The sequence below is a fragment of the Colossoma macropomum genome, unplaced genomic scaffold (genome assembly GCF_904425465.1).
Source record: "Colossoma macropomum unplaced genomic scaffold, Colossoma_macropomum, whole genome shotgun sequence".
NCBI classification, from domain to species: Eukaryota; Metazoa; Chordata; class Actinopteri; order Characiformes; family Serrasalmidae; genus Colossoma; species Colossoma macropomum.
Genome location: NW_023494801.1, coordinates 13,900,453 through 14,027,493, shown reverse-complemented (window position 1 = coordinate 14,027,493; position 127,041 = coordinate 13,900,453). Strand labels below are relative to the sequence as shown.

General features: G+C 39.7%; 4 protein-coding genes across 4 annotated transcripts in view; 3 read left to right on the top strand and 1 right to left on the bottom strand.

Annotated features, from left to right (window-relative positions):
- cacng4b (calcium channel, voltage-dependent, gamma subunit 4b) overlaps positions 1–11,511 on the top strand; it is an 11,720-nt gene extending 209 nt beyond the window's left edge. Inside the window, exons 1-4 of the mRNA XM_036589829.1 lie at positions 1–14; positions 9,997–10,080; positions 10,213–10,353; positions 10,721–11,511. The exon at positions 1–14 is cut by the window's left edge and continues 209 nt beyond it. Coding sequence (XP_036445722.1) covers positions 1–14; positions 9,997–10,080; positions 10,213–10,353; positions 10,721–11,241 — 760 coding nt within the window. The 3' untranslated portion in view covers positions 11,242–11,511. The remainder of the gene's footprint in view (positions 15–9,996; positions 10,081–10,212; positions 10,354–10,720) is intronic.
- A 13,102-nt stretch (positions 11,512–24,613) lies between these two features.
- cacng1b (calcium channel, voltage-dependent, gamma subunit 1b) lies at positions 24,614–42,719 on the top strand. The gene is made up of 4 exons (XM_036589916.1): positions 24,614–25,080; positions 36,584–36,658; positions 39,539–39,676; positions 42,177–42,719. Exons 1-4 carry the CDS (start codon positions 24,840–24,842, stop codon positions 42,407–42,409), a joined length of 687 nt encoding a protein of 228 aa, XP_036445809.1. The 5' UTR covers positions 24,614–24,839; the 3' UTR covers positions 42,410–42,719.
- Positions 42,720–45,591: 2,872 nt separating this feature from the next.
- On the bottom strand, positions 45,592–108,158 carry helz (helicase with zinc finger). Its single transcript, XM_036589168.1, has 31 exons — positions 108,056–108,158; positions 104,506–104,712; positions 103,985–104,021; positions 103,214–103,338; positions 102,077–102,133; positions 101,753–101,801; positions 101,506–101,581; positions 99,088–99,286; positions 98,745–98,852; positions 95,539–95,839; positions 93,907–94,174; positions 92,783–93,122; positions 90,169–90,299; positions 88,914–89,093; positions 88,560–88,661; positions 86,137–86,315; positions 81,004–81,122; positions 77,372–77,517; positions 76,333–76,480; positions 75,632–75,815; positions 71,428–71,656; positions 65,639–65,843; positions 57,990–58,041; positions 54,542–54,726; positions 52,612–52,819; positions 51,826–51,908; positions 50,895–51,378; positions 50,405–50,648; positions 49,435–49,945; positions 47,586–47,832; positions 45,592–46,550 (listed from the first exon to the last, which is right to left on the bottom strand). Exons 2-31 carry the CDS (start codon positions 104,692–104,694, stop codon positions 46,195–46,197), a joined length of 5,742 nt encoding a protein of 1,913 aa, XP_036445061.1. The 5' UTR covers positions 104,695–104,712; positions 108,056–108,158; the 3' UTR covers positions 45,592–46,194.
- A 5,785-nt stretch (positions 108,159–113,943) lies between these two features.
- Positions 113,944–127,041, top strand: part of pitpnc1a (phosphatidylinositol transfer protein cytoplasmic 1a) — a 120,091-nt gene continuing 106,993 nt past the window's right edge. Inside the window, exon 1 of the mRNA XM_036590368.1 lies at positions 113,944–114,657. Coding sequence (XP_036446261.1) covers positions 114,610–114,657 — 48 coding nt within the window. The 5' untranslated portion in view covers positions 113,944–114,609. The remainder of the gene's footprint in view (positions 114,658–127,041) is intronic.

Below are 127,041 nucleotides of genomic sequence, written 5' to 3'. Positions count from 1 at the left end.
CTGCTGTATAGAAGGTACTGAGCGCTTCCGTGCTGAGTTTAAACAGCGCTGACGGGGCTGGAGAACTTGCCGGCTTTGTTTCACAGCTCATGACGCGCTTGGTGGGCTTTTGGTCCTCGCTCGTTCTGACCGCTGGCAGTGAAATGAGTGAATACAGTGTGGTTGGTTTTAGACAGATGACCTCAGAGGCTTCAGGACGCTGGAAACAAACTCTCTGTGTATTTTAATTATGCCAATCTAAACATACAGAGTCAGTCCCGAGAACTCAGAGCCGTTAGTCTGTACAACCTGTGTGCGTAACTGTAGCTTTCACAGGAGAACTCGAAGCGCTCTCATTATCTCCTCTCCTCCTTCATCTCGTCTTTCTTTTTCTCGGATTCACTTTTTTTTTCTCTCTCCTCTCTCATTGTCCCGTTCTGTCTCTCATCTTTTTTCCCTCTCATTATCTCATTTCTTTCTCTCTGATTATCTCTCTCTACTTTCTTTTTCTCCCTTTCTCTTTCGTTACCTGTCTCTCTTCTGTCTCATTAGCTTTTCTTCCTCTCTCTTTCTGTCGCTCTCATTATCTTTTTTCTCTTTTGCTTTTGTCATTCTCTCCTTTCTTCCTCTCTGATTATCTTCCTCTACTTTCTTTTTGTATCTCATTATCCTTTTTTCCCTCTTCTTATTCTCTTTCTTCTTTTCTCTTTTGCCTTTGTCTCTCCTTTCTTTCTCTCTGATTTCTTTTCTTTTGTTTATTTGTGTGATCTCTCTCATTATCTTTTTTTCCCTCTCCTACTTCTCTCTTGGTTTTTCTCCTCTTCCTTTTTTTGTTTCTCTGTCTCTCTTTACTCTCCTTTTCTCCCTCTTCCTTTGAATATCTCTCTCATTATCTCTCGCTCCTCACACCTTCTCTCTGATTAACTCTCTCTTTACTTGTTCTTTCTTCCCCTCATTCTTTCTTGTGTTCTTTTCTTTCTTGCTTTCTCCCTGATTGTCTTTCTTTTTCTCCCTCTCTTTTCTCTCATTATCTATTTCTCCCTCTCCTTCTTCCTATCTATCCTCTCCCTCCCAGTCTCTTTTTCTTTCTGTCTCTCTTCCTTCTTTCACTCACTGTCTCTCTTCCATCTTTCTCTCCCTCTCTGTCAGTCTCTCTTCTCTCCCTCCCAGTCTCTTTTTCTTTCTGTCTCTCTTTCTTCTTTCTCTCCCCTTTCTCTCAGTCTCTCTTCTCTTTCTCTCAGTCTCTCTTCTCCCTCTCTCAGTCCCTCTTCCCCCTCTCTCTTCCCTCTCTCTCTTCTGAATGGACTGCAAAGCGTATGCAGTCAAGAGTCTCCTCTTAAGTATCTGCCTTCATTCATGTCTTTATTGTATTTGATGCTGTTGCTTGGCAACAACATGTCTGAAATCGCTATGGTAACATGGCCAAGGTTTAAAAATAGATGAATCTGTTGCTTCTTGTCATTGTCCACCAAAAAATGAGACACATTCTACTTTTTCCCCTTTTTTACTTGATGCAACGTGAGGCTTTGCTGACCCTCAGCCAGGAGGACTCGTGTCCCACTCATCGTCTCGCCAGACATGAACACACAAGTGCCATTCTGTCACGAAATCATGCAAAAGCTCTCAAAACTACCCAGTATCATGCAAATGACAAATCTGAAAACTAGCTGAAAGCAGCTGCCTCTCACGACTGAAAAACTGATGCCTTTTGTTCTAGCAGACGTGAGCATTAAAGGCAGGAGATTAGACCTGTCCTGGTGGAGTGGTACAGTGCCATTTTGATATAATGGTGCTTTTATCAGGCCTGAGAGCTTGAGGTTAGTACATAGGGACGGAGACGCTGTCCACTCCTCATGGTGCTGAAATGTTGAGGCAAGAATTCAAACAAGTGAGTAGACATAGTCCAGTTAACAACATCCCTATATAGATCTCAAACTGACATGTGAATACTAGCACCATCATATCAAAACCTTGGAGTTGTATCTATGTCAAATTTAAAAATGCTACCTGCCCTTTACACTGTGAGAACATATGACAATGAAAGGACCAACATAAAAGACCCAAAGTTACTTGGAATAAAATCTTGTTCTGTCAACCATCATTAAAGATAAGAATGTTTTGCCCATTTTAGAGATATGAGGGGCACAATCTAGTATTTCAAGAAGCCCTTGACGATGCTCTACCATCATGCCTAATTTGTACGACATCATCTAAAACATTGTATTGACCCTTAAAGGTCACTCGTCAACCAACAAAGGACAAAACACTCAAAGCGTCAATATGTTTTCTATCAACTGAACAGATTGCAGCCCCGTGAGATAACATTTGCTTTAGTTCCGTATGGATCTGAGTCTTCCACTGGTGGCATCGTTCCCTTTGCGAGGCTGGGGAGGTTTCGAGGGGGGAAGTGCTGTCACTTTGCCACTCCCAGCGTGCACCACAGATCTGTAATTAAAATGCAGCTCTAAAAGGCCACGCAGTCTCTAATTAGCCACCAGGCTTGAATTCTGCCACCGTACCACACTGAAGAGCGTAGTGATAACAAGCTAGGAGCACGTGCCAGGTGCAGGCCCTCGACCTCTCAACCTTACCAATGCAGGATATCATCACATAGTGTTCATTCTCAGCTCATTTGGGCCTACAGCATTATAACCCAAGAAGAATTCTGGCTGTCATCCCTACATGCACTCTTAAAAAGATGGTTCTTCAAAGATCCATGATCTATATAGATCCATGAACACTCAAAGAACCATTTGCATGCTTAAAGCGTTCTTTGCATCATGAAATGGTTCCTCAGATTGATAGAGATTGTGTTATTTACCCCTTTTTTTAAAAGGGTTATGCTATTGTTCTGAAGCTTGTAACAATAGAAGAACCCTTGCTGGCGCTGTATAGAACCCTTTTCAAAAGGTTCTATATAGAACCATATATAACACATTCTCCACCAATCTGAAGAACAATTTCATAATGCCAAGAATACTTTAAGCATGCAAATGGTTCTTTGAGTGTTCATGGTTCTATACAGAACCATTTTTTACTTGAAGAACTATCTTGTACACAAAATAAAGGTTTCTAAATGCTTGATTTGGATGTACAGCTCACAGAAAACCTTGATTTGTCATGTTCATCAAATTTCAAAGGCTCATTTATAAAAATGGCTCTTTTAAGGATTATCCATTAAAAGGTTCATTAAAAGTCCCAAGTCATGCATTTCTCCTGCATTGATTTTTTTTTTCTCCTGAAGTCCGCATGTGAAATTTGTGTGGTTTTGTGTACCAAATACAGTGATAATTTATTTTAGCATGACCATTTTCCAAACTGTTTTTATCTTCAGATTCAACAGGCTATTTTTGTTACCGTGTCAGACAGAGATATGTAATTTACCTCTGTTCTGATTGGCTGCCCTGTATTGAGTCATATTTAGAAAGCAGTCCAGGCTGAAACACTCCTTATAAATTCAGTGTGAATGGGCGGTGCTAAACTGCTGTTGGCAGAATAGGCAGACGTATGTAAATACTTTTTGTTACATCACAAAAAACAGTGCTATCAAATTGGGCTGTTTTTGCTGCTAAGTTCGTATATATGGACTTCATGGAGTGAAAGGTACATTTTGAAACTCTAACAACCTTTACATACTATATCAACAATTCTCTATGATATGGGCCTTTTCAAGAACTGAAAGTTCTTCTATGCCATCTTTCCAAAGAATCCTTATGAGTGGCTGATGTTCATAATTCTTTGATAAACCATTGCACCAATTAGATAAAAATGTTTTGTTCGCCTGTTTGTTTACCAAATACATCACATTAATTCAACAAGGCCTACAAGAGCAAAACAAAATCAGCTGCTGTTCTTTGATTAGTGTTGCTGTCATTCCATAGTGTCCATTTTAAGTTAGTGAAAACTGTACTTGCCTTTTACATTGTGTGAACGTTTCATGACCAATGGATGAATAAAAATGGTCCACAGTTCCTTTTTGGTTTAAATCTCACTACATTACCTACAAGTTAAAGGAGTATTTCAACCTAAAATTGGCACTTAATGTTATTTGTCATGTTACATATTATTTTGTAGTGCAGCATCACATCCCATGGCCTTGCGGCTTGACAGAGTGTCATTTTTGTGTTTTTGTCCGTCAATATTCATTGCTACAGTACCCAGCATGAATTATGCAAATATGTCAAACAACAGTAGGTCTTTTTCACATTTCTGGACTGTTCCTGTGGCTGGGTTAAGCTGCTTCTAAAGAATCAACAAGTTTCCAAGAGTCCAAGAGTAAGAGCTTTTGCAATGTACCCAAGTGTTTGAGCTAGAAGTAAAAACAATTTACCCTCGTTTTTAAGGCTTCTAAGCTGGCAAGAAAGAGGAAAAATGAGTTTGTGCAATTAAGAGGGATGATGGAATAAACTTTATTATATGGACAGCAGGTAATGTTACCTTTGTGTCAGCATTTCACCCCTGCTGACTAAAGTTACAAGGCAGTTTGCGCTTTAAAATTGGTGCTGTTCCCAGCTGCTTTCAGTGGAGTAGTTTTCACATTCCTCATCAAACGCTGTTTGCATTTGAGAGAGCCAGTCATTCATTGGAGCCGGCGGTTGTGGAAAATGTCTACAGTGGTGCTACAGACCGTAACTAGGCGGCACACCCCTCTGTCGGTATGTGTGCCTGTTTACCTTTTTGCCAACTAGTTTCTTGTTACCAAGCTTTTTCAACATCTCCAGCTAATATGACTAATCTAGCTTTTTGGTTGTAGTTATTTCACATATCCATTGTTTTATCACTCTGTAGATGTTAGCTGATGTTAACGTACTCTGATAGCTGTGAAGGTATTCTTCCATGAAAAATGTATATCCTTTGTTCAGCTTAGATTAACACATTGTTGTGTGTTTGGTGTTCTCCAACAATTCTGGATACAACTTCAAATTTTAGTTTTGGCAGCTATGACACAGATTAAGTGATACACCTTTCCATGGTGAACACTAGTATTACTGAGGTTAATAACTGTCTGTAAGACAATTGTGGACTTTGTTTTATCTGGCATTTACGTATTTCTGTTTCTTAAGAAAAGAGCCTATTGGGAATTCTTCACTGCAATAAGAAATGCACTAATGTAGAAGCAAATACATACAGATGTGTCAGCTTCATATCTGTAACATGAGCAGTCTGGCTTTCTTCTACATTAGCCAGCAGAAAAAAGAAAAACATTTCAAACAGCCTGCCCCCATGATGCATCTGCCCCCAAGAACCCTAAAGCTCGTCATTTTTCAGAAGTTCCTCCCACCTTCGAAATACATCATCTGAAGGGGGTTTTCCTAACCGTTATACAAGAAAATCTCACTCGTGACTATTGTGGTTATGCTGTAGGAGGTGAGGAGGCATGTTTACAAGAACAATTTGCTTTTTTATTCACTTTGGCCAGAGTGCCCCTTTCAGAGCCTTGTGTTTCTTCCCCTGTGAAGTTGCCATTTTGGGGATGTGTGATTTTGTAACGACAGCAAAAACATGAATACATCTGTGCTACCAAACAAGGTGAGCACCTAACAGCGGCATGCAAAACCACAACTGGTTGATGGCACTTTAAGAAGCCCATGATTGGCCATAATTCACAATAACAATAATGTGATCCTTCCTGGCTGAGGCAGCTGTGACAGCTGCTTTGGGATCAGTTTTGGCGCTGCATGTGTGAGGCAGGGAGGTGGGTTTGGTAGGGATTGGTGGGGGGGGTGGTGGAGGTGTCTTTGCCTGCTGCATTAAACCACAATGAAGATGTCAAAGGCATCCTTGGAGACATTATGGAAATCAGATGGTTGAAGCAGCCCTGAGGTTGCCATGGAGAAGATGTGCTCAGCAGAGAGCATTGCTACCTCCAGGCAGGCCTGAGGGACTGGGCCGTCGCTTTTTGTCACACACACAGACACACACACAGGCACATGCACACACACACACACACTCTCTCTCTCTCTCTGATGAGTGTCTGTGTCAGTCAGGTGAGGAGCTTTATTTCTTCTTTATGAGACTGGGCACACCTCAGACACTGGGCTAATAACCGCCACTCATAAATCAACTGTCTGAGCTCTCAATCTGATTCCTCTTCACTCACAATACTCTCTAATACAGCCAGAAAAATGGAGTAAACCACACGCCTGATGGCTCTTAGATAGTCTATATCCCTTCTGAACAGCCGTAGTCTTTAACTGTTTGGAAAAATGATTCTGAACCAATTAGAAAGAATAGACGTTAAGTGCAGAAAGATAAAGATTTAAGCCTTTTTGAGTTTAAAATGTAAAAGCTGATGTGGAATTTGACAAAGGCAAACTTCAAGTGCCCCCATCATGGAAGGCTGAATTTCCCTTATTTATTTATTTTTTAATTAAATTGTTAAAGTGTTGTTGATTCCCTAGTCTAAACAGTCCAAGTATGGAAACTAAGCTGCAAAGCAGCCTCTTATAATATTCACCGTTTTTATCATAGCACAAAAACCAAAGCATTTACATAAATCCACCTATTTAACCTACAGTTAACCCCGCCCATTCATGTTGAAGTTATAAAGAGTGTTTCAGCTTGGACTGTTTTCTGTATGAAGGCAACTAATCGGAAGAGAGGTCATTTACATATTCCAGTCTTAAAGAGCCCATATCATGGCACACATTTCCTTGCTTTTTTTTGAATTACATAGTTTGATGTAATATGTAAACTTTAAGTTTCAAATTAAGCCTTAAAAATATCCCATTGTTTATCTCACTGTTTTTGGGATGCCATGAAAGTGAATGCACTTAAATATGTCCACCTATTCAGCCACTACAAACTTAGCTCTGCCCATTCATGCTGATGTTACAAGTAGTGTTTCAGCCTGGACTGCTTCTCTAAACAAGGCAGGGTACAGGCCAGCTATTCAGAGCAGAAATCGCTTACATAAGTCAGCTTTAAAGGCACAGGAACAACAACAGCCCATTTAATTCTAAGGGCTAATGAGAGGTTGGAAAAAGGTCATATAAAAATGACTTGAGACTATTTTTGGTACATAAATATACACAAATGTCATAAGCAGACCTACAATAGAATAAGAGGTGAACAAACAGAATATGGGCCTTTTAATGCCAAAAAAGCTATTTCTACCTTTAAATCTACTCTTCTCCGTTTAATAACATGCTTTCTAAACTATTTTTATTTTACATTTATTTTCATATGTAAAGAATAAGATTTAACAAAGCTGTTGCTTTGTTGATTATTTTATTTGGGTCACAAACAAACATGCAAACAGATTAATAGGAATTTACTGAACACTTTATTATTACTCTGATTAAACAAATCAATAAGTGATTCAGAAACTATCACAGTACATTCATAAATAAAAGCAGCAATGTGCTTCTTTTGTATAGTGATAAACACATTAGCACACAGAAGGCTCTAATTCCACATGCTGATACATTTTACTGTCCATAGTGGGCACACACGGCCCAGCTACTCTGATTTCTGATTTTATTGAGTTAAAGTGGGGACAAACATCTCCGAATGCATAGTATTCAGATGATATGCTCAGTAAAAAAAGGGTTAACTGTTAAATGCAGCACTCAGTTTTCTTCCTTTGTTGACTGAATACCATCTGTCACTGACAGGTTTAGAAATATGCTAATTAGGCAAATTTCTCTGGCATGTGATTGGCATGCTCGCACACTTCATAGATGATACAGAATACTAAGCCTACTAAACATTTTACAACCTATAGGCCTACAGGCCCTATACAGAGTCTCTTTTCTGTGAATTTATATTATATTATGGAATACTAAATATGAATAATGCAGGAGCCGTTCACCTATATCATGCAGGTCTTGGTATCAGAGGACAACTCACAGAACCTGAATTAGGGTGTTTTTTTTTTTTTTACAATGACTAGACGAGAAAACGTGGCCCAGTTTCTCAGACCTATTTAATACTAATTAATTTGATGCTCCTTTTTAACCACTAGACCCAATTAATGCCACGCTGGGCCACAAAAGCTGTGTCACAGGGTATAGACTGCCTCCCACCTCACCTAGAACAGAAAAGAAGAGAGGGAGAGAAGGAGAGAGAGAGAGAGAAGGAGAGAGAGAGAGAAGGAGAGAGCGAGAGAGAGAGAGAGAGAAAGAGAGAGAGAGAGAGAGCAACTGCATCTACAGTATTACTGACTAAACATCTCAATCACCAAACTTGTATACATTCTTAAGATAAAAGGTGTCAAAAAGGGTTCTTTTGAGTGATGTCATAGAAGAACCCATTTTGGTTCCCTAAAAACCTTTCAATGGTTAAATAACCATTTTTGTAAAAGACGTGTAAGTGTTAAGAACTTAATATACTAGGGATGCACTGATATGGGAATTGTGGGCCGATGGCAACATCCCTTTTTTTTGTCCACTGGGAAACTGGGAGTACATCTACTGGATTAGCATTACAGAGATATGTAAGTTTGTTGCTGCGAAGAAAAAAACGTCTCACATCAACATTTGTTCCTACATCATTTGAGCACAGCGACTATCTTTTACATTGTGTAAAAATTTCATGTTGAAAGAATAGTGGTGAATAAATGATGAATAGAACTGGGCCAAAATGAATTTGAAAAAAATCTCACTGCATTAACTTAAGTAAGATACATATTTGTAATAATTTATTTCTATAGGGGTACAAAGGTAGTACAAAGAGCAAAATTCAGACATTTCAGTACCCTAACCAAACATTCTGCTTTTCCAGAGTACAATAAATACATCATTAAATATTGGTTTGAAATATTGGTCAATTCTAAACATCTGTCTTATGCCAATATATTTTTTCAGTAAATATCCCCGTTCACTGATCTGATTCCCTCACCATCAGAATAAAGAGATGTTGGAAAAAGGCCACTTAAAAATGATCCGCAATTTTAATATTCAATAATGTAAAAGTGTACAAGTTTTTGACAGAACTGAACATCCAGGTAAACATCTATTTAGGAATCCGATGCGTAACGATTTGGCTGGCCGGTAGTAATCACCATGGGGCCATGATGCAAAGGGATGCCCCTTAAAATCTTTACTGGACTCTTCATATAGATACTGACACAGTTCTACACCCATGACTCACTGAACAACAGTATACCTCACCAGTTACCTTCCATCGACACTACACAGACAGTCTTGACATCCATTTATTTCCATGTTAGTCATTAAAGGTAACCATTTTCAAATGGATCCTTTAAAACAAAATGCAACATGATATATTCTTTACTTATTAATGAAAAAAATCAATAAGATGAATCTATTCACATAATATATAAAATATTGATGATATACACACAGCAAGGGTTCTAGGGAATCTATGAAACTTCAGTAAGTCTTAATTAGTCTTAATGTAAATATTTAGGCTAATGTTAGATGGCAGTGAGTGAAATGGCATGACATAAAATGGCAAGTAAATCACGCAAATTACATTGTCAATTTTTATTCACTTAAAGTAATTTTATTGGGTTCTGTTATTTCTTTTTTTTCTTTGGGGCCAATAAAGTTTAAAACACACCACTGTTAGAACTTTTGTTATTGAAAATTCTTTTAGTTCTAGTTCTTCAGCTGAACGCAGCTGGATTTTCATTGTAGAACTGACATGCTGTCCAGTAAAATAGGAGAGATGTTTGGGACATCACTTCATGATGACAATTTCTTTATAATGGGCATGTTCTAAAAATACAGTGGAAAATCACTGAGACCTAACAGCTTAATGGCACAGTGGAAAAACCCCTTCTCTACCTACTGACTAATACTTTAACAAGAGAACCTGAATGGACTTGAAAGACAGTTTTATTCTTTAAATTTCACCCAAGGACTAGTATTTTAGTCCAGTGTTTCCTTTTACAGTATTTTTGAGAAAGGATCTGAAAGACTGGGGCACACAGAGATCTATATACCTTATGGACACTATATACCACAGCATTATAAAGTATGTGGAATGTTTGAACCAGTATTTTATTCTCTGAGTCATAAATAAACTTCAGAATTGTTCTTTCTTCTTTAGGCCTCAACAAAGGAAGCTGCTACCGTATTAATCACTTTCCAGATGACAATGATTATGACACTGACAGCTCAGAGTACCTCTTACGTGAGTGACTTCCTCTCAAGCAACATTTCACAAGTTTAAACATTGTTTCACTCTTGTTTATACATGTGTCATTCTGGTAAAACAGCATTTGAGCTCTTTGAAGACTCACCTGTGATCCGGTCTCGTGTGTAGGTATAGTCCGTGCCTCGAGTGTGTTCCCCATTCTCAGTACCATTCTGCTGCTGCTGGGGGGGCTGTGCGTGGGGGTGGGACGCATCTACAGCAAGAGGAACAACATCCTGCTCAGTGCAGGCATCTTGTTTGTGGCAGCAGGTAAAAAAAAAAGCTCATTCCACACTGGTTACATGATGACCTAAAATAGTTTACGAGTAACCTGCATGTCATATATATGTAAGAGAAAATCAACAAAGTACATAATTTGACTAAGCGTTCCCAAACTTTTGCATACAACTTTAAATTACATATAGTTCATGAAGAACGCTACTAGAAAGCAATTAAACTGGTCTACTGGCCAACTTGGTGGGGGTGGGAGGCCTAATTTTTTTTAAAACAGGAAGTTAACAAGTGTCATTAGTGAGCACGAAAATGAAGGGAAAGCTTCATAAAGTTGATACTTGCTATAAACAAAGAAATAACACAAGCATCTCAATTTTTTGCATACTTCTTTTGGATGCAACAGGTCTGAGCAACATCATTGGCATCATCGTCTACATCTCCAGCAACGCCGGTGACCCCAGCGACAAACGCGACGAGGACAAGAAGAACCAGTACAATTACGGCTGGTCCTTCTACTTCGGAGCGCTTTCCTTCATCGTGGCTGAGGCGGTGGCCGTCCTAGCCGTGAACATCTACATTGAGAAGAACAAAGAAGTGCGCTTCAAGGCACGGCGGGAGTTCATCAAGTCTACCTCGTCCTCTTCTCCATATTCACGCATGCCTAGTTTCCGCTACCGCCGGCGGCACTCACGATCCAGCTCGCGCTCCACAGAGGCATCTCGTGAGGCCTCTCCGGTCGGCCTGAAGATGGTCAGCTCTGTGCCTCTGGGGGAGATCAACATGTACACACTGTCCAGAGACCCGCTCAAGTCGGGCACGGACAGCTCCTACAGCCCTGAACATGACTCCGGATTTCTACAGGTGCACAACTGTTTCCCTAAAGACTTGAATGATGGCGTCAACAGGAGGACAACGCCAGTATGAGACACCTATTTAACAGGAATGTTCTAGAAGTACAGTGTACAATGGCCCTATAAAACAGTTACCAAGACATAATAGCTTAATGGAGTAGTAGAAGAACCACTTCTTTGGTTATGGCGATGAACCAACTACCTAATGCTAACAAGGGACTTTGAATGGGCTGAAAGCTTTTATTCCTTAAATTCCACCCATGGACTACTGTTCTGGTTCAGCGTTTCCTCTTACAGTGTTACTGAGAAATGATCTGAGAGACTGGCACAGCTACAAGATACATCTATATAGCCAATACCATACAATTTACAAAAGCCCATGGACAATATACTCCGGATCATTCTAAAGTATATGGACTTTCAGTGAACCAACAAATTTTAATTTACAGTTTATTCTCCAAATGAGAAATAGATAAAGTTAAGAACTCCTCTCAGTGCACACCATTTAAACATGACTACCCAAATATAAAAATGGTGCTAAAGGAAGTAGTCTAACAGCTCAAGCCTTTCTCTTCTTGTGTATTTTGTATATACTTCAGTTGAACCTTGTATGCCTTTTTTGTCATATGTTTGTAGCCACAGCTGTCTTATCCTGTTCTGTGTGCCTGTTCTGCTTATCAGTATCAACAGTGCCAGTTGACCTAAACTGTAGGTACTGACTGCAGAGAATACTGTGTTTGGTTCTTCTGCTGTTGTGAAACTAGAAATCACATAGAGCTACAGCTTCGAGAATCGAGGGGGCAATAGACCTGCCCGTGCTCCACCCACAAATATGTTCTTACGTAGCCACTCTTGGGAAAATGGACAAGCTTTACAGAATGTTGGGAAAAATATTATCCAACATAATAGGTAATTCAGAGACATTTGTATAATTCAGTTTTTGTCAGATAAGTCAGTCATACTAGACCACTACAACAATTGTTTAAAGTGGTTATAATGACATTTCCAGTTTAACATTCAAGCTGAAATATGCTGTTGTAGCTACTGTAGAATAAAGCAGGTGGGAAAGGTTGCAACAATTTTTTGCAACTATGATAAAATGACCTCAATTACATGAAAAACTACACAGATCTATCTTAAAGCTATACTACATAAGTTCTGGGTATTTGGAGACCTCTCTGGTGAAATTACCAACATGCAAAAGAACATTTTGTACTGACTTGTTCTTCGGACCCATTCCTCAAGCAGATCTTTGCATTTGAGAGCTAAACATCAAGCTGGACCGCATTTTTGAGCCTGTGTGTGAGACACAGATGTATGACGTGGTCCGAAAAACTCCAGCAGAATCCAATATAACGCCTCTGACTTTTAAATTAATCATTCAAGCTTTACAAAGTGACTTACAGCAGCACACAGATACCACAACAAAGCCAACTTACTGTTCTTTGTTTTATTATTAATCTATGCTTTTTGTACCGTTATTACAGGTCACAGTTCTTGAGCTAGAACCACAAAACTTTGCAGGATCATATCAGGAGCCTATGTGACATTTGTGACTGATCGCACGTATAGTTTTCAGACGCTCGTTCAAACACAAAAAAAATCTTACATAGTGCAGTTGTGAACTACAGTTGATCATTAGGTTGAATGGTATTTCTGCCAGCATTTTATGAAACTTGTCCAATCTTGCAGCAGCAGCTATGAAAGAGCACATTTGTAGGCGGAGCATGGGCAGGTCAGGGAAAATTTCATGGTATAGCCAATGAAGGTTTACATTGGTGTTTTTTTTTTTTCTTCAATTCTGACAATGATAATGTGTCATCAGCTGTCACTAGAAAACCAGCCAGTATCCTTTTTCGTCATAGTGAATGGGTTGAAGATTAATGTTATTCCACTGCCATCGCTGTCACTTAGCACCAAGGACTAAAACGTCAACATTCCACCAAAAAGCGGGTGAAATCTAGACGCTTCCCCCACCCCATCCCCCCATGAATGTGAATGATGGCCATGCTGCTGCTCCATGCTACAGCAGCCCTGTGTAAATCTGAATGCTGTGTGCCACTGGGACTGTGACATTGTGCAAGTCTGCAGATAAATGGAGGGCTGAGAAATGTCAGACATCCAAAAATGAAAGAGCCTTTTTTTCTTTTCTTTCTTTTTTTTTTTTAAAGTCCGTCAGCACCGAGAAGCATTTCAATGGTATGGCCCGTTTGCTGATAACAATCAAGGACAAAGAAGAATGAAAGACTGTCAGTCTTGCATCAATGTGGACAAACCAGCTGTTCAGAAGACCATCCGTGTCTTAGCTTTTCAGAGCCTTATGCTTGGAATTCCCATCAAATCAGCATGCCAGCCAGCCACATACTTTGTCACTGTTTATTTTCTCACTATAACAGGATCTGTCTGGTTCCAGCAAGTTCTTACTTTCTCGTTCTCATCTATTAGAATTCTGTTATCTGTAAGAGTGGTGAGAGAATGCCATACAATTTTTGGTCAGATGCCTATTGCTGAAGTGATTCCTTATGCACTCTTAACAATAAAGGCTCCTAAATGATTATTGCCATGCATGCGTGGTTCTAAAAGAAACTAGTAGGACAAAACCTGTACATTAAGGTTCTTTCAGCACGTCTCATTTAAAGAATGGTTCTTTAAAGAATTGTTCACGGAAATATTGTTTAGGAAAACAGAAGTGACTCTGCTCCAAAGAACCCCTTTTGGAACCTTTATTTTTAAGAATGTGGAACAAAGGATCTCAATTACCTGTACATATCTGAAAGATGCTGGGTTACATAGCATATACAGCTGCATTCACTTAGTAAATCCATTTTTTTACATGAGCTTAGAGCCATGCCTCCGTATAGCATGGTGTATGGTAGGTAGTCTTGAATATTGACGTTTTCTATGATCCATTGACCGTGTGTGTGCTTTAGATATTATTTACAGAGTGGCTTCAATGCCTTTCTCTCTGGTGACATAATCACTATTACCTACCTGTAACGCTCTCCGTCTTTCTCAAGGAAGACATTCTCCCCTCCTCAGCTTCTCTTTATTTGCTGATGTTGTTGTTCTCAGTATTACTCTCTCACCAACAATGTCACCATATTGTTGCTCACTTGAATAAATTAAGTCAGGGCAAATGTTGTCTTGCTCATGCTTGCGCATCCTTCCTTGGCCTTGGCATCATTGGTAGACTCTGATATATATTTCTGTCCTGTGATGTAAAAAGAGTGTAGAGAAACTGTACTACAGTAAAAGTATAGGTATTACATAAAACTCTAGCTCAATTAAAGGTGAATACACTAAAATAAGAGTCAAAAAGTATGAACATTCATACAGTCATATGCAAAGGTTTAGCACCCCTGGTCAACTTGCATGCTTTGTTGACTTTTTTAGAGTAAAATACAAAAATAAGCACAAATCCTATAAAGAGAACACACTCCTGCATATTTTAATGTACAATTACAAAAACATGTAATTTGACCAGGGTTGCTCAGAGTTTTGCATACAACTGTATATACTCAAGTATATAAAGGTGAAAACTAAATGCTTTAACAGATAAACTTAGGAGTAGATCCTTATCAAAGTCATAAACTTTATCAAAGTTGGACACAAGCTAACTGTTTTGCCATGTTCAAACCTTTTAAGAAAACTTTTAAATGTTTGTAAAATTTAAATACAGTTATAATTACAGTTACAAGCATACACTTGGCATGGCATTGACGAGTGTAGTGTGGAAACTGATGGGAACAGAAATGTTGACAGGCAAATGAATACTTGATTTGTAATGAACACTTTGTAGTGAATACTTTGGATTGAATACTCTAAAGATCTTAATGGGAATGTAGGAAGTAAAAAGTACACTACAGTTTAAAAATGTGTAATCACCATTCAAAGGTTTTGAATCACTGTTCTCAATAATATAAATCCAGTTTTGTTGCAGATACATGTATACAATGATCCTAATACGATGCTTATATTTTATAGATTTCAAACAATGTGTAAGAAGCTACACTGTCTGTATTTGTTTGCGCCAGATCTGACAGCTTTTGGTGTCACTCATTTCTTGCAGCTTTAAAATTTTGCCCTACAGCAGTTTGTATTTGGTGATGTACAAAAAAACTACTATCTGGATTGACGCAGAGTCACTTTTAATGCATGTGGGGTAACAATTATTAAAATAGAGGTCTAAGATTCAGATTGAACAGGTTTAGGAATCATATTTCTAATGTTGAGGAAACGTGTCCAAATCACTAATCTACCATAGCTAGTCTATCATTTTAGCTAAATAAAAAATACTTTCAAACAGTAAGTAGCAAACTACTGTCAGGTTAAAAAAATAGTAATAGTTATATCGTCCAATTTACTCTTGGCTAAATTTACCTACCAGCTTTGATTAAACTTCAGTAAAACCTCAATGTTCTCAAATCTGCAATGAATGCCGTGGCCTCATTAACACCTCATGACATGAAGGTAACTAACTCTGCACAACAGTAAATATACAACTAAGTAGTGTACTATCCTAGGAGAAAGAGGTTGGTGTAGTGTAGTGGTCACCAACCCCTGCTCCTGGAGATCTACCTTTCTAGAGCCTTTAGCTCCAACCCTAATCAACCCCAGCTGACCCATCTAATTATTTAAGTCTTGATTAGCCGAATGAGGTGTGTTAGTTTTGGGTTGGAGGTGACCACTGGGGTAGTAGGTAACATTCTAATGTTCTAATTCTTGGCTTTATAATGATCTTGCTTATAGCAGCTTTCCTCTAACAACTCTGATTACACTTGTGTATTCAGCTAGTAGACATTACACAATACCACTTTTTCTTTTCTGATACCAGTACTGAAACCTTAAGCACTGGCCAATACCAATACCAATATATTATTTCTTCTTTAAATATTACTAAGCTTTAAAATGAGCTGTTTTAATGAAAACACTTCACTTAAGATGAATATCTAGAAGTAGGCTATCATTCTCAGTGAGCATCTAAAAGTAGGCCATCTTTCTCAACCCACAGAAAGGAATACACAATGTGAATATGTGCTATTACAGGATAGATTTGTTACAGGACAGGATCAGATTCATTCCCTTTTTCTCGGTGATAATCAATCTGTATCAGATCAGCACCATCTCTTACTAATTTTGCATGCTAAATGGTGTTTGGCTACACTACTGCCAAAGTGAATTGTAGAAACCAATTCAGTGTGTGATGGCTTTGTTTTAGCCTACACAACATGATCTAATCTAGCATAAATAATGCTGCCCACCACTAGGGATACATGGTAAGTATTTCCTATCTCAGGCAGCCAAATTCCACCTTCTCCTCTACACTCTTAGCAAAAAGGGATCTATATAATGTATCCATATGACTTATAATAAAAGCAGAACCATTTTTGGTGCTTTACAGAATCGTTCTTTCAAAACCACACATAACAGGTAGAGAAGAACCATTTAAATTCAATCTTATGATCAAACAGTCCTGGTCATATTAAGCACCTTTCATCAGAACATGTGAAAGACAAAAATGTTTTCCTCATCATCTTCCAACAAAACATAATGATTATTGCCCTGTCTTAAACATCTTCTGATTTTTTGGCAACATCACCATGTACTTGGTGGGGCAAATAATTTTAACAAATAATATGTTTCATCACAACCTTCCATTACTATCACCCATCATATCATGAAGCTAGCTCAGAGACCTTCCCTGATACCATGTAAGGGCTGTCATGATTCTACATCTAATTGTTGCTTTTACTAAAGAACGTCTTCTTTAAAGAGTTAAATAGATAGAAAATGTTCAAAAGTTGATTCATGCGAGTTTAAGTCAGGTCTCAAGTCTCTGGGATGCAGGTCCAAGTCTCGAGGCTTTAGCAGAGAATTTGTTTCATCTCATTATTAGCTGCAGGCATTGCATTTTACAAAAGTAAACTGCTTATTAAAATGCTTCAAATAAGTCTTTCATTACAGAAAACACTTCTGAAACAGTCTGAAGGACAACTGCAGTGCTACATGCAGTAAATGTAGTGTTAGACTAGAGACTAAACAACTTAAAACACTTGGTTAGCTTTTAGTTTACATAGCATGTAAGCTAGCTGGTGCAATAATCCAGCTGAAACTTTAATAAATTTTAAAGTAATATGATCTGTAACTTACTAAAACTTCATCTAGGTTAGCTGACAACTTCAGTTAATAGCTACTGCACTAACTAGCATACCTGCTATACACTTGCTAGCCAACGGTTTCACGTTTTGTCCTTTAGACATCACATTGACTGTTGGCGTGTCATTCTGTCTATTAGACCGAAGGTTTTTCCTATAATGAAAGGCTTGTTATAAGTTGTACATGATGCTGCTGTGAGCTACAAGTTAAGAGCATTGCAGTAATGACTGCTCATAGTCATAATAAAGTCACACATGCAAGGTTGGAAACAAAAGACTGTATTTATTTACTGCTTTAATGCTGGCTGTCCTGATTTTCAGGCTGAAATTTCACAAGCCATAAGTCTCAAGTCCGAGTCAAGTTGCAAGTCAGAGTAGAGTCAAAAGTCTGTCAACATATGTGACTTGAGTTCCCATCTCTAATACATAAAACAGGTATCTACTTCAAATTGTCTTTCCATTTGATGAAAATGTTTTGTGTCCAAAAGTATATGTTTCAGGAGATGAGAGTGATTTGTGCTAGAGCACGTATTATGAGGCCACTTCACACACGCACAGTGAAAAGCACTGATGGGCTTTGAAGGATCACTGATTGAGGATGGGTGTGAGGTGGTTACACACTGGCCTCAGCTGTGCTCTCTCTGCTTGTCAAACAAAAGCCAAGGTGCCACCGTGTTGATGCTGACTGTTAGAGACTGGGTGGGATGTTTTCCAGCTGTCAGTCAAGCTGCTGCTGGTAACCCACAGGGCCTACATCCAGCAAGTGTGTCAGGAGCAAGAGCTGCTGCGCTAGGATTAGATTTACCTCTGTCAATGCTGCCCGTCTTAGTCTCTACAGCAGTTTTGTTCAGGCCTTATTTCTCTCCAGGGCTTACTCTTACTGCCTTTACTACAAAGAGAGGTCATGTAGAGGCTGAACGGGGCGACAACAGCAGCCATTTCGTTATAGACCTTTCAAGTAGGTAAGGAAAGTCTATTGTGACGATCACGGTTGGATTTTCTTAGTTAACCCTTTCATAGAAGCCTTAAAATACAATAATGGCACCATTCTTGCAATGCCTGTGGAATCCAGTCATATGTATAAATGTATTAAAGTTCATTACATTACATTTTCATATTTGTTATAACATTAACAAATGTTTTATTCATATTTTAAAATAAAAACAAGTTCTGGAAACCACAATTCAGCTGGATTTGCAATAACAAGGTAACAAGCCTCCTTTTATGCAGTGTCCCTGATAGCATAGCCCCTGAAGCTTTAGCACAGCCAGAAAACCACTGCTAAATCAGCTAAGCAATAGTAGCCATGTGCTAACATTAGCAGTGTAAGCTCATAAAAATGTTTTAACAATTATGTCTCAAGACTCCTGGCAAATATACTTGACAAACCAAAACAAACATTAAAAATGCAATGTTAGATAAAACTAATAAATTATAGGCTATTAAAGACAATATCAATTAACCTGATTATAAAAAGGTCCTTGGTCCATCAAACAAGGATGAGGTTTAGCTTATGTAAATATTGCCCTAGACAGCTTTAGTGTGAAGGTATGTTTGCATGCTAAAGCTTTAGGAACAAGCAATATGTTTGCCCAAGCAGCTATGTCCGAGCAACTATGCTGCATCCCAGTCTGAAAAATAAACGGAGGGAGTTTCAGATTTGAATGACTTCACTTTCAACAGTACAGCGCACTGGATGATCCTGAGCTATGTTTCCTAAACGGTAATAGATTGTACCCCAGGGTAGGAAATCTTTTCAGTGCAAATTGTTCCATATTTGGCACTCAGAGTGTTCTGACGAGGCCTCTCTATGTTCTCTGTAGAAACTGAAGGCTGTGAAAGACTTGTCACTAACAAAAATGGGCCACAGGCCCGTAAAGTGGGCCATGGTACTTTATAAAAAGCAGCAAAGTAAACGGTGGGCTTTGCATAGGGAAATATTGAGGTGGATTCAAGTAGAAGTGGTGATTACATTTAAGCACATTATGTTCTGTTCTGAGTGTAGACATACTCAATTTAGGCATTTCATAAAGAGTCACATAAGGATGGTGCTTTTTATAATATCTATAAAGATGTGATTCCAATCAAAGTTCATAAACTCCCTCAGTTAGTGGGCAATACAGTGGTCACTGATACAGTGAGGTCTTCAACTCTCGTTCTGTTGATCCACCACCCTGGAGAACCAACACACCTGACACTAATATGTAGATGCTCCTGAAGGCTTTCATTAACTTGATTAGGGGAGATAAATTATCCAGGGTGGTACATCACCAGGAGCAAAGCTGGGTACCCCTGGTGTATACCATTCATAAACTTGAACACTGATCCAGTGGAATTGATCCACTTGTTCCAGATGGTCTATTTCACGAAAAAATGACAGCACTAAGACAGTCAGAGTAAGATTTAAATGCAATCTCAAACCCTTATTCTACACTTTAGTTATTAATCTTAGATTTACTATTTAAGACTTGTTATATAGAAACTACAATGGCCCAAAAATATTGACACTTTAACCATTTAATCAATGGTAAACTTTAATGAACTTCTTTAGATTACTCTTTAAAATGTATAGCAAAGTAATATTTGCAAAAGTAGCAAAATAATATTTGTTTCAACAGAAAAACACTTTGAGCACAGCATCAAACTGATGGTAGACTCTGTGGAGAAAGCCTGGAGAAAAAATCCAACCAGACTGCACTAAGTGCACTGTAAAGCAGAAAGGTAGCGACATCAAAGTCTAACGAAGCTTCATGAACTATAATAATCTGAAACCCACTAACCAACTTTTGAAATAATACTTTCTATATATATATATATATATATATATAAACCAACTGGCATTTATTTTAAACAGATCATTCTAAGAATATATATATATATATATATATTCTTAGAATGATCTGTTTAAAATAAATGCCAGTTGGTTTGACATTTCCTAACAGAACGAACATCATACATTTTTAAGTATGGCACAAATGTCCAAATACTTTTTGGGTACACTGTATTACTAACTACTAATTACTATGAAACTAGTATGTAACTTAAGTATTTATGAGAATAAATTAAAGAAGGTTAAAGTGTGGGTCCAGACACAGTCTTGTGCAAAAATTTTGGGCATCCTTGGTCAAATTAGCATTAACCCCTTAAACCAGGGGTCACTAATCCTGGGGCAACACACGGCTCCAGAATTGTATTTTCAGGTAAAAATTAAATAATCCTCCTTTGCAGTAAAATAAAGCTCTGCTGATCATTCTAACACTGTTTTAACAATAAATGGTCTTACATGCTGGAATTAATGTAGCTTACAACTGCTAATTTACCAACCTTTACCCTGAAACACAGAAAACAATCTCACCTAGCTCGTATCTAACGAAAAGTCAAAGAGAAAGATTTAACACTGACATCGATAATTTGGTGAAGAATGGACTTATTTGCATTTACAAGTACTCCAGCTGGTATCCTGATATGTTTAATCAGCAATCAGAAAACAAACACTAAAAAGTCACAAAGCTGAAGTCAGATTCTCTTTTGTCAGCTTCTTGTTCAAATTCAAGTTCCACCTTAAATGGTGCATTAGTTACATTCTCAGGCACAATTTAGGGTGAAATGGAAAAATGTGAAGCTGGTAAATGAGAAGCTGACTTCTGCCTCGTAAGAAGTTGAACATTGAGAGATATTTTACAAGAAACTGTTCTACTTTTATTTCCTGTCGGAGACGTGAGAAAACCGGCTTTGAGCTAAACCTTAAAGAAGAACAAAGTAAGTCTGCAATTTCATTTATATTTTTATCCTATACTAGTACATCAGCACATACCGAGACGTATTTGCAGCCAAGATGGTAAAATGGATATAAAATCTTGTGGCTCCACACAAAACTTGTGGTTTGATTTTTGTTGAAAGGACAAAATGGCTCTCATTTGGGTTGCCAACCCCTGCAGTAATCTTATTTGCAAAGAGTTAGTGTGGCTGCAGGTTTTAATTTCAACATATTTCTGCAAATTTTAATGCATAACTACTAAGCATTTGCTGAAAGGGTCTGTGTGGCTGCAGGTTTTCATCCCAATCAAGCAGAAGGACACCTGGTTCCACTTATTTAATCATTTAGTCTCAAACTTCAAACAACTGACACTGTTACAGTGACGGGAAACAAGTATTCAGATATATTTTTTTTAATATTTAATATACTTCTGCTGCATATATCCATTTAAAATATACACACATAATATAATTTGCTTTTGTGCTTAAAATACTTTTTGTTCATATGTATTCAAACACAAAGATATGTAAAAATTGATAGGGGAAAAGTATTTAGAAACTAACTAAATAAATAAATGCTATATAAATCAAGTTTGAGACCATATGCAAGTGGAAAGTTAATGGAACCACAACTAAACAGGTACTTGCAAGATTTCACAATGTGCTTTCAGATTAATAAAAAGGAAGATGTACGAGTTGCAGGCAAATCAGAGCTATTTTGAAGAAACGTGCTCTGGTTAGAGCTGGGCGATATGGCCAAAAATGTTATCACGATAAACAAAACTCATATCGTTCGATATCGATATATATATCGCGATAAATGTCAAATCATTATTTCTTTCACGTTTGAAGGCTGATTTTGCTCCTGGGTGGTTAATTGTGGTTTTAAACTATCACTTATGGTCCGATCATGACAAACACTCACCAAACAGTGGAACATTTCACTAATCTGTCTCGGGAGAGTGGGAGAAAGTTTCTGAGCTGTTTTTTATTAGCTGGATAAGCACAGCTGCAATTTTTGTAATAGTCATAATTTAAGAAAGAAAACAGATTATTTTTAGCTGTCTGGTGACGAGCGCTCGGCTGTCCTGTTACAAATGCTAAACAACTGGCCAACAACAGTGCTAAACTCTTTAGTTTCTCAACAACGACAACTCGGTAGGTCACTGCTGTCACTCCTACCACATCCATGTCAGAGCATATCACAGTATTCAGACACCAGCTAGCGACGACTGGATTTCTCTATACTATCATGGTAGTTTGAGAGTTTGAGGGGTGAACCGCAAAATATCTGATGTTCGCTGTGTAAAAGCATTATCTGCAGTGTGAATCTCTCGCACCAGTCACAGAGTCCTCCTTTTAGGTATGTTTAAACTGAAAGCGGTGATTTTGTGTCTTGTTTGATCTACCGTATCATCAATTCTCCGTGTTGTGCCGGAGTGCTGCTGTAATTAGCTAGCAGCTAAAAACAGCTAGCCTGGAGAGATGGCGCTCTCCCTCTTCCCAATGCCTCACAGCTTCCTCAGTTTACTTTCGTTTAAATCAGGACTGTAATTTGCATGAACTCACTTCTTTCTTTCACTTTCGTTGCTCGAGAATGCACTAATACTAAAATATGACGGTTTGGCGCTGTAACACGGCGCTGCAGACGTGATTTAACACCGCTAAAGTTGTTAGGATGCATGGAAAGAGGTGAGTTCGCTGTAGGACAGTACAGATACGCCACTGACCTCGTCACTCACACTCGGTCACAGGAGAACAGATCGCCGGTCGCTCCACTCAAACAGGGAATGTATAACTCCACGTTTCAGACGTTGCTAAAGTATATTTGACGACCATTTTTTACTCGTGGCCCCCTCCCTCTCTAATCAAGTCGAAAAACTCGGAAGTGTGCCCTCTCCTGGCGACAGCAGAGTAGTGTCGCTTTCCTTGCAGTAGAAAACGCCACCAAGGCTTTCGCTGAACGTGGAAGTGTGAGAATGGTGTATTATATCGAACGTTTATCGAACCTGTCTTATCCCTCTATCGAGGAAAAGTTACATCGCGTTACTTGTCGTTAGCGTTTTATCGCCCAGCCCTAGCTCTGGTCAGACAAAACAAATATACAACCCTTTGCCAATAATTCACTTCATCATATTTGAAGAAAAAAGGGTTGCATGTATGATCAAGAACACCACACCTACAGTGAAGTACGAAGGTATCATGACATGAGTCTGCTTCTCTTCAAATGGTGCTGGGGTATTATATGTCTTCAAAGAAAACAAAATTGAATCAAAATAACGGGAAATATTAGAGGAGAACTTAATCTCATCAGTCAAGAAACTGATCCTGGGGAGAAGACGGATGTTTCGACAAGACAGAGTCCCCCAATCATACAGCCAAAATAACTTAAGACTGGTTTCTAAAAAAGGTGCACGGCCTAGCCAATCTCTCAACTTGGATCCCACCAAAAATTCATAGAAGATTTTGAAAGTCCATCAGGGGGACCTGATGCACCAAAACAAAACCACAATGCTGCAAAAAGCTAATCATTTCTTGCTGTTGATGTCTCAAAGCTGTATTAACCAATTAAGTCTAACCAATAAGTACTAATAGCAGTATTAGTAATTTGTGATCATTAATACATAAATTTCTGTTCATATTTATAAGCACAAAGTCAAAATACGTTTGCATTTTTAAAAGGACACTGAATTCAGCAAATGAATAGAAATTGTACACTAAATTTTGCAGGAAATGCAAATCTCTCAAATAACAGAAACGTAAGTGTCTGAATATTTGTTTCTCCCTATTATATATGAGGTGTGTGAATGACAACCAGCAAACCCCATAAGCTCTTGAATAAGACTGGAGACCCCTCATTTAAAGGGTTAATGCTAACTGGCTGCCAATAGTTTTCCTTCTTGATTAGAAACCTTACTATTTTGGCTGCAGAATTCCTGTACATTGATATTAAGAGCTTCCACTCTGGCTAATCTGTAAATAATAGCTTGCAGAGAGAGAGGAATGTAGCGATCGTTTCCTCCTGGTATTGGAGGAGAATTTGGGCACCCAGGTGGAGTCACTGCTTCTCCCCCTCACTGATTGGGGGAAAGTAGATCATCCTGTATAAACGCCTACTCTCCTAATAAAGGCTGATTTCCCATGAGTCCCCCAGATGAAATGAGAGCTAGCAGTACAGGAAGTGATTAAAGTGCAACTGCCTAAGAAAAAGCCGGGTACAATGTAAACGTGTCATTACTTCAGGCACTTAAAGAAAAACAGGTATATGTAAAAGTACTTGAGCGCTGTCACAAAAGAACCAGCTCTGTTATAATTTCTCAAATCTCTGCTTTCTCCTTGAGACAACAGATGTTGTCTGTACATGACATGCACTGCTCAAAATGAGATGGGAAACAGTAATGACTTACGATTAATGTCGTCCGCACAACAGCAGGTTGTGCTACATTAGTTAATCAAGTTCCACAGCACACCTCACAAAGGCAGTGCGCCTTAGCCACAGCCCACCACACTGAACACCTTACAGGGAGGGAGAGGGAGAGGAAACTAGGGCACTGTTATCTGGCCCCATTTTTTTCCAAGCCAAAGCAGAGATCTGTGGACAGCGAGCAGCAGTGAGGAGGCTGTGAGTTTCCGTGTTGAGTTTTTTTTTTTCCATTCGCATCAAAGCAACGCGTATAGATCCTCAGAATTAAAGTAGACTTTGCAATTAAAATAATAACCTACAGCCGGGTTTCTCGCCAAGTGAGCTTGTCCCGCCACGATGCTAGAAGATAAGAAGACCAAGGTGAAGATCACTTTCCTGGTCATCCTGGTGGGCATCTCGTCCATGCTGGCTGCCGTGGTGACGGATCACTGGGCAGTTCTAAGCCCCAGGGTGGAGAAGCTCAACACCACCTGCGAGGCGGCCCACTTTGGGCTCTGGAGGCTGTGCAAGAAGAGCATCTTCATTGTGGAGGAAGACCCTCAGGGCAAAAGCTGTGGCCCCATCAGCCTGCCTGGAGGTAAGTGTATTGTTTACAGAGCTTTTCACCCCATTCTTGGCACAGATAAACTCTACCTGCGCTACTTTAGCTCAGGGCGAGTCAGTGGACAATAGTGGCAGAATTGCCAGACAACAGCAATCTTGATCTGAAGTGGAGCAAAGGGCAATCAGTGAGAAGAGAAAGTGGTCTACAGAGCAAAGCAGGCTGAGGCAACTCTATTCACCTCACTTTCTTATCTGTAAGGTAACTGTCCAGACAGCAGGTCAACTGAACTCACACCATTTTGCTGTACATGATGTCATCTCGGTGTACGTAAAAGAGATACCTTGAACTGTTGTATTGGTAGACGTTTGAGTGCAGATAAATGGAAAGCAGATGGATCTGCTTATGAGAGTTAGATCATCTCATTATCCTTTATGGCACTCCGGGGAAGAAGCGACCTCATTGTTATGTCTCAATTCACAAGCCTGGATAAACGACAGAAGAAAGAGCAAGAAAGCAATGGCAAGGTACGACTGGGACTGATCTAGACGAGAGTGTGTATTGTTCTTGCTATGTTAAATTAAAATCGAACAGAGAGCCACTTTTGGGCTTGACACCATGATACTCTAAAAAGATAAAGCGTTCTAAATGGTTCTAGTCTTGGAATACACTTCTAGGAACTTTTACATAATGTGGGATCTTTAAAGCTTAAAAAGGCTCTACACACCTGCATATCTCACACACAGCAATGGTTCTTTAAAGAACCATCATTCAAAAGGTTCTTAGGGAACCAAAGTGGTTCTTCTATGGCATCTTTATTTTAAGGGTCCATATCATGGAAAGCCAAATCTTCCTTATTTAAAGAAAAAGTGTAATAAATCAGTTTGATGTAGGAAGGAAAAAAAAAACTGTACAAAATGCCATGTTTATGTATTCCCCTGTATATGATTGCCCATGTTAACTTATTTTAACTTATTTTTAAAAAAAACTGGGTATTAAAACATTTGCAGCCTACATCAGTTTAGGCCCACCCATTCACACTGAAGTTATAAGAAACTGATTTAGCACAAACTGTTTTTTAAATGAGGCACATCACAGAAAACAAATCAGAAGTCATTTACACATATCAGTCTTAAAAGCACAGTAACAAAAAGCAGCCTGTATAATTCTAAACAATCAAGAGAGGCTGGAAATGGTCATGTAAAATGAATGATGACTGTTTTTTCTACATAGACCAGCATAAACATCATAAGTAGATACTGGGGTAAAAACACAAAGTTAAATCTATGGTCTATGGATATGGTCCCTTAACGAGTGATCTCTACAAGTCACTGTGTTCACAGTATAACCTGTTGATTTCAGGTGGAAAGAAAAATGCTAGTCTTCATTGATTTCAATGATGACTAAATGGCAGGATAAATGATTGGGCTGAGAGACAGAGTACAGATGAGACATCTGACGACTATATCAGTCTTTCTGTCCAGAGTGTTGAGCAATGCGCTGCTTGAGCAGTAATGTACACCCTCTGTCACTCCTCAAAGGTGATAAATGGAGAGATCACATACTTTTTGTATGCCACAGTGGCTGCAGGCTGTAATGGAGCGAGCCCCTGTGCTCCGGTGAATGTGCTGGGAAGACGTCCCTCAGGGCACGACCCAGAGATTAAACCATAACAATGGCAGCTGTCTCTTAGAGGGCCACAGCCGCTGCCCTATTCTACCCAACCATGTGCAAGTCCCTCAGGAACTTTCCAGTGGCATTGTAATGTTCTTTCTTATGTGGCCAGATCTCAGGGTGCACTCGGGATTTATCTTTAGGTTTCATGTTGTCCACGGTCAAAAGAATTTCAGTGATTTCATAAACTACAACAATACCCTTCACCCAGTCCATACTGACCATATATGGAAACTAAGCTGCAAATACAGCCCGTTTTGAACCTGTTTTTGTGAAAGGCAGAACATGTTCTCTAGCCTCCATGAACCCTATTTCCTATTTACCAGAAAAGGAATGTTACAACACACCACCCAGTCATAACATGGCTAAGTTTCTGTAGCATGTTTTAAAGTAGACAACCTGCTTCTTTTAACTTATCCTGTATTAATGTGAGTGCTCATCAATTTATAAATGGGCTGGTTGCACCAACATGTCTTCACTAAGGTAGTCTTAACTTACTACTCACTACTGGCATCTTGCCAACTGTTGCTGCCAAAATAAAAAAAAGCATTAGTAATTTCATTAACAGTGAAACTGGCATATTGATTAAATTATACAGTCTGCTTACAGTCACATTAAGGGAAAAACATTTCCACAGCTCAAGTTAAAAAAAAAAAAAAGTCAACATAGTCAGGGTTCAGAAGGTCAGAAGGTCAGCACACAGCAGAATATAGTTGCTCGACCATTCTGAACTGTGACCATCCAGAGATGTACTGTTATTCGTGACCCCCTCACTCTTGGTCAGAGGATTCTACTTACAGCCCACACCAAATAACTTATCTACAGTAATAAAATCATTAATTTCAACTTTTAATTGTGTTTACACTGAGCGCACCAGCAGAAAACAATAAAGCAGTGCCATTACATACAGATATCTAATGCTGAAATCTCTTTTTTAAACCAGTGCTTCAATAATCTTCCCAATGTGTGGGATATGTTAGCATCAAGCTAGTGGGATTAGCTTGGCGCTTTATTGTCTTTTGATGTCAACTGTAGTTTAAATACAGACATTTTAAGCCTGTAATAGGCATGTAAGTAACATTCTTTACTTTTTATTTCTAAATGTAACTAAATTTCTAAATTTAACTAACTCTTTTTTTTAAGGCTTGAGCGTGATGTCTGAATATTAGTTATGTAGCGTCAGCCTACTCTACTAAGGGGGAATATATCCAGTACGCCTCAGAGACCTTTAATGGGACAAAACAATAACTTAAAATACCGTGGTGACGTGAAAAATAAGGTGGATAACATAACGTGGACATTAGCTGTGGAAGTACGTCTCTGCGGACTGCCGCCCTCACAGCAAAACCTCGCCAACGGCTGGCTGCTCTGTGGGCGTCGCTAAAATACGGGCAGGTTCAGCTGTCCAAGCAAGATTGTTAGGCTAGTTCGGTGCTCAGATGAAACGCAGGTGAGAAAAGTTCTAATATTCTCTTTTTTAACGTGAATTAATGTAAAACTCTCCACAAACCTTCTCCTCCATCTTCTGTCTGATCTTCGCTTGTAGTTTGAATGTGGACGTGACACACAACGTAACGCACCGCGGCACTTTAACAATCTGATTGGCCGCTGCTCTGCGGAACTCGCTCCTCATTTACATAAAGATGAGAAAAGCTCTGTTACATCGGTCTCTCCGCGTGATTCGCGCCGTTACCACTCCCACAATCCCTCACGCACGACTGCCGCCTGTCTCCACAGAAATGTAGGTAAGAGAGGAGAAACTGCAGTTGCCATTGTATGTAGCATTAAACACTTGCTACGTTGCTAGTTCTGATTTTACTTGTATATTAAAGGTGAGGACATTATCACACAAAATGGCCACCAAACGCAAAGATTCTTACCCAAATCAGGGGTCGGCAACGCACTCTTACCGTCCTGTTGCGGCTCCACAGCATATATATATATATATAGATATATATATATATGGAAAAAATACAAGAATCCCCCTTTTCAGTAAAATAAAGCTCTGCTGATCGTTCTAACAAAGTTTTAACAATAAATTGTCTTGAACACTGGAGTTAATGTAGTCTGTAACTGCTAATTCACCCTTTAACCCTGAAAGTTTGCATGCAGACTGTTGGTCATCACAGCAATGCAGACAACAATCTTGCTTAGCTAGTAGCTAACGAAAACTTACTTGCATTTATAAGCACTCCAGCTGGTTTCCTGATGCGTTTAATCTGCAACGAAAAACTGTCAAACACTAAAATGTTGTGAAGCTGAAGTCAACTTCTCTTTCACAAGCTTTTTGTTCGAATTTTTGCTGTTAGCTACATTCTGGCGCCACAGACACCATTTAAGGTGAAACGGTAAATTCGAACAAGAAGCTGGTGAATGTTTAGCTGACTTCAGCCTCGTAAAAATATCGAAGATTGAGAGACATTTTACAAGAAAGTATTCTACTTTTGAGGAAAAGTTTCCTGCCAGAGATGAGAGAAAAGTGCCTATAGCTGAGCTAAAGCTTAAAGCAGAGCAAAGTATGTTTTTTCATTTATATTATATTTTTAGCCTATACTAGACTAGGACATTAAAACCTACTGAGACATATTTACAGCCAAGATGGTAAAATGGACATAAAATGTTGCGGCTCTAGAGGTGGTTTGTTTTTTCTTGAAAGGACAAAATGGCTCTTTTTAACATTTGGGTTGCCGAGCCCTGCCCTAAATAAACAAAACAACAAATATCTTTTTCTGTTTTTAATTGACAGGTTTAAAACATATGGGAATATTTGCAAAACTAGATTGTTTATAGTGGTTATAATAGATGAGAAAAGGAGAAAAGGATTAGAATTTGACTTTATGCCAGCTAGGCATTAAAGTTACACTCATTTATTTATTTTTTTTTTAATCTTATGGCTAGTCTTGAAGTTATGCCCAGAAAATTAAAAACAAAGTAAATCCAAGTGTAAGCCCTGTTGGTGTAACAAGCCCTTAGTGTGAAATTTTATTTTCTTACCTAAAAATCTGTTTTTGTTACATACATATGACAGAGTTTCATCTAATAACTTTCAACTTCTCATGTCAACTCAGGAGGGTAGTGAATCTTTACAACAGTGACATCACCCATGTAGTTTATTTCTTATTGGTGAAAGTGGGGGTGTTACAATTCTCCATAATCTCACCTATCATATGAGTGGAGGATTTACAGAAAGACATCTTATATTACCATTGCAGAAACAGGCCCGCAGATTACCCTATATGGATCTGGATCTATGCTCAAGTTTTTGCCACCAATCCAGAACTCGAAAAGGCCAGAACCTTTAAGTTCTCCTGAACTCAGAACTCAGAAAGTACAAGGAAGCAGATCAAACAGTCTGGCTTTTGGAGTACAGGAACCATTAAACCAAGCAATCCATGTATTTGTATTTGGTCCAGCCAAGCACTACACCCCCTGGTTTAGGTCATTTGCTCACATTAGGCACTGATTAGTTCAATCAGGTGCTTGGCACAGAACCCAACTGGCGCCACTGAATGATTCCGAATGCTCCTGCAGTTAAGGTCAATAATGATGCTGGAGCCTCGCAGATGCCTCCAGAACCCAGCAGGTTTGGTGGGGGAAACTCCCAGCAGGCCAGGTGTGATCAATTTCACACCCGCTCAGCATCCGCATGGCCTGGAGGAGGGCTTGGTTCTGATAGCCTCTCCTGCCGCACGGATGAAGCCATGAGTAAACACGTTAGCACTTAAGCAGTCACTTACCCCTTACTTCACACTTACTCACGCACTTTCATGGCTGCACTCCCAGAGCTATCTCCAACTGAGACTAGCTCTACTGTCTGACTGGGTATGGCTGTGTATAAGAGAGGAAGAGAGAGTGAGCAAGAGAGAATGAAAGAAAGTCAGAGAGAGAGAGAGAATGAAAGAGCAAAAGAAAGAGAGAAGGAAACAAGAATTGCAAAAGAAAGAAAGACAAAGGGAGGAGTGCAGAAGAAACACTAAATTAACACTGGGTAAAAGAAAAGTTCATCAAAGAAAGAAAGGAAGGATGAAAATAAGTGAAAAAGGAAAAGGCTTCCAAAATCTCCCTAGAAATCTATAGGTAGCACTTAATGAGATGCCTGAAGAAGAGTCAACAAGAATGATGTAACACCCAGAAAGAAAGGAAGGAAGAAAGGAAAGGAAGAAAAGAAAAGAAAGGAAGGAAGGAAAGAAAGAATTGTGGGAAAAAATTGTTGTAATAGACAAGAAAAGGAGAAAAGGACTAGAATTTGATTTTATGCCAGCTAGGCATTAAAGTTACACTCGTCATCTTATGGCTAGTCTTGAAGTTATGCCCAGAAAATTAAAAACAAAGTAAGTCCAGGTGTAAGCCCTGTTGGTGCAACAAGCCCTTAGTGTGAAATTTTATTTTTTTTTACCTAAAAATCTGTTTTTGTTACATACATATGACAGAGTTTCATCTAATAACTTTCAACTTCTCATGTCAACTCAGGAGGGTAGTGAATCTTTACAACAGTGACAAGAAGAAAGGAAAGAAAGAAAGAAAAGAAGGGAAGGAAGGATAGAAAGAAAGAGAAAGAAAGAAAAAAGAAAGAAAGGAAGGGAAGAAAGAAAGAAAGGAAAGAAAGGAAGGAAAGAAGATCAAGCTCTATAAACGCTTCAGTAAAAACACCCAAAGAAGAGTCTACAAGAATGATAGATCACTTAGAAAGGAAAAAGTAAACAAGAAAGAAAATGTAAAACAAAGAAACCAAAAAATAAAATGAATAAAAGAACGAAAGGAAGGATGAAAGTGAATGAAAAAGGGACACTGTTTTCAAAGTCTCCCTAGAAACCTAGATAACACCTAAAAAGACACCTGAAGAAGAGTCTACAATAATGATAGAGCACCCAGAAAGAAAGTTTTAAATGCTTTAGTGAAACCAAGAAGATAATGCCTGAAGAAACACCTGAAGAAGAGTCTATAACAATGAAAGACCACCCACAAAGAACAAAATGAAGAAGGAAAGTAAGAGAGGTGTGGCTCTTTGAATCCTTCAGTGAAACACTTAAATGTGATGCTTAAATACACCTAAATAAGAGTCAATGACAATGATAGACCATCCAAAAGGAAGAAAAAAAGAAGAGAAGAACAAAAGAAAGAAAGAAAGGTGAAGCTCTTTGAATGCACCAGTGAAACCCAGAAAGTAACATTTTAATAAAGGGACACCTGAAGAAGAGTCTATGAGAATGACAGGCTTTCTAGAAAGAAAGAAAGAAAGAAAGAAAGGCTCTCTGAACCCCCCAGAAACACCCTGAAGGTACTGCTTAAAGAAGAGTCCAGTAGGATGATAGATCATCTAGCTCATATAGAGCACGAGTCAAGTACAGCAGTCACAATTGTACCCCTGTTTCCTCTGGAGGCTTGGCAGCAAAAGTTCTGCACAGGCCCCGGTGGAAGGCGCTTCGCTGCTGCGACCCAGATATGGCCTAACTTAGCGGCTTAGCTGCTTTAAAAGTGTCCTCCATTCACATTGACCCAGAATCTGACGGTCATTTTGCGCATGGACAAAAGAGGACACTCCTGTCTTCATGAGCCATGGCTTTACCTTTAGCAGAGGCCAGCAAAGCACAGAGAGCTAACAGTAAGACAACTGCAGTGCCCTGAGGTGTGTGTGTGCGTGTTTAGGTGAGAGTGTGTACACCGATTCCGAGGGGGGTGGCATGGGGGGGGGGTTTAATCAAGAACTAAAAACCTAATGTGACAGCCACTGCAACCTAGTAATTGACTTCCTCCCTGGAATAAGCATTTCCATTAACAAACCTGCAAGGTCAATGATACGGCCCAAAATGCTATTTTCAGCTCCCTGTTTCTCACCCGTCTGACTCAGGGAAGCCACCCGGCTGGTTTCGCTTGCTTTGGACTTCATCCGTAGCCGTTCCCGTCATGCAGATACACAGATCTGACTACACGCAGAACAAGACACAAGACGTCAGGTCCGAAAATGCCAGAGTTGTCAGCAGCAGCCCTTTAATCTTCCCTCAGACTGACATGAGATCAGTGGCTTCGTGTCTCTCTCTGACTGAGAGATGAAGGAGAGACAGGGCTGCTGAAGCAGGGACAGCTGAAGAAGAGCACAGAGATATCAGAGGCGTCCAGTGCGTGGGAAACAGCATGCTGCAGACTGACCACAGCAGATATCGCACAGATATTACAGGTTACAGGAACGCAAATTAGCAGGGGTTTGATTGCAAATCTTCAGGAAATTATAATTCTATGAGAATTTTAGTTTTGCCAAAAGGATGAGTACACAAGTACATTCTTTATTGGATGTCATCATAACAGTTATAGTGAATTATTTTACCAAGAGTTGTGGTTCTAAGATCTGATTGGCTGAGCAATGTTTATGTTTGTAAAATACTCCATATTGATACAGTACTGTGCAAAAGTCAGAGACCAGCCTTCATTTACTCAATTTCCAGTCAAAACAGTCATTAAGTACAAGTTATTCATTTTCCAGGATATATCTCTGAGGAGATTAGTTATAAAACATGGGAGGGCGGGGGGAATACAGAAACTGGGACACCTAACAACCATGCAAACAGTGAAAAGTACTTAAAGCTTTCATCTTTGAGAGAGAGGAGAAAACCAAGCTCCACTTTTGCTTCAGACCTGAAAAATCCACAGGCGTTTCTGTCCATCCTTCTACTGTGAGAAGACACCTCGGTGTAAGAGGAAGGAAGTCCTTATCCCTTTGAAAAACTGAAAGACAGTCTTCTGAAAGAAATGAAAGCTGTATTAAAAGGCAAAGAATGGACATACTAAATACTTAGAAAATATTATTTTATTAAGTTGTTGACAATTCTGTGTAATTTTCTTTTAAACACATTTTTCTGACACTGAAAAATGAATAATTTGCACTTAATGGCTGTTTTGACTGGGATTTAAATAATTTAAGAATGGTCTTTGGTTTTTGGACATTATAAAATTAATGCAGTTGCATAGCCACCTTCAATTGTCAACGGTTTTTTACACACAGCTATAAAGAGACTTAGTGCATGGAATTCCATTAATAGGGACTTTCACTTAATACTTTATGCATAATTCAATCTTTAAGATGTAAACAAAGTCATTCATAGTGATTTAATGAGAAATGATCCATTCTAGACAAACAGAACTGTTCATAGTGGTGGTGAAAAGAACTAGATGTCCAGTTATAAAACCTTTATATTACATTAAATGACTGTAAATATGCTGCCACATGCCAGAGACACTGTTTTATTGTAGTTTGGAGAAGGTTTTGGCCTAAAATGTATTTTTTAAAATCCATTCATAGTGGAGTGGTTCATGCAGGGCGCTGTGAGGTAAGTAGTCCCCAAAGAAAATGTAGATTTTCAGATTTACCTCTGTTTTACTGTTGTCAACATTACATGTAAAATGTGCAAGTTCACCAGTCATTCTGGATAAAGTGGCTTTACTTGTGTAGACACCACTGTAAAGAAATCAGAGTCTGTAAGATTATCTACATTTAACCTTTTCATGTCAAACCACTCTGAATGACTTTGTTTACTCTCATTGTTTGAATTATGTGGAAAGTCAGTGGAATTTCACTTAATATTGTGTTCATACCCTGATGTTCATGTTTCTCTTAGCAGACCCATGTTAGAGCACATTTTGTTTCACACCCCACCACCACCACTGTTCCACTCCAGAACTCCCAAGTCCCAGTGAGGCCCAAAAAATCCAGAAAATCCCCAGAAGTAAGGGCTTGTAATAGGAGCGGTCAAACGTGGTTAATAAATGACACCCTAAAAACAGCACAGCAGACCCTTCTCTCAGTCTCCTCATTGAGCCTTAACTAATAACGTAGCTAGGAGCAGCCTGTTGCTAGGTAACCTCCTCACAGCATGTTTCTCTCTCTCTCTCTCTCTCTCTTTCTGCCCCTGACGGAGGTTCTGGGTCCTGAGTAACAAACAGCTCCTCTGTTGCCCTGTCTGATTTCCCATTTCTCTATCTCTCTTTTTCTCTGGACAGAACAGAGCAAAAGGTTTGTTTTATGAGTTTAATCTAACAGGGAGGTGTCAGACTGTCTACACTCCTCCATAAGCGGACTACTGAGCTTTCCCCCACAGGACTCACAAAATGGAAGCATTATCTACAAGCGTTGGACTGGCTGCTGGACAGCTTTGTGGAGATGCGCATGGGACGGGGTGCATCCTTTTGGCCTCAATGATAGAATTTAGTAAATTTATAGAATTACATCAAATATCCATTGTAGGCCTTGATCGCATTCAGCTCTTTTGTTGAAAGGGTGGAGACCAGCAAATAGAGAGCTACAATAAATATTTGATGAAGTTTTATCATTGACACCTTTACCAAACAAAATCATTTGAATCATTCGTAGGCCCCGATTAAAAGTTATTTCCTCTGCTCATATATGTTAAGACTACCACGTTTTTGATTCATGATCCACAAAAGAGTTTCTTAGATGATTGTACTCCACAACAGATTTTTTAAAATTATTTAATTATGCATCATCAACTATTTTTAACACCTATAAAATATTCAAACACTTAGATAGGATTTGATAGAATGTTATAAAATAAAAAGATTCACAGCCTTACAGTGCAATATGAAAGTCATGCGAGGCCACAGCCCTATTCTTCACCTCTGAATCAAGCAGCAGATGTTGGGGGGCAGGGTTTTGGTGCAGTGTAGTAAAGTGTCGTTCACACTGGTGTTTCAGTTTTCCTGAGATGTGAAGAAGGTGATAAAGCAGGCTTCACACCTTTCAGAGGGAAACATTCTGTCTAAAACAAAGGCATAGAAAAGAATCATAATTGGTGATGTACAATTACCATTTACGTGGCTGGCATGGGAATAGTGATAGACTGACACACTGTGCAGGGTTGTTGGACCAACATCATCTACACAGCGGGGTCATCAGAAAGTAACCCTTACCGTGATCCCATCACAAAAGTCAAAAAAAGAAACAAGTGCTGTGGACTGAAGTAAAAACACAATGCTGCAATCGCCAAAGGTATGCTTGGAGCAGCATTTGATGAAAGGAACACCTTGCCAGCTCTAAGGCATGTTGGTGATCTGTTATGCTTTGGGGGTGTTTGGCAGCCAGTGGCACAGAAAATGTTGAGGGGACAGAAAAAAGGATTCTACTAAATATGAACAAATCCTGGGAGCTAGTGTCCAACAGTCAGTGAAAAAACTGATAAAAATAGGTTTGACATTACAAGAAGATGATGATCCCAAATATGCATTCAAAGCATTCTTAAACCACTTAATGAAACAAAACAGATTAAGGTTTTGAAACGTGCAAAACAATGTCATAAGAAAACTTGCAAATCTTTTTTTCTTACCCTTTTTTTCAGAGGAAAAAACCTTAACTTTGATGTAAATTAATATCAAGAGTTTATTCCAGTGATTTTGGACTACCACCATTGGTGTATCCATTATAAGGTATTCACATAATATAAAATAGTGTTTTCAAATTGTTTACAAAAAACTAATACTTAAAAACTGGAAAAATGGGTTTACAAGGTTTGGATATGACAGCGATGATAAGTAATCTGTATGAGTGCAATCACTTATGTGCTGCTGAGCACAGTCCACAGCAGTGTTTGCATTCAAACCTTATCTTGGCACGCTGTCAACAAAATGAAAATGCCTGCAGAAAATAAGCACACGGATATGCCCTCTGCCCCACAATGCGCTATATTCACAGTCGACCCAACAGACTAGCCTGAATACTTGGCTAGTGTCTGAGCTCCAGCATCGGTCTCTGGAGGAAATGGCAGCGAGGCTCATTGGTAGTGCAAGTGCATCGTAACGATGGGCTACTGCAGCACCTGCAACCCTTAGCTACAATCACTGTTTTCATCTCTCTTTGCAGTGAAGAACTGCTCCTACTTCAAACACTTCACATCAGGGGAGGAGGCCGAAGTGTTCGAAGTCAAGACTCAAAAAGGTAAGTGGCCCTTCTACTTCAACCTTGCCTCACGCAAGGTACCTTATGGACACTGTACATCAAAGTAGTGAAACATAGCCCCACACACTGATCTGAGACTAGTTCCACCATTTTATTATCTCATGCTTAAGATAAGGATTTGAGGAGAGAAGGCTGATCTTAGAACAGCATTAAGACGGAAGCGTCTGCCCGGAGCTGTCAAAGCGGTGGAGGACGTGGAAACATGAAGATGAAGGGCTGAAGTGCATACTAAAGTGCTTCAAAGAGTTTTGCCACAGGCTGCTTCAAAACTAGATCCTCACACACTTTGGCATGTGTGGGCATAAGGAGCATATAAAAGGCACATAAAAATCCTATTTATTTGCTCAGTTTAACATATTGAGAAAAAATAAAATCTAAAATATGCCAGAACTTTTGCACAGGCTATATTTTATGCTTTTAAATTTCAGAAAATAAACAGTATTGTGCATTAAAATGTGCAGAAGTGTGTTCTTTGTAGAGGAGGAGCTATTTTCATTTAAAAAAACTACAAAATATAATTTGACCAGGTATGTCCAAACATTTACAAACAACTGCATATAGAAACTAAGCAACAGAAACAGCCTGGTTTGAATTCATTGTTTTTGTGAGGTCACGGAAAGTTATAAGGAGTGTTTCAGCCTGGAGTGATTTCCAAATGAGTCACAATACAGGGCAGTCAATCACAACAAAGGTGAGTTACATATATCTGTCTTATAGGCATCTTACAGCCTGTTTTATTCTAAACATTAAAGAGAGGTTGGAAAATGGTCACTTAAAAGGGAATTAAGATTGTTTTTGATACATACAACCACATACGTCTAAAAATAACTTCATGGAAACAAGGACACATTGTCAGTAGCTGCGTTCCAAAGCCTAGGCTACATCCGAGGTAGGATGGGTCCTCCGTAGGACTGTCCTATGAAGACTCCTCCCTAGTAGCCTATTGGTCACACAAATGGAGCAGTCCTAATGAGGCTGTGTGGTGATGTCACCAGACAGGCCCCGCCTCTTGAAATTGCAGCATTAACTTTTGAGAACTGGTGAGAGAAAATGAAGCCCATTGTGTTTGTGCTTTTTCATTTCTTTGTGGAAATGAAAGAGATGTTCTTATGTAGTATGATAAACTACTAAACTACTGAATAAAATACGATGTATGGACGAATGATTTAATTACTCAGTCATTTAACACTTCATAAGGTAACTAAGATGAAATTAAGGACGTGAAAAACTTAAGTTTTAAAACAAGCTCTGTTTCAACAACTTCGTTTTCCATCATGTTTGTGGGGCTGTTTTTTTTTTTCTTCGTTCATGCACAGAAAACTGTGGGTAACTGAAGGCCGGGAGTGATATTTCTGATGTGTCCTCAAAATCATTTAGAACTTAGGCTGCATTTCTAGGCTGGATGTGAAGGGTTCTTCACTTTGGAGCAGCCTTCTATGATGTACCGGCCAAGAAATGCAGCATAGGCTTTGGAATGCAGCTATTGATGTGAGGCACTGCTCTTGAGCATAAAAAGCTATTTCACTAGAAATGCAGCACCCTTGTGGAGAACTTTCTGCCTGCTAAATGTGAGTGAGTGAGTTACAAGCCAGTTCCAAGAGGTGCTTCACATCTAAAACTACAGTACAAGAAAAATGTAGGTCATGGCTACTTTAAAATTCCCCTTCCACTGACAAATGTCCTTAAAATGCATGACACCAAATCAGATGACGTTTGAGGGAAAAGCAATATCATTCTAGCATTGATTTCTGACCCTCAGCACAGAACTTTTCCATTTTCCTATTCTTTTCCCCTAATTGGCTGCTATTTATGGAAGCAGTCCTCTCCCCTCCTCCCGGCCACACTCTACCCTTTTGACCTATATGTTAGATGTGATGTTTTCAGCCAAGTTGTACCGGAAGGCAGGGTGATCTAGCAGCTAAAGACTGTTTCTAGCATGGAGACAAACAGAGTTACTCGAGCAGAGAGGATCCTACCTATTTCACGCTTCAGAGCAGCCATAGAGTTAAGGAGCAAAAGACTCTTCTTATCTCAATCTGACAACGCTGCGGACGCGAGATGCGACTCATTGTCAGGCACTTCACATTCTCTCACCACTTTCTAGAAATGTCAATAGCCGTTCTAACAATCAATACGTGTGTAGCCTATTACTAATTAATGACACATTAATCGCAACAGCAGTCTGGAGGTCAGACTGATTAGTGATCTAATGTGAATTAGTGTGGTAATTGAAGCCATTCCCATGTAATCAAGCTTGGTGCGTATAGCAAAATTTGTGGAAATGACTTATGGCTGTAAGTTTGTGAATTAAAGCTTTAAGGATTGTTGAAGGTCTTTTATCAGGACTTGGAGTGAGCCTTGGAGCTCAACATTAACAGCCACTGAGCTACACTTTGGCCTCAACATAACCAAATGAGATGATTGTACTGACACTTAAAAATAAAGGTTCCTGAATGGTTCTAGGACAGACCTTTAACAGAGAGAAAATATGGTCTTAATAATAAAGGTGCCAAAAGGAGCAATGCCATTAAAGCTACAAAATGTAAAGTTTCTATACCATCTGAGGTTTTCCAATCTGGACCTTGAACCCCGTCTCCAGCCCTGCATTTTGTAATGGAAGCTGGATTCTAGTTCTGGCTTAGAAGACCTGAACTGGCATAGAAACATATTTTATGGAGGTTCACACTTGCACATTCCATGTACAAAAATGGTTCTTTAAAGTTCCATTGAAAGGTTCTCTAAAGAACCAAAAGTGGTTCCTTGATGGCACTGCTCTAAGGAACTCTTAGAAGTGCATTTATTTTTAAGAGAATTTGATCATGAATGCTAAAGACTGACTGCACTGAAATCCCATTTCAGAGTACAACATCTCAGCGGCTGCCATAGCCATCTTCAGTCTGGCCTTCATGACCCTGGGGAGCCTGTGTCTCCTGGGAGCCTTTGGGAAGGGCAGAGACTACCTGCTAAGGCCTGCTGGCATGTTCTTCGCTTTTGCAGGTGAGACCAGCACTTGGCTTTAACTTGTTTCACAAGATAAAGTTCATACTTAAGGCTATGGTTGGTCCAATGAAGAAGGTTAAGGGAATAGCTCAGCAAAGAATAAATGAGACAGTTTTTCTCTTTCCCCAAATGTGGCCAAGTTAGCCAAAACTGTTATCTAAAAACAGACGTCAATAAAAGTCCAGATTCAACAAGTCCATTTTTATAGAAACAGTATTGCGTACATTGGCAGAAACCACATAAACCAGTGTATTTAAGATTCTTATCAGCTTATATAGTTTGAGGCTACTGTTTGCACAATGCTAACCTAGTGGGGTATAAGCTTCCATTACTTGTTAGCTACATTAGTTTCGTGACTGCAGTGCAAAACTAAAGAAGAAAACCAGACACTAAATATACATTGGCTAGGGCTGGATATTGAAATGAAATACTTTTTTGGTACCGATCAAACTAGATCAGTGTAATTCCAAGTGATTAAATACCAAATTTCAATAGCTAAAGCCAATAAGCATACTTGTTTTAAAATCAAGATTGCCAATTGGCTGTCCAAACTACATTCGAGTGTCTTAAGCCATTGCCTCGCTATGTTCTTTGCTAGGGTGGAGCAAATACTGGACGATTAAGGGTGGTCCTGATGCAATGAGGGCATGAAATCAGAGACAATTTACCAAGTGAGAGCGGCCATGTAAAATAATATTTCTGGGATTGTGTCATATGGTTTTAGTGAGAGTGAGGAAAGTCACATTCCCGCTTTACACAGACAACAGAGACCAGAGTCCCATTCACAACAGTGAGAAATTCTGCCTATTTCACCAAACTTTAGAGATGTTTCCCCCCTTGCTGATTACAGTGCACTTGTGGCAGTTTTGTGATTGCTAGAGTCCTGGGATTATTTTGAGCCTAAACATGCATTTTCTGATGAGCTGATTTTTAGGAAAAAACAGTTTTGTTTAGCCAGCTGCCGGGTCTTTCTGCACGGTCTGCTGTTGTTGCCACGGGAGATGGGGGGAGGGATGAAGTGGATGACGTAAGACTCAGGCAGAGATGAACTGTATCACTTTTCGTCTAATTGACTTGAACAGGCAAACACTATCTACCATCTTCTAGGCATATTCTACATATCTTTCCACCCTAACCTTTGACAAGATTAGCCACTGCCAGAAGCAAATTCCTTTTTCCATGGTTCCACATCTTTTCCCATTCAAGTGTTTCGCTTTTTCATCTGGCAAATGTCACCCACTGCAGTTTTATTAACGTCAGCACTCCGTGATTAGTCTGTATTCCAATGCTGTCAATAAATACACCCACTTCCATCACTTCACTTCACACTCATTTCTTCGCACCCACCTCTGGTTTGTAATTAAAGGTGTGGTGTGTAAGATTTAGTGACATCTACAGATGAGGTTGCAGATTGCGACCAACTGAATACCCCTCCCTTACCCCTCCTGTGAGTAGTAGAATCTACAGCAGCTGTCAGGTTTTCTGCCATCGCCTGTCCCGATTTCATTTTGCTTCTTCATTTTTTTGCTTCTTTGACAACGAGGTTTCACCCTCCCTTGCTTTTTCTTGTGCTCAATAATAAGTATGATCCTCCATTTGTCAAAATGTGAGTTCTCAAACTTCTCACAACACAAAATGGTTAGCCAGCACTGGCAGCAACCATGAATTCTTCTTCTTTCTGCACCTTCCAACTGGTGGTATAGTGCCACCAAATTCAAGCTGCCACTTCAACAAAAAAAGTCAAGGTTTGGTTTGTATGTTCTGGGCTACTGTATACTGTAAATATGGTAGCTCAACATGGCAGCTTCTGTTGGAACAGAACCTGCTCCATATGTTGATATGAAAGGTTCATTCCAAGCTAATGAAAGCATGATTAGTTACAGGTGGTCATTCACTAATGAAAACATGGTTTTGTATGCTATATTCCATTTATGCTAATTGATCCCCCTAAATCTTATGCACTGCACTTTTAACATCTTAAAATCCCAGTTTTTTTTTTTTACATACTAAGATTTATTATTCAGTAACTACCCAGTAACTACAATGCAAAGTGGCTGCATTATTAATTATTATCTAAGTACAGAAGTGTATAGCAAAACTTTGGACCCCCATTAGGACTGGCCATTTAAGGGGTTAAAAGGAAGGTATCGAAAGAAGCATCATTCTGGAACTGTACCGCTATCAGTATCAAAGGAATTTGTCTAGTCTTGAGTACATTTGGGGTGAGAGGAAAACTGCAAATCTGAATTTTTGCCACACTATTACTTACAACTCACAACTTTAAAAGTATTCTAAAAGTTTAAGGGGCTTATGCGATATCTCACAGACAACGAGAGTCAACACAGAGGACATGGAGGTCAACCTTAGAAAACCTAGCTTACTTTATTCACAAGAGAACAAAGTGGTGTAATCCAATGCTTACTGATCAATAATCCGGAAACTCAAGAAACCACAGTGAAAATGGCTGCCCTTCCTGATTCTCTACACCCCCCTTCAGGTCTCTGCATAGTCATTTCAGTGGAGGTCATGAGGCAGTCCGTCAAGCGCATGATTGACAGCGATGAAACCATCTGGATCGAGTACTACTATTCATGGTCGTTCGCCTGTGCCTGCGCAGCTTTCATCCTCCTCTTCCTCAGCGGCATCAGTCTGCTGATCATCTCCATGCCTCACATGCCACGGAACCCCTGGGAGACATGCATGGATGCCGAGCCTGAGCCCATGGACTAGCAGAGTGCCTAGTAAGAACGCACAACACAACTGACAGTGGAATTCTGTAGTAACACATGCAAGAAACAAGATGAAATATGTGAGGAACACACCATCTAGATATAGGGGGTCTGTAATTGCCCACAGAATATTTATATCATTGATTTTGTATGCTGTTTTTCTGTTCTCTAGAAGCAAATCCATGGACTGTATAACATACAATGAGGTTCCAGTTTATTATGTACACCTGCCCTGAACCTACAGTCATTGGCCATTTTATCAGAAACACCTAATATATGCAGTACTGTGCAAACGTCAGAGACCACCCTTCAGTTATTTATGTCCAGTCAAAATGGCCATCAGGTATTCACTTTTCAGCATCAAGGGGAAAAAAAGTGTATATTTAACAGAAAAATACACTGAAGCCTCAACAGCTAATTATATCAACTTTTTTAGTATGTAGCGCAGCCACAGTTTGTACAGCTTCCATTCTTTTCTGGAGACTTACTTTCATTTTTCCAAAGAAATCTGCAGGGATATTTTTCCACACCTTCAAAGTCTTAGAAGTTCGTTGTATTTTCCGCCAAGTAAGCTTAAACACCTTCAATGATGTTAAGGCCTCATGAAGGGCTGGAGGACAACTAATACAAATTGCTCATGGATACATAGTCTAACTGCACTCTAAAGTGGCCAGGAAGTGTGTATATATATATATATATATATATATATATATATATATATATATATATATATATATATTATTGTTATATGTATATATAGTTTAAAAATCACAGCAACGCTACTTTACCTGATGGATTTGTACCAGTGCAACATACAGTTGTCAGTTTAACTGCTGTGCTGAGAATGCTCCACCACCAGACAATTTCTGGTTAGAGGTGGTCCCTTTCCACTGATGAATGGAGTAGAGGGGGGGCTGATAAATTGTGCAGCAATAGATAAGCTAAAGTCAAGCTCACATATATATAGCAGGTGTTTAAGATGAAGTGTCCAATGAGTGTAGCTACAAGGTACACTAAATGTTCAAAAGTAATCATACACCTCTTCTAATTTGCAAATGCAGCTACTTTAAGATGCACCCATTGCTGACACGAACATTTACTTGCACACACCCTCTTGCAAAACCTCAATAGTAAAGCATTGCCAATATAATGGGATGCTCTGGAGCAGCCACCTGAGCCTAACATCAGCATGCCCAATGCCAAGCATCAGCTTGGCTGGGCTGGGCTGTGGAGCAGTGGAACTGCATTCCCTGAAGTGATGGAACCATTATTAAACACCTATGGAACTAATATTTGACCTCACTAATGCTCTCGTGTCTGAATGCAGAAAAGTAGAGGCTGTTACTGCAGCAAAGAGGGACAGACCCTCTTTTAATACCCTTGTTTTCAGAATAAACATTAAATGAGCAGGTGTCTACAAACTTTTGGGCATATAGTGTAAGTGTACTTGAAGAAAACCAAGAAGCGTTCCATTCCTACAATTCCCATAACATGTACACCTTCCAGTGTAGACAGTTAAGCAAGATTAATTCATTACGAACTGTGGGTGGGATGGATAAGTCCATTGTAACTGAGCATGCCAAGTATGCATTCTGAACTAATATCTTCTCTAAGCATTCCTTTAACCATGTTGACATTTTTAGTAATGGTTTGTAATTTAAGATTGTATTAAGGTTGTTTTTTGTTGCACCACTATACTGCATAACGATATGCTACAAAAGCCTTCTGTAGAACTGTTGTTCTCTATATAAGAAAATGCCCTGCCTGAGGTGTCTTAATGAATCATTGTTTATATGCACACCATATCAAAAACTGCTTTACAGTTTCTAGGTTTAAGTGAGTCATTCACCAGGACAAAATAATGTCTGGTGTTTTCCAGCAAGCCAAGCTCCATGCAAAAAAAAATTAACACACTTAATGGATGAGGGTGTCATAGTTCACATCTGTTTCTTATGAAAAATGAAACAAAACAGCCCAATTATGTCTATAAAGAGTGGCTAAAAGGTTCGCAATTTGGCTGCAACCTGTTCATCACAAACACCTGTTAGTTCTCAATGATTATAAGACAACATAAACTATTCTTGAACATGAATGATCTTCCAATTCGCCATTCATAATTAAGGGCATTACTTCAGACACTGTTACAATGAATTTCTTAAACCAACAGTTTGGCCAGCAAGCAGTGTTTGGTGTCCCAAGTTTGCTTCTTTGGTTTTGCACTGGAGCTACTAGGCCAAATCAGCTAACATGTAATGGAAGTTTATATTCACTTGTTTAGCATTGTACATACTCATGATCTCATCACACATTAGCCTTGAACTGCACCACGTGATCTCAAATAGACTAGCTAGTATGATGTACCACTACCCATAAGAAGAGACAGTAGATAGCATAGCTAAAACAGTAGTAGCAGCTACCTTAAAGCCTTAAATCTGCCCATACTTTTGTCCATTTTTATGTCCTACAGTATCCAAAGCCAGGTAAGTATGTTTGAGATGACATAACAGCTCTAAGCAGTTGGAAACATGTATATGACAATTTAGAGAAGCAGCTCGCAAGATGCGGCATGCATTCTTGGCTATGTTAGCCCATAGCTCCAGTGCAAAACTGAAGGAACAAACTCTGTTTGGGTTCAAGGGAAAATTATGTCAAGTGACAAAGACTACAAAAGATAGATGGCACAGCATATGTGGGCATAAATGTCACTAACAGACACATTCGCTGTAAGCACACCGTGGTAAGCCTAATCCCAAATGAGCAACTATATTCGGCAGTTCTGCAAACTGTTACTATTGTACAAGAACATTGATATCTCGCCTCCATCGTAACCATTAGCCATGTGCAGAGATGCATAATGTGATCAAATAAATAAATAAATAAATATTGGACATATGTTTAGATTTGACCGATATTTTATACCAATATTTGATGTATTTAATTGTATATTGATATTATTATTATATATTAATTGTTATTGTATATAAATACTGCAAATACGTGTTATTTTTCTCTGTAATTGTAATCCAAGGAGATATCCCAATTTCTACATCTTATGTTTATGTATTGGCATCAGCAGAACATGAAAAATACTGCATGTCATCATCGGCCCACATCAGTGCCTCCTTACGAATAAGAGCTTCATTCTCACCAAGCGGTGCAACATAAACACACGAGGCAGGTTCATTTTTCTGTGGTATGCGAAATGAAGCACACAGCATTCATCTCTTTTATTCCTTTATTCTTATGTACAGTTTGAGAAAAGTTTGTCTACAGCTATACAACTTTTTATAATATTTTTGTCTGAGTTGGTTCACCACTGAGCTGCTGGCACAAGAAAACACACCTATAATGATTAAGGAACTCATCATTAAAAAAGCCAGCTGGGGGAAAAAAAAAAATCACTTCAACAAGTTTACTTCTGATAGTAGATGCAAATAGAGCAGACATAATTAGAGGAAAAGAAAGACAGGCAGCTAAGTGGTCAACCAATTCACTGTGTTTTTAAAAATCTTTTTTGTTTTCATAAATTTTTTTGTGTGTGTTTTTCTTCAACATTTTGGTATTTCTTGATATATATGCTGATTTCCGTTTGTAAAACCACAGATGTCAAACTGTAAAAGAACCAACTAACTAAAGTAAGTAAAAAATAATAAAACGCAAAAGTCTAACTAACTGACAAAATCAAAAGACATTTTTTTTTACTGTTGAGTTTTTTTTTTAGATTGTTATTCTATTTTTTTTAATCGTTTTCACTTTAACAGGTGTATATATTTCATATATATTCACTTATTTAAAATACGAGTAATACCCATTGCTACTATTTGAACTCCCTATGCTAAGGTCTTTTAACAGAGAGATGGGGTCGCTGTTCTTTTTGACCTGCTCGGGCAGTGGCCGGGGTTTTGGGGGGGCTCGAAGGGCGCTGGCGTAGGACATGGTGGGGGGCTTGGAGTGAGTAGAGGCCTGGGGGCCTCCTGGGCTGGTGTTGCCCCCTCCTCCGGGGTCTGGAGGTGTCTGCTTGCTGGGCATGAGGGGTGGGAACTGTCCATGGTGCTGGAGAGACGTGAGGCTAGTGGGGTGGGGCGGTTGCTGCAGACATTCGGCCTGACTGTGCTCCTCCACAGCGTTCATCGCCTTAGAAACTGGAAGAGGAACAGCAGGCACTGTTACAGGTAACTGTTCAGCAAGGATTCAGAGTTTTAAAAACATGTAACAGAACGTATGTTTATTTTTACCTTGTTAGTTAATGCACCTGGTCACATAAAGCATGGTTCATATTTAAGAGAAAAAATTCTTGCTCTCCTGTAATCTTTCATAAAAATGTAATGACTGTTGCCAGCCTCTAAAGCCTTCCGAGTTTTGATTAAATCATTGCGCACCAGCGGGCAGAAAAAGAAGAAATATGCTCAAGGTATGAAGGGTGTTATGATTTCTGATTCAATTTGACTTTAACTAAATGTAAGTTAATGCAATTAGATTTTCTTCCAAATCATTTTGGACCACTTATATAGGTCCATTAGTCATGAAATGTTTACACAATGTAAAGGGCAGCTGGCTGTTCCAAAAAAACACACACACACAAAAAAAAAAGTTGAAGTAGTTAGAATGTTTTGATGTGGATACATCATACTGAGACTATATTACTACATAATCCAAGTGGGTGAACACTTGAACTTGACATGATTAAAGTGAACACTACAATATGTCATCAGGGTCATGCAAGAACCCTGCATCTCTATTTTTTGTTTTTCTTGGCTAAATTTTAAAAGTCAAGTTACCCTTTGTCGTATTCTCCAAAATTTCCAGGTGAATGGACCAACAGACTTGGTCTAAATTTACTCATGGGTAAAAAAAATGCTGCATTAACTTCCATTACAAGCTTATTACAAAAGCTCTTACTGCTTTCTCCTGTAAAGTAACTATTTCTGAAATACACAGTTTAGACAGCAACATATAATTTCTTTCTGACGGTGAAATCAATGGAACAGTCAATGGGGTAAACCCTCAGGTTGGTCACTCTTCTCACGCCATCTGTTACTGTGTTCTCTTTTGGAGTGTCATTATTACTGTAATTAATCATGTTTGATTGCAAGGTACCAGCACATCCTCCTCAAAGGGATACACTACACTGCAGTTCTGAAAAACTACAGACACACTTCAGTCTTTTACTTACTCACCTAAAATGTCCCTGTGAGGGACGAGGTGGCTCGCTCCATTGCATGGAATGTTGTGGAGAGGAGCAGGGCCCGGGATGGGGGCGGGGCCACTGGTGCCGGGCCACAAGTCTGCTGGGGGGTATCTGTAGGAGGGTGTGGGGTGGTCCTGAGGGTCCTTACACGGGACCACGCTCTCCGGGTACGGCTGAGGAGAGCTGGAAGAGATGCGCCTCTGGTACAGTGGCCGACCAGGTCCTCGTGGTTCATACTGAAAGGGAAGGAGAGAATGAGGACGGGAGAGAGGAGGAGCAAGATTGGTCTTTTTTTCTAGGTGTGCCTGATATATCGGTGACTGATATATTATTTGCCAATAAATGCAAAAATGTATAACTGTTAAGAAGAAAGAAGGAAACCACTGATATGCCAATAAAAGTCTTTGGGTAAGACGTCCAACATTAGATTATTCTTCCACTAGATACGTAAAAACACTATGATATGCTAAATATGTACACGTACACAAAAAATGTCTACATTTTGCTGTGACAAGGCAGAAAAAAAATTAATGACACATCTTCAGAGTTTTAACCTCTTATCACTATATTTATTATAAAGATTATAGTTTGTTATTGGTATCATTATCAGTCCAAAAATTCCATATTGTGATAACTAATGAACCCTCACTAAATAGTTTTGTAAAACTCGCTCCATTGCAGCTGATAAGCTTCATGGCAATTCACATAACATTACCACATATCTGAAACCCAGTAGTGCTACTGAGCAAATACCAGTAGAAAATGCTGAATCTGGTATCAGGAAAAAAACCCAAACAAAAAACAAATCTGATTAAATTTTGTAGCACATCTAAGATTGATTTCATTATATTTACCCTATGAACATACTATAATATTATAATACCTGTATTTTAAATTCTTTAAATTTGCACATTTGCACTGTAAAAGTTTAACTGAATAAAAAAAAAATTAAAAACGTTTTTGTATTTCATGTTACTGGCTATGTATTTGTTGCTGTAGGGTAGTGGAGTATTTTTTTGAGCAGTTTGAGAATAGTACTTTAACACTGCTGTCTGAAGTAACATGCCTCTTTCAATTAAAAATAAATAAAGTGACAAATACATAAACCAGTCCTCTTTAGTGGGGGCTGGCTACATTGTTCCTAGGAGAAAATTTTAGTAATTTTAACATGAAATGCTGGTTCATGCTAAGATTAAAATACAGGTGTAATTACTATGGAATTATTTAGTTCAGAGTTTATGAACTGTGCAAATACAGGTCATTTCCAAATATTGTCCTTTATTCTAGGTATTTTGACTAATTTGTTAAAAACCTGTGGCTTAACATACCAAAAGGTCAGCGTGTATGAAATTTGGCAGACATTCTTTTTCCACATGTATTATAGAGGCTATTCTAAAAACTTCTCATGTGTGTTCTACTAGCGCTATAATGCACACTGTGCCTGGATCCAGATGACTGCCACTTGCAGATGTTCACTCTCAAAGCAGTTATGACAGTCCAAAGAAGCAAAACACTTCACCACTCATGAAACACAGGTCTCTTTTCTTGTTTCTATAACATGACTTTTGTTCTGACTGGCAGGCAAAAATTAAACACTATCTGTGGTTTCTGTCTCAGAACTCTCTGCTGAGTGCAGACCCCCTCCCGAGTTTAAAACTCTTTAAATCTACACAATTCACAAGAACGGCACATTCAGCATTCAGAATAGTGAATTATAGTAGTTTTTTTAGGACAAAACAGTATCAGCTGATACTCAAAGTTTTGGTATTGCTATTGGCATCAATATTGGAAAAGGTGATATTGTCTCTAAACTCTACAGACACCACAAACGGCCTCACCTCTTCTACACTTTGCAGAGTACTCTGTTGGGCCTGGAGCTGCTGCTGCTGTTTCTGCTGCTGGTGCTGCAGCTGCCCGAGGGGGCCCTGCTCCTGCCGAGGGCCTATGGACTGCAGGCCGAAGGGCAGAGGGGGGCCCAGCACCTGACTCTGCTGCAGGCCAGCATGAGGCCAGTGGGTTTCAGGGAGGAGGTATTTGACAGGCAGGGGGCCAGCTGTGTGCTCAGGGGGCAGGGAAAAGGTGGCCTGGCTGAAAGCCTGATGCTGGTGGAAGGGTTGCATGGTGGAGGGGAGATCGCGGCTGGTCTCTGGATAAGGGAAGGCCCCTGGGGTCGACGTATGGTTGTGGGAGCTGGAAGTGGTGGAGGAGGGAGAGGGCAGTTCTCCTGGGCTGCGGGGCTGCTGGACCTGCCTGTACTGCAGCAGCCGGGACTGTGGGGGCGGCATGTCTACGACTTCCCGCTGCTCGAACGGCTCCTGAGGGAGCATCTCTCGCAGCAGTCCAGGATACCTTCAGACAAGGAGAATGAGGGAGGGCAGAGGGAGAGGGCAGGTAGAGAGAGAGCGAAAGTAAGTAAAGAGAAACACGGGGGGGTGGTATTATCTCGGGCTCAAATGATATATGGTTTGGCTGATAAAATATACTTTGAAATATACAGCAGATATTGAAGTTCGACAGATTTATTGGCACCTGTAAAAATCTTGCCAATAAAATGCCAATTTTGGTGTGTGGCCTCTTTTAGAAGAACTGACAATCGTATTTGACGATTCACAGTTGCCAACTGACAACTATCTCAGTCATTAAGCACTGTTTAACAATTGTATTTTTATACAGTCTGTATACAATTACACAAAATGTGTTGGGGAAAAAAACTGTTCATGTCAATCATGCCCTAATTTGTCATTACATCTGCCTACAACATCAAACATGTCCAGCTTTGTCTAGACCTGTGCTGGAGCTCTGACTGACCTGGGCATGGGTGGTCGGGGCTCGTCTTCTGGGGTGGGGTCCAGGCCCCAGTTGGGCCGGAGGAGCTGCTGTGGGAGCCGTAGGCCTGGTTGGCCGAGATGTGCCAGCTGCTGGGCCAGAGGGAACGGAGGCCCAGCACCCTGCAGGAAGGGCCCGGGTTCGTTCCAATGTCCCAGACGTGCTGCCTGCTGTTGCTGCTGCTGTTGGGCACCCAGAGCATCTAGCCCCGAACAGCTCTGTCCATCTGAGGAACAAAGACAATTCACAGAGTGAGTGTGAACGCATGCGGTGGAGAGTGTGTGTTTAAAATGTATGATCAAAGTGTGGTCATGCAGATATGATATAGTGCAATATTGAGAACCAGTCAGAACTAGACTGGCCAAAAATACACCAAAAGGCATTATAAAGTAAAATCTTTCAATATTAACAATAAATAGCAACAAAGCAACATTCAATCACAGAGCGCGCCACATAGAAAAGCTAGGCTTACCCAGAGCATCTCCCAGCAGAGAATCCAGGCTCTCCTCCCCAAAGCTGTTGAGGCGTGTGGGTTGCTGATGTGGTTGCGGTTGGGGCTGAGGGGGTAGTCCTCTCACTACACTCTTCAGTTCCTCAGGCACAGCCCCCACTAGGCCCTCCCCTCCTTCCAGCCCCTCTAGCCCAGGAGACTGCAGGCTGCGCTGGCCCAGTGGGTGGCCACTGAAGAAGGAGGGAGGGAAGGCGGAGGGCTGTGGGTGCTGTGGGTGCATGGGCCCTGGGTGCTGTGCCTGCATGCGGAGAGGAGGTCTGGGGAGGCCGTACTGCTGTGCAAAGGGGGCACCGGGAGGATGGGGAGGGAAGGCTGGGTGGGGCGGGGCCAGGTGGAAGTTGAGTGAACGCTGAGCCGGCACTTCTTTACGAAGGAGGCGGCCGGCAGGGAAGCCCAGGCCAGCGTGGGTCTCAGGGCTTTTGTTCTGAACTGGCTCAGGCTCTCCCTGGGAAAGAAGGCATCCATGATAACACTCAGTGATCAGTGACCAGATTAGTAAATGGCTAATGATGCACAGTGTACATTTTTATCATGGACACACAGTGATATCTGAAATCATATCTGTATCAGCAGATACTCTGTTTCAGACTGATTTTTCAGACTTTTTGTCCATTTCATCTTGCAGGCCCAATAATGGCTCTCACACAGATTTAATCCCTTAACAGGCCATGGGTCCACCAGGGCACCCAAAGTTTTATCACTTTTATAACCTAAAATTAGCTCGACCAGTTTACATTGAAGTCCCAGTAGTTACTTTGTATGTAATAAGCCTGGGATGTTAAGGGGTTAAAAAATTATTTTTGCAGTAGTTCACATTTCAGTAACAATTAAAAACTGTGAGAGCTAGACGTGGAATTCTTAGCTATCTAATAATGGAAGGAAAGATAGATACCTGTTTCTCCTTCAGTTCAGGGGCTTTTCTTTCAGGTGTCAGCAGCCTGCTATGCTCCACTTTTCCATTAATATCAACCTTCCCTGTGATGAGTACGGCACATCAGTACATTAGAGCCACAAATCAGCGTGTCACGCAAATAGCACTGTGTGAAAGCTCCCCACCACACCAGCTCTGCTTTTAGGCAAGGAGATGCTTGACCAAATTAAACAAACAGCATGACGTATTTTTGCAAACACAAAATGCAGCAAAACAACACAGAATATTCTGAAGAGCACAGCTGCATTTCAAAAATCTGTCTAGCTGCAGCCAGACATTTCCCAAGATTTTGTGTAATAGGCAATTATCATAAACATATTTGTACTTCTGCACAAAAGTAAATAATGTTGGAAACTATTCACTCTTTTCAAATAAAAGTCTGAGGCAAGTGTAAAGCTTGCCAAAACACTGCTGACAAATCATCAGACCTTGTGTCAAATAGCCTACACTCTGCAGCTTTTTGGATATTTTAAGCAGGCTACAGCTACAAGTACAGATAGCTCACTCAAAGCAAGCACCTTATGTAAGACACATTATTACGCCCCCCCTTCAACACGCATCCAGAGCTGACACCACACAAGCTCATTTACGGCAAGCGTCTACAAACTCTGGTGATGGGCAATTTTGACAGATCATGCAGTCCTTTCTTCCAGCTCTTTCATTTCATGTCTGGCCCAAAAAATTCTACAACTAACGCATACTGTAGAACATGTTGCTAAAAAACAGGCAAAGCAGAGAGTACAGTACCGTTGCCGCTGGGTTCCTGTAGCAGCTCCTTGTCGGTGGTGGGTGCCTGGGCAAGGCCGAGCGGAGAGGGCTGACTCAGGCCATACAGAACAGGAGATGCCCGACTGGCCGCTGGCCGCAGGTTCAGGTTATAGGCCGCCATGGCTGCCGGGTGGCTCATGAAGCGGGGGTCCACGGCAAAGCGGCTTTGGTAGCTCGGCCATGGTAACTGAGAGATTATGCACGGAAAATGAGAATGGTAACAGGCAAGGAAAGAAAAAAGAGAAGATTCTTTATGTGTTAAATATGCTATGAGGGAAATCCATGCTTCACCCACCCCCAAATGTTTCACTGTAACTGCTGGACAAGCTTTATGGAACTACGGCAAAAATTCTATTCAATCCAATGAGAAACTGTTGCAAATGTTGCATTTTTTAATCAAAAAAAAAAAAGTTTTTGTCATGATTTTTTTGTAAATATAAGGAAGTTAGAAGTGTGCAATAATATTTCATTTGCATGCATGAAGTCACACTGTTAGGATAGTCTGGCTGTAGTTTTTTTTCCTTGTATAATCAACAACAGCCTGGCGGCAAGTTCGTCATTTTCAATCTGGCAAGATTTCATCAGCAATAACGTAATCCAGCTCAGTAGCGCAACATTTTAAACCACAAACTTAAATTCAAACTTTAAATGACATTTTTGGCAACATTCAGAAAAGCCTGTCCAACCTCACAACAGTTGCTAACAAAAAACATTTGTTGGTGGAGCATGGCTAGACCACTGCTGGGTCAGGAAGCACTGCATTATCCCCCCGCCCCTCCTTTTTGGTCACTGTAAAGTGTCAGTCACATAGCTTGTTGGCTTATTTAAACAAGTGAACCTTAAGGACATATTGGCAAACAAGCTCATGAGCTGTCTGTCAGGCACAGAAGCAGCTCTGAGAAAAACAAGAAACTGAACAGAGAGCGGTGGGAGGACTCCAATCACTGTTTACATACACATATATATTTAGCCTAATGGTTAATTAACACTGGCAAACATCCATCAGAGAGTGTGTATGGTTATAACTGCCTACTGTGTTTAACCAGGGGGCATGTTAACAGCACATGGCCATACGTCAATAAAACAGGGCACTAGAATCCCTTTTTCTATCTTATTCCTACTTCAACACAGGATATAAAAGGTATGGTTAAACTTCAAGATTTAACCCTCTTTCGTCTCCCACAGCATATATGCCTTTAAACTAAATCTAATTATTTTTTACTTGTAGCTCAATAAAACAAGCAAAGAAACTTGGAAATGTGTATTTTCTTTCAGTTTATACAAAGCGAGTTTGTAAACAGTGGCTTTTTTGTGACACTATCTTTTTCATTTGGCTCAGTTGGTTTCACACTGCAAAGCTGCACCAAATAATGCATGTGGGTGTTTGTGTTCTTTGATTGTATATGTATATACATTGGTCTCCATTTTTTTATTATTATTTTTTTGGGGGAGAAAAAAAAGCCTATAACAGTATAAAATCCACACCTATCCCTCACATATATTCTTGGGAAAAAATGATCATATTATTATCCATTATGTTGCAAGAACAGACACTTTTTTGCCTACATGTACTCCAATCAGAGTAATAAAAGTCAACCTTAAATGATACAAAAATAGTAATAGTCTTGTTTTTTGGCATCAAACACATTGAAACAAGTCTAGAGGTACAGAAACAGTTTGATAAAGAATGAAAATCAAATGCAAGTGTAACTATGAAACTATTTAACTTTACAACTAGATAAATATATATAAATAATTACGTAATGTGAAACAAATAGCATTTACATTACACAATGTGTGCATAGTAAACTCTACACATTATCTTTAGGTCTTCCAAAATACAGCGCAATTTCCTGAAATGACTAGGACTAGTGCTCCAAAGTGTGAGGACTAGCTGTCCAGCACTCACCGGCAGAGGCATGGGCATGACCATGTTGCCTCCATAAACAGCGGGCACGTAGAGGATGCTGGCTCCAGTGTGGGGGTCGATGCGTTGGACAGGGCTGGGCGACTTCCCGCCGGCAGGTGCTCCTCCTCCGGGTGGAGTGAAAGCCTGGATGGGATTTCCCATCAACACAGCAGCACTGGGCTGAACTGCAGACACAGCAAGACATTAGGGAGACAAGGCTCAGACAGGTAATCACACAAACCTTCAGAGCACACAGTAATCAGTGCATGCTGGTAATGGCTGCAGCTGTTATTTGACATGAGCACATGCAACAGTATTAGGGGTGTGAACACTTCCCATTTGAATCCTGTCATTGACTTTGATGATTACTAAAATGCAATCCAAACAGTTCTCTAATGTTTGCTTCTCAGATGTAGTAAATGTAACTGAACACGAACAAACATTTTCAAACTATCGGCCACATCTGTGTTGCACTATCAACTGCCACAATTTTAAAATGCTTCCCTGAAGGGGAGAGCAGGGAGCAACTTCATGTGGGGTAAAAAAGTAACACTGATATTTTAAGTAGTTAAACATATTCAAGTACAACATGCTCTTGGTCATCTCATATTCCCATATCCACCTCACCTGTGAATTCTAACAGCAATCGGACATATATTTCTTGAGATTCAGCCTGAAGACGGTTTTTGTATCATAAAAAAAGCAACTATTTCTTGATTTGTGAGCTGAGTTACATAATTCACAACTATATTATTTTATTCATCCTATTCTTGGCTATAGCCTTTTTAAGCATACGAAATATTCACAGTGACAATGAGTATAAGAATTTCATAGCCCCATATACCAGTGTTTTTATATAAGCACTTCTACTCTGTGGTATTAAATCTGCCAGCGTTTGGCCCAGTTTACACCTGGCATTAACCTGCTTCCTGGGTGATCTGATCATAAGTGTACAGCACTAAGTACAAATGATGAACAGGGTACAATGCGTCTCGGGGGCACGTTGGGACCCGATCACCCAAACCACCCTGGGAGGTGGTCAAGGATGCATTTGACCACATAACCTTTGTAGTATGAACGCTAAAGGGTCTCGATGTGTCTTCGACAGTGGTACTGGACCACCTTAAATCAGCTGCATCATCACAGCAAAGATGAAAGCAGCTGGGCAGTTTATTTCTTTGTCTCCTCTCGTTTGTTTGCATTGCGTTAATAATCTATGCAATCTAAACGGTTGCATCAGCCCTTACATTTATATGAACAAGGGCGAGACTGATGCTGTAAATGTGGGTGGTACTCAGTCACTGAAGCCGCATTTGAGACACATGGAAATGGCAGGTGCAAACGGCTATATGGTCACATCACCTGAGACAGATGTTAATACCAAGTGTGAATAAGGCCTTTGACTCACGATTGAGTAATCGTATTAGTTTTGATGTATATATTTTGATGTATTTAGGTTGGAAAGCTAATCCGGTCCAAACATAGAGCAGTACAGAATTCACTGCATTCAACAACTAACCCCTCTGTCATAATTGCACTCCTACCAATTTTGGCCGAATTTTCCACAAATGGTAGGCGCAGGGGGAAAAAAAATTATACAAAATTTAATTTGGAGCAGAGGTGTGCAGGTGGCTTGTACCAAAAAAATGATTAATCTCCAAAATAGGTAGTTAGTATTAGGTTATGCCCCGCTCTCCCCTGCTTAGAGATGAACAGAAACTCTAAACGTCTTACAAAAGTTTACTGATTCTGTGAATAAATTTAAATACATCTGAAAAATCTAGAAAACACCAATTTGAAACTACAACCAACAACTACACCCCAACCATATAGAGCTTGGGGTGAGACAGACATAAGAAAAAGCTTGACTAGAGCTGTTCTTATGAAGATTTTCAAACACTGGAGCAGCAAAATAAAAAGTTCTGGTCAGTTAATTTTTAGGTTTTCTGGTATCCATGCGCAATCAAACAGAAACCTATGAAAACTCAACCCACACAACAAATTACCACAAATTTTTCCCTCTGGCAAACCTCTGAAGGAATGAATCATAGAGATTTACATTTGACTAAAGACGTATTCCACAAAAACATAGCTTTCTATAAATGTGTTGACATTATTATTTCTAGTAATCATTTGAGCACTACAGATGAAAATGAAAAGGTTAAGCTGACTAATTCCTTCAACAACCTCTTCGTATTAAGCCATGTCTGCCCTGCTACAGCTGCTTGGGTGGAAATGAGTACAGCTGACAAAGGAATGTTTCATAATAATATTAGGTCTATGATCTGCATATAGGAGCAGCAAGCTAACATTTGCAAATGAGCAATGCGTCACACATTCAGACAGCAGGTCTGGCAAATAAAATCGATTTCCTTTTGAACTGTATTCAAAGTCAGTAAAATTCATTGTGGCAGCTTTAGTTTACACTGTCTCATGATCAGCCCATGACCATCTCTAACACAAACACACATGTGCACAGAGACATATACGCACACACACAAGGTCATTTGCTCAAACACACAGCAATCCAGAGGAGTAATTCTGAGTAAATTGGAGCTAGTGCCACATAATAACGCAGGGCTCATGTTTTGATTGGGAGAAAAGTGGGGCTGGGAGGAAGCTGGATACACTTGACTGATCTCAACACTTTCACTCCCTCAGACTGAGTGACCGCAAAACTGAGGCTCCTCTCTCTCTTTTCTGCTTCAGTGATCACTCGAGCAGTGATCTACAAACTAATGCCCTCGATTCACAGCGACAGCACTTGCAAACCACACCAATAATATGCCCAAACACTCCTATCAGAGGGCAAAAGCAGGAAATACACTTCCCCTAACCAGCTGCTAATACACTTCCTGACCTCAGACAAAAAGCACTGCTTTAAGTACACTCCAGGTGAAACTGCAAGATGTGAATACATTAAAAAGCTATATCCATACCCTTCACTGCCTCAAGAGCTGAAAGACTCCTGACTTAACTTGGGGCCAATATGGCATCTCAGTGGTCACAAAAGCCACATTAAGCACTAGGGGCATAAATGATTAACCAATTAACTTTTAACCCACAAATAAACAAATGTTTAACCAATGCTATCTGTTAAAAAAAGCATATAATATAATAAAAATGTGCTTTCTTTTCCAATGAAAAAAAATACCTATTCAAACAGGTGGGTTTATGATTCAAGGTAAGGAATGTTTTTTCAATTGTTTGCATGAGAGCACCATAAGCCATTAGTTTCAGCAGATTGATCTATTAAAACTGAAGCATTCAGCTATAAATAGTGGTGCATCAAGAAAAATCACTTGCTTGGTTGGGCAAGTTCATGTTGGGGTGGGGGTGCAACATATTAACAGATCAACGTCACTGAGGTCAAACTCATCAAGGCATGAACTGCGGATAGGTCAATATGTCCAAGCATGACAGGATGAGAGGTCAACAAAAGACTTACCGAAGCCTTCAGGAGGGAAGTGCTCTGCGTGATTGGCAAGCTGTCCTTTCGCCTAAGGAGGGAAGAAGAGGAGAGGTTAAGTAAAGAAGTGAAAGAGGGGACAGAAAACAGGGATTTGCCCCCCTGTCCTGCATCTATGACAGCAGAGGGACTGCGGTTAGATATGGGTTGTAGGTGAGATCTTGCACATCTAGTCTGCTGAAAACAACACTGAGTCAAAAGGCCACACAACAGAGAAGCCTTCCAGCAGGGCATTTTTTGCCCTCACTGACATATTCGGGAGCATTTTATACATAAATGGATGCACTTTGTGAAATATTCCAAATAACATCTCAACTTAATCAGAATATTAACTAGCTGTTTAATCACAAAGCCAGGCAATGTACAAATTAAGCAGTGTATACACACCGCCAAAAGATGGTAGCATGAGCAAAAATGAGGGAGAAAAACAAAAACAAAACAGTAAATCAGCAGCAGCATCCAAACCTGGTTTGGTAAGCTAGTTTGCTGGCTAACTTTTTAACTGGCATTAGCTAGTCTGTTAACTAGGCAAATTAATCCATTCATAAATAATCAGAAAAGAGAGTTTATTCATATTGATTTATTATAGTAACACTGTGTCTTCTTTTTTACCACCAAACAAGGGGAAAAAGGTTAAATATGGAGGCATTTTTGGCCTTTGCTCTTGGTTAGTTCTAATGCCCTCCAGGAAACAAAAGGCCTTAAGACAACACTACTTTATCACAACAGTAGCATCAGCTTCATTCCACAGCGTTGGGTAAAGCTAGTCATGTGTGGAGATGGAGAGTGCAGAGGTGAGTAGAGGGACTGAGTGTGGCCGAAAAAAAAGAGTTTGGGGGGGGCGTTACAGAGACAGCTCTAAGTGAAGGCAAATGATACCAAGCACTGTTGTGCGTGTGGAGCCCCTTTTTATTGGCTCATACGCAAAACAATGTCTGTCTCCACAGTATAATTGCACTGAGGTACCACATGGGCTCTGGTGCCTTGCTTTAGCAGCACTGGCAACGGCTTCCCAAATCAGAGCCTATTGATGTAATCCCGCAGGAAGACATGCCTTTTCACGACAGATCAATGTCATTTGTGTGCACACACAATGACGTGCCAACAGCATCAGCGGCCGATTCAGCGATTGATGTGAGGACTGGTCTGAGCCCTAGAGGCTGTGAGCGCAGGCGTTCAGGGGTCAGTTCGATTGTTCTTAAAGCCACTCAGGGAATCGCCGTTTGCAGATTACAGCACTTGTCATTTCAATACCACATGATGAGTAGTATGTGCCGTCACTCAAAGAATGCTGAAAGTAGAGGAGTGAAAAAACATGCAAACTATATATATATATATCCGTTGTCGGAACAAAACCTCTTATCTCCAAAATGATAACTTTACAGGAGAAGGAAAAAACCTTCTTTACTTTCAATGTAAATCAGTGGAAGCAGACTTGTCATTTTGGGCAGTTTCTTTTGGTCCCTTCATCATGAAATTACATTACATTTAAATTGCGACTTTCAGGTACTTTAGGTGGTGAAACAAGACTTCACAAGTGTAGAGTTCAGGCAACAATTCAGACTCAGCTAACTTAACAGTACTTCTTAATGCCAAATACAGGAGAAAAATATAATACAGGCTACAGAAATCAAAAAAGGAGATGCATCGATAATTCCATCTTTGTACCCTTAATCAAAATCTAATAGAATCTACATATTTAAAGGACAAATCAAAGGACAAAACAAATGATGGTGTTTATAATTATCTCAAGCAGAACAAGAGGTGTGATTCACAAGACAACCATAGCATGTTCGAAGGCCACTCTAAAAACTGTTGCTTTACAGAGCTGCATATGTTGGCACAATGGAGCCTGTTTCAGATGGTTATTAATACAGTACTTTCCATTATACCCCCCACCCCTTACCCATTCATGCTTTTTATTTAGAAAAGTTGCTTTGGCTTTCAAAACGAACAGTCTCCATGGCAACGGAGCACATTAATCACAGAATCAAATCACCTCAAATTGAAAGGTGGCCTTTTCTGCTCCTGTTTGGTAGAACTGGGAAAGCACATCAAGGTTTGAGCTATTAGAGAGCTCTCAGGAGGAATAACTGTCAGTAGATCCAGCAAAAAACAACAAACAGCAGGACAGTCCTGTTGTGTGACTTGCATACAAAACAATATTATACATGCCACGTTTGGAACATTCAATCAAGACGCAACTGCATGTCAGTAAATACAATGTAAATAATAAAAAGAGCAACACATCGTATTAAGTTCAACACTCAGTTGTCTTTGAATCAAATAAATTATTAAACCATGCAAGCTGTGGTTTTTGAATCTCTGGTAGTTCGGCTAACCCCAAGTTAATGATCAAATCTACTTTAATCTAAGGAGATAATAATTTTACCAGTAAAGGAACAAAGGAGAAGGAGAACAAGAGGAACAAGAGAAACAAGACACAAGTGACAGACAATAAAAAAGGAGAGTGAGTAAGAAAGCAAACCTCAGAGGACAGAGAGAAGTGAGAAAGAGAGAGACAACAGACAAAGAGGCAAAGAGGGAAAAGGAGAGAAAAGGATAGTAAGGCAGACGGAGACAAATAGAGAGGGAGGGAAGTCTCCTCAGTTATCTTCTCTGGCATGTTTACCTCCCTCCCCCTAAGGGAGCAGGATTGATTGGCGTATTATTCATCTGAGGGCTCGCTCCTGCACGCTCATACTCAGACGGATGCTCCCCGCCGCCCAGCCAAGCCCAACCACTTTTATTAATGTCACACAGACAGAGCATGAGCATGACTCCACAGCTGCTATCCAGCATTACCAACTACCCATCACACCCTACTGTTCAGTGTTACCCACTAACCCCCATACTCTTCTGCTATCAAGCATTATCCACTAGCCACCATATTGTCTCCCACTGCCAAGCATTACCTGCTACATACCATACAGTACTACTGTCTGGTATTAACTACCCTACCCTACTACCCTCCATTTTCTACTAATGCCAAGTGTTACCCACTACACTCCACGACTGTTAAGCATTACCTACTACCCATCATACTCTACTACTGCCAAGCGTTACCCACTATCCACCATACTCTTTCACTACCAAGTCTTACCCACTACCTACTAAGGCTGGCCAATTAATCGACAAGTAATCGAAACCGACATTCAGAACCTCTAATCATCGTAATCTTGCCCATGTTGGTTATTTTGATTTGGTTATTTGATTTTTTTTTAATTATGTTAATTCTTTCCCCACTGTGTGTTCATGTACTGTCTTCTTAAAAACTTACTACTGCGCTCTGCGACATGGAAGCTAAGGCTATGTTCACACAGCAGGTAAAAGTTGCCCAAATCTGATTTTCTCACCGAATCTGATTTTTTTGTTTGGCTGTTCACAATAACTTCTAAATGTGATCTCTATGCAACATCAGTCTAAACAGATCAGCTCCTAAACTGACCCGCATGCGCAAAAGAACAATGATTCACATTGCTCCACATGGCTCATCCACAGGTAAACAATCATGACTATGAACGAACACCAGTCACTCCCGGAGCTTTCATCTTCACCAGCATCACAGGAGCCATCATGAAGCTTCACTGACTGACAGCAGAGCTCATCACCCAGAATGTGTTTGAGGTTGCCGTAAAAAGAGTTTGGCCACTTCTTTGGTTCGCATCCTCGGATTCTTTAAACTTTGCTTTCAGACTTTTAACTGTTTATTGACGCAGCAGCCTCGCTCTCCTACGGCCGCATTCGGCCATGTCTTTCGAAATCTCTTCAAACATGGAGGTGTTTTGGATAAGTCTCTTCTAATTTTTGTACAGCAATATCACCCTAAATGTTTATTAGGTCTCAGCAGTGCGAAATTATGACGAATGTCGAGTTGGATTGACGAAAAGTCGCACAAATTTCAATCTGGCTGTTGAGACAATTTAAATTAAGATATGCAGAGCATATTTACAGTACAAATCTTGTCAGTGAACTTTGAGGGCAAAAAAACAAACAAACAAATAAATAAAAACAAAATAATCTTTTATTATTTGTAATCGAGGCAAAATATTCCATTAATTGTGATAATTTGAGGTTATTTTGTCCAGCACCTTCTACCTACCATACACTACTACTGTCCAGCACTGGCAACTAGCCTCCATAGCCTACTACTGCCAAGGATTACACAGTACCTACCATGCACTACTATGGCCCAGTATTACCAACTATCCCTATCTCTGCTACTGCTAAGCGTTACTCTCCACTCCCATACTCCACCTACTGCCAAGCATAACCCACTACCCACCATGCACTGCTGTCCAGCACTATAACTGTCCAGCACTAACTATCCCTCATATTCTACTACTGTCAAGTATTACCCAGTATCTACTGTGCACTACTACTGTCCAGCATTACCAACTATCCTCCATACTCTACTACTGTCCAGTGTTTACTACTGCCAAGCGTTACCCACTAACTACCATACACTACTGTCTAGCATTAAAAAAAATACCCTGCATAATCTACTACTGCCAAGCATTACCTGGTACGTACTGTGCACTACTACTGTCCAGCATTACCAAGTGTCACTATCTTTACTACTGTTCCACCACTGTTACCCACTACTCCCATAATCTACCTACTGTCAAGTATTACCCTTTACTTACTGTGCGCTACTAATGTGCAGCATTACCAACTATCCTCCATACTTTACTTCTATAGTTTACTAATGCCAAGCATTACCCACTACCTACCATGCACTACTACTCTCCAGCACTACCCTCCTTACTCTGCTACCGTCAAGCATTACCACAACCCCCAGTAATTTACAACAGCCAAGCATTATCAACTACCCACAAACACTACTACTGCCAAGCATTATCAACTATGTCCCATACTACTACTGTCAAGCATGATCACCCTCCCCTTATACACTACACTCTTAAAAAAGATCAACAGTTCCTTAGTAAAGAAAAATGTTCTATATAAAACCATGAACACTCAAAGAACCCTCTGCATGATTAAAGGATTCTTTGATTGATGGAGAATGTGTTGTATATGGTTCTATATAGAACTTTTTTGAAAATGGTTCTATATAGCACCAAAAAGCGTTCAACTATTGTTACAAGCTTGACATTGTAACAACAGAAGAACCCTTTCTGGTGCCATAAAAAAACAAAAATCAATTTAGAACCATATACAACACATTCTCCATCAATCTGAAGATCCTTTTCAAGATGCAGAGAACCCTTTAATCATGCAAAGAGTTTGAGTGTTCATGGTTCTATATAGAACTGTTTTCTTTAATAAAGAACCCCTGAAGAACCATTTTTAACAGTGCACTACAGCCAAGCATTATCAACTTATCCCTATACTCTACTACTGCCAAGCATTATCAATTATCCCCCACACCCTACTACTGCCAAGGATTATTAACTACCCCCATACACTGCTACTGCCAAGCAACTACGCCCCATACTACCACTTGCCAAGCATTTTAAACACCCCCCCCACCCCGTACTCTACTACTGCCAAGGAGGGCCGTCAAAATTGGCCAAAGGTGACATATGATAATCCCCTCTAAAAAAGAAAAGAAAAAACACACACAAGTTCTAACCATTCGAATATCTACTTTTGCACTTTATGTCCATAAGAGGGCAAACCAATGCAACAAGAGTGTTGCATCAGATTTAGTTTCCCCCCAAATTCACCTTTCCCTTCACAAATCCCCAGGAGCATGGAAACTGCAACTATGGAAAGTTGACCCAGTTCGCTTTTAATGCTGCTTTTTTCCATAATCAAACATTAACAATAAAATTTTACCATTTGATTATATAATTGAAGAATATTTGTTAACAGCCCTACTGCCAAGCATTATCAACGCCCCCCTCCCCAACCCCCAAAAATGTACTACTGCCAAGCAATATATCAACTTCCTCCATACTCTACTACTGCCAAAACATTATCAATAACCCCCATACCCTACTACTGCCGAGCATTCCCAACTGCCCACTAGGGGTTGAAATCTCTAGGCACCTAATGATTACGATTATGATTCAGAGGGCTGCGATGCGATTGTAAAATGATTATCAATGCATCTTTTTTTCTAGACTGGATTTCTTTTTTTTCCCCTCATTGTGTGACGACTTGGCACTTTTAAAGCAAAGTATTTGTAACGATATATAATGAATTTACTTCCAATATCTTTTATTAATAAATCAAACGGAAGTGATGTGGAAAGTCAACTGGAAGGCTCTCATTCACTGCTCTTGTTTGGAGCACATAAGACGCAGGCTGTCACTCATCTGTGATAAAATGTGCTGTTACGGTGAAATAAGATCCTGTGGCAATGGGTGTCCACACAGCACGTTACAGCTGTCTTACCCGTTTTATTCAGTGATTCCATAACTTCGGTTTTGGTCTCATTACAGAGAGCAGGGGGGTCGCTGTGTCAGTAAAATATCTTCGAGACAGGTCGCTGTATCTCGGCTCCAAAGCGTGCAACATAGCGCGAAAGCCCTGGTTCTCAACGACTGAGAAAAGGCGCAAATCCTTGGCAATAAATGTTACAAAAGAATGTGTAATTTGCTTCCGAGTTGGGTGGAAGCTTTGACGTCGCTTGCTTGATGGTCTTCTGGTTGGCAGCATCTACAATCGGACGGAAAACAGGTGGAAACGTGCACATGGTTTCTCATGTTTATCGTTTCCAAAATATTTTTGCTTAGTGTGACACAACTTGCATATAGTGTGGCTCCAGTCCAGGGCCCTTTTCCCTTCAACTTTATAGAAGCCAAAGTGCTTCCATACGCTAGCTCAGGGGTCAGCAACATACGGCTCTTTTGCTGCCCTGGTGTGGCTCCACAGCAGAATTAGATTTTTAGGTAAAAATAATATAAAGGATTTAAATATTCTTCACCTTCTAGATGATGTATGTTCATATTTTCAGGTAAAAGTGGTGTGAAATAAAAACACACCGGAATGAAGTTTGAGATTTACCCGGAGTTTCCCATTATCTGATTACTCAAGTGCACGAAAACGTGTTGATCGGATTACTGACAAATCTGATTTTTTGTAGTTATCGGATTATTAAGTGCATGTAATCACACTGATTGTTTTAACAATAGATGGTCTTAAACACTGCTAATTCACCACCCTATAACTCTGAAGGCTTATATTTTTTAGCCTATACTAGGACTTTAGTACATACTGAAATATATTGGACATAAAATGTAGTGGCTCCCAAGGTGATTTGATTTTTGTTGAAAGAACTAAATGGCTTTTCTTAACATTTGAGGTGCCGACACCTTACCTAGCTTGTAATGCACAGGGTGCCGGATTTCTCGCTTCCATTTGTGTTTTTGTTATGTGCCGCCACAGACTGTCCGGGCACTGCACTTTCACTCTCTCTACTTCTGCCAAGCATTACCCACTACCTACTCACAGTGGCTATACCCATCACCACTCTACTCTCCTATGTATGAATAATGTATGAATGATAATCTGCATGCAAAAGCTATTATGGCAATAAACTAGTCATTTATAAGGTTATAACCTTATTAGCTCTTTAATAATGTTAATGCAATACATTACAAATGGCACTATTTGTTATTATACATTGTACAATATATCAGAACAGTGGCAGTTCTTACCTTTGGTGGTGAATGCTGGTGCTTGCCAGGACCCTGAGGGCGTTGGGGTCTCAGGGCACGGGGGATAAACTCAGGGGCCAACGGGTTCAGTACATAGGTTTTCTTCAGCTCTAGAGCCTCCAGCTGGGCCTTGATCTGCTCAAATGTGATGCCGTGCAGACTGCTGTTCTCATGGCAGATGGAGATGAACGTTTCCCAGAACTTTCTGTACATGGACACAGAGATGTGTACAATGAGCAGGAAGGTCCACAATCACAGATGTGCTTACTGTACACAGTGCATTACACTGCTTGAAACAGGCATCTCCAGACCTTCTCCTGGAGTGCTGCTCTCCTGCAGAATTTATTTCTGACCCTTATCTAACTTAATTAATCATCAAAGTCTTTCAAAAGCATCTAAAATCCAGAGAAAACTGTGTTAGACTAGGTGTGAAGAAGACAGTAACAACTCTGCCTTGCTCCTGGAGAAGAAACCTGAACTGAAGTAACACCTTTTATTGTTACCATAAAAATCCTGCAATTTCATGATCACCTTTAGATCACAAACATAACGGCTAAAATGGGACCAGAATCCAAGTGAGAGCTTCAAGTCCTGCTGTCAATTTTTACTGTCTGGAGAATATCCAAGTTGTTGAACAGCAAGGAAACACCCTTTAAAACTGTGCAATAAACTAGTATGCGAATGCAGCCCACAAGCAGACCTGTTATGCTCACTGGCTGTCACTAGCAGTCAGAGCCGAGAACATGAGAAGAGGGGGCGGGTGGAGCTCTTTCAGGCTTTGATACCACACTGCCAGAGCATGAGAAGCACTCATATACCACAGCTTCTCAAGCTAAAAGAGCCTGTGGGGAGTACGTTTTCATTATTAAGCTAGGATTTAAATATAAGCCAGAGAACTGGAACCCATGGCACACAAAAATCTTGCATCAACAAATGAGGTGCCTTGCATTTTCGACATCACGACTCGCAGAGCGCTCAGTCCAGAAATGGCAGCGAGAAAATGTAACGGTGTGCCCATTGTTGCATATCCACATACAAAAAGATTTTCAGACGAATCAAAAAGCACACAAGCTGTAAATCTGAAAGTCAATAACCAAATCTAATCTGATTGGTAGAGCTGCCTGCTCGGATCTTAAAATGGAAACCAAAATTATGGCTGATCCTTGGTTCCATCATTTAGTGGCCATATTTCATGTCATTCTTGCTCTTGTAAGAGAATTTACTAAGACGGCTGGAGAGACATCAGCCTCAGAACTCCCAACTGAAAATGAAGACAAAGAGGATCCACAAAGACTTTTCTTTTTAGTGGCTTTGGACACGGAGCACTCAATCTCAATAAGTGGTGGAGACATCAAAGGCCCTCCAATTCTCAACAGGGCAGTCTTGTATAGCATGGCGTGGTGGGTTTTAGCAAGCAAGATTTGGTCTAATTTGGGGAAAATGAGAGCGCTAATCGTTGATGCTAATGCGAGGAGTGAGGGAGGCTTGCGTCATGGTCTAGACGGCACTGTCCTGCATCTCTGCTGAACTCATTAGAGCCATTCTGAAGACGAGCTCCATTAACTCTGACTGGGAGGCAGCTGGGGCAGGCAGAGGACACGACAGCTCCTCACACCATGCCCAGTGCGAGTGCTCTCATGAGTGCTTGCCGCTGGTGCTTTCATACTGATCAGAGATCAGTTTCAGTTTTTTTTCCATGCTTGCTAGGAGGGCTCTTTCACGTAGTCTGTAGCGATCATAATAGACAAGTGAAGCACGAAACACATGTATATAGGTCATAATGAATACTTTAAATATTCTGATTTACCTTACTAGTATCAGTACTTTCCACGGATGTATTTGTATTTTGTATTTGAAATATACTTTAAGATCCATTATAATTTGATTGCATAGGAGATGAAAGTAAAAGCTACAGTATAAGGTAAAAAATGCTGGATTTAAAAAAAAATGATCTTTTGAGCCAGCCGGTGTTAATGTTTGACACAGCACTTCTCCTCCCCCTCTCCTTAGGACCCAAAAAATGGTTTCACATAATGCGCTGAAGCTTCGAAGAGGCATATCTGATTCATCAAATCAAAGTCTTGATGAGAAAGTGAAAGATATAAATCAGATGTGATGGTTAGAGCAGCTATGTGAACCAAGCCTGAAATTAGATTAAGGTGCTCCAACAGAAACAAACAAGAGTTTAACAAGTTTTTAGGAATCTAAATCGACACTAATCACATCACATCTAAAGAGCGACATGAGTAAACACAGATGAGGCAGGGATAAAACTGCTCTGCTCGTGGTGAATCAGGGATATGTACAGAAACCTGCTTTGGAGAAAGAAAGAGTTAGTAGCTGGTCTTTAGATTACTGAGCTGTCAGCGCTGGCTGTTAAACATGCTATTGAGTATTAGGTTGGCTCAGAGGACCACATCTCCTCCTACCACAACACACACACACACACACACACACAGATTGATTTAATTGCCGGGCCTTTCGGCTTGACATTTCCTGTGGCCGGGCTCCAACGATTGGCTGACGCACGGCAGTCTCCATAGCGACAAGTGAGCTGCAGCTAGGGAGGATAGGATCGGAGAGCAGGGGCTGATGGACAGTCCTCTCAAGAACCGTGTCAACATACGCAAACACAAAACACACAGACCCTGCATTTCTCCTCCACTGCCAAACACCCTGACAGCAACACATCTCGCACTGAGCAGTGAAAACCATAGGCGCCAACTACAGAGGGGGCATCGGGTCACTTGCCCCCTAAACAGTAAAGTTGGAAGGGCAATGCCACCCTGGTCCTACCTAAGAAAAGCCATGGAGGTGAAACTGCATACAACAGTCTGAAAATAGCCATGACAGTAAAATTGCATTTAACAGCTGGACAACAGTAGGGATTTTAAGTACGTAGAGACGCTATGGCAACCAGAAAGAAACTGACTGTTTCTTGCCATCTTACAGCTACAGCCTGACATGCTGGTCTTCTACAACAGGCAAAAACACAGGTACAGCATGAGGTTTGGAAGACTTAATTTTGTGTTTTAAAAGGCCCATATCAAATTTTTGTGCGGTTATATGTATCAACCTCTCTTTACCCTTTAGAATTAAACAGGCTGTTTTGGTTACTGTGCTTCTAAAGACTAATATATGAAAATAAGCTATGTTCTGATTGGCTTTCCTATATTGCATCTCATTTAAAAATTCCTCAGAGCTGCTCCTTAAAACTTTAACATGAAAGGGTGGGGTAAAACTGCTGGAGGATGAAAGTGGATATATGTAAATGAGGTTCTCATGACAGAAATAGTGTATTGATATTAGACGGTTTTTGCATCATGGTTTCCAAATATGTTTTGAAACTTTAATAATGTTTATTTATTACTTAAAACTTTTTATTTTTAAAAAAGTGAAGGAAATTCTTCCACAATATAGTCCCTATAAATTAGAATTTTTCACCTCATAACCATCACTTTAATTAATTCCAAAGATATGTCAAGGCACAGGGATAATTTAATGCATTTTTCTGCTACATGATCTGCTCATAATATTACATAAGGCAATAGTAGAGCAAAGGAATCACATCATCTACTTCATCACAATTTTTCTAGTAGTTTATCAGAAGTTTGTTTGTAATCCACAAAGATTATGTATCTGCTAGGCGTCCAAAATGCTGTTGAAGTGATTACATCCCAGAGCGTAATTTTTTTTTAATTATTTAAAAAAAAAAATTAAAAAAAAACCACACACACACACACACACACACACACACACACACACACACACACACACGCACATATTCAGTTCAGCCACTGCAGTAGCTTCTCTGGTTTAATCCAGGAACAGAAATGCATGACATAGATCAGTGCTGGAGTATGTCACAACATGCAAATTACTCAACCAATGCTGTCACCCCCCCGATGACGACCCACCTCATGCTGCGCTAAGTGAACATATCGCTGTTGTCGGAAAAAACCTCATATCTCCAAAATGATAACTTTACAGGAAAAGGAAAAAACCTACTTTACTTTTAATATTAGTCAATGGAACCAGACTTTTTTCCAGTCATTTTGGGTCATTTCTTTTGGTCCATTCTTCATGACATTTACATACAATGTAAAGGTCAATGGGCATTTTCAAACTGTCAAAAACTGAAAAACGACAAAAACAGAGATACAAGGTTTTGTTCTGACAGCAGCGATAAGCAACTTTAGCTTATAAAGAGGCAACAACACTCACTTTTTTGTCTATTTGTATCATACTCAGTGATAAATAATAATAATAATAATAATAATAATAATAATAATAATAATAATAATAATAACAGACCTTATTTGATATTTACTTGATATTTACTACTTCATAAATGGTTTGTTAATTTGAATGTAACCGATCAGGTCGCTAATGCAATACGGTTCACGTGCCAAAATGAAAAGCATTATGTTGCTATTATTTTATCACTTGACCACTGTTATTAACAGTAGCTCATGCTGCAAAAGTGTCTTATCGAGAATCAGACTTCAAAACAAGCAGATTATGAAGACAGGACAGCACCGACAAGACACAAAAGCATGCTCTAAAACTGATTTCCCTCATTTGGTCTGGACCATCACAAAAATATGTTCCCACCAACAGCAAACTGGGCTCATCTGGATGTGACTCGAGACTTTGACTTTTGCCGAACCACAGTTCATTTGTTTGGTGCGCAGTACAGGTGTTCACACCTGACAAAATGAACCTTACTAAAGAAAAAGTTTGATAGGTCTGAATCACACAAGCAGTGAAAGTGCCTTAAGTTACAAATGAAAGGTCTGATTACACAGAGGACTGACTCCACTGCATGTAATCATGCCACCATTTCTTGTGTCTCATCTTCTGTGCTTCAGCTTCTCAGCTTCAGCATGATTACAGACAAACACAAACAGACATAACAACACACTGCCAAATGGGAGCACCATCTCAGCCAGTGTAAATCAGTCAGTCAGTGGCAAGTGCAGTAGCTTCGCACCATCTCCCTCCCACGGCACCCTGGGAAAAGGTGCCAAGCGCGTTTATGTTTTCCTCGCAGGCTCCTGACGCTAAAGGGCCCAGCATGAGGCTGGAGCATGCCAGGCCAGGCCGAGAGCTGGGACGAAAGCTGATAGAGCGTCCGGCCCTCTTCAGGCCAGCGCCACAGTGCAGACTCACGCCAAAAACACCCAGCAGTATGAGGAAACCACTCAGAGCTGCATGCACTTCTGCCCCTCTAGCTCCAGCTTCCTGCTTGGGCTGCTCAATTAACCCAATTAATAACCTGCTATAACAAAATATAAATTAATACGCTGTGCACTAATTAAAGTTCCAGTTTTGCTTTCTGAAATTAGCTTGTTGAGAAAAGGCTACAGTTAATGTACCCCCAATTAGAGGAGCTGCCTGCTGCATCGCAATCAGGCATCTCCAAACACTCCATCACATGAGCTCTCCAATCAATCACAGGACTTTTCAGCATGCGCACTGCAAGTGCACTGATCAATGGCAGACGCTCTGGGAGAATTATCGTCACAGGTGTTCAGGCAGCTTGACAAATCACAACCGTTTCTGAATTAACAGAGCACGGTGATTAGTCATTAAAATCGCCTGCACTCACAGTTAATAACATTCTCAAAATGACAGCAGTTGTCTTCCATGCAGCCCTGTTATAAACATAATTGCGTGAGAAAACACTCAAATTATCTTCACTCACCTCTCGCCCTACAGCCTAAGGTGTGTTTAAAAAATTGACTCCAACTGATTTCGGGACTGCCTTACTGATTGTATCTGATTACCTGCAACGGCCCACAGAGCATAGCGCGATAGGGTCTCCCACGACGGCCACCAGGGACTGGGCACGCGTGATGGCAGTGTTAAGAAGTTTGTAGTTGGACAAGAAGCCGTAGTCCAGGTCCTCTGTGGAGTCCTCCACCAGCTGCTCCTTCCTTTTGATGGCAGTCTGCTTGTGCTTGCAGGTGTGGCGGGTGCGAACGGTGCTCAGGAACAGCACTCGAAACTGCTTACCTATAGGAAGTAGAGAGAGAATTACTGTAACACAAAACTTATTCACCGCGTAGCACTGTAACGTGCCAAACAGCCCAGGAAACATATACTCTACTATTCAGTTTTGATGCACAGGGACCCGTTAATAAACATTTCTTTAATTGTTCCAGCTTAGACAACTTGGCTAACTGGGCAAGTACAGAGAAGATATACATGCTCAAAAGGACTTGATTCCCCACCCCAGCATGAATACTACACTACACCAATGATGCACAGAAGTCACAGTTCAGTTCACACCCCGGTTTGGATATCACGGTTTGGTTCAGTACAATGGGGGAAAAAAAGCAACAAAAACCCTAGATGCATAAGGCTAGGCTCATATTTTTATTTATTTTGAAAAGACAGTAGTGCAAGTTACAGTTTATTCCACCTAGTGTATTCCACCTAGTTCCCCCTGAGGTAGCTGGTACAGTCTGTTGTGTATTAAGCAGTAAAATGTAAAATGTAAACAGTGAACATACATTTCAGTGCTTCATACATTCGGTCATATTTTTATGTAGGACTGATACCTTAAAAGGCAATAGGTCACAATCAGCTACAAAACTGAAAGGCATCTCTTATGCTATAAAAAGAACCAAATTAAATACAGTAATAAAAAATAATATTGTGCATTAGGAGAAAAGTTCCAATTTGTTCCACTTAGGTCATATTCAAACATTAAAAGCTTAACCCCAACCCTCCCAAAGAAAAGACAGAAAAAACAACCTTGCTAGTAGGGAGGGACAGCTTTTACATCCAGGCAGCATTTTGCCAACTGGCAACTTTGGTAACTTCCTCATAAAAAAATAAACAAACATTTTCATATTATAATGCATTACTCAGTTAAATGTAGACAGCAAACTCTCCCATTGGCCATATTCTTATGCCGACTTATGGCTGTCTGAAACTGAAGGCAGCTGTCTCGATGCCTTGCTGCCAAAACTGTCTCATAAGTCAGTGTCTCAGAAGGCAGCATTGTAATGAAGGTATCTGCAACCAAATCATGTTTGAGGCACGGCTGAAAGGCAGTCATACGTCACAACGTTGCCAAGATACCGACGGTTCACTTCTATCTGTTAGCGTTAGATGGAAGGATGCATCTACACTGCTTTCAAAAAACAGCTGAACGGAGGAACGTCGGCAGGCAGTGCTTTACGCCAACATTAGATTTGGACATGACTGTGACTCTTCCTGCCTCAGAATACTGCATGAGTAAGCAGCATTGATTGCATTTCAGACACAGCCTTACAGGCACCAAACTGAAATGCATCTTTTAGTAACGGCTTACAGCTTTAGGTTTCCAGGAGGAACTCGTGTTTGTGAAATTTGGTTTAACATTATGTTCACTAATCTTCGCACATAACGCATATTTTCTGTACAACTGCACGCACCAAAATCCATACAGTTTCAGGTAGAATACATGTACCATTACACCCATAATACCAATAAGAGTCCTTGGGCAAGACGCCTAGCACTATATCTGCCACTATCTCTGTAAAACAGTTATTTTGTATTATATTCCATAGGCATGGGTTTTACCAAAAAAAAAAAGCTTTTTTCAGGCAGTTATTATAAAGCTGCATCTGAGGGGGTTTATGGTCATTACGTTGTTCTTGCCATAGTTTCAGTTTCGTGCTCCTGTAGCGACTGCTGCAGCCTGCACATTGACCCAGAACATGTCAGAGGCATTTAATGGGACATAAACGACTCAGCCAAAACTTTAATGAATGACACTTCCTTTCTCCAACTACATATTTTGGCCATAAACCTTGAAATACAGTGCCCAGAAGAATAATAAGGTGGATTGTTCTGTATACTGAAATCTATGTAAGATGGAGAAAACCTTCTTTGGAGGCTAAGCTTGCTCTCTGTGATTTTAGATGTTGAAGTAATTTGAATTTGCCGTCATTATTAGTGGACAAAACGAAGGATTATATCATATTACTGTGAGGAATGAGCACCTGAGGACTTGCACTCCTTCATAAGGCAATTTCAGTGCAATAGCCCAGGTAGTCAAACATCTCATCAATTATGCACAAACCAATCTAGCTCTTCAACCATCGCTGCTCCTGCAAGCGTGCTAAAACTCACAGCACTTAAGGGGCTTGCAGTTACTCCTCTCTTTTCTTGACTCTTCATGCTGGTCTAGGACCACTGATCTTAATCAGCTGTGTGGTAATTGGGCACTCCGTATCAAAATATATCACATCTTTTTATGTCTGCACTCTAGTCGGGTACATTCACTGATGCAGATACTGCAAAAATATGTAGGTCAGAAAATTCACTTGTGCTTCATTTTGATTGCAACCTGATTTTGTCTTGGACTGACCACATCAGAGCAGCTTTTATGGTAATGCATGATAGGTGCCTTGCAAAATCAAATTAATAAAATTTTCTTTTGCTCCAAATGCGGTGAATCAGCTGAAATGTCCAAAGGTGTCCAAAATTTGTTACTTTAACTTTGGTGCTATGAGGCCAATTTAACTAACATGTATTACAAGCGTATACCTCACCAATTAACAATGAGCAAACTGAAAATCTATCTATAAAAACAGACAAACACATGTTACACAGCCACAAGCTGTAGCATCCAAGTCTGGATCAAAATCTGGCTCAATTCTGTCTGTACTGGCCCCACCAGATATTACTGTGGAGCAGTGAACGACATGATCAATAATTCAGTATAACAACTAACACATTTTTTTTTTTGGTAACTAACATTGTTGTGTGTTTATTATATATATGACAGTGGCAGGGCTGTACGATACATTCCAAATATCGTCCTGTACCTGTTGTGTAAATGCCAGTAGGCTACCCATTTCTTCTAGCAGTCTTCGTTGGGTGAGCGTGTGGCCAGCCTGTCAGTGTTTGTTTAACCAAGTAAGCAGTTAAAAAAAACACTGCACTTGTTTAATGCGCCTTCAATAACCAGCTGTGGGTTACGATCACATTGGCCCCATGCTGAGAGCAGCCAACAAAAATAATAAATTTACATATGTCCAGACGTTTAGTAACGTTGTTTACAGTATGACCGTTCCTATGCAGCTAGCAATTACTCCTCATCGGTTGTGGTAGTCATTGATAATAGTAAGACAATGTAATGAGTCAAGTTGAAAATTTAATAAAAGTTAAATTCGGTACCAGCCATTACAGCAGAAATTAGAAATTAAACGTTTGGGACCACACCAGCCAGAGGATTTCAACATCGTTCAGTCTGGAAAGGACAAAAACTGCTCTTTCAATCCAGAGTGCTTCAAGAAAAAACTTGATTACTGTGAGTGTAGCTAAATACACTCTTCTGCTTTCCTTCCCAGCACTTGCTATGATATTGCTTTAATTCATTCATGGATTGGTGGTAAAGTTTTTGACAAGTTTGCCCAGATAAAAGATCATCGGGCAGCTTTTCTTTTCAAGCAGTGACAGTCACTGGTGAGCCATTTTGCATTATTACAGGTTGTGTTATTCCTAGTGCCTGGAAAGCAACAAATTCCCTTGCTCTAAAATGTTGTTGTGGATGTGTACTTACCGACCACAATGATCGCATACTGCTAGTTAACTTTGGATTTGTAACACAATGCTGTATAAGCAGGTTTTGTGAGATCTAATGTCATTATCATATCACTCATATTCCTGTCCCCACTTCCACTCCAGCACCACGTTATGTTAATTTGTGAATGTTGATAAAGTGTATTTGTGTTTGGATCAGGCTTATGCATCATTTCATTGATGAGTAGGCTGCTGTTTTTTGCACCCCACCAGGCTTTCTGTGGCAGAGACGCCACTGCATTAGTCTTATAACTCCAGTGCAAAACTAAATAAGTAAACCTCCAAGATCCTTGCCAATCGACTACATTTGGTGTGGAAGAAAAATAACATAACAATCACTAAAACTACCATAAGAAGAGCTCCAGAAGTTATCAGGTCTTCCCTCAGCACTGAGCGTGCTTACACACTCACCCTGGACATTGAGCACTCTCTCCACGCTGACCTCAGGCATTCGCTTCTTGCGGAGCTCGGCACGGATGCGAAAGACCTGGTCAGCATAGGGCGACACCACACCAATGCTGCCCTCGTCAAGCTTTCCCCAGGCCACTGGCCACTTCTTCCTCATTTCCTCCACACGCTCCACGATCTCAAACACCTACACGCACACACAGACAGACAACAGTTTACAGAGGTTAAACTCCACTGCTTTTTGACACTGAAATTTAAACTCTGCTCAACATCAAACAGTGATGAAACTTCAAGTTTCATTAACCCTTTGAAACCCACACAAAAAGTGTCTATTGCTGCTGTTGTGTTTGTGACCTGTAAAGATTGTGACCTAATAATCAGACTTTTATTCAGCTTTTGTCAGAAACTACCATCTTGAAAAAGGAAACATGATAATTAGGAATGTAACCCATTGGCTGCGCCTTATTACTCTGATTTAAAAAACAACAAGGTCTTAAAAAGCACTGTGCAGCCGACAGGAAACCAAGCATTGTGCATATTTTGCACAGTGATGGAAAACATGGAAGCACACAAATCTGATTCTACACACTGAAATTTATGAAAAAAAAATGTATTGTATTAAATAGCATTGCAGAACAACAACAATTCTGAGTGAGCAAGTTCAGAACATCGTGTCTTTGGTAGGCTGGCAAGTGGTGCGCTACCTCAGCGTTGTTGTAGTAGGCCGTGCTGTTCTTCTCCTGCACATCCTCCCCACGGGCCGTGAAGAAGGTCAGAGGGTAGAAGTCCTTATGGGGAGGCTGCTTGCCACTGGCCATCAGCTTGCCCTCATAAAACAGGTCCGACGTATAGCTGCAGTCGCCGGAAGCAAACTACACAGTCAGCATTGGCTGCTTCATAAAGGTCATTTAACAGTCTCAGATCCTTCTTTACTATTCATAACACATTTAATTACACTGAAAGCTTCACATACAGACTACTGCCCTTTAACAGGTCTGTCAGAGATAATAGACCACGCTACACAGGTTATCATAAGCAAAGAAGCAATCACATGTGATAGTCATCAAAAGATAAAAGCAGCTCTTTAAAGGACCGAAACCATTGTAAATTACATTGCAGAGGAGGGAGAAAAAATTATTTGTTTCAAATTATGCAACAGGAAGTGCATTGGATTTCCTGAACTTTCTTGCAAGCAAATTATGAACAATAAAAGTCTCAACATCAATTTCACAGCTCATGCATTGTTCTTACCTATGAAACCCAAGAAAATCTGCCACAGCACAATGTATGTAGATTTTATGCTAAATGATTCATCACAAACAGATGCTATGTAAATTTCAGTACAGAAGACACTCAAGGTATCTGTTTTAATTAACATTTCAGCACTCAAGCTCACCAATCAAGGACAGTTTGCTTCTCTTTGCTGACTTCCAAAAAGCTGAGACATCCAGAAGGTATGAGAAGGCAAGGGGAACTTTCATTATGACCAAAATGCAGCCAAAGTGGCAAGGAACTTCTGAGCTAAAGAAGAATGAACTGCTCTGCTAGGTTTTGTCACCTATCATCCTCAGCACGTATCACTGAGAGCCAGAAGAATCATGACAAAATGTGTTAAAGCTGCTACCTGACTCTGTACCCATTTTGTGTGTTTGTGTACATGTCTCCACACAACAGCACACCGCTGTAGTTGTGTTTGCATGTCTGTCTCCTCAGGAAGAGCGATGTGAAAAAGTTCACACCTACTTGATGATTGCCTCATGGGAGCGGTAGTTTTCACACAGCAGGATCCTGCAGGGATACTCAGAGGGATAGTGCTCGTACAGCCGGTCGAGTAGAGACACATGCAGGTTCCTCTCCCGTGCAAACTCACTGTACACAAACGGACTCAGCTGGAGAGAACAAAGGATATTTCACAGTCAAAAAATGGAAAATTTTATGAGCTGAAACTTAATTAAATCTTTATCAGAGTAAAATAGGTCTGTCAACATTGATAATTAATTATCATACCTATCAATTATTTTGACAATTATTTGAGTGAGTTATACAACTAATTGAATTGAACAAGACTTAGACAAGCCTAGTTTTGCTACCATCGGATGCATGGTATTTGTGTCACATTACATTCAGGGTGACAAATTAACATTAGTTCACCTGCCCATAGTGTTTAGTGAACACACTTCGATTATCTAGACACGTTTTGTCAATAGATATAAAAATTTTACACCACTAGCGCTGCTAATACATAACAATAAATAATAAAACGAATTTCTAATGTCTCCGTAAATTCGTTTAACAATTTTGACATACTGTATCTAATGTTATGTCCATGAAGACTGATTTATTTAGCTCTCCAGGACTATTTGTTAGCAGTAACAGACTCTACTGATCCTACTCCGGTTTCCTTTCGCACACATTTACTCAAATGAGCTGGCCAACACTGCATTTTTCAACTTTTTACAAATTGGTAATTTTAAAAATAGCAGCTCACACATCAAAATACTTCTTCAGTTTACATTATAGTGCACTTATTGGTTATGTATTAGTGCTAGATGACTATCTACTCCAGAAAGAGTGAGAATGTGCCAAGTAGTACTCCTTCTACATTTGAAGTGAGAATTTTTAACAGAAGTCAGACACAGCCTGAGCTCAAAAACACTACACACCACTGCGTTACTGCACTCATTATTAGAATGAGCTTTTGTCATTTTTGTAAAACCCATGATGTGTTTCAATTGTGTTTTCTGCTTTCGTCCACTGTTTTTATATTAGCCCCTTGTACAACATTGTTCCATTTACTTAGGTGTATATTGAAATCCACTGTTTATCTTCTCTCCACATGCGCATTGTAACAATGGCTATATCAGTCACTGACTCTGTAAGAGACAGCACGTCTTGCAGCTAAGCGGTCCAGCAAAAACAACTGGGGGGGGAAAACTCTATATCAAACAATAACCCATGCACAGCCTTTCAAACATTCCACAACACTAAACTATAATGAAGTAAGTTTTCATTAAAAAAATATATAAACATAAAACACGTGAAACTATAGGCAAAAAATGCATAGAAATGGGTGTCCATCATTGTTGCTTAATAGCGCTTATTGAAAATGTCAACTAACCATTAATCCAAAAAGTAAATTTTAATTCATTATTTTTTTACCATGTTTAATCGATTAAGCACAACAGCCCTATATACACACAACACACTTTCACACTCATGGTAAACGCACATTACACCTCTTTGTTAATGAGGCCTAAAGCCTAACATACAGTTCTTCACATTCAGGGCAGTGCAAAATTCCAGTGGAGCCACTGGTCTGCTGAAAGTCATACTACTTTTCCATCAAACCTTCTGGCATGCGCATTAGTATCTTAACTGTGCCAAAGTGCATTCACAAAACTAGTTGTGCACATATCTATGAACACCATAACATTCAAAAACGACAGAAAATATACATAAGGTCCCACTAATATTTCAGTAGTGCAGCCTTCCTTTACACTGCATTGTTCACTTGCACAGCAGCACGCACTGATGTAGCCAGTCCTCAGATAGTCTGAGGAGGAGGCACACAAGAGGTGAGAGCTGAATAATTAAGGCTGGGGGAAGTGAGGGAGGATATGAGGGTTTTATCTAAAGGGCAGTTCATTAGCAGCCTGTTTGCCGTCCTGTGCCTGTCTGCTGGGATAGATACTTCCTACGTCTCCTCTGTCTGCCATTCAGGAAGCCAAAGGTGAATGTAATTTCCAATCTAATATCTACGTTGGCCTGGATTCAGTAAACTAACAGTATCCAAATTTGTTAGTCAACCTCTTTAAAAGACACAATAGAAAAGTTCGCACATTTTTAAAAAATTTATTTATTTTTCAAAACCTTAGGAGTCTGCATGTGGAAAATTAATAGTTTTAATTAAAGAGTATGATTAAAAACTGTTAGTTACATGTTAAAGGTACATGTTTAATGTACAAGGTAGATGTTTCATTCACTTAAATCTTTCATGAATTTTCAAAGTGAGTCAATTTCAAAACTTTAGTCATCTGTTAGTAATCTTTTTTTTTTATTATTTTTTTTTATTTTACCCGATTTTCTCCCCAATTTAGTCGTCTCCAATTCCACCCGCTAGTTAGGACTCCCCCAATCACACGATGCTATCAACGCTAGGAGGGTGAAGGCTAACACAGGCTTCCTCCGAGACCTGTGAAGCCACCAACCGCCTCTTTTTGAACTGCCGCTCACGCAACGTCACTGGACAGTCAAACGCGCTCGGAGGAAAGCGCCAACCGCCAGATCTGTTACGTCAGCTAACAGACACCTGTGCTGACTAGCATCGCGCTGAGTGATGGGGGGGAGAAGGAGGGGCCATCCCATCCACCCACCCACCCAGAGAGAGTGAGGCCAACTGTGCTCTCTCGGACTCCCGGCTACGGATGGCTGTAGCATCACCAGGGATCGAACTCGCGATCTCCTGATGATAGGGCCAACGCTTAGACGGTTGCGCCACTCGGGAGCCCTATCTATTAGTAATCTAACTGTTCCAAATTTCTTAGTCACTTTCTTTCAAGGAACAATGAAACATTATCTATTTAAGTTTCCACACACTTGCAGCAGGGCTGGGACCACTTATCCGATCAAATAATTACTGATAAAAGCTACACAGAATTTAGTGTAGAATGAGTATTCTGTGTCATGATCCTTCATCCACAACTCCAGTCCTTGTTTTATTTCAATTGCACACATATTCAAGTCAAAACTGTATAAGAAGCAGTATCTTTTGTGGATATCTGGTTTAACTTTTGATCTTTGTGATCTTTTCACACAGATCTTCATTTCACACACTAAAACCTTTAATCCTAAGGTGCCTTTTTATTACACACTGAGAATGAGATCTTATAGCCAGCGTGACCAAAGATGCAGACAAAGATGCCCTTCTGGTGTCAATGAAAACTGTCCAAGATATATAACATCAAAATACCTGTGGTGTTAAATAATTTACCAATAATTTTGTCCTGATTTGTCAATTTTTCATAACCATTTATCATCCTAGCCATAATTAGCAGTCTGTGAGCTATGGGCATATCGTCCCTCCCTAATTCCGTCTTCACAGAAACATAGTACATCCTATTCCAGCTTCCACAAATCATGACGCTAGCACTGTGATCAGCATTCAGCCAAGAACCTGCAGCAGTTGTGCAAAAAGCAAAAACAGTTATCATCATGAGGAGGGTGATGGATGCAGACATAAGGGAAGGGTTGCAGTGCTTGTCATGTCATGACATATCTCTGTCACACTAGTAAACTGCTTTACTAGTCACACCCAGACATGGAGTTTTCATTCTGGGATTAATGTGTTCTCAGCAGTGATGCGTCCATCTCCGTACCTGCATGTGGTCTCCAGCTAGGACGATGCGTGTGCTCTTACTGGCCAATGCCAGCGGCATGATGGTCTCGCACTCCATGGCCTGGGCTGCCTCGTCCAACAGAATGTGTGTGAAGAGCCCTTTGGATGGATGGACACACACGCGCACACACACACACACACACACACACACACACACACACAGTATGAAATATTCATTACGAGGAGCTTCACAGAAGTAGGCATTAATAATCTATAACTGTGGCCAATGCGCATGCATACATACATGAATACATACAAGTGTTCATATACATAATTGCACCAAACAGTTATTTACTTAAACAACTCTTGTTCAAACACTTCTCTAAGAGAGAGTGATCTGGACAGAAGCATCTGATAAAACAGTTTAGCAGAAGCAGAAGAAGAACAAGAACAAGAAGAAGAAGAAGAAGAAGAAGAAGAAGAAGAAGAAGAACAAGAACAAGAACAAGAACAAGAAGAAGAAGAAGAAAAAGAACAACATAAAAGCTGAAATGGTCACTTTATATAAAGTACACAAATTGATTAAACTTCCTCTTTCAAATGCACGCAAGAGCTCTTAGGGCTAAATAACTAATCGCATTTATATCAAAATCGGAATGTGAAAGAACAAAGTTTCCAAATCACAAGAGCTTCAATTACAATTATGTTTTACATTATTCAATGTTGTCTCAAGTTTTAAGTAGGGAAATTTAATGTAATAATGCAGAGTTCATGATATGGCAGCATGTCACACTACATTTAGTGTGCAAGCCTTGGGTCTGAAAAAAAATGAATATGTTGGTCTTCTCAGCCAAAACACAACAGGACAAACAACTTAATTTACAGAAAATAATCGCTGGTCAAGAAACCAGCAATAGATTTTTTTTCTCCAGATCATTCAGCCTTAGGTGTTATGATATGCATTATTCTTACAGCAGACTTATTAGACAAATATTGGATGCTTTTTTAAAAAAAATTATTTTATATATATATATATATATATATATATATATATATATATATATATATATATATACACATATATATATATAGTTTTGTTTTTTCATTCATATGTAGTTGACTGTAGTAACTGACTTTAACATTATTAATCTTCATCCTCAGCTGTGGATGTTATCTCATCCCACATTAAGGAGACTGGAGTCTCCTGGAATCTCCACAGTATGCGAAATACTGAATAAAAATCATTGTGCTTACAGTTTTTCATACATTTTTTTAAAAATGTAGCACAATGGGTTTTTATCTCTATGCCCCAACTGATCAGATGTCTGAAAAAGGTATTGTGACACATATCACAAAAATTTCTTGAACTATCGGAATATATTTTTGCCGTATTGCCGTCTAAGTAGGAGGCTCCAACTCTAAAGGCCACTGCACACCGGACGCACCGCATGCGGGCATAGCATTAAATAGCAGAGCATGGCTATAGAATGCCAGCAGCAAGAGCTGTTTTTACACTTTACTCGTATAAATCAAATAAAATAAAGCATTCATCCCTCATCATGGTTGTCATCAGTTTACTTCCTCCTCACAGACTGGCTGTTTTTGAGCTAAAAGAAACAAGCTAAAAGACTAGGATAACAACATTTGCTGAGGTAACTTACTATTGACATTTGTCTGTTTATCTAAAACACTGGCTGCCTTTCTCTGTAAATTTTATGCCACAGGTGGCTTTGTGCCATCTCAATATGGCTTTAATGTAATGTAGTAATGGCAAAATGCTGCATGGCGCACTGTGACGCACTGAGAAACTGGACGGTGCTCGTGGTCATGGAGCACTGGCGCGTTGCGTCAGCGCAGGTGTGTGCGCTTCCATTAAAAACAATGGTGTCAAATTTTTGGTTACTGCATGACGTGACACGGCACGTCCAGTGGCCTTGACACATCTGATCCAGGTAATCAACACCTTCAGGAGCATCCACAGATTACAGCTAGGCACACTGAATCTGAGCTCTCCAGGATCCGAACTGGACACCCCTGATTTCCACATTTTCGGTCCTGGAAGCAAACGTCTTTTAGCCCTTTCTCTGAATACGCTTGAAACTTACCAAAGTACAAAACACCGAACACTGACTAGACATCAGTCTCAAGCACCTCAGTAACAAGTTTAAGAACCACATAGATCAGGGGTTCTCAATCCCAATCCTGGCAACCTCACAGTATGAAACTCTTGGTGATTCGTATGATCTTGCACATCTGATTCAACTTAACTAATTAACAGCTCCTAATTGGTTGGGTCATGTGTGGAGTAGGGAAAATATTAAAATGTTCACAGTATGGGGTAGCCAGGACTGGGAACCCCTGGTGCAGATACTGTCAAACAGCAATTCAATGAAAGACTTAACTGGAAGATATCTACACCCTTAGTTATGTGGCATTGAGTTATATACCAGCATTATTCATCAGCACTCTAGTGCTTTATCTAACACAAGCACATTCAGCCACAGTGGTTACCTTAGCTATCTAACTTAGCTTAAACATGCACTGGGTCAGGTGTGACACAGCAGAAAAATCCAAAATATGCAGCACACAGGCTCTCCAGCACTAATAACATAACGTCTTAGATAATGGCCTTGGTTATTAGCATCAATTCCGAATAAAACACAGCCCTCTCTTCAATTTAAAAGTGATGATTACTACCAGATTTTTTGTTTTCTATAAACTGCATAGTATATTGAGCTCATAGTTGGCTCTGGGGCATGTTTTATACGCTGAAACCCAGTTAACTTCAGCCGCTTGAATCTTAGAATATATTTCACTTGTGTTTAATAACAGGTTTTCCGTCTACCTCTTCTGTTGCAAATTCTCTAAAAGGTGCAAAAACATGGACAGAAAAGTTAGAAACCTAGGGGGTAACGCTTCACTGTAGGGTTCTGTCCATAAGGTTGCATAAGATCTACATAAGATTGTTATGACAACAGACCAGACATATCCCTACATAAATGTTAATTCCAACAGGTGTCATTTGCTATAAAGGTTACATTTGCCAATTTTGCCTTTTTGACAGATAATGCATACTGGAAAAAGCATAGTTACCAAAAAAAGGCCTAAATTTTGCAAAAACTGTTTTCACGCTTGGATGAGGTGGAAAATTTGGTTTATCAGTAAAAATGAAATGCAAAAAGCAGTGGTGGAAAAAAGATTTTTAAAATAAAATAAAAAATTTGCAGGGATTTGCTGGGCGACAGCAAAGTGTGCCACGGTGGCATCTCTGAACTGTTAGGACTATAGCCATGTACAGCTGACAGAGAGCTGTCAAAACTGCCTTACAGAGAGGTAATAAAGGTCCAAACTCCTCTATTGTATACACCACGCACGTTGAGCGAGACGCCTGGGTATACTCTGGTACCCGCCATATGCCAGGCTGTGCCATTCAGGCTGTCCACTCTATTTATAGGTAACACTTGATCCTGTGTATGCTGTTTTGGCCGCAGCGTGTGTCGCAAGCATGTCACGTCATCTTCAGTTCACAGATAGTCGCTGTTAATGTAAAACAATGATTAACTTGCATTTTCTTTTACAGACTTTGGAAATTTGCCCAAAATTTGTGAAATATTTGAATGGAAACCCTGCTGACATGAAACCTTTTGCAATTCACTTGAAACTTTTTTGACACTCGGCCACAACAGCTACAGTTCATGAAACATCAAATGCCCAATAAATGTTCAACATGCTGACATTATCCAGGTTGAAATATGCTTAAAGTTGCTTATTTGCTGATAACCAGTTAACTTAACTAGCTAATGTTAAAATGACAGCTGTTGGAACAATTATTATGGAAGCCGAGATGCAGCAATAATGTTACAATTGATGAAAACTCCTAGTTAGGTAAAAATTGAACTTGAAAAAGAGACAAAAGCTACTACACTCTCAGAAATAAAGGTATGAAACTGTCATAGGGATGGGCTCAGTACCTTTAGTCAGGGAACATAATTGTACCATAATCCATTGGAATTATTTTCTAAGTTGTATTGACTCTGTATTAAACAACTGGACCTTAAAACCACTGTTGTACCTTTGAGGGTACATTTACATTGTTTGTACCTTGATGAATGAAAAATGTACCTGCACGGCACCTTTATTTCTAACAGTGTAACCTTACGAATGAACTAACCAACAGAATAATAAGATGTGCCGCATGTGACCTCGACTGTTTTAAAATTGCTTTGCATAATTACAAAGTTAAATGAAAATGTTTTCTTTGGTTTGCATGAAAATTTCACCATGTAGAGCCAGCCTCACATATAAAAGACAGAACTTGTTTTCCTTCTCGCAAAGTCTATACACAGCCACTCCACCCTGTGTCCGCTCCATCGCCCACACCACACCATCCCCTGTGGTTCCACAGCACCACTGCCATAGAAAAGAATATCCGACGCTGAGTAGGTGTCACGGCACTGTGCTTTTGCCACCTCTGGCTAATACTGCAACTCCAAGAGCTTGTTTCAGTCATGTTGCTCCAGCAGCACTGACTCTTACTGAACGGTTAAAAAAAAAAAAGTCAGGAGGAGGCAAAAAGAAAGAAAAGGAGGGGGGAGAGGAAAGAAGAAGAGCCGACAGTGGGAGCTAATGATGCTGAGTGTGTTAGACAGGCAAGCTGGGTCTCTTAGCAACAGATGATCCTGCGAGCAGACACATACAAGGCAGGAATTAGCCTCTCCTAATAAACTGTTACAGACCCCAACACTTCTTTCAGGGAAAATGTCTTTTTTTTTTTTTGCCATCGTGTATCAGCTAGAGGAGGAGTTCTACTGTGTGCCTTTTGGCCGTTTGTGCTAAAAACATTGTCTTCATCACGACTTTAAGCTCAACATGAAAGCTAGCTGCAGTTTTTTTGTCTGCTCCAGCAAGCTCACAGGGGAGAGAGAGAGGAAGAAAAGAGCAGAAGAGAGAACGAGAACAAGAGTAATAGTTCAGCAGAGCAAAAGCAAGAGCACAAGCTTAGGTTCTTTGGTTTTTGTGCAGTAGAAGCATTGATTTAAGTAAGGGGTAGAAAATCCAATCAAAAAAAATCCCACACACCTTCAATACAGGCACTTACTAACTTTGTCAGCAGACACAAAAAAAAAAACCTGGTTTAAGTAAGTCGAATGTACACACATGTATATGTACTCACCAGGCTCTAGATCAAGCTGACAGAGGTACTGGGAGGTGCTAAGTGTCACTACCACCACTCTGTGCTGCTCTATGTCCTGCCGAGTGGGCATCTGGAAGGTGAAGTAAGCTCCAGAGATCAGGCAATACTGCTGTACCAACGGGTGCACTGTCTTCACCCAGCGGTTCCTGAAGTAAACCCTATTCACACACCACAGAGAAGAACACACCAGGAACAATGATTAATGAAAGCTTATGAATGATGGAGTAAACAGTAAAGCTGCTCAATATTAACCAGTCCCACCAGAATCTCACAGCCATTTTCTGTAATATGCAAAATGCTTCATTTCTGATTCTCAATCTAATATAATTCTCTAACATGTCTAAACATACTTTAGTTCCTAAAAGAAAAACCGAAACCGAAAAGATACCGAAAAGAAAAAAAAGGTACCTCTGTGAACCGATACAGGCAACACTCGGGATTAAAACGGGAAAATTCAAACAAGGAGCTGGCGAGTTAGAAGCTGACTTTAGCTTCGTGTTATAGTTGAAATGCATAACCTTCGATTAGCTGAAAAATAAATCAGAGCGTAAACTGCACCGCTGAGAAGCTGCTACAAGGCTGCGATTTTCAGGTTCTTGCTTAGAATCTCCCTCTTCAGGTACATACAAATAAGGCCACGTTGATGTGATCAGATTTCCAGCCCGCGCCATACTGAGGTGCTTACACCTTAGATTTCTGTTTGTTAGCCAGCTAATCGGAGGTTTTGCATTTCAACTATATTGTTAACACAATGCTAAAGCCAGCTTCTAAATTGCCAGCTTCTCGTTCAAATTTTCCTGTCCTAACTTCAATGGTGCAGCAGGTGCTGGTGAACAGGAAGCAAACTTCAGCCACCTATTGTTAACTGTAAATTTGTAACTCCAAAATGACCTGAATATGAGCTGGATGAACAATATACTGGCATGTTATCTCCCTTTTTTGGGGGGTGCAGATGCCCTACAGACAATGGGAGAAAGGATGTTAGGGATCTTGGTCAACGTTAATGTTACATTATCTAACGTTAAATGTGAGGTTAGCGAGCTAAAACAGATTAAAAAAAATAAATTAGCTAATTTTAGCCTGCACATTTTGCTACATTCTCATGCTAGCTACATCACTGTATAGACTCAAATGAAAACTGTCATTTAAAAATACAGATAAATCATCATGTCATCCACCTTGCATCCAGTCAGTGCCAGGAAAGACGTTCTCTTCAGCTTGAGACATGTATTGAGGCCAATTTTCAAATGAGTCGGCAATAAACGCTTGCTACAAACTCTTGTACGGGGTGCCAATTCATCCCCAGAAAACAACTCGAGTCATTTTGATTTGATTATGGTTATTTGGAATAGATTGCAGAGAGTAACCATTCTCCCTCCTGCATCAAGAAACCAAGCATTTGCAAATGAGTGCCATCTCCTACTAGTTATAACGTTACTCCAGCAATATGAAGTGTGGGAGAGTCAGCTGATTTCACAGCTCATGAATATGCAATATAAGGTAGCTTATGATTTACTATTATCTATTAGTGTTATCCGTGACGTCTCAGATCACATCAAATAAAGTGTGATTCCTAGATGGTGCTTAAGGGGCTCTCTGCAGTGCCCAATAAATGTTAGACTGAGGCAGAAGAATAAAGATAATTACACACTTCCTACTAACATAACATTTTGAGTAAGGAGGAGAAAATACTGTGCTTGGCCTTTATTAAAACAATTCAAAATATTTAAACAACCAATAAGTTTGTGTGAAATGTGATTTGTACTGCTTAACATTAACAAACAGTGTATGATTCCCTTCTGAGTAAAAAGAGCAGAATACTAACCTGTTCCAATCAAAACAAGCTATGTCAGGTTTGTATAACATTAGAGAACTCAGAGCTCCGGTAGCATGGGTCCATTAACTTTATAAACGCACACTTTAACATCATCTGATACCATGATATATTTATGGGAACAAAGGTGATGTTTCTTTTTTTCTATACCACTCAGCAGTTCTCATACTGCAGAAGTCTGAAAGAAACAAATAAATCTTGGCCAATCCCATATTTATATATTCTTTAGGTGTTCAGATGCATCAAGACATTCACATGACCAAATAAATGGAAATCCTTAATGTCAAACCACGCAACACCCAGTATTTACCAAAGTACTTTAGCATAAAGCATGCCACATCACAATCACAACCTGTAGCAGAGAAACTGCAATATGAGATTTTTTCCATATTGTGCAGCCCTGGTAAGGAGGTTTAAAAAGCTAGCATGGTACCACAGACAAGTCTGTATCTACCACAACTGCTTTAGGTACATAATGATAAGGCAAAAAAATCCTGAAGTCTTATGAAGCCCATTTCTGTGTACAAACACAGTATGCCACTTAGCTCTTTTTGGGTTTGGGTGCTACCTGAGAGGTCTTGCGTGAGGATTGCCTGCCTCCACATATGGATGAAGGTAGTCCTTTATATACAGATCTGCGGCACTGTTTGAATGGGTGCAGATGAGGACCCTGAGAAAACATACACAGTACAATACAAATTCAAAACACTCAACACAGAACAGTGCACATCTGTAGAGGTTTAACAACTGTAAGGTGTCACACTTCAGCAGTTACTTTAAGAAAATCACGTATCAAAACATCTGTCTTTAAAGAATGAAGAATTTCCACTGGGAAATCTTAAAGGTCAGAATATGGCTAGATAGACAAGTCAGGGCTGGATAAAAGTTCTTACAGCCCTGCTCCCAAAGAGGTGGTACTCACCGTGTGTCAGGCTGCTTGAGGATGTGCTTAACGGCCTGGGCCAATGTGAAGGTTTTGCCTGTGCCATAGGGTCCAATGATAAGCACAGGGGGGAGGTTGATGGAGAGGGGTGTGGTGATGGCCAGAATGGCTTCCTTCTGTTTGGCGTTCAGACGAGGATCCAGCTGCTCGTCCCATTGCCTGCAGCAAGGAAGAAGGTTTCAGACTCTCAAAGAACACAAACAACTACACAGCTGTCCCTTACCAAGCGAAGGGCACAAAGCTCCATTTAGTGAATAATGGGAAGCTCTCTTAAATACCCCAACAAACATAAGTAACTGGCTGAGGAGAAACTGACAGGCTTAAATGTCTATATATATGCCTTTATATAAACATGAATACATTTAAAGTGATGGCTTAGCCAAAAATCAAATTTAAACAATTCTTCCCTTCATTTAAATGTAATTGTGGCTGGCAAGAAATTTAAGCTCATAGCGAACAGGTTAACTCCTATAAAACATATGCCTATATAAATACCGCATACCTATATACAAATGCATGTCCTCAAACTAGGGATGCCCTAAAATTTCTGGATCCGATTGATCAAAAGAGAGAAAACAACCCAAGTTTTTGACAAAAACTAACAAAGATGAAACAGGCCTACAACAACGTTTAAGACTTTACAAATAATTGCAGTGGTAATGAAAGAGAGAAAGTGGTTAAAAATGCAAGTTGCTCTCTTCGCATTCTAGTGCTGCATCAAACAGTTTGAGCAGCATATGTAGCCTACACACAGTAATAATTTATGTAATAGCTATTTTATTTTATGGTCAGTTTTCTCCAATTGTTGGCTCAGCGTTCAGGGGAAATTTAGTTTTGGAAAACAGTCATTTTGGTGCATCACAACCTCAAATCTTATTAGGGTGTTTGGTAATCTCCAGTAGACTTGTTAATGTGGTTTCTGACAAACAATAACTGCACAGCTAGAAACAGCACAAGCCGATTCCTCAATATCATGGCATGGTTTGAGGCAAGTACACAACGATTCAGACATGCAGTCTACATAGTGCTTAGCTGGCCATAAGCTTCCATTACTTAGCTATATTAACCTCATAGCTCCACTTTAAAAGTAAAAAAAAAACAAACTTCAGACAGCAAATAAAATAATCGACTGCATCCGGGGTAAAAGGATAATTCTGTAAATGTGATTTTTGGTTCAACCCTTTTTTTAAGGGTACATTAATATGTGTGTGGCCAAGAAGTTTCTTTGCCTTACCTGTTGGGGCTCCAGGGGATTGTGGGGGTGAGGCTGATGTCGGGGAAGAGGATGTTGTTGTCTCGGAGCCGGTCCAAAGCATAGTGCATTTCACACAGAGGCAGTCTGTTGAGCTGGAACTGCAGCTCCACCTAGCAGAGCACACAGGAACCTGATTAACGCTCCTAAATCACACCCACTAGTCTAATTCAGCCTGCAGTGTCTTTGTGTTCTTTTATATGTCTTTCAAACCTATGAGACTTCTAAGCAATTCAAAGAGCAATCATCTCTGAATGCAAGCTAATTTCTATGAGTCCTCACAACCTGTTCAATGTGCTTACTAGTGTGAGTGAACCCACGAACACCCCTAGCCAGAGGCTCATATGCAAAACAGCATGCATTAGAATCCACTAATGAGCCTTTTCAAATTATGCCAGGCAGCCATGAAGGATTCCAGGGGGATTCCACATGACAAAGAGGTTCGTTCCTCTAGCATTAATGCCGCTTAAGTACAGTAGTGGATGCGTGAGGCTGGAAGCTGCTGTAATGAATGGGATCTCTACGCTGCCTTTAAGAAGCAGGGCAGGGGTAATTTAGGCCAAAACCTGTCCTTTGGAGGCCAGCCTGCTAGGCGGATGGGGTTCGTTTATGACAAAAGGGCCCTGGGAGTCAGCCATCACAATTCAATTAGTGCTTCAAGCAACATCGGCTGCTTTTGAAGAGGGGAGAGCTTATTCTCAAACAAGCAGTTTTAGTGTGATACACAATTAAACAATGCCAAAATCTGCACTAAGTGTGCGCTAACAATTTAGACAGCAAAGAAGGGGAATTAAAGGACCCACATCATGGAAAACCAAAACTTCCTTGCTTTCTTAAAATAATAGTCTGGAGAGGCATGTAAACACTTAAAAGTTAAACACCATTCAGTGCCCAGTGCACAAAGTTCATATACAAAAGTTAAGCTGCAGAATCAGCCTCATATTGAATTCACTGTTTTTGTGATGTCATGAAAACTAAGGTTCCACTGATACTGATGCTGGCATTGAAGCACAGAAAAAGGTTTTGGCAAGAGAGAATACCAATACTGTAAAGCAACTGTTGACGCATGCACTCTAGTGAATGATGCGAAGATGCATCCATGCACACCAGTGGATGCAACTTAACTAAAGCAAGCAACACTTTGGTGGTGTGGCCGAACAAGCAGGAAAAAAAAATGCTCTTTACAAAATCTGTAACACCAGTATTTTGAGGGGAGATAATAGCAGTGGGCGATACACCAGTTGGAATTCTTCCCAAGGTCTTACTTTCATCAGTACGTCACAAATTAGCAACGCACATACAATGCAGAACACACCAACTGAAGCTCTTCACCTGAATGGCTGAGTCATAGATCTTACAGTAATCCTGCATCCAGTAGTCAGTTACAGTCTTAAGGTTGTTATTGAGGGAGTAAACATTAGAGAGGTATATGTTAAAACACCAGTCTTTTGGCATAACATTAGCCTTTAGCCTAGGATTAGCCTTTAGTATACCAGCTAGCCAGGCTCAAGTGTCCACTGTGGTGCATCTGTCTGCTGCATCAGACAACACCGCTGTCTCGCATCAAACCAAGAAAAATCCTGAAAACTGCTGCAAATTTTTTGTGAATATAAATTAATTAAAAAGTAGAACTGTATGCATATCATGATTTATAGGCTACTTAGATTAGGTATAGTTGGTAACGGTACTGCGCTTTGTCGGATTCTTAAGGATTAGGTAGCAGAATCACACATTCTCTATAGTGTGTGCAGAGTATGTGTGATTTCAGGCTTTACTGAGTCTAACCAAAGCTCAGTTAATTTAAGGACCATATGACTATCATAAAAATCATTATGCCAGCTCCTCTTCAGTTGCTCATCATACATCAGTTGTTCTATAGGTGGTAAGACATTTACTGAATAATGGCTTGAAAATTTGGTAACCGCATAATAAAATAACGCTAGACAAGACGGCAAAGTGTTATGACCATCACCAGCAGCTCAGCATGTTTTTTTTGTTTTTTTTTTTTTTGGACAAATATCGTGGTATACCAAGTACCCCAATGAAATGGCAGGAAGGTATTAAGGTATGAAGAAACAGATACCACCCAAGCTCTTCAGCTAACCATGGCTGTGCACAAGTCTCACTGCCGCAAACTGTGTCAGTTACATACACTTTTTATTACAGATCTGCATGCAGCACTACACTCTCAAGAATATTGAATTATCTGACATAATTCTGTTCCCTTTAGTGTTATTACTGTTCATGCTTAGCGAGTTAGCTAACTGGCAAATTGTACCAACCGCTAATGTTAATCTTCTAACCTGGGTTACACCCATTCCAAAAACCTACTGGATATTTTTGAATGATAAATATTTTCAACGGTTTCAATTTGGTCTACTTTTGGTACATAAACCCACACAAATGTCATAACTGTAAAAAAAAAAAACCCAAGTCTAACAAGAAGACAAAAGAAAAGTGCACTGTGAGGCTGCATGAGACGTGACTCATTCCAAGCACTAAACTCTTTGGACGTGCATCACCAATGGCTGATTAGCTTGCTCAAATATCTGACTGACAGGCTGATGTCTGACTGGCGCCCTAATCGCTGTCCCACCTGTAGCTCTCTGTCAGGTGCCAGACTGAGCTCCTCGCAGCAGTCCTTGCAGATGCGCAGGAAGATGTAGTCCTTGGTCTTCTCTTCTATCAGAGCCTCATAGACGCGCTCCTTGGTGCTGGTGGGCTGACCCTGGCCTGCCTGCTCCCGGCTCACAGGCAGCAGGAGCACAGAGTTCACCTTGGTCATTACCAATCTGCCAGCCAGCGTGTCCTCTGACAGCGTCTCTGCCAGTTTGAAGCGTGCAAACAGTTGCCCATTTTGAGCGTACTTGGCACCCCCAGAGATGCCAGTCAGCATGAAGCTGGAGACTAGCTGCAGATTCACCTTGATGTTGAACCTGGGAAAAAACAAAAAGGCTTTTAATATTGTGGCACTGACATACTACTGTCCATCATCTGGTTAAGCAACGCCTTCTCAAATAAGCAAAACAAGAGCGGCAAGGCTCAAAGGGCTTTTTTGTGGTAGTGGTGGTGGCTGTTTTATTCATTGTGGCATTGCTGTCACTACGCGTCAAAATACCTATGCTCCAAGCAGCCTGGCATGTTCTAAATGCCAAATCTCATCTGTGCTACAATGATGGCTTAGCAAAGCCTGCAGTAATCTAGTCTCTGAGAAGACACAGCACATTTCAGCTCATACTGACTGACATCTAAGTAGAATATTTTTGGAGAGTAAGAGTGATCTCCTACGCCACACTCCTACATTACTGCTGTTTAACGGCTGAAGACCAGATTCAACTTTATATTAAATATCAAACGATATTAAATGTGGCTGCGCTCCCATTTTTTTCTCTCATTACGTAACTTCAACTGCTTTCCTTACACGTACCCTTGGCAACTGAAAAATCACTAAAGCAGCAGCGCTCCTTACAAGCCATAAAGATCAACTGTGACCTCTAGTGGTTGGAACTGAGAGAAACCAAGCAAAAAAGGGCAGCATGTTGAAACGTTTTCCTCATTATAATTTTACAAAACATAAAATATTTCACTACTGGTAATCTTGATTGTAGGAAACTTGTGCCTCTCTTAAAATAACCACACTGGATTATTTTTGTCCTTTCCAGGAAGCTCATACTGCACAAACGCCAAGTGAAAGACCTCACTGAGGTAAAAAGTTCTCACTTGCTGACTTCCTTGTACTGAGCGATCTCCTCGATGTAGAGCAGGTCGTGGAGGCGCGACTGGTAGTTCTCACGAGTAAGAGACTTGTCCAGCACAGACTGTGTAAAGAGCTGGTCAGCAGAGAGTGGAATCTGATAACGGCTCAGCAGACTACGCTCCAGTTCCATGTTCTCACTGGGGACAAACTCCACAATAGTCTTGCAGGACGAATCCCAGCGCTTTGCTGTCATCAGGAGCTGCTGGCGGGCCTGCAACAAGTGTTCTAGGTCTGCAGGGCAAGCAAGAGCATTGCAAATGTCAGTCCCATGTATTCATAAAGTCTTTGAGCTAAATGTTATTTACAGACTACTCCAGCATTGTGGATTAATATTCTAATATTTTTTTGCAGCATGTCCACTTTTTGCGCATCGCTCCCCTAGACTTCACAACACATCAGACTAAACAGCTGCTGTATTCAGGAGGATTTTCTATTCCATATGTACGCTGTTTAAACACTGGCTGATTTTCCGTAGCATCTGTTTTGGTAGACTTTGTAAATAATAATGTGCAAAATCAGTACTTCTCTTTAATTTGAAGAGGTTGTATTTGACAATAATGCAGTGAACAGTGAACTGCAAGTAGCTGAGTCCAGTTTGGGCTGTTATTGAAAGACACTGCAGAGTGCACCAGAACTTTAAAACATTTTTTTAAGAGTGTGAAAACCTGTGAGATTTTCATTCACAGCCGCGAAACTGCAGCAAAGACAGAAGACAAAAAAGTAAAAAACTGGTAAACCTTTAGACTTCACAGCTATGTGTATGTAACTATTGATGTACAAGCCTAAAGTGGACAAACTGGCTGATTAGCTTAGCACCTATTAATAATTCGTAGCTCCCAACTGACGACAAACAGCTTAAGCTCAAATATTACTCACTGCTGCCCTCTAAAGCTGCCATGACACCAGTCAGAAGTTAGAACTTCTGTTGTTTTTTTAAGACTAATGATGACAATAAATGTGTTTTCTGCTTTCTTTTATTTACACGGATCTACCTCAACCCAATGGACGGAAACAACCAATTCACACCGTTTCTTACAATGCAAAAATTTGACTGTGAAAACTAAGAACTGTGGAAAATAAATGTAATCAGTGAAAATACTTGTCATCAGGCAATTATGTAATAATTGTGACAGGACTAACTGTCAATAACTGACAACTGACAATAACTGTCCACATTAATTATTTAAAAAAAGAACTAAAAAGACTTGTTGACTTGGAACTCGCTTATAATAGAAGCCAATGGGTTGCTCACTTCTTTGAATAAACTGGGGTTTCAAATAAATGACTGACATGTAAATTCAAAAACATTCTTCATTACACATCTATTACCCTCCAACAATACAGGCCTTAGGATGAGAGACATGGGAGAATGCTGTACAAAAGCTGTTCTTAAGTTTTACTCCACTTTCAAACACTGGAGCAACAGTATATCCAGTTACATTTGCTTAACTAATCCATGCCAAATAATGTCCATGGTAAATTAGCAGTTCTCTACAGGTGCAGCAGACAGAGATTAGCTAAAAAAAAAATGCTAGTGTTCCTTTTAAAGTAAGTAAAGAATAATCTCCTGTAGTGGACTCCGAATGTCACTGTACCTTCAATGGACGCTGCATCCACCATTACCCTCTGCATTAACACAGGTTCAGAGCCGAAGTCAAAGACCACAGTTTGCCGGAAGGTCCCAAAGATCTCGGTGCTGAAGGCCACCTCCACGGTGTAGAGGCAGTGATCCATGCCGTTCTGCACAAGGCCTGCTCCGCTCCACTCCTGACATCCGCCTTCACACACCTGCTGGGGCACCTGGGTGGAGGTGTCTCCCGCTGAAACAGCCATGATGGAAAAATGTGGCCTGTTGGCGTCGTACAGGAGGGCGATCCGGTGCAGGGTGCGAGCAGGCTGGGAACGTCAAGCAGAGGAGGGGGTTAGTCATATAGGGAGATCATCATGTAGGAAATGAGTCAGCTCTGTGGGCTTTACACCAAGGATAAGTCAAGGCACCAACAGATGATAACTAACCCTCCATCTCTTACTCAGTTCACTTTCAATTAAGGGACATTTAGAATGTAAGGCCCTAACACTTAAGCAAATGAGGATGGATATAAAATACATCCTGAAGAGGGGTGAAAAATATGCAGTGGGGTCCAGCTTTGAAAATCTAAGACTGTTTTAAATGAATCCTGTAAATAAACAACAGAATGAATGAAATACTGAAGATTCTACACTATTTCTAGCTCACTGTTCACATTTAAGCAAATGTGTGAAATGCCCATGTTAAGGCCTTGTGAAGTTACCATGTTAATGTCTTTGTTCAAAAAAGCTCATGTTCAGACAACTCTTAGGTGGATCTGATCTACTCATCAGAGGCTTCTCTCGCTGTTATTGATCAGAGTCTGTGCCAGCTCAAGTGCATGCTGTCATTAAAAAGCGGGACAAAAAGATGGACAAATACTAAGAAATTCTGACGTTTCTGTAAACTATTATGCTGAGAACATAATTTGTGATGAAAAAAACTGCATTAAATTAGAAAAGAACGACTTTTGGACCCCACTATATTTAGCAGCTGATAATTTAGCGCACTATTTTTTTTAACGCGTGTGCCATTCAACCCACTCAAACGGACAGGCAGAATAGTCTACAACACCATCACTCCAAACAACGAAGATCAAAGGTTCGATACCCTGTTCAGGCAGAGAGTGATTCAGCTAGACTCCTAATGTCACATTAGCCTGGGTTCTGGGTAATAAAATCGGATTTAGCTACGTCATGGCTACGTACATTTAATTAATGACTCATGTCTCCCCGAACTAAACTAGCATTAGACTAGCAGTTTCCACATAAATGCTCAATCCAACAGACAAGGAAATATGGGGTGAACCAAGGAGACTTATTAGGATTCACTGCTAGTTTAGGAGGCCTGCTTGCTCTAATGTTTCTGTTCTTCCTCTGCTCATTGCCGCTGTCCCCTTGAGCAAAGCACTTAACTCCACACAACTCAAGAAGTGCCACAATACAGCACCTCTGTGACCACCGGTCCCTGTCCCTTGCACAGTATTCACAATACACTTTCAATTGGTTAAAAAAAAAAAAGAATTAAAAAACAGAATTAAGATTTGCCCATGGTGTATCATTAATTAACTGGCAAGGAAAGTAAGTCATATATCTTAAGACGTCCTATTGCCTTGCTTTATTGACTGCTTGAGTTAATAAACAGTGGTTGGATTTAATCTGCTCAGATCATTGTTCAATCTTAGATCATCCCCTTTTCCTAAAGTTTGCTAAGTTGGATCAGCTGTAATGCTCCAGTAGTGCCATATCTAAAAATATCTTTTAAAAATGAAAAGTATACAACATTTCACAGATACACTACACTGAATTTAACAGGACAAATTATGCTCTCTTGTATATCATCAGGATTCAGACTTGCTGTCCTCCGACAATAGACTAAAACCTTAGACCAGGGGTCACTCACAGGCGGACCGCGGTCCAAGTCAGGACCCAGGCGCTGTCCTATGTGGACCTGGACCTATAACCGATAAACTATGGAGAATTATTTAATTTCGACGGGGTAGTCAATCGCATGTGTTGTAAATACACGCGTGACACTACTCAGCCAATCATATCTGTGCATTACGATGAGCACTGAGATTCGAGTGAGTGACGCACACACAGGGGAGGGATGAGATGAGAAACAGCAGTTGGAGAAGAAAGTGAGTCAGAGGGAAGTTATTTCACATGGCGTACTCTAAAAAGAGAAAACTGACAATAAACGTTGTTGAAATATTACTAAATTGTACTTTATTTGATTTGACATTCAGTTGTTGACTGTATAAGATGTTGATATAACTACTAGGCTACTTCAGTATACAGTATATGGCACTGAATCATAATGCAAGTTAGACATTATGATGTTCCGGACCTTTGCTTAAAGGAAATTTTCCTCTAACCAGACACTACTGAATTTTAATTAAAAACCCCTGCCTTATATGATTACCACTACAACAACGGGTGGTACAGCCAAAAATTGATAGAATTAAGTACAGTTATATATCACAGCATAGTGCATAAACAGAAATGAACAATATACAGATAGATGCCAATATTGCTTTGTAACCCCACTGAGATTAAGGTGAGTGCATGTAAAGCACAGAGCAGCTTCTCTGAGCCCAACAAAAGCTGCTGAATGTTGTTTTACATCTAAAAGTCTTGTCTCTCTTGCACTCAAGCTTTCATTTACAGCAGTCAGACACAGCTGGAACTTGGTAAATATTACAAGCTATTCAGGCTATTAGAACCTGCAGAGACTCTCAGCTTGTAGCCACAGAATCATCTAAAGCAGCTGGCAGAGTGAGGGGTGCTGTAGGTGGTATTCTACACGCTAGGCTAAAGGCTAACAGAGACCAGCGTCTCCTTCAACTCTCTTTTCCCTCTTTAACTCTCATTCTAATGTCTGCTTCTTCAACAACAAAGTGGACTAAGTTACCTCAGACTGCAACTCACTGCATGAGAGCTTGTTTTACATTGTACGTATGTTGTGTTATCTGCATTTAATTGCGGCATACGGGTATAACAGTAATGATAAAACTACCTTAAAAAGGATTTCAACCAGTATAGGAGAAGAACTGGTATATCGCCCACCACTGTCCACAACATGCTCAAAAAAGCTGATCTTGACATAATTTACCATGATCACGATACATATCCTTGCATTGTCCCTATTTCTGAATGGTGAAATTTACTATATACTAATGAGCCAGTTATTCTAAGAAAGTTGGTATTATGGGAAATATTTAAAAGCACTTACCTTGCAGTAAAGTGAGAACGTCCAGGAATGGGATGATTTTTTGGTGTTGACAGTGACTGACAGATCTGAGCTATGTTCCACTGTAACTCCATCCACACAGTCATTGAGCTACAAAGATATCAGAGGTAGGAGAAAAAAAAAAAAAAAAAAACACCTTGATCACACAGGTGGCATTTGATTCAAGAATTTCCTCAAAAGCATTGTGGTCTATTCTTTGCACCATCACAATCATATTTCAAAACTGCAGATTGTACTAAATAGTATGGTTGCTTTAACACTGAACTCTTTAAATGACTGTGAGGAAACGGTGTATGCAGTAACTAATCTTTGCTGAACAGCATACCACTTTCTCTGGACTAAGAGAGTTGATCCACTTCTCGATGAGCGCCTCCATGTAGTTTTCCGTGTAGTGCTTCCCTTCCTGCTGCTGCTTCAGGCGGATGAGTCTGGAGGCATAGCGCCGCTGCCACTCAGTCAGCTCCTCCTGAGAATGGGCTGATGTGCACTGAGCCCCGTACCGACACAGACCCTGCTCTAGAAACCTGCATAGAAAAACAGTTACACTTACACTTCCAACAATAACATCAGCTTCATAAAGATCTCCACTTCTTTATTATCGATTGTTTTAATTATGCATCAGTTTGAACTTGACCAGTGAGGTTGCCAATGCCTGGCCCAACCTATCAAAAATACGTTCTGTGGTCCATGTGAAAATCAATCATGTGAAAAACTTGTGCTGCAAGAACTTTACAAGAGTCTATCTAGAGTCAAAACAGGCAGATCAAGCACACACTACAGTTCTGACGTGCACTCAGTAATACATGCTCTGACACCAAAACTTCCTCGTTTGCTGCGATTCATCACTAAAACATGTTTCCACCTGCTATCCCAATTTTTGGACCACAGTTGTTTGGATCGGACCTGAACATGGGTGGAGTGTTCAAAGTCAAAAAAGACTAAACTAAAGAAAAATTTGGAGCAGTCCATACCAAACAAGGTAGGTGTAAAAGTGCCCCAAGCTCCTTTGACTGAACCGCTGAAAGGGTCCACTGAAAGTGTGAAAACACCCTTATAGAAACACAGCTACGGTCTAATATGCATACTTGTTTTCAGACAATAACTCTTAGCTAGGCCTGTCACAATCATTAAATTTTAGCTGATGAGTATTTGTTATACAAATTACTTCGATTAACAACTTAATTGTCTTTTCTTGTTTACTGTATGGAGCTTTTGAAGTACAAGCGTAAAGTGGCAAAACTGGTCAATTAGCTATCTTGCTTCTTAGCTCTAAAAACTTAGCAGTAGTAGACAAATGTCTACAGTTACAAAGAATCGTGTGGATTCCAGCAAATCTATGTTTTTCACTAGAGTGAAAAAAACAGCAAAAAAACAATTGCTAGTTTGCTAGTTTAAATGCTAAAACATTAGAACTAGCTACATGGCTAACAAATAAAGCAACTTTACTTAAGCTGCCCTCTTATCATGTAAGAGCACCAAGTTAGGGCTGATATTTTCTCTTCATGACTCAGTCGATGTTTCAATGAATGCATTTACTTTTTCCTTTTATTGACGTTTTTGCCTCAGCCTAATGCACATAATTCACATTAAAATCTAACAACTGTGAAAAATTATTTGGTCAGCCTAAATCAGAGTGTTCATCTCAAATAATTGCGATTAGGCCATTATGTTATAACTGTGACAGGCCTACACTTAGCTATGGTGTATAATTCTGGCTGCCAATTGCTGAAGTGCTTCAAACCGTTAGTAACAATTTGATCAATAAGTAATAATAAGTTATCCTTTATTAATCTCACAACAAGGAAATTCACCTCCGCATTTAATCCATTTGTGCAGTGAAACACCCACATACACACTAGCGAATGCACACACACCAGGAGGCAGTGAGCACACTTGCTCAGAGCAGTGGGCAGCCCTATCCACAGCACCTGGGAGCAGTTGGGGGTTAGGTGCTTTGCTCAAGGGCACTTCAGTCATGCCCTGTCAGCTCTGGGGATCGAACCAGCAACTTTCTGGTCACAAGGCTGGTTTCCCAACCTCCTGCCCACAACGGCCCCCTTAAATGTACTCGGAAGACATTTCCAGATTTCAGCAGTTATTTAGCCCCCCGACATAGAAGAGCACTGAATGGAGTATTAACATATGTCCTATGTAGTGTCTGACATCCTTCGATGTTAGCTACCTAACGACCAACAAGCTGACCAATGTTAGCCACATCCGCTGCTTGTAGTTAAGTATTTGGACCTCAATTTTCTGACTGTAGCAGACATTGAGATTTACACTTGCCAATGTTCGTCCAAGAATATTCCAGTTAATTATTATATATAAAACACAAGCTGTATAACACACACTAGCTGCATTATTAGTAGACCATTCAGAATACTAAAGACCTGCTCTCCAACCGTGCCAAGAAGAACATAGTTACGCTTCAATCCTGCTCTACAAACTTGTGCAGAGGAAACTAGAGATTAAACATAAGGTTCCACATAGTGATGCATTAAAACCCTGCTATAGAAATTAGAGAACAGGTTGCATCTTGCTCAAGAAATAAACTACTAAATCCAAGAAAATTTATTAGTGAACACTGATGACAAATTCTCACATACATCAGACCTTGCCTTAAAAGTCAACCAGAGGAAAAAAACCTCCTCTCAGTTACTGTAATTCTGTTAACTAAAAGAAAAGGTAACTCAAATTATACATCATACAAGCACAGAAACAGCAGGAAGGAGGTCAAGTGTACCTTTTGCACAATGTGTACTCCTCACTGCTAGTGACCCCTCGAGGCGGAGGCCGGAACTGCCAGCCCTCGAGAACATCTGCGCCGAATGCCACACGAACAAAGATTCAGAGAGTCAAAGGGGAAGAGAAAGAGAGACATAGTAAGTCAGTGCATACGCCCAAGCAGCCCTACGAGTCATAAGACCAGAGCTGAAAATGGACTTTTGATTTTTGATGTGAAACTGAAATGGTCAGTAGAAGAAACTCACCTTCCTCGCTCTCCTCCGGCAGCTCTGTCACCATCTTACTGTTTACGGCCTGCCATTCAAACATGCTTTATGACTCAAACTCATATTTCAAAATATTTCGAAAAAAGCCCCAAAAAACCACCCCACAGCCTTACAAAACTGAGTAAAACTAAATTAAAAACACTAGGATAGGTAGTGTCTTGCTCTGCATGACTAAAACGAAAGCGTAGAGAGAAAATGTTATGGCACATAGTCTGAGACTTGTTTAGACATGCCTCAATTGGCAGAACTCAATCTCTAGTACAGGATACAGATATAACCATTATGAAAGTAACATCAACTTACCTCAATTTCAGAGAGGAGTATTTTCAACCTCGTCATATCCTTAGCCACAATTCCATTCTTAAACAGATGGAGAGATTTGTTTTAGCCATCTAACAATATTTTACATCTAACAATATTACAACATTTTAGTTAGCTACCTAACCCAACAATTGACTAGAACCGTAAGTTTTCACATTTTCAGCTTTAATGCTCACTTTGAAACAGTCTGATACACTAATCAAAATTCAGAATGTTACCATTTAAACATCCAGAATCACCTGACAATCATTTTTAATTTCATCAACAACTTTTACAATGTAGATTTACACAAAGTTAATAAATGCATTTGATCATTAAATGATGCACAAACAGCTATGTTACATTTTCTGAGCTTCCTATAGTACATTTGAACTTTGTGAAGCGCAAAGAACTAGCATATTAGAATCATTTTATATATTTACCTGCAGTAAAACTACTAAACACATTGAGTGTGTATACATGAACTCAATAATCCGATCATAATCAGATTTCTGCAGTTATCCAAATATTCAAACGGTCATTTAAACACCATACTCCGATCTAGAAATCCGATTAAGAAATCTGATAAAGAGAGCTGGATTTTAGCTCTGTAATCAGATTTCTCAGTGCATGTATATTCGTACTTCGATTTCTACTGGATTTCTCAGTCTGCGCATGCGCGAGAACAAACGCTGGATGTCGCAAGATGGCTGCAAAACACTGTCGGAGTGGCGCTGAAACCAAACACGAAATAAAGGATTTAAATATTCTTCATCTTCTAGATGATGTAAGCTCATATTCTCAGGTAAAGTGGTGCGATGCTTGAAAAAAAGCTGCAGTATGAAGTTTGAGTTTTACATTATGTTTACGTCACGTCTCCTTCTGTGAGTCTACTGGCTGGTTGCAAAGCAGAAATCCGATTATTGCCTGACTCATGTGGACCCAGAGTTTCACCATTATCTGATTACTTAAGTGCATGTAAACGTGTTGATCAGATTACTGACAAAATCTGATTTTCTGCAGTTATCGGACTATTGAGTGCATGTAAACGCACTCAGTGATTTCAAACTTGTGAAAGTGATTACAAACTTTTGAACAGTACTGCAGTTCTAATAAGAAAAGAGAAGTAGGTTAATTTACCAGCGGTTCTCCATACAGCGCTTTCGAGAGAATGCTGAAGACCTCCTGTAGGCTTCCATCCAGCAACATGTTCTGAAGCCCAGCCCGGAAACTCCCCTCTCCCTTCCCCAACTCCTCAGCAAGCACTACAGAAAAAAACACAGACACATCAATTTAAGAGCAAACCTAGCTTCCAATACAACATCTCCTGGATTTGATAGCCACTAAATGATAGCCACTGCTGTTTCCTGAGGCAGGCCTGTCATTTTTTTTTTTTAATCGCAAAGCACCACCACAAAAAGCATGTTCAAAAAAATTGTGGGGTGATTCAAGCATTTTGCTAAATGATTTAAAAAATAAATCAAATGAATCCAGCACACCTCTGAAAAAACAACTTCAAAATCATTCTATACATTCACTATTCTCTGAACTTAGCAAGCTAGCTAGTGCTGCTCACTACAGACGGCTGGTTTTAGAAACAAACCATCTGCAGTACCAATAGGCAGAATTTTATAGTAAGGAAATGATTAGATGCTAGTCTAGCCATTTACAAAGTTAAAACTTCTATGCAGAACTCAAGGTGCATAGCACCAAGACTAGAGCACATCTGACCCGCATGCGGCCAATCATGCACTCTTCTACTGTCCAGTGTTCAGAATATACTGCCTAGTACAACATCTGATTATTTCTTTTTATCTCGTAGGTTGGCACTAGTCACTCTATGAACATTACAAGTTACAGGCTTAAGCTTCATGGGGACATTTCTTCAAAGGGAAACTCAAGTTAACTCACCATGCTTACAGTCCTCATCAGCTTGATCATAGTCCTTCTGTAGAAGTAAGATACACCAGACGTTATGCTCTAGCTCAGGAATGGGCGATTCTAGTCACAGAGGGCCACAGAACTGTCTAATGTTTACCCTACTCTAACAAAGCTGACTCAATTCATCATCTTAACTATGAAGCACTTGAAGAAGAAACCTCCAAACTGCATCGTGGCCCTTTGAGACTGGATGCCCAGTCTTTGCTCTAGCTTATTCAGTCTTGTTGTCAACATAAGGAAACATTCTGCATCCAAACCATTACCAGCTGTTTGGTTAAAAAATAAATAAATAAAATCCAAATGTCAATTGCTAGGCATTAGGTATTTATTAATTCAGATCTTGTGCACAATCCAAGGTACAGCAAATGTACCCAAGAATGACAAACTCTAAAACATAATAATGCACTTCAAAAGGACACGCTAATTTCTATGACCAAAGAAAATGCACGCTAGTAATCTTGAGCAGAGGAACTGGCACACTAGGAGCTCACCAGCTGGAGCAGGGCTGCAATCCGGTAGAGCAGAGCACGCCTGCGGAGGAGGGCCGTGTTGGGGGTTGGGGGGCACGGCGCTAAGGCCAGCAGGGCCTCCGTGCTGTGGGCCACCGCCGCCTCATACTCCCGCCTCACTAATGATCCAATGGCTTCTTCACATGACTTCTGTGGCCTCCTGTCCTCCATGACTCTGGGACAGAGTGTCTGTTTATAGGGAGGGGGACATACGTAAAGTTCTAAGTTCAGTCTAGCAACACCACAGACCTGCACAGTTTGGAGATGTTCCCTGCTCTCAAAAGCAAAGTATCAAGCTATTCATGAGCCAAAATATGAAGTCATGGAGTCCACAAAGTCAACACTTGTAGTTTGTGGTCTTGCTTAAGTGCACAGTTCAGCTGTGTATTTCCAAACTTAGAAAAAAAGCACTTATTAAGACCACCAGTGTGCAGATACGTATCGCATCTTTGTGGGACAGTTAGTCACTAACAACAAACATGTTAGAACATCACCAAGGCACTGAAATGTGGGATATACACTTGAGGGATATCAACTATATACTGTAAGTATGAACTATGGGACAGACAGTATAACTGCATTTTGATATCACTAGTTAAAGAATTCGACGAAGGCATATCATGAAGTATTCTATTGTGGCTCATGGTGGGCTACTTTTAATGCACAATTAAAGTACGCAATTTAGGAATGATCTAGGCCAAGAGGACGCCTGTTTGGTTGACAGCAAAAACATGTATCCAGAAAAAACCCATACCAGAACAGTCACTGTAATAGTCTGATGTCATTCTTTAATAAAAGAGATTAAAAATTATAACTGATCATTTCTTTAAAGAAAGGTAATACCCAAACAGCTGAACATATGCATGTTTTCAGATAATGTCCAGCATATATAAAAGTCAAGAGTGGTCATATTAATATTTTATTCATACTTCTGGTATTCATGCCATGCCTAACGTCAGAGTACACAGCTGTTGTGGACCAACTGATGTGAAGTCATGAGGCCTCAGAGTAGATGTCTTGAACAAAAGACTGAAGTCATTTTTCCCTTTTCCATAATAATTAGGTCGCAACTGCAATTTCCAGCTGGACTCAGTCGGAGTATAACCACATCTCTCCAACTAGTTTTCCACATTTTCCAGCCTGAAACAAGCAAATCAGGAATGCTCCACAAATCACCATCATAAACTACATATTTAATATTTTTCAGTCCAGTTTTCTATAGAACACCATGCTTTAACTGGATTACATACACATAGCCCAAACAGCAATATTGTTTAAACTTGAAAACCTGAAATGTACATTATAAAAAGGCACTACAGCTTGTACAATCATAAGTAAAATAAGATTAAATCAAGGTCAGCCAAAAAAAAAATAAAAAAAAAAATTCAGGGCCGGCCCTTTTTAAGGGAACTATACCTTCCCTCATAAAGTAAGGCGAGCTAAGAGCTAAGGTGAGCTGTGTGCTAGCAAAGTTTTATGGCAGCTATCAAAAAGCAACTGATAAAATTTTATATTACAATATTTTCCAAATACTATGCCATTGCAGTTTTACATTACTTCACTTTGCATTAATAAAGTTAAAGAACCCATGCTTCCTGAGTACAGGTACTCTACACTAAAAGAATCTCTCATCTCAAGCTTGTTCTGTTTTCTTCTCACCGAAGGGAAGCTTACACAGAATTGGAAATGTTAAACATGACATGACAGAAAGTGAACTTTCTATTTATTTTGTTCTTTAGTCTTTAGAACTGTTCTTTCAAAACAATCTGAAACCCCCAGCACATGATATACAATGTAATTAACTGTCAGGTCTTGGAGATCGCATGTAAAGTGCACAAACCTAAAAACAAACTATTTGGCAAGATACTACTATTTTAAGTCACAGTCATGGACAGAATAATAGAATGTTACAATGCTCATTATCTGTAAATACCTTTAAAGGAAAACCTTGGCAAAAACACAGCATGCCTTACTGTGAACTATAAAATAAACAAAACTGTAGCTGAATGCTGAGGGCACTCTTTTAAAACAACACTGGTGTTGTACAGAACTGCCTAACTGTGCCTGCAGTGTTCGGCTACATGGCGAAGTTTTGTTCCTTTTTGCAGTTCACAGTAAGTCATACTGTGCCCTAAACCACACTGACAAGTCTGCATGACCTTAATGAGGGGCTGGATGTGGTTTGTGCAGATTAAGACACGTTTTGGGCATGCATTTAAAAAGATTTGGGTGACTATTGACTTTGTGTTTGTTAGCAAGGATAGCCTCATAGATCCAGTTTAGAAGTGAAGAAGCAAATGGCTGATGGACTACGTCCAGGGTAAGGAGACCGTTTCTGAATTTACAGAACATCAATGTTGGTCAATATCACGGTATATCGGCGTAGACGATCTATTGCCCAGCGCTAAGTACATAAACAAACTATAACATGCACGTGCGCACCGCGCATCTAATCAAGCCCGATCACACCAAAAAAGGCAACACAAGAGACTTAGAAAAATATAAACAGCCTATCTTTGGATTCCGGGTCAGTTAATAATAGATGTCCCGTCTGAGTGTATGTGTGTGTGGGCGTGTGTGTGTTGCATGTCCATCAAGTGCAAGAGAAAAAAAAACAACTACTAACATTAGCCTTACTGTACCACGACGCAAAACAGGCGAATCGACAACAACGTATCAGCAGACAGCCACACACCGACACACTCAACGTTAGTCCCGAATCACCCAGCAGCGCAGACCGCTACTTATAAACTATTTGACTATTTGCATTGCAACTCCACTATGCAGGGCGGCCCGAGGTAGGATGGAGTCTTGGCTCCTTTTAGAGCTTCGTGTTTTTCCTCCCTCAAGCTTCTGAGCAGTTCTCTCTCACTATAGCTCTGCTCTGGAAGTCTGGACCTGAATTTCTGCAAATAGGGCTGCTTTAGGACAACGTCTGTTGCATAAAGCGTTATGCAAGTAAATGCTGAACTGAACTGAACCGTTAACGCTACAGTTCTCACACTTTCGCCTCCTTTCCTTTCTGAGCCCAATAAAGTGCTGCTGGTTAAGCAGCACCGCAGCTCTCAAGCTCCGCTTCGGCTTAACCGCGACGTCGCCGGTCGGTCTGCGGGCTGTAGCTGGCTGCTTCTCACGGCCTTGAGCTACAGACGCCCCCGAAAGCCCTGTTCGCACAACGCCAAGCACTGAACACCAAAATGTCCACACTATACAACCAGCTGATACCTTCTACGCCACCATAAACAAGCCAGCAAAAGATACAGCACCGTTAACTCAGAGGTTGTCGGGCAGACGAGTCAGCTAGTGGCTTTAGCGAGGGAGCTAACGCTATGTAGCCTGCTCGGAGGGTCGCGGCTAAGGCCCTTATTGTGCTGCGAAAGCTCCTGCGCAGGAGAGCAGCGCTCGTTTGGGTTTTCTCACACGTACAGTGAGCTACCGTCTATAATTTCGTCCGAGAACCGAGACGAGTCACCGGTTCCTAATGTTTGAGAGGCGCACGGATGAAAAGGTGTAGGAGGAAGTCTGCGCTTACCTAGCTTTACTTTCTACGCCATCTTGGATCCACTTGTCAGCCTATCGCACGGCATGATGGTCAAATAGTTCTGCGCCCGGCTTCCTGGAACTGCTACCAGCACAACAGAGCAGCAGAAATGTGTTCAAGAACGCTGTGGCCTGCGCTGTGGCGGGACTCTTCTCCTTCAGAAGAGCAAATGTGAGGAGTGCTGAGTTAAAATATCCCTGTGGAAGACCTGTATGTTAAACGGGAATTCAGCTGAGTTTTCAAAATATCTGCATAATTAAATGGTTGAGATGTAAACAAAGTTGTGGTTTGGTGTGAAACGCTCCGTTACAGAGAAACGGATGAACTGTTCACAGTGGTGCTGATAGGAACCAGACGCCTGCAGTGTTTAAAGCCTCTAAAAGTTCCCTCACGGAGAGTTATTACATTATATGGGTATGAATACGCTGCCTGATGTCTGAGACATTGTTTCACAAAAGTTTTGCGGTAAGGATTTGGCCTAAAAGGTACATTTTTAAAAGCTATTCGTGGCAGAGGGGTACATGTAGGGCGTCGTGAGGCAAAATAGCTCCCAATAAAACTTACTTTACCTTTATCAGCAACACATAAAATATCAGAAAACACATGAAGGTTCACTGGTGGTTTTGAATAGTAAATAAAATAGCAATTTTTGCATCGCACATATCGCATCCCCCGGTTCCTATCGGCACCACTGTAAAGAAATCTAAATTCTGCTCTGAATGACTTTGTTTACATCTTAATGACTGAATTACACAGAAATTTAGAAACACTGGTGGGATTCCCCTTTAAACGCATTGAACTGGTCATTCAGATGACTCACGTTGGCTTTTCTCTTCAGGCAGCGTAGGTTTGTTGTGTGCATAAGCAGCACAGAAACTTACATTTCTTGGCGTCCAAATTCTGAGAAGTTAACAGGTTCAAAACTGACCTACAAGCTACCTCAGGACATAACATGGGGCCTCAACATCTGCTTAAAGGAAAATTCAACGCTTTTTTCATGTTTCTGCATAATGAAATATGAAGTCAGTCTGGTTTGATGTGAAATGCTTCATGGTAGAGAAATCTAACTGATTTCTTTACAGTGGCAATAGGAACCGAGGGTCATAGAATCTAAAATGCAAATATAACCATTTATTTACAATCCAAAACACCATTTAACCTACACATGGCTTCTGTTTTCTTTGAGTATTATTTTTGCTCCACAGTGCCCTGCATGTACCTCTCCACCATGAATGGCTTTAACTAAATACATTTTAGGCCTAAATCCCATCTCACAACTATTGTAAAACCATGCTTCAGGCAGCATGTAAGTAACCATGCTGTGTAATAGTATAATTTCTGTGTTGTAGGTTTAACAGGCATTAGATGATTCAGACATCTGGTTTCTCTCACCACTTCTGTAACCAATTCTGACAAGGGAAGTTTCTCTACAATAGTGTATTTCACATCTGAATGAGTTTGTTTACATCTTAACAATTTAATTATGCAGATTTTGAAAAAAACATGCGGTTCCTTTTTAAAGAGCCAGAATTTATTTTTTAATCTGTGGTTTTACACTTCTAACATGAGATGCGGTCTCAGATTTAAACAAAGCAGTTATACTTTTATGCAATTCAGATGTAATTTAGACCAGACATGCTTGTAGTTTCTAATTCATTGTTACAGAATAAAAGCTGTGAAAGTGACTAGGAATGGTTCACAGACAAAATAAAGATAAATTCTTGCATCTAGGCAGAATGTCTTTGGTTAAACTAAGTCAGCAAACATGCTGATCTTTGATGCGCTTTCCTGCGACAGTCACACTCAATCAGGTCCAAAGGTTTGAATAGTCTCGAGTTCTCTTGAAGAAGTCATTTTTTCACATTTAAAAAAAACCTTGAGCTATGTCACCATGTCTGCCAGGATATTGTGGAGCTGGGCATGAGTCCTTATCTCGATCAGCAACCTTCCCTTCTCCAGGAAAAATCACCCTCTGAGAGCCGTGGAATTTCAAAAACAGAAGAATAAGAGAGAAACTCAACATACATATCACAGGCCTCATGGAGACATACAGCTAAAGAAATATTTTCTCAAGTCTTGCGTAATGAATAGATAAATGTGCATTTATATAAGGGCTAATAGTAGCGATGGTAGGCTATATTCATGATCATGTAGAATATAATGATTAGCACAAAAACATTATTTGTTATATGGGAATTAATGAGATACAGTTTTCACTCCCATTAACACTTAATAATTAATTGTTATAAATTGCATTGCGCTAAAACTAAATGGAAATGAATGAAAAAATATGTTGTACTTAACCCACTTAAAAGTCATTCCAAACTTAAGCGGCATTTTGAGGAAGATGACCTCTTGAGAAAAAAGGCGGATCTCTTAATCTACTGTTTATGTTTGTGTGGGATCATTTATACACACACAAAGTTTTAAAGACATGTATATATAATGGAGTTCCAATCATTAGCATCTGATTAGTTGCACCTGATATGAAGTTGACACATTTGACATATATATATATATATATATATATATATATGTATATATATATATATATATATATATATATATATATATATATATATATATATATATGTATATGTATATATATATATATATATGTATGTATATATATATATATAAAACCTTACTGAATCAAATTTTCTTTACAGTTGTGGTGACAGGAACCATGCCCACAATGTTTATAATGCAATATAGACATTTTATTTACTATCCAAAACAATCTGGAGTTTTAATATGTACTGTTGATAAAGATTAAATATAGGGATGCATACTGATATTGGAATCATCTCAGTATCGGCATCAGACAGGTGTTTAGAGTTGACCAATATTTGAAGAAGTATTCATTATTCTCTGCAGATCAGACAGGCCTGAAAGCCTTTATGAAGAAAGATGAAAAACAATGAAAAGATGAGACTTCAGCTCAACATGAAGAAAACAAAGGTTATGACAATGGGAAAGACTGCTAACTTTACACATGATGGTGAAGATGTAGAAGCGGTGGATGGCTTTTGTTCTACTCAAATTAATTATTAACAGAATCCAGCAGTTAAAAAATACAACACAGATTGGCACGCGGCAGAAATAAGATGAAGGAGCTTCAAAGATCTTCAAAAGTAATGATGTCTTTTTAAACGAAGATCAGATTTTCCTTTGGTTCTTTATGTATGTGAAAGCTAGACAATTAAAAAGATTGAACCAAAAAAAATGATGCTTTTAACTTTGGTGCTGGTGAAGAGAAACAAGTCTCACTTGAAACCACAGATAACTAAACCGAAACGTAGTTTTGGACATAATATGAGATGAACGAGTTCATTGGAAAAGACAATTATGCTTGGAACAGTTGAAGGTAAAAGAGAAAGAGGATGGCCAGCAACAAGACAAGATGGATGGAGAGAGTCAGGGAAATCATAAACAAGCCATTAAGAAGCTTAAAAACCCAAACGGAAGACAGTATATTCTGTAGAAACACTATCCATATATCCAATTGACTTGATGGCACTTAATAATAATAAATATAAATATATTTATAAATATATAAATAAATATGATGTGTAAACAAAAAAAGGAGAAATTTTTATTTACTATATTTAAAAAATGATAAACAGGCAAAAATCCCTCTCTCTGTTGTGATGATGTCACCTGGTTGCAGTGGAGTGGAGAAAGTAAGATAATCGAAAAGTTCTCCTCTTGGATAATATTACACTCTAGCTAAAGTTGGAAAGATGAATGATATATTTGAGGTAAATTAGATCTTTCGCTTGCTGTTCCTTCCTCAGTGGAAAAGAGAGAGAACAACTATTTGATGGTGCCACAAAAATGACAACTTACTCGCAGAGGAATTTTGTCTATTTTGAATAATAAACCAGGTATTCTGCTTAGTTTATATGACATATTTAAAAAGTACTGGACAGGAGCATTGCCTGGCCTGGGTTTCTGGGGCTACTATAGCCCTAAATGTTTTTTAGCCAGCCCCGAACTGTAGAATGTTACACAAGGGCACGTTCACCACTCCTCAGATTCTGAGAGAGAAGGACAGTGAGAGATCATACATGCACGAGAGACAGAATGCAGGGGAGAAAATGCATGAGTGCCTGAAATTTCTGCAAATAAATGGCAAATGCACTACACTGTACAACAATAATCATTTTAACTCAGAAATGTAGGTCTAAGTAAATTAACTCTTGATTTAAAGTATAATAAAATTAAAGAATTTAGGCAGCCCGGTTATTTACTATTGTAAGTTGAAACTCCAAATAAATTTTTACAGTGTATGCAAAAATCACTCATTTGGATGAGACTCCAACCCAAGCCTTATGTTCAAATACATGGTTTTAGGCAAGATGAGTTTTACTGAATGACTATGTTGCTTTGGATAAAATGTTAATCTTTCAGCAGGACATTAGTGAGGAGATGTGTAGAGGAGCTGGTTGATGTGGAGAGAGAGGAAATGTGCAGAGGACTTTAATAATGGAGCAACTTAGTTTAACAACACTCTGTAAGCATTTGGGAACTGAGGAGACCAGCTGCTGTAGTTGAAAGTGAAAAGTCCTTTCCTCATTGCTTGATATAGGATTTTAACTGCTCAACATTTCGGGGTGTCCTTTGTTATATTTTTCATTTCATAATGTGCCAAATGTTTTCAGTGGGTGACCATTGCCATGTTGTTGTGATACTTGCGGAATGTGGTTTGACATTGTCTTGCTGAAATAAGCAAGGCCTTCCCTGAAAAAGACGTTGCCTGGATGGCAGCATTTGTTGCTCCAAAACCTGTATATATCACTCAGCATTAATGGTGCTTTTACAGATGTGCAAGTCACCCATGCTATGTACACTAATGCATCCCTATACCATCATAGATGCTGGCTTTTGAACTGTGTGCTGATAACAAGCCGGATGGTCTCTCTTCTCTTTAGGTCGGAGGATGCAGCGTCCATGATTTCCAAACAGAATTTCAAATGTTGATACGTCGGACCACAGGACACTTTTCCACTTTGACTAAGTCCATCCTTAATGAGCTCGAGCCCAGAGAAGGTGGTGGCGTTTCTGGATCCTGTTTATATATGGTTTCTTCTTAGCATGGTAGAGTTTTAACTTACATTTACGGATGCAGCAACAAATTTATCAATAGAAGTGCCACTAATGAGTCACGCTGGTTTTTAATGCAGTGCCGTCTGAGGGCCTGAAGATCACAGTCAACCAATATTGGTTTTCGGCCTTGTCTTTGGCATACAGAGATTTGTCCGGATTCTCTGAATCTTTTATTGATATTATGTACCATAGATGATGAAACCCCCAAGTTCTTTGCTTTTTTTACGTTGAGAAATGTTTTTTTGCCCATGCAGTCTTTCACAGAGTGGTGAACCTCTCCCCATCTTTACTTCTGAAAGACTCAGCCTCTGTGAGATGCTCTTTTTATACCCAATCATGTTACTGACCTGTTGCCAATCAACCTAATTAGCTGTGGGATTTTTTTCAGCATTACACAACTATATCAGTCTTTTATCGCCCCTGTCCCAACGTTTTTGAAACTTGTTGCTGCAATCAAATCTAAAATGGGCATATATTTTTCAGAAAACAATAACATTGATCAGTTTCAACATTTAATATTTTGGCTTTGTACTTATTTCAATGGAATACAGGGTGTAAATGATTTGCTTATCATTGCAGTCTGTTTTTATTCACATTTTGCACAGTGACCTGTCTCTACATGCCCCCTCCAACGCCCTGGTACTGGACATGCATACTTTACTGAGGCTTAACAGTCAGGGTTCCCTTTAAAATGGGTGTGGTATGGGTGTGGCATAGAAGAATACATACAGCACTCTGCAGTGCAGGGACTGTCCAGAGAAGAACTGGGGGTGAGTGAGGGCTGCAGTGGAGAAGACACTGTTTGGCGCCGCCTACCGTTTGCTGGAGAAACTGCACTTGGAGTTTATGTAGCGTGGAGCAGCACGCTGTCCTCCCATCCGCACGCCGAGCATCCCGCTACACTTCCGAGGAGGACGGAGTGCTTTCTCAGCCCTACTCGCTGGAGGACAACGGAAGAAGACCGATTTCTGAGGGCAAACCGATGTCACCGAGTGCTGATGTTTACCGTTCGCTCTGAAATGTTGCTAAACGCTCGCTGTATCCGGAGCGGGACAGGTAGGCTAGTCTAGTCATGAAAGGTGTGCGAAGTGCAGGGTAAGACCCATCTGCTCTGACCGAGTTTAAAAGATTACAAAAACTGGTTCTCCATCAACCAAATCGAGTCTTCTGCTTTGGATGTGACAGCACAAAGCTAAAAAAGGCTTCCTGGCTGAACCTTAACGTTACTTCTTTTCCTCTTCATGCTAATCAACAAAACAAAACGTGAACGTGTTTCCAAGGAAGCGACTCGACCTTAAGCAGCAGCAGCAGCAGCCGCATCGCCAGGAGTCCAGAAATTTCTGGTTTTATCTCTTTTGACCACTAAATGTTCGAACTATTTTAGATAACCGTTACTCATTTTCCTCACCAAGTGCAGAAACACGCAGTGGAGGACCATGTTGTTGAAGGAATACAGGATATGTATGCCACTCACGGTGGAAGAGGTAAGCTAACGATAACTTAAGCATAACAGTCACTGTTCTGCCTGTCAACTGTTGTAGCAGCTTTATGTTTGTAACGTAAAGCTTACTTTTCGGTCTTATACCATGTAATAACTTGGATAAAAGGAAGGATGGTAGCAGTTGGAGTGAGTGGAATGTGGTGCTGTCTTGTGTTTGCCTTTGCTCACTGTGCGTTAGGGTAATGGAATGGAAGACTGGGGTGATTATGGCCTTTAAAGCTGCCGCATCCACATCTGTGCTTAGGTTCATCACTTGGTCACAGCAGGGACCCATATGAAGTCATGAGTCAGCGCACAACTGGGAAATACCTCAATTTCAGACTTAACTTTGTTATTGCTTGGAATAAAGCCGTTTAGCAGGACTGAAATCCACTTGGTGGTGCTGTTGGAACTTCATGCTGAAACTGAGAGTTCATGATTTAATGGTCCATTCACTGTGGCTGGAAGTTGCTGGGCAGTCCAGTCCAGTTTGACATGCTGTGATGAAATAGATAAAGTGGCTCTGGCAAAAACTCAGGCATTGCCTGCAGGACTTTAGTCTCACTTTTAATGATGTCCTAATACTTCCTTGCAGCTTCTGTGAATATGTTGAATAAGTGGGTGTTGGAGTTTTCTATGTTCATGTGTGTAAGTGTCCTTTCCAAACATAATTTTGGAAAATGACAGGTTCGGTCATTTGTAAACAAGTCTTCTCGACTCTGTTGGGTGTATATGATACTTCGGTTGTCAATGTTTTGGAAAGAGAGTGTAATTCACTATTTTGGTCATGATTTGCCTTCTGTGAATAATGACGATGATGCTTACTGCTGTTACTATTATCGTAATTTGTTTCTAAGATTTTAACCTTTAGACATCTAAGCAGCCCTTGATATTTTATTGCATGAAACATCTCGGGCCAGTTTCCCAGACAGGGATTAAGCCTAGTCATGGACTATATTTTCCTTACGATGTAAGTCTTCACTCAGAATCCTGTGTAATCCAGGACTAGGCTTAATCCCTGTCCAGGAAAGTATAACCTTAAATATTTATCTTAAGTCATGCTGAATCATGCAGAGCTAAGGTTTACATTTTGTAACTGTCAAAAACTGAAGTGCTAAAGATTAAACTAATACTAATTCTTTTCACTTTCCACTTAAACGTTTCCCTGAAGAGCTCCTAAGCAGCTCAGGTCAGATCAAGGAAAACATAAGGTCAAAATTCACACTGTTTTATGCAAGTGACCACAGGTCAGCAGCTTATCTTGTGTCTGTCTGAAAATTATACCAATTCCCCACTATACAATTCCAGTGTCCACTTTGCTCTGGCAGTTACTGAGTGTTTGGGTTTGGATCTTCATGCCACAAAATAATAATCTTAGACATATACGAGCTCACAGTTCTGGACTTTTTTTTCTAGATTGGGCCCTTGAAGAGCCACAGTTCCTGTTCAGGGTCAAAATAAGTACCTTCAGACACAGAGAGCTCCATAATTGACAGGATATAATCTCTTATTAAACTAATCTGGAAGCACTATCTATAATAGAGGCAGGAAAAAATGTGAACTTAAAGAACTATTAAAGATGAACCCTTTAATCATTGCATATTATCAGCTCATCTTTGAAAATGATTCTGGCAGAGTTCAGTAGAGAAAATGAGTGTTGAAAAGATATTATTCAATCAGCCAATGAGTTGCTTGGAAGTGGCAAGTGAGTGTCAGTATAGGGGAACGTAAGAAACAAATCAGGCCACACAACTCCGACTCGGAAAGGAAACATACATTCTAAATTTACTGTGTAGTTGCAGGGTGAAATTCACAGCTAGACTTTGCATTTTTTCCCATATCTATAGAGTATCTACAACAGTTAAATCAACATGGCAAATTATATAATCAAATTCATACTAAACTTATACTTTTGGAACTTGGAAGAAAATATTGCACAGAATACAAAAAGTAAAGCTCAGAATTTTCTTTTGCTTTTTAGTTTATTTTAGTTAAAAAGGAGATTTAAGAACACACTTGGTTTTTTATTGTGATAAATGATAATTTCAGTTGTTTCTTGCATGCGTATATGTACAGTACTGTGCAAAACTCAGAGACCACGCTTCATTTATTTTATTCCCAGTCAAAACAGCCATTAAGTACAAGTAACTTATTTTTCATGAATTCATTCATTCATTTCTAAAGAATTTAGTTAAAATGTAATTCACTTACATGTAAGGAGAGGAAAAGGCAACGACATAAGCAAAAAAACAGGGCTTTCCAAAACTGTTCAATAATTAAAAGATCGTTGAGGAAAAAATAGGACTCCTAACAACCATGCAAGACCCGACAGACCAACAAAACTGTCACTATCAGATAAACAGTACTTAAAGCTTTCATCTTTGACAGAGAGGAGAAAATCAAGCTCCACTCTTGCTTCAGATCTGAAAAAATCCACAGGTCTTTCTGTTTAAACCCCATCCTTCCACTGTGAGAAGTCAACTCAACACTTGAGCTTGAAAGGATGTGTAGCTGTTAAAAACAGACAAAAAAGTAGGAAATGTGCAAATCAAATCAAAGAAGCTGCTTGTATTCTTAGAACAATGGCCTGTCCACCCCAGAGTCCTCAACATCATTGAATGTGTTTGGGATTATTTGAAGTGTGAGAAGTAAAAAAGACTGAACGGAGATGTGGGGAAAATATCCCTGCAGATTTCTTTGCAAAATGGAAAGCAAGTTGCCTGAAAAGAAGGGAGGCTGTAATACAGTCAAAGTGTAGACACACTTTCTGTGTTCTGCTTTCTTTCAGATGCTGAAAAATGTACTTAATGGCTGTTTTGACTGAAAATGATCACTCTGAAAACGGCACATCTCCTTGGATCCTACCCAGTGATCTAATATGTAATCCTTGTGCATCCTCTGATGGTAGTTTAGGAATAAATCCATTGTCCATGGAAAAGGTGGCAGGTTGTAAATCACATTCATAGATCTGGTGTAGTTAGGACAGATTAATGGACCCCTCAGTGCATCCCCGGAAAAATCCAATTATACCTGAATCTCGGCAGTAGGAACACCTCCACGCTGAGGGCAATCACTCATGAATACAAATGTGTATTTGCTCATATTTTAACAGCATGAAAAATCACAACCAATAACCTAATTAAGCTCATTACAAACATCCCCCTGTACGCATGGGATAATTATCTCATTAGTTAATTGGCTAATATCTCTTTCAAAAATTCATCACAAAGCATAAAATAATGAGTCTGGCTTTAAAACTGATCTGCATGTAGTCTAATGGATTACGTCCAGTGGATGCCAAATGATTACACTTATAATTATTTTTTAGTAATATGCACATATAATTGACTGTGTTGATTGCTGTGTTGAGTAAAACTGTTGATTGCAGTTACTACATGTACAGAAAACAGTTTGAGAACATTGAGAACAATTTTTGTCAAAGTTTCTTTTTCTTGATATTCTTAGTATTCTTAGAAAGTTTCCTGAAAGTTCTTGATGTTACCACAAAGTTTTTTTTAAAGCTGTCTGAAGGTTGTATTTATGTGCTTTCAGTCTACCTAGAAATCAGTTCTCAGAAGTGAATGGACAGCCCAGTAGGATGATGATATTTTATTATTTTCAGAAAGCTTTCTGAATGTTGCAGTTGTTCTCTGAAAGAGTCTGCAGAGGACATTTTCCTGATGCTGTGAGAACCTCCTCTGAAGATTCATAGAACATTGTGCCATACTTTTCACAGAACATGAAAAAATAATGTTTTCATTGTTAAAGAGTAAAGATAAAGACTTCAAAAGACTTTGATTTGATATGCGACATTGAAGATGTTCCTGTTTACACGTTTTTATTCTTTTCATAAATGATACCAGCACACAAGTGATCAATGTTCGGCCAGTTCACTTCAGGACATTAGCGTCTTTTTGGCATCACCAGTGCCAAGCAACTTTTATTCCATCGCCACAAACAAAAACCTATGCAAATGAGGAGATAATTGATACTAAATAATGTGACATGTATTGAAGCGAAAAATAAGACATATCTCGTATAATCTCTATAGAAAAGCATTGCCAGCAGAACGGGACACTTTGGAGTAGCTTAAGGTCAGTATGTCCGATCTCAAGCGTCGGCTTGGGGGTAGAAAACAATCCAAGCTGAAGCAATCCAGTACATTTGGGATGTGAGTTTGTGATCAAGAACTAGTCATTCAACATCATTAGCTGACATCACTAATGCTCTTGTAGGCGAATGCAACCAAGTCCTGTTCCAACATGTAGTCTAAAGTTTTCCCAGAAGAGTAGAGGCTGTCACTGCAGCAAATGAGTGGAAAAACTCTCTTCGTTCCCTTGATTTCAGAAGAAAGGTTGGATGAGCTGGTGTCTACAAACATTTGGGCATACAGTGTTCTTTTGAAGGGTTGGTGTTAGAGAATGTAATAATTATGATACCTCAAGAAGTTTTCATGATACACAATATGTCAGGAAACCTTTTTTTTTAGGAAAATCTTTTCTAAAATCCAATGAGTTACAACAGACAAAGTAGCGCCATGTTTAAAAAAAAAAATACTATAAATACTCAAAAATGCAGTTGGGAGGTGTTTTTCACTTCTGATGATATTCACAATGTGCTCAGGTGACACATTGTGATGTAATTTATCTTGATAATGAAAAACATTGTCATATTGCCCGGCCCTAGTTGGTGCTTACAAAAACATCTTAGGGTAGTCAGGACAGTAACATGCATGAGCAAGCTTGAGGAGGATACGCCATTGTTCATGAGCTTTAATGAAGTCTTTCTGTTGATTCACTTTCCTTTAAGCTAAATTCTGAACACAAAAAACACTGATTAAAATCTGCCTCAACTGAGGTTATTTGTATCACTTCTTGGTTTGATTTGGCATTTGTCTGTTACCCTAGCATTAGCATGTTCTTTCCCTTCTGATATATTTCTATCTTCCATTCCATGTGTTTCAGTGACTAAATATCTTGTTGCAGTTTGAATTGGTGAATTTGATTCTTTTCAAAGAAAGTTCAGCTGTCCTCTTAAAATTTCATTGCTCTTTGCCTTGACTACATTAACGTTTTCTCTTTCTGATCTCAGATCAAGTGAGGAAATTTTGATTGTGAGCAGAGACACTAGCCTAGCGACAGATCTCGTCTTATTAAATTGCCAAAAATGACTGCCATTTTACAATTACAATAGCTTTGTTCTTTTGCAAGCCATCTGTGGAGTGACACCACAGATGTACAGAATTTTGTGGGGGGTGCGTAGCCTGCTAAAACACAGCATTGCGATTGAATAAAGTAATAAATTGAAGACAGAGTGTGTGAACCAATTGTTGAGTTGGCCATTGGCCCTATTCTGTTGTAACTGCTTGGAAAAAGGATGCATTGTGTTTACTTGATTCAAATACATCATTTCTACATGAATGCAACATATTACATCAATGCAAATTTATTTTTCTCTTTATTTTCAGCAATAATTGTGCTGTTGTAATATTCTATTTAGAAGTGAAACCACCTACAGATTTATCGATAATTATTGATACTGACCATAAAATCTATAATTAGAATTTATTGGGTTTTCTCCCCCTTTTAATATGCAGTGTACTGTGATTGTGGCCTTCAATTTTTAATTCATCACTCCACGGCATTTTCTAAAATACATCTCACTTGTTTAGGTGTTGTTTGGCGTACTGCAGTTGTTGACTTTTGTGATGATGTCACAGATAAGCTTTCCTTATCAGAGTTGCACGGTAGATGGGTGCGCTCCTGTGTCAACTAAACCTTCCTACAGGTACTTTGTTGTCGTAGTGGGGTTTTGCTTTGCCTTTCTGGCAGACACACAAGCAGTTCTATCAGTTTTCTTTGTCTTCAGTTCCCCTTAACTATCTTTTTTTATAAAGACATTTTGAAAAGTGTTTTGAAACATCGCCTTCCCAGCTTTGTAGGCATCAATTAGCTTCATTTTCAAATTTTCTGTTTAGAGGAGCCCATGATAGTTGTATTCATTAAACTATGAAATTGCCATCAGCTGACAATTCCCAGTGACAGTTCTTGCCCCTAACAAGTCAGTTAAGGCTTATTGAGTCAATAAGGTTCTGAGATTATACAAGAATTGAAGGGTGTCCAAAGTTTTGCATATGCCAATTACAATTTAATAATTTTTCAAGTTAAGCAAATGTAAAGTAACTGCGAACATTTTTTTTTATAAAAAATAAAAATCAACAATAGTGCCAGAACATTTGCAAACTTTTTACATTGTGTGAAAAGGCTGTAAGGCTTTGTTGCTTCCTCTGGTGCAAACTATCCTAGATATATTTAGTATGTAAACTGTTAACTGAAAATTTAATGCAACCCTTTTTCAGTACAGAACATCATCTACAGATGCATCTCATGTTGAAACAACAGTGACTTTAATCTTCTAAAATCGGGGTGTTTAGCATCGCTCAGTTAGCATATTGAGCTTTAGTGTGATTAAACGCTGTATAAATGAAGCCCCTGACTTGTAAGTACTTCTGTAAGTGTGCTTTTGTGTGGTTAATTAGCCCGGGCCTGCTTTATTTAGCGTTATGTAAATAGAATAAGCTAAACCTAATATTATTGTGTCACTCAGATGTTTAATGCATCCTGAGCCTGAAATCCCATGAGGGTGAGGTATAATGGAGTCATTATAAAACAATTACCATGTTTGTAGAGTGTGTGCGTGTTCTTTGTGTGTGTGTGTGTGTATTGTGCTTGAGTGTGCAGTGTGTGAGTGTCAGGGACGGGTCTAATGCACGATAGCCAGGACAAGCCATTTGTGAACTTTATGGAGGTTTAACCTGCCTGGCAACACATCAGCACTGCAGTAATGGAAATGGCTAACAGAGACTGTACTCAAAACAGTACTGCAGTTTATGGAAGTCGTACATGTGTGTCGCAAAATAAGAGGGGAGGGATCTGATGTACAATAGCAATTACTGTGTTCATAGGAGCTGTCGACTTATTTTGTTAATCTATACTTTGTTACAGGGTGTATTGACAAAGAACAATGGGCCTCATTCACCAACATTTTTCTTAAATTGGTTTTTGAGGAAGGTCCTAAAAGGTCTATGTCAGATTCATGATGTGTTTTTAAACCACAGAATTGTTCACACCTTTGTGCTCTTGAGATTCTTTAGATTCTGTTCTTACCTAAGAACAAAACCCAAAAAAGAAAACATTGGTGAATGTCAGAATCTTCATAAAACTGCGTGAGTTAAAAAAAATTCTGGTGATGTTTACATTGCTGTGTCTACGCAAACACTGTGTGGTCTGAAATGCCCTTGCAGTCTTATTCAGGCTAAGAAGTTGAGTTTTTCTAGACTTTTCAAGAATGGTTTATGATGTTTTTTGGCCAAATCTGACAAAGTCATTCAGATTTAATATCCTTGAATTGCCAGCCTATTTAATGACTGCACTCTTAGAAAAAAAGGTATGAAACTGTCACTGGGGTGGGACCCTCAAGGGTACATCTCAGTACCTTTAGTCAGGGAACATAATTGTGCCATAGTCATTTGAAATTATAATTTTTTAGTTGTATTGAATCCACACACCCCATCTCATCTCTAAGCTTTTTATTTAATTGTTGTTTTTTGAAACATTGGTGATGAAAAGGTATAAATATATATTTTTTCCCTGTGAAAACCTTATTTGAGGTACAAATAACCACTTCAAAACCACTGTTGTACCTTTTGAGAGTATATTTACATTGTTTGTACCTTGATGAACGAAAAATGTACCTGCAAAGTAGTTTTATTTCTAACAGTGTAGTTTAAATCACTCACACTTCACAACAATTTAGTTCATGTATATTTCTTTTGGAAAAAAATAAAGTGCATCAAAAAATCTGAGCTTTTAATCTTTGTTACACTGCAGACAACACTTAGTATGATGGCTGATTTGCACAGATGTGACACAGAAACTATGTACACAGTAGTGGAATACAGACAGTACACCAAACGTTTTTTTTTTGGTTGTTTATATTTGCAAATGACTTGAAAATTTAATCTAAGCTAAAAAGTGCATGCTTAATTTAATATTATTGTAATCAATAAATGTTTGCATTGCAAAATGAATGCAGTGGAATGCCACCTTTTACATCAGTACTTTATGATGCATTGATGCTTTACACGCCTGCTAGCTTGCTTTTTTAGAGTGAGCCATTAGAAGTAGTATAGTGTGCAGCCTCTCAGGTGAAGTGAGTTCAAAACATGGCTAAAGCCAGCAGCCTTGTATGTGGTACATGGGATTATGCTGGAGTGCTTGGCCAAGGACTTTTAGTAACTGTAACTCTAGCTGTCATTTTGTGTTGTGTAACTCAGTTCCTGCACATCAGACGGCTTTTCTGTGGATTTCTCCGTCAAGGTTAAGCTTCCATTCAGCATAGTACAAAGTACAATTTATAAACTGCTGTACCTGAACCTTGGTTCTGGAGTACTTAATTGTCCACAGAGCTTAATCTAGCTTCTTGGAGTCTATAGTGCGCTTTTGTGATTACTGTATGTTACAACAGCATGTCTATAATATGTTTATTTTTTTGTTTTATTTTTATAACTTCATCGTCTCACAGTCATCCCCCCTAAACACATACAACATCGTTTGTAGGAGCCTGTGGTTCTTTAAAGCACGTACAACAGTGTTTAAATGCTTTACATCTGTGTTTAGACTCCTCTTAAGTTTAACAGCATTAGTCTGTGATTTAGCCTGACCGGAGAGCTCCCAGTAAGCTTTATTGAGTCACATTGTGCATTTATTAGGGTGGATGGGAATCGTCCATTACAGCAAAGACCATTTTGTGGTATTTCTCCTTGTCTAGTCTCTACAGCAGATGCCTTAATATGAGAATCTAAATGACAGCAGTATCTATTTTGAGGTGCTAAAAACTTTAACTAGTGACATTGTCGAACGTAATTTGATATCGTCAAAATTTAGGCAGATGCTAGTAGTTTTAGTTAAACATTGACTGATCACTGACTGACTTATCTGATTATTGTGTGGCAACTGTGAATTATGGCTGCACGTTTGTTTTTTGTCCTAATCATGGTTAGTTTTTTAGGATAAACACATTGTTAAGGGCTGCGATAAACAGACAAATTATATTACATCGATTACATTTGTTGGAAAGTAGCGTTAAGGACAGTGTCTATTACTAGAGCCATGGTGTGCTTTCATGAGCTGAGCTTGAACCTCTGGTATTCATTGTGTAGAATGAGTGCCTTAACCATTTCACTACACATCCAGATTCCAAAGCAAACATGTGCACAGCACAAAAACTCTATCTGTAACTAACCTGTAAAAAAAAAAAAAGCTTTAAGCGTGATGACTGTTCTCACTCCCAGTGTTGTGTGTCAAAAGTGTAAAGTGGCAAAGGCTACCGTTACAACAAATCTGCATCACCATAAGCTCTTTTTAAGGAGTTAAATATACATGTAGACTGTGTAGAAAAAAGATTAAGGTTTTTTTTTGCACACCCACAGACCAAGAACTTTATTGAACATCACATTTTATGCCCATATTGTGCAGCTCTACTGTGAATAATACTATTTCTCAAACATTTAAATAAATAAACAGAAGAAACATGATAAGAGTCTCATGATAAGTAAAATAAATATTGTATTGCTGGAGCTTAATAGACCTCTCAGGGTTTCATTTCTGTGCATTTGCTTTCATTTTCACCAGTTCATCAGTTCTATTCGTGATTTGTTATCCTCATGCTGAAGGGTCAATATGGGTTCATTTACATGTCATTTTTATTCAAGCCATGATGCTGTTTTGAGTTTCTGTGTTGAGTTCATGTTTCTGTCTGTATTGTAACAACAGGCAATTGATAACTAAGTTAAGCAGTGTCTGGTTGGTCTAAAATTAGAGGGTTTTTTTTTCTTACATTAGAAATATCTCTTCCTTACAATGTAAAACAGTCTTTTACTTGGGCTAATTTTACAAACTTATAAATATTGATGCTTATCATTGTGTTGCAAATCCTAAAAAACCTATTAAATCTTAATATTGGCTGATTTTATTGGCCAAATGTCAAACCCCCCTCTCTTGGTCAGACCCCCTTGATGTGGCAAGCAAGTTGATTACAATCAGACTGTTTCCAGAATATCACTCAGGGATGGGTTTATTGAAGCCTTTAAAATAGGCTTTGCACGTGCAGTTTTAGTGGCTTGATGAACTGTTAGATCTGCCCTTCACTGCTTTTGTGGATACGAAACACCCAAGAACCAAAAAATGCATTTAAACCAAATGCTGCAGACATGAAAATTGAAGAACCTGAAGATATCACACAATCTTAATATCTTCCTGATCCAAATCCTATTCTGAAAGAAAGGGTCACTAATGAAGGTCTCGGATGAAAAAAGCTTTCACTCATGCCCATCAGTCTGGAAGATTGGTTCAACTTTACCTGAACTGGCCACCTGGCTTGAATATACTTTGCTCTTTTCTACTGTTAATTGCAGTCCCTTTTGTTAGGAGAGAGAGAAGCAGTTTGTATTACTTTGTAGCCATGGATACACTGTGGCCTAATAACGCAGGCCTGGACAGCAGCAATCCCAGTAAGCCTTCCTTTGATTGTTACAGCAAGACGAGCACTTTATAAGGACTGACTGGCAGATATTCTACGTAGCATTGGAGTAATTGAAAGTAGGGGGCTATATGATGTAACCTACTCTCTGATTTAAAATGTCACCGTTAAGCCTTTTTTGAACACTTTTATTATAATTACCTAGAAGAAGTATGTTAGAGCTACAAGCCAAATGTGACTAAACAGCCTTGAGGCTTACTACAGCTGAGTTTTTGATTTGATGCCATGTGTCTTGGTTAACGGTTCCATTTTGTGTTCTGCATTTCATTATAAAATGCCATTTAGAGAACTATTGATTCATTTTATGTATTTCTTTAAAAAAAACAAAGATTTTTTTAAATTACAGTACATAGTTTAAATGCTAATTATATCTTTGAAATGCTGACTCCTTCCCAGCTCTTGGCATTATTTTCAAACATTCCTTGAAAAGCTGTTTTTCTCTTAGAAGTAACAGACATGCCTCAGTATGTAAGGCACGACTAATTATTTTTCATTACTTTCTCTAATAACAGGAGTGTTTTAACTGACATACTCCAGGGAAACAGTCTGTCCAGAGACTTTAAAAAAAAGGCCTGATCAGCTCTGTATAGTATTACATTTTTGTCAGCCCTTCAAAATCTAAAAATGTGTTTTCTGGTTGGAAGCTTGTGAGCTCACATTGTTCCAGGTATGGTTTGATGGGTTTTTGCTGTGGGTTTAGTAAATTGTATGTTTACAAACTATAAATGTCTTTTTGTTAAAATAATAAAACAGGCACGTGGATTGGCTTAAAGGCTTTTCATCTGTAATGTTGTTCAGAATGTACACCACTTAATATAACGGGCAATTTTAACTACATTTACATTTACAGCTTTTAGCAGATGCTCTTATCCAGAGCAACTTACAAAAGTGCTTTGTTGTCTACCAAGAGAAAGTATCTTAGAGAGAAAGCTAGTCTAAGCTGAGCTTAGACTTATTTCTAGAAATATCTATGATGATACCTAGAGAAAAACAAACCGAAACATAGTGTAATACAATACATTTCAAGAAATGCAGTACAATACATTTCAATAAGTACTTAACTCATTTAAGTGCTGTATAAAGAGATGTGTCTTCAGTCTGCGTTTAAAGACCACGAGAGAGTCTGCTGTCCGGACAGCGAGTGGGAGTTTGTTCCACCACCTGGGTGCAAGGACAGTGAAGAGTCTTGATGCTTGTCTTCCATGCGTCTTGAAGGATGGCAGGTCAAGCCGAGCTGTACTTGAAGCTCGAAGGGCTCGAGGTACAGTTTGAGTTTTGACCATTGCCACCAAACTAAATGGTTTTGGAAACAGTTTAGTTATCACAAGCTGCTTGAACCTTAGGTACTTACTCAATAACTCAGCCAGACTTGATCACTCTTAATATATCAGCTTTTATATCAGCTTTTTTTATATGTTATGGAAACTATTCAGTTCTGAAAATCAAAATAAAATGACTGTCAAAGTAATAAGTAAATTATTCTGTAACTGTAATTCTGTATATATAATATATGGATTCTGCGTCTAACTTTCCAGCTTCCTCTGCCTTGCACAGTGCTGATTCCTTCATACTTCCTAAATCCTTTGACATTTACATTGCCCTACAGCTTACACAAAGATGAGGACTCAAGAGGAGAGCTCCTGGTTTAGATAATGAATAGGTTTTAACCTCTTAGGCTTCTTTGTATGTTCAAATTGTCCAAATCCTAAACAGAAGTGTACCGATCATACATTCATGTGGCTGATTTGCCATCACAATTTTCTTCATAAAATCAGCTGTCGAAAGAAAC

Excerpts from the sequence above, each read along its gene's own strand:
- helz (XM_036589168.1), bottom strand. The coding sequence starts at position 104,694 with ATGGAGGACAGGAGGCCACAGAAGTCATGTGAAGAAGCCATTGGATCA. Across the intron at positions 95,840-98,744 it reads CGTTCTCACTTTACTGCAAG|CCTGCTCGCACCCTGCACCG; the intron begins GTAAGTGCTTTT and ends TGACGTTCCCAG. Across the intron at positions 51,909-52,611 it reads ACAGGAACCCAGCGGCAACG|GGAAGGTTGATATTAATGGA; the intron begins GTACTGTACTCT and ends TACTCATCACAG.
- cacng1b (XM_036589916.1), top strand. The coding sequence starts at position 24,840 with ATGCTAGAAGATAAGAAGACCAAGGTGAAGATCACTTTCCTGGTCATC. Across the intron at positions 36,659-39,538 it reads CGAAGTCAAGACTCAAAAAG|AGTACAACATCTCAGCGGCT; the intron begins GTAAGTGGCCCT and ends ATCCCATTTCAG. Across the intron at positions 39,677-42,176 it reads CATGTTCTTCGCTTTTGCAG|GTCTCTGCATAGTCATTTCA; the intron begins GTGAGACCAGCA and ends ACCCCCCTTCAG.